Source organism: Halichoerus grypus, chromosome 6, assembly GCF_964656455.1.
Source record: "Halichoerus grypus chromosome 6, mHalGry1.hap1.1, whole genome shotgun sequence".
NCBI lineage: Eukaryota > Metazoa > Chordata > Mammalia > Carnivora > Phocidae > Halichoerus > Halichoerus grypus.
Genome location: NC_135717.1, coordinates 84,421,740 through 84,527,116, shown reverse-complemented (window position 1 = coordinate 84,527,116; position 105,377 = coordinate 84,421,740). Strand labels below are relative to the sequence as shown.

The following is a 105,377-nucleotide window of genomic DNA, read 5'->3' as shown; positions in this document are numbered from 1 at the left end:
AGCACTGGGTGTTATGCACAAACAATGAATCATGGAACACTATATCTAAAACTAATGATGTAATGTATGGGGATTAACATAACAATAAAAAAATTAAAAAAAAAAAGAAAACCAAAAAAAAATAAAAAAATAAAAAAGTTAGGCATAAGGAAGAAAGAAAAAGAGTATGGAAACTTAAGAAGATACCAAACTAAGGTATCTAGAACAAGTGGTCCTTATCTACAGGCAGAATTACATTCACAATGCACGACAGAGCTGGCTGATGGGGAGGGGGGCAGTTCTTAGAATCAGTGTATCCTACAAGAAGGATTACATTTCTTTGTTTTCTGTAAGTGAAATGTGACTTTAAGCCTTAGTCCCATTGGACGACAAGAAATTTAGCTCAGATATCCTGGGGAACTAATGCAGGATGAAGGTATTGCATCCTCCTGGACTGTGGTCACCTGTCTACAGCCTACATGATTGACTGTCCTAGATCCTCTACTCGGCGGCCTCCTTGTCCTTCGAAGGGATCTGACTCTTTGACAAAGATTTGTAATGTCTTTCTCTGTTTTTGGTGTTAGGGTAATGCTGGCCTCATAGAATGGGTTAGGAAGTGTTCCTTCTGTTTCTGTTTCTTGAAAGAGAGTGTAGAGAATTTTACAAATGCTGGGTAAGATTCACCAGTGAAACCATTTGGTCCTCGTGCTTTCTGTTTTGGAAGGTTATTAATTTCTGGTTCAAATTCTTTAATAGATATAGACCTATTCAGATGATCAATCTCTTCATATGAGAGTTTTGGTAGATTGTATCTTTCAAAGAATTGGTCCATTTCATGTAAGTTATTAAATTTATGGGCATGAAGTTGTTCATAGTATTCCTTTAAGTATCCTTCTAGTTCCCATAGAATAGGTTGTAATGTTGCCTCTTTCATTTCTGATATTAGTAATCTGTGGCTACTTTTTTTTCTTGATTAACCTGGTTGGAAGTTTATCAATTTTATTGATCTTTTTATTTGTTTCTATTGATTTCTTGCTTTTAATTTCATTTATTTCTGCTCTAATTTTTATCGTTTCCTTTCTTCTACTTACTTTGGATTTAATTTGCTTTTCTTTTTCAAGTTTCCTAAGGTGGAAGCACACATTATTGATTTTAGATGTTTCTTTTTTTCTAACACACTCATTCAGTGCTACAAAATTCCCTCTAAGTACTGCAAGGACAGAAAAGGCCTGGGGAGTTAGCACTGTGTCTGTGACTCTGAGGATTTTGTACCATATATTGAAATTATGTATATGGGATTACGAACCATTCTAAAAGATAACAAGATTTAGCACTTTATTCTACCACACTTCTCCTTTTTCTCCTGCCTTACTGAAAGTTTAATTTCCTATAATCCAATGTCACCTGTTATTAAGAATATGATGTGTCGGGCGCCTGGGTGGCTCAGTTGGTTAAGCGACTGCCTTCAGCTCAGGTCATGATCCTGGAGTCCCGGGATTGAGTCCCACATCGGGCTCCCTGCTCAGCAGGGAGTCTGCTTCTCCCTCTGACCGTCTTGTCTTCCCTCTCGTGCTGTCTCTCATTCTCTTTCTCAAATAAATAAATAAAACCTTTAAAAAAATAAAATAAAATAAAATTTAAAAAAAGAATATGATGTGTCTCTGTTTTACCCTCCTTTGTTCTTTTTTCATTATGAACCCTTCTACTCCTGAAATTTCCCAGTTTCCTTGCTACTGAATGCTGTCATTCTTCTTTCTTACTCACTCACTATCATTTTCGGGCTAGTGTTCAGAACTAGCAGTAACCTGAATACAATGTACAGGCAGCCTCGCTAATCAAATGATCCTAGATCTCGATCTTGAAAATGTACGGCGACAAAGGGAATGCCTGGCCACAAATAAACTATTCATATCTGAGTAAGGTAAAAATAATGCATGAATATTTCTAGAATCAAGGTAATAAGAAAATACTACCTTGGCTAAAGGTAATTTAAAAAAAAATAAGAAAACAAGAAAAATAAGAAAATCAAGGTAATAAGAAAAAGAAAAAATCACTGAGAAACTAGTGATTGAAAATATTCTACGCTTGATTGGCCACCAAAAACAAACAAGCCCTTAAGGGGTATCTTTAATTCAGTATTCTCTAAAATGACATCGGGCCAAGTGCTTTAGCAACAATCATATCACTGCCATCATTGGCTTTGACCGCAAGAGGGTTTAATTGCCCACAGTGTAATGAGATGATTGCACATCACTTTTATTTTTAAAGTATTTATTTATTTGAGAGAGAGAATGAGAGTAAGCACGAGAGGGGGGAGGGTCAGAGGGAGAAGCAGACTCCCCGCCGAGCAGAGAGCCCGATGTGGGACTCGATCCCGGGACTCCAGAATCATGACCTGAGCCAAAGGCAGCCGCTTAACCAACTGTGGGATAGGAAAAACTTGCTTTAATGTTTAAAAATAAAAACATAGTATTATACATGTGCAGAGATCAAATAAGACCCCTTTGTCAATCCTCTATTTCTGTGTACACAAACTGATACCTGAAAAGTTTAGTCCGATCTAAATCAAAATGTCAATCTTAGATCCAACTCAAAGATTTCACCTGCGTTTCTCTCAGATCTGATCCTTGTTTCCACAGACCAGGTGCATAGAGGTGAGGCAGCCCTCCAGCCTCGGGACACAGGGGACTGGAAGAAAAGGGCAAAGTCCCTCTCGTTGGTACTGATGTTATCAGGCCATCATTCCACATAGAAGATGCCTGTAATGGTTATTCGATGTGTCAGCCTGGCTAGACAACAGTCCCCAGTTATTTAATCAAAACACTAATCTAGATGTTGCTATGATTTTAGAGAGGTAATTAAAGTCTATAACCAATTGACTTTAAGTAAGAGAGATTATCATAGTTAATCTGGGTGGGCTTGATTCAATCAGTTCAAATGCCTTGAGCAGAGTTGACACTTCTCTGATGAAGAAACTGCCCCCGTGGACAGCAGCTTCAGCCCTGCTGGGGAGTTCTAGCCTCCCTTTCCCGACAGCCGGCCCCATGGATTTTGGACTTGTCAAGTCAGCTCCACGATTGCACAAACCTATTCCTTGCAATAGATCTCTTAATGTATATCTCCTACTGGTTCTGTTTCTCTTGTTGAACTGGATACAATACCGAGATACTAGTTATCTTTCATGGGGCACTTCTGTGGGTTTTAGCAGATCCTGCATGCAGAGAGAGACACCCTTGAGGAATTTCTGCCCTGCACCATTCCCTGACACAGGTGATACGCTCTCTAGAAGGCCTCTTACAACCTCTTACGGCTTTACCTTAACTCTCAACTTACGGTGAAACGTTCCACAGGACTTCTTCCTTCTGGGGTCCCTTTGCCTGGCAGGATGTCCTCGTGGATAAAGTCCTTTGTAGGTAACTCAAATCCCATTACCTTCTTCCGCTTCCTCTGGGCTCAGGGGAGCTCATATATACACTCAACAAACAGCAAAACGGCAGCTTGCATCCCCTGCAGCTCTCCCTCCTTATCTCAACTTTAGGGGCAATTTCTGTAAGTTTTTCTACAACCATCAGACCCTCTCTAAGTAGCATTCAGATAAAAGTTTCTACGCTAGGGAACTTGAGTCAAGTTCTTCCAAGCACTCTCTCTTTTTTTTTTTTTTTTTTAAGATTTGATTTCTTTATTTGACAGAGAGAGAGATAGGGAGAGAGGGAACACAAGCAGGGGGAGTGGGAGAGGGAGAAACAGCCTTTCTGTGGAGCAGGGAGCCCGATGCGGGGCTCAATCCCAGGACCCCGGGACCATGACCTGAGCTGAAGGCAGACACTTAACGACTGAGCCACCCAGGCGCCCCTTCCAAGCACTCTCTTATTCTCCAGTTAGCCCCAGACCTACAAGTTTCCATGGCTGAGCAACACAGAACCGGGGAGTTAGACTCTGTTCCCACCTCCAGGAAGCAGCGCCCACTCTGTCCCAGGCACCCTCTAGCTTTTCCTCTCACTTGGCTTGGGGGTGGGAGGCAAAATACCCCAGCCATGTCTTCATCTACAAATTCCTGCAAAGAACTTGCCTGTAATCAGTCTTTAATTTCTGCGAATGAGCTGTTGGTAATTATCCCTAAACCAGTTTGGAAAATCCTATGGGGTGTGTCTAAGGACTCCCTTTACAATATAGGAGTTTTTGTCACCTACTATTCTCAGCGTTAGCTTTCAGCCAGAATTTCAAGACCACAGAATGAGGTCTTTCTCTAATATCCTATGAGTAAGCGTTTGCACTCTCAAGAAAAGCTGTTACTCATAGCTAGACATCTATCCAGAATTTTTTATCTTTAGAGAGCATCCCAGGCTGTTCTAGACTCTCAACAATGTTTTCCACTTGTGGCTATTTCTGAGTCTAGGGATATCTGATGAGTTCATGAGTCAGTGAATATCCGTCCCGCCGTACGTTGGTTCTTAATGCCTCCTGGACGAGCCTTCAAACGTGTAATCATTGCACTCTTCCATGTTTCACGGGCAGATGCACCAATTTTCCACGCTTCTTGTCACAACAGTGCCGATTCCAGTTAGTTCCTGATGCTTCCGTAATTCTGCATTTCACTAGAAGTCAATTGTTTGTAGCTCTTCCTTAACTAATTTGATCTTAGAATGGAGAATGCAAGATTTCAAATGATATGAAGCCCAGAACTTATTAAAAAATTATAAATTTGATATATAAAATCCCAAATTTCTAGCTAGGAAAAAAATCCCGTCATATACAAGAGCACAATGACAAACTAAGACAAAATATTTTCAACTTTTATCACACTCAAAAGACTAATTTACTTAGTATATAAAGAACTTCTTTTCTTACCAATTATTGAGGAAAAGATCACTCATCCAAAGTTTTTTTAAGGACTTTATTTATTTATTTATTTGAGAGCACATGAGGGGATGAAAGAGGAGAGGGAGAGGGAGAAGCAGACTCCCCACTGAGCAGGAAGCCCCATGCCTACCAATGCCAGGACCCTGGGATCATGACCTGAGCCAAAGGCAGACACTTAACTGACTGAGCCACCCAGGCGCCCCTCATCTAATTTTTTTTTAAAGGATAAAGCCTATGAACTGTCAGTCCACAGAAAAGGAAATACAAATGGCCCTTAAGCACGTGAAAAGATGCTCTCTATAGTTCTTAATAAGAGAAATACAAATTGAAACCACAATGGGAAAATACTGTTTACCTCTCTAATTAGCAAAGATCAAAACGTTTGATGTGAAACTGCTTTGGTGACGAAACTCTCACACATTACGGGTGGGAAGACAAAGCTGCAGATTTACACAGGGCAATCTGGCACGTCTACAAACACTCCAAAAGCACAAAATTATGCCTGCATGAAATACAGTCATTGCAGCATTGTTTGTAAAGGCAAGAAAGAGGAAATGATCTAAACTTCCATTAATAGAAAACTAGCTAAGGGGCGCCTGGGGGCTCAGTCGGTTAAGTGTCTGCCTTCGGCGCAGGTCATGATCGAAGGTCCTGGGATTGAGTCCGGATTGGGCTCCCTGCTTAGCGGGGAGCCTGCTTCTCCCTCAGCCCACCGCTCCCCAAGCTTGTGCTCTCTCGCTCTCTCTCCTAAAGAAATAAAAATCTTTATTTTTTTTAAAGCTTTTTTTTTTTAAGATTTTATTTATTTATTTGACGAGAGAGGGAACACATGCAGAGGGAGTGGGAGAGGGAGAAGCAGGCTTCCCGCTGAGCAGGGAGCTCGATGCGGGGCTTGATCCCAGGAGCCTGAGATCATGACCCGAGCCAAAGGCAGACGCTTAACCACTGAGCCACCCAGGCGCCCCAAGAAATAAAATCTTTAAAAAAAAAATAGAAGACTAGCTAAATAAATTGTTATATCCATAAAATAGAATTCTATGCAACCATTAAAAAGAAAGAAGCAGTTCTTATAAGTAGAAACATAAAAAGACGCAAGATATATTGTTAATGGGGGGGAGTAAAGTTCAGAACAGCACGTATACTATGCTACAACTCGAGGGGCATGCGCCTGTGCGCATGCGCATGCTCATATAAATAAATGCTGTGTATGAAAAGATTCTATCTGGAAAGGAACACAAAAAGGAATCAAACTGAGTGAGTCAGCAATCAGAGGTGAGAACAGACCGTTTTCACAGATACATCCCTTTGTCGCTTTTGCATTTTAAACTGTGAACATACACATCTGCAAAACACAGGAAGTAATAATTTCAAAGAAGTAACACATAAAGAGAATCACAGACTTGACAAGAGTTTTGAAGGAACTAAACAAGTGGATGTCATAGAGGGCAAGAGATTGGCTCTTTTTTTTTTTTTTTAGGATTTTTTATTTATTTATTTGACAGAGACACAGCAAGAGAGGGAACACAAGCAGGGGGAGTGGGAGAGGGAGAAGCAGGCTTCCCGCTGAGCAGGGAGCCCGGTGCGGGGCTCGATCCCAGGAAGCCGGGATCGTGACCTGAGCGGAAGGCAGACGCCTAACGACTGAGCCACCCAGGCACCCCGAGGTTGGCTATTTTAGATGAAATGATCTTAAAGGATGGGTAAACCTAGGCTCAGAGAAGTTAAGCATTTTGCCTGAAGTCACACAGTAACTATTAAAAAAAAGATTTGAATGCAGGTTTGTCTTTTAACTCCAGCATTGGCGTTCTTCCCAGTATGTTCCCACAGCTCTCAAGTAAGGACAAGGTATTCGTCTAAAAATACATATATAACATACAGCCATACAAAGAGCCAGTGTAACTAATAGGTTTCAGGAAAGGGTTTGAGCATCGTATACCCATCACAGTGAGCAACAATTAGATGTTACCAGTCATGCAGGGCCTTGCAGTAAGGAATACTTAAGCAAAAAACAGGAACAACTAAGGGGAAAACAAAAACAAAACCAAAAACAAACAAAAAAACCTTCTCCTAGTTCTTACCAGGACCCTACAGAGCACATTCCACCCCAGCCTGTGGAGAGAGAACATGCTCATCAGAGCTGGTTTGGGGCCACACTGGTAAGACCAGCACCAGCCACAACAGCCCTTTAAGCCAAGAGAGGCCACCACCTCAGTCTTGGCATCTGTCACAAACCTGGAGTGAGGTCACTAACTCTACAGCCATGTGACCAAAGATGAAGCCTTTTGGAAATCAGGGAGGACCTGTTCTTAGGGGCAAAAGAAGAAAATGCAACTTTTGAGAGTAGATTTTTAAAGGGGGGAATGGAGGAGGGTGGAGAAAGGAGAAGGTACATTACTTAAGCAATCCAAAGCAGCATGAAGCAATAGGACTACCGTCCAAATTTGCATTCCCACAGGAGCCAAACCAAACTAATCCCCCGGCTGGGACGAGCTCTGCAGAAGGCCAGAGTCCAAGTGAACAACAGCACCGTCGAGCCCAAATAACTCCTCACTCCTCACTGACATTCTAGGTTGACGATTTTGTTGGAGGATAAAGACCGGTTTCTTTTTGTCTATTATTATTGTTGTTCAGGCAAAAGATGAAAACATTCTCATTTTAAAAGGCCTGTTCTGCAGAAAGAAAGCAAAAGGTGAGGTGATGTATTTAATCGTTTCAATACTGATGGTATTTGAATCGTTTCTAATTTTTCCCATTGTAGAAGTGTAATAACGTTCTTTTTGTTTGTTTTTTTTTTTAAAGATTTATTTATTTGTTTGACAGAGAGAGACACAGCGAGAGAGGAAACACAAGCACTAAACCTAAGGGAAGGGGGAAAAAAAAATGGTTAACAATAGAGATCACAGTCCAGCAAGAGAGGAGTCTCCCTCAGCTTACAAATGTCTTAGTGAGTTACAAGAAAAAAAAAAATCTTATCAATAACCTAACTTCCAGAAGAAAACTGTCGTAATGTTAATGCTTTACTAGAGGGAAAAGTTATCTTAATTTGACAACGGCAAGGCCTCCAGTAGCTTGTAGGTCCTCCTTAGCAAATAAAAGTTCTTTTGAAAACCTCCCTTTGCCTTATATCCCCAACTCCCAAGTACATAATCAGTCCCCCCTCACAGCCCCCAGGGAGCAGTTCTTTCTGTCCACGAGTCCTGTCCCCGGGGCTTTAATAAAATCACCTATTTGCACCAAAGATGTCTCAAGAATTCTTTCTTGGTCGTTGCCTCTGGACCTCACCTACATTCCTAAACTACATCACTGTTACTGCCAAATCTTTTCCCATCCAGCATGTTCCTCACTCCAGGGTCCCCTACTCTTTGGGTTTCTTATCTACTTCTGGCTACTTCTATTTCCTGAAACCTCCCTATAAAATCCCCACCCTTCATCATTCCTACCATTTGACTTCTCTGTTACTACAACTGGTCTGACATGGGCTGCTGCCGACAATCAGGCAATAGTGCAGGCTGAAATCACTAAAAATGTATGGCTTCCTGCCTCACCTGAGCTCTCAGTGCTGACCGGCAATGTTGTGTCTCTAGGTAGATGTCTCTTTTCCCTGTGTAGAAATTCCAAAATTCTGCCTTCCACAGATCTCAAACCTATCACTTCCTCCTTCATTCTCAGCATATAACCTTGTCCTTTATTTCACTGAGAAAATAGAGTTCACCAGGCAAGAACGGTGTCCATTTTCTTTTTTTTTTTTAAGATTTTATTTATTTACTTGAGAGAGACAGTGAGAGCACGAGTGAGGAAGGGGGTTCAGAGGGAGAGGGAGAAGCAGACTCCCCAATGAGCAGGGAGCCCAAAGTGGGACTCAATCGCAGGACCCCGGGATCATGACCTGAGAAGAAGGCAGCCGCTTAACCAACTGAGCCACCCAGGCGCCCCAACAGTGGACATTTTCTTTCCTATCACTTGGGCAAACATATCGGAATCTTGCCCCATCCCTCCCCCGTTCCATGGGAAGGGGGACACTCTTTCCACTCAAAATGATTTCTTCCATTTATGCATTGGGTCACACAGTCATCCACTGCCTCAAAGATCGTGGTCTTGCTTAAATCTTTAATCTCTCTCTTTCAACTAAGTTGAAATTTATAAACATGAGCTACTCTTTCTTATCTGTATGTAAAAATATACCAGTGGAACATATAGCCCTTTATTTAGATATTATCTTTTTCCTTCCTGCCGTAACAAAACTTCTTAAAAACTGCTTAAAAGAAATATCTAAACTCATTGTTTCCATTTCCTTACCCCGTCAGGTCACTGAAATTTCACACCTTCACTAGCACACTAATAAAGTATGATGAGCAATGACCTCCATAGTGTCAATTTCATTGAATACTCTTCTGTCATTATGCTACTTTACAGCTTTTTAGCATTTTATATTGATGAATGCTCCCTCCACCTTGAAAATCACTCCTTCCTTAGCTTTTATCACATTCCTTTCATACTTTCTCTTGTGTGCCAAGAGTTTTCTCCCCTCCCCTTTAATTCCTTCCTCATCTCATTACTAATATGGAAACAAAGACTTTATTATCATCAAGGTTTTGCTTTGAGAGATGATTACTAGCAAAGATCATTACTAGCTTTGTCGTATAGAGGTCTTCCAATGTGAAGAAACTGAAAGACCTTCTAAGTAAAAACTCATAGGACGATAGAGCCAGGAGTGAAAACTCATGATCAAAAGGAGCCTGTGGTTCACTTCACCCTTGCCTGAGTAGGGTAGAGAGCAATAGGCACTTAACCTCATACATTGCTGGAGAGTTTAAATTAGGCTCATTTGAACAAAGTATCCATTGACCCAGCAATTCACCCTGATATATTCATACATTTACAAAATAACATAGGAATAGAATATTTACCTAAGGTCTACAGTAAAATATCATAGGACCTAGAACAACTAAAACAATTTTGAAAAAGAAAAACAAAGTTGAAGGATTACACCACTTAATTTCAAGATTTATGATAAAATTACAGTGGTGTAGAAATGAAATGACAGACATATAAATAAATGGCACAAAAGACAAAATACAGAAATGGGCCAATATGGGGGCGCCTGGGTGGCTCGGTCGTTAAGCATCTGCCTTCAGCTCAGGTTATGACCCCAGGGTCCTGGGATCGAGCCCCTCATTGGGCTCCCTGCTCAACGGGGAGCCTGCTTCTCCCTCTCCCACTCCCCCTGCTTGTGTTCCCTCTCTTGCTGTGTCTCTCTCTGTCAAATAAATAAATAAAATCTTAAAAAAAAAAAAAATGGGCCAATATGATCACTGATTTTCAACAAAGGTATCAAAGGAGCTTAATGACAAAAGGGTAATTATTTCAATAAAAGGTGCTGGAACAATTCGGCGTCTTTAAGAAGAAGAAAAAAGAGACCTCAACCCATACCTCACACCATATATAAAAGTTGGATCAAAACAGATCACAGACCTCAATGCAAAAGCTAAAACTATAAAATTTCTGGAAGGAAACAAAGGCAATCTTTGTGAACGTGGACTAGGCAAAGATTTCTTAGACAACATACAAACAACACAAACTATAATACAAAGATTGATAAAATAGACTTCATAAAAATTAAAAACTTCTGTTCTTTGAAACACACTACTAAGAGAATGAAAAGACACACCACAGACTGGGAGAGAATATCTGCAAAGTGTATATCTGGTAAGAACTTATATCCAGAATATAAAGAACTCTGAAAACTCAGCAACAAGAAAACAAAGACACAAAATATTTGAACGGATACTTCACCAAAGAAAGATATATGGATAGCAAATAAGCACATGAAAAGATGCTCAACGTCACTGATCTTTAAGGAAATGGTAATTAAAACCACAACAAGATACCACTGAGTACCTACTAAACTAGCTAAAGATAAAAAGACTGACTATACCCAATATCACTGAGGATGTAAAGGAAATAGAAATCTCATACACTGTTGGCTAGAATATAAAATGGTACAAACACATTGGAAAAGAGGTTGACAGTTTCTTAAAAAGTTAAACGTATACCTACCATATGATCTAGCCATTCCCACCTTCTAAGTATTTTATTCAAGAGAAAAGAAAGCCTATGTCCATACTAAGATTTGTACCCAAATGTTCATAACAGCTTTATTCTTAATAGCCCAAAACTGAAACAACCAAAATGTCAATCGAGTGAATGAAGAAACAAATTATGACACATCCATATAATGGAATATTAGCAATAAAAAAGGGTAAACCATTGATACACACAACACCATGAATGAACCTCAAAATAATTATTCTGAGTGAAAGAAGACTGAAAAAAAAGAGTACATACTTAATGACTTTGTAAAACTCTATGAACTGTAAGGCTCTAGAATACGTAATCTAAGCTATAGTGACATAAAGTAGATCAGGGTTTCCTGAGGATGGGAGAGTGTTGGGTGACAGGGACAAGAGAGAAGGAGGAATTACAAAAGGCATGAGGAAGCTTTTCAGGATAGTTGTTGTTTCACCATCTTGATTATGGTGACATTTTCATGGAGATATATATGTCAAAACTTATCAAATTTTATTCTTTAAATATATTCAGTTTATTGTGTCAACTATACCTCAATGAAACTATTTTTTAAAAGATTTTATTCATTTATTTAGAGAGTGCGTGCACATGAGTGGGGGAAGCAGCAGAGGGAGAGGGAGACAGAGAATCCTAAGCAGAATCCCTGCTCAGCACAGAGCTGCCTCAGCACTCCATCCCATGACCCTGAGATCACGACCTGAGCCAAAACCAAGAGTTGGACACTCAACCGCCTGAGCCACCCAAGCACCCCTCACTAACACTGTTTTTAAAGGAGGTAATAACAAAAGAAGCTGTCACAGTAATCTAGGTGAACAGCAACAGAGGCTTGGACTGGAATTCAAAGTGGAAATGGAGGGGCACCTTGGCAGCTCAGTCGGTTAAGTGTCCCACTCATGATTTTGGCTCAGGTCATGATCTCATGGGTCATGAGATGGAGCCCAGGTTGGGCTCCATGCTCAGTGGGGAGTCTGCTTGAGATTCTCTCCCTCTGCCCTTCCCCTACTCGCACTAGTGCACATGTTCTCTCTTGTTCTCTAATAAATAAGCAAATCTTTTTTTTTGTAAGTGGAAATGGAAAGAAGAGAGGAGATTTAGAATATAGTTTGCTGGTGGTGATGATAAAATTTGTTGACATAGAAAAAAAGAAACGAGGAACCTCTTCAGTTTGTAATCTGAACAACTAAGTCGAGGTAGGGCCATTTCCTAAGATGGGGAAGACTTTGGAGTAGGGATATACAAGAGAATATCCATCGCATCACTGTTTGTGATAGTGGGGAAACAAAGGCAAACTAAGTGTCCATCATTAAGAGAATGGATACATAAAATGAAGATTATGAAGCTAAAAGAATGAATTATATGTACACAGTGCAACAGAACTCACAAACATGCTCGTGGAAAAAGTAAAACAATGAAATATATAGAATCATTAAATATGAAACAAATAAAGAACACTACACATTTTATAAGGATACAAACAAGCTTAAGGAATATATCAAATATCAAAGTATGTTCCTGTGAAGGAAAGATAAATGAAAGTGGGGATTTAGGGCCAAGGGGAAAGGTAAATGGAATGTGAGAGAGGCATATATGACTGATGAAGATGGTGACCTATTAACTGAGGAGTTTGATTTTTTTTTTAAGATTTTATTTATTTATTTGACAGAGACAGAGATAGCGAGAGCAGGAACACAAGCAGCGGGAGTGGGAGAGGGAGAAGCAGGCTTCCCCCCGAGGAGGGAGCCCGATGTGGGACTCGATCCCAGCACCCTGGGATCATGACCTGAGCCGAAGGCAGATGCTTAACAACTGAGCCACCCATGCGCCCAAGGAGTTTGATTAACTAATCACATACTCTAAACAATAAAACACAGATGAAAGAAATTGAAGATGACACAAATGGAAAGATACTCCACACTCATGGATTGGAAGAATAAATATAGGGGGCGTCTGGCTGGCTCAGTCAATAGAGCATGTGACTCTTGATCTCAGGGGTTGTAAGTTAAAGCCCCACTTGGGTGTAGAGATTACTTAAAACTAAAAAATCTTTGGGGCGCCTGGGTAGCTCAGCCGTTAAGTGTCTGCCTTCGGCTCAGGTCATGGTCCCAGGGTCCTGTGATCGAGCCCCCGCATCGGGCTCCCTGCTCAGCGGGAAGCCTGCTTCTCCCTCTCCCACTCCCCCTGCTTGTGTTCCCTCTCTCCCTGTGTCTCTGTCAAATAAATAAATAAAATCTTTAAAAAATAATAAAATAAAGAATCTTTTAAAAAACAGTATTGTTAAAATGTCTACATTACCCAAAGCAATATATAAATTTAATGCAATCCCTATCAAAACACCAACTGATACAAGCACTATTTTAGGTGTGAGGGATACAATGGTGGATAAGATACAGTTCATGTTCCTAAAAAAATAAAAATCTATGAGAGAAAGATAAGAGATTATAATCCAGCGTCATAACAGTACAGAATGGTGGTCCCCTTCAGTACTCCCTCCTATATCTTTTAAACAGCACCTTCTCTCCTGCTCTATCTCCAAACCCTACTTAAGAGAAATAATCGAGTTTTTCTCATTTTTGAGGCATTCGTGCCTAAAATAATTTGGGAATCAAGCACGTAAACGGCTTCTGTAAACTTTCTTCAGATGGACCACTACTGTGAAATTAACCTGAAAATCACACATTCACAACATGGAAAAGCTATGATCATATATCAGTTTATTCAACCACGTCTATGCACACCCAGAAAAATTAAATTCAGCCAAGGCCAGGTCTCTAAGTGAAGAGCTGAGAAGCAGAAAGCACTACCCTGTTCTCATCCACTTACTACAACTTACATTCTCACTATTAGCATTATCCTTTAGAATACAGCTTTATCTGTGAAGGGCCACCGTTAGGATAACAATGTATTATGAGGAATAAGTAACATGCCAACCCACTAGCACACATCAAACCCCTATAACACATGAGCAATAGTATACACCTGCACGGATTTTGTCAGATCAGTTCGGATCATAACATAGAGGAAAGGTACATTTTTTGACAGAGATGGTGGGAATGGGGATGAAGGAGGCAGCATCAGTGAGAAGTACTACAAAAAATTTTTATTTCCCAAATGTTCCTAGATCTGGATCTTTAAATTGTTAAGATAATATCTAAATGTTCTCAGAGAGTACAGAGTCTTGCATCGAATGCCATGTCCTAGAAGGTCCAGTATTCACACTCATGTCCATCCCAGCCCCAGAGGCCTGCTCCTTCTTACTAGGAAGCCATATGACAGATCTGACCCCTCAAAGTCTGACCTTCTTACAGACCCACTGTAAAAGAACTTCACAGCTAGAGGCTTGGAGACCATCTTTGCTGATGGTACCACACTTCTGTATCGAGCTATTTGAAAGAATCCTGTAAGAAATCAGAAAAGTCAGTCACTTAGGGTAACATGAGAGCAAAGGAGCTGCAAGGCATGAAGGGATAAAAACTGGGCCGTTCTTTCTCCCAATTCAGGCCCCACTTCTCTCAGCTCCCAAAACAGCAGAATAAAAATTGTTCACTAGCCTCTCTTTAAAATGTCCTTTTTTTTTTTTTTGCTCTTATCCACCATTCATTTCCTCTCCTGTTCCCTAGTTCCTTTCCTTACCCTTTCCTCTCCTCTCCATCTGTTATCCTTGATCTATTTCCCCAGTCACATAAGTTCTCTTCCCCTTTTCACTTTTTTTCCCATTGCTTTGAACCCCCTTACCTTGAGATGTTTAGGGCTGATCCATCTTCCCACCTCCAGCCAAAATTGTTCCTCAGACCAATCCAGTAAAAGTCCTTTTTGAGGAAATTTTGAAGCAGTCTCTAAGGGAGAGATTGAAGATGATGGAAAAAGGTAAGAAAATGCAGGAAACTGAAGAAGAGATTCAGTGTCCTGATCAAATTCCTTACATCCCCTCTCATTACCATTATTATGGACCGAATGTTTATGTCTCCCCAAAATTCATATATTGAAGCTCTAACCTCTAACGTGATGATACCTGGGGGTACAGCCTTTCGAAGGTAATTAGGTCTAGACAAGGTCATGAGGCCCTCACTAATGATGGGATTAGTGTCCTTGTAAGAAGAAGAGACCCCAGTTCAATCTCCCTCTATCAGGAGAGGACACAATCAGAGGGCAGCTGTCTGCAAGCCACAAAGAAGGTTCTCACCAGAAACCGAACCTGTCAACACCTCAATCTTGGACTTCCCAGCCTCCAGAACTGTGACACACAAATGTCTGTGGTTTAAGCCACCCAGTGATACTTCGGTTAGCAGTTCAAGCTGATTAAAACCACCACCTAGTCCAAATAACTAATCTCTCTTTTAAACTCTAATTCTAGAGATGCACTGCAGAGTGGAACATTTCCTAGAATTGAACTTTATGTGTATGATTGCATTCTATAGCATGAAAGATAAGATAAATACTACACTCTGCCTTCCACTATAACTTCCTCCTTGATTAGACTGAAGTTATTCAAATAACTTTACAGAAGAAAAGCTAAATACCACTATGGAAGCAGTCGTCTTTCTCATTATCATTTAATATATAAGTTATTATTAAGCCTGTAGCAATATACTTGTTTTTTCCCCACTATACACCCATTTTTCAAGCTCTCATCAATCTTGCATATGACAAAATAAAAACAGTTCTTAAGGAAACAAACGTAAGACAAAGTTAAGTTGGCTGCACGCATAGGTCCCACGCTACCACTAGAACAGAGATAACAGATTCTTCACTCTGCAGAGTCTGACATTCAAATGAAGAAGTTTATACTCTAAGGTAATTGCCTCTATAAGTGGAATAAAATAAAGGCTAAATCCCAGAAGATTAATTCTGTTGTAGGATTTGGTGTTAGTGTAATGAATAGACTTTACAATAAATATCACCTCAGCTTTGAAAATTGCTTTTGTTACAGAGACTTTTCTTGTGATGCTGCATTTTTAATGTGACGTTAATGTTAACAAGTAATGTGTTTTTTCATGAGCAAGAAGGATAAAATTATAAGTCTGAAGACCAACATATTGATGGGAAACAGTTGCATATAAAATAAGAGGCTCAGTTTGTGTATATTTTAGAGTGCGAATGAATATTTGGAGGTATTCATATGTGTCTTAACAGCAAAGTCCCTGGGTTACAAGTGGTGAGCAAGTATACACATGTGCACTGGCATTTGTGAACATTTGATAACTGATGTCTCTGTGTGTCCCGCAAATACTGTCTGTATAATTAATGAGATCATTGCTTGGCATCTTCTCGATACTCTACTTCTTATTCTTAATCCTCAAAGTCACTGCAAATCCCTTGTGGAAAAAAAATGGAAAACTAATAAGAAAGCATCCAAATTATATCTCCACTCCTTTTATTTTGTTCCCAGGAATCTTGTGTGTTAATGATTTTGTTTGGTTGCTTGGTTGGTTTGGTTTTCTCTGAGTTAGAGTTTAAACTGATTGATAGATGTTAAAGAAAAAGGCCATAACTTGTCCCTGTGATCACGTACTTCCTGACCATTTGTCTCAAGCCTCCCTCCTACATTAATGCTTTGAGATAACCAGCCATTTCATCTGGCAGTGGTCATCACGAGAGCTTCATATTCTCAAATTCAGTGAACTTGCTTTGATCTCTCTCCTCACTCTGTAGACTTCTTCCATTTGGAGGAATAGAAACTCAAAAAAGAGCAGTGACGTATGTTATTCCACAGCAATTTAGTGGTAGGACTTGGACTAGAACCCAAGGTCTTGCCCTAGTACCCAAGGCCTTGGCATGTCCTCTACTGAGATAGTCCATCTCTCTGCAACCCAACTCTCTTTAAACTATGCTTTCTCAGGGCACCTGGCTGGCTCAGTTGGTAGAGCATGAGACCCTTGATCTTGGGGTTGTAAGTTTGAGTCCCATGTTGGGTGTACATATTACTTAAACAATAAAGTAAAATAAATTATGCTTTATCTAGCCCTGAAAAAAATCATGAGACTCCTAGGATGTGTCAAGAAACATGCACATTTAGCTAAGAAACCACATTCTCTTTGATGAAACATGCCAAGAAGACAGCTTAAGCTTATATTATAACATTAGATTCCAGTATTATTTACTTTCTTGGGGTCCCAGTTTTGCCACAGAACAGGCTGATGTATGAATAAGGATGTCTACTAAAGCAAATACATCACATGTGTTTCTCATTATACCCAAGGTCAGATATCCTAAAACCTGGTCTGGGTGAGGAAGACCTCACATGGCAGAGTACAAACTGCAGAACTAGAGGGTGAAAAGAAGCCACATCAGGGAAGATAGGAAGTGCCCAGACATGATTCTGGGGAGGAAAGAAACACAGGCGCTACGGAGGGGAGGCAGTTTTGATCTTGGAAAGAGGAGAAAGAGAGAGGGAGAGAGAGAGAAAGAGAGACCACAAGAGAAACACTTCCCCAAAACCACTGACTAGGAAAACTAGAGCAGCTGATTATCACAAGTTTTTACAAGCAGGGGAGCCCGAAGTCTGAAGCTTCAGAAGTCCATTAGCCACCGCCTGGTGGAGGCTGGCAGCCATAGCAGTGCTTCCATGGGGAAGGAAGGCAGAGACCTGGGACCGGACAGCATAGTTTGAGGATCCCCTGGGTTGCACTGGAAGAGAGAGTTCCCCTTCCTGGAGTACATTTGGGAGAGGTGGCATGGCCCCTCGGGATAAAAGAGCTGGTGGGCACCAGTGTGCTGCCCCGGTCATTAGCACAGGAACAGAGACACCTGCTGAGAGCAGCAAACCCTCGTGCCAGTTTTTGTTGCACTTTACCATACACTCCAAGCTGCTGTGCAATCACGTCACTGCTTTTCTGGGACTAATGGGCACCAACTGCAGCATGGCAAGACCTCCCCCAGAGGATCGTCACCACTCTGCACTGCTCTGGGTCTCTAAAATTTGGAGTTTTGAAACCCAGCCAGGAGCCTGAGAGTTTGAAAACACAGGAGTACTGTGCCATGAGGTGGGCAGATGGCTCAGCCACAGACAGCATGAGGACAGGGTCTGATGGAAGCCAGGAACACAAGAGGGGAGACTGCTCTTCTGTGAGGGCTTCCTAAACAGTGGCAGGGCCCGCCCCCCGTACCCTATAGGTGCACCTTTTACTAGGGCAAGTCAGCTTGACAACCAGCAGAGCAGGCTCCTCCCCCAGAAGACCAGCACAAATCCTTCACACACACCAAGTCCACTGACCATAGAGTGCTGCAAAGCTTCAACAGTAGGGGAAATAGGATCTAGCCTCTTAACAAGCAGACCAAAACACACCTAGTTAAAACTTGCCACACTGTGGACAAAATCCAAACACTCCCCACTGCAGGCAAAGAGAAACTCTGCAGAGGACTGACCTGAGGGATAGAGCAGCCAAAACACAACAGCACAGTGCACACTCTGAAACACGTCCTAAAGCACCAGGCACTGGATAGTATAGGACCTCTTCTTAATATAGCTATTACTCTCAGGAGCGGGAAACATAACAGGCTTTCCTAACACACACACACAAAAACATTGACCTACCCAAAATGACAATAGGGGAATTCACCCTAAAAGAAAGAACAGGAAGAAGTGACGACCAGAGAACTAATCAAAACAGATGAGTAATATGCCTGAACTAGAACTTAAAACAACAATCATAAGGATACTAGCTGGGCTTGAGAAAAGCATAGAAGACACTAGAGATTCTTTCCCGCAGAGGTAAAAGAACTAAAAACTTGTCAGGCTGAAATAAAAAATGCTATAACTGAGGGGTGCCTGGATGGCCCAGTTGATTAAGCATCTGCCTTCAGCTCAGTTCATGACCCCAGGGTCCTGGGATCAAGCCCCACATGCTGAGCAGGGAGCCTGCTTCTCCCTCTCCCTCTGTCTGCCACTCCCCATACTTGTGTGTGCTCTCTCTCTGTCTCTCTCTCTCTCTTTCAAATAAATAAATAAAGTATTTTTAAAAATTAAAAATTAAAAAATTAAAAATGCTATAACTGAGATGTAGAACCAACTGGATGAAATGACAACAAGGATGGACAAACCAGAAGAACGAATCAGTGATATAGAAGATATAATTATGGAAAATAATGAAGCTGAAGAGAAGAGGAAAAGAAAAGTATTGGATCATGAATGTAGACTTAGGGAACTCAATGACTCCATAAAGCATAATAAAATTCATATCATAGGAATCCCAGAAGAAGGAGAGAGGGAAAAGGGGGCAGAAAGTTTATTTGAGCAAATTATAACTGAGAACTTCCCTAATCTGGGGAAGGAAACAGTCATCCAAATCCAGGAAGAACAGAGAACTCCCATCAAATTCAACAAAAGCTGGCCAACACCAAGACATATCATAGTTAAATTCGCAAAATATAGAGATAAGGAAAGAATCCTGAAAGCAGCAAGAGAAAAGAAATCCCTAACCTACAAGGGAAGATAAATTAGGTTAGCAGTAGCTCTCTCCACAGAAACCTGGCTGGCCACAAGAGAGTGGCATTCAACGTGTTGAATGGGAAAAATATGCAGCCAAGAATACTTTATCCAGTGAGGCTGTCATTCTGAATAAAAGGAGAGATAAAGAGTTTCCCAGACAAACAAAAGCTAAAAGAGTTCATGACCACTACACCAGCCCTGTAAGAAATATTAAAGGGGACACTTTAAGTGGGAAAGAAAGACTAAAAGCAACAAAGACTAGAAAGGAACAGAGAAAATTTCCAGAAACAGCAACTTTACAGGTAATACAATGGCACTAAATTCTTATCTATCATAATTACTCTGAATGCAAATGGACTAAACGCTCCAATGAAAAGATACAGGGTATCAGAATGGATTAAAAAAATAAGACCCATCTATATGTTGCTTACAAAAGACTCATTTTAGGACTTAAAGACACCTCCAGATTGAAAGTACAGGCATGGAAAACCATCTATCATGCTAATGGAAATCAAAAGAAAGCCAGAGTAGCCATACTTATATCAGACAAACTAGATTTTAAACCAAAGAATGTAACAAGAGAATTATATCATAATTAAGGGCTCTATCCAACAAGAAGATCTAACAATTATAAATATTTATGCCCCCAACTTGGGAGAACCCAAATATATAAATCAATTAATAACAAACATAAAGAAACTCACTGATGGGGCATCTAGGTGCTCAATCAGTTAAGTGTCTGCCTTCAGCTCGGGTCATGATCCCAGGGTCCTGGGAAAGCCCTGTGTTGGGCTCCCTGCTCAGCAAGGACTCTGACTCTCCCTCTCCCTCTCCTTCTGCCCTTCCCCCTGCTTGTGCGCTCACTCGCGCTCTCTCTCTTTCTCAAATAAATTAAAAAAAATTTTTTTAAAGAAACTCGTTGATAATAATACAACTATAGAAGGGGACTTTAACAACCCACTTACAGCAATGGACAGATCATCTAAGCAGAAGATCAACAAGGAAACAATGGGGCGCCTGGGTGGCTCAGTTGGTTAAGCGACTGTCTTTGGCTCAGGTCATGATCCTGGAGTCCCGGGATCGAGTCCCGCATTGGACTCCCTGCTCAGCAGGGAGTCTGCTTCTCCCTCTGATCCTCCCATCTCTCATGCTCTCTCTCTCTGTCTCATTCTCTCTCTCAAATAAATAAATAAAATCTTTAAAAAAAAAAAATTAATTAATTAATTAAAAAAAAAACAAGGAAACAATGGCTTTGAATGACACAATGGACTGGATGGACTTAACAGACATTCACAACATTTTATCCTAAAGGAGCGGAATACAATTTTTTTTTTAATGCATATGGAACATTCTCCAGAAGAGATCACATACTGGGTCACAAATCAGCCCTCAACAACTACAAAAAGACTGAGATTGTACCATGCATATTTTCAGACCACAACACTATAAAACCTGAAGTCAACCACAAGAAAAAATTTGGAAAGACCACAAATATATGGAGGTTAAAGAACATCCTACTAAAGAATGAATGGGTTACCAGGAAATTAAAGAAGAAATTAAAAAAAAATATACATGGAAGCAAACGAAAATGAAAACACAACAGTCCAAAACCTCTGGGATGCAGCAAAGACGGTCATAAAAGGAAAGAAAAGAGAAAGGACCCAAATAAATAAAATCATGAGTGAAAGAGGAGAGATCACAACCAACACCACAGAAATACAAACAATTATAAGAGGATATTATGAAAAGCTGTATGCCAACAAACTGGGCAATCTGGAAGAAATGGATAAATTCCTAGAAACATATAAACTACCAAAACTGAAACAGGAAGAAATAGCAAATTTGAACAGAACCATAACCAGCAAAGAAATTGAATCAGTAATAAAAAATCTCCCAACAGACAAAAGTCCAGGACCAAATGGCTTCCCAGGGGAATTCTACCAGACATTTAAAGAGTTAATACTGGGCGCCTGGGTGGCTCAGTCATTAAGCGGCTGCCTTCGGCTCAGGTCATGATCCCAGGGTCCTGGGATCGAGTTCCACATCGGCTCCCTGCTCACCGGGAAGCCTGCTTCTCCCTCTCCCACTCCCCCTGCTTGTGTTCCTGCTCTCGCTATCTCTCTCCCTGTCAAATAAACAATTTTTTTTGGAATGAGTCTACACGTTAAGCTTAATACACAGATATACAACCAATTTAGCAATTCTAGTGCCATGAGCAACAAAATATTAATATAGCCTCACACACATAATTATTAACCAACTTAAAAATACAATTTAAGCCATTATTCTTGACGTGAAGTTCTCCAAGAAGTTTTAAAAGTACTTGCTTAAAATGAAGAATCCCTAAACAGGCCTCTACTAAAGAAATCAATTAGGGGCGCCTGGGTGGCTCAGTCATTAAGCGTCTGCCTTCGGCTCAGGTCATGATCCTAGGGTCCTGGGATCAAGTTCCACAAGTTCCCTGCTCACCGGAAAGCCTGCTTCTCCCTCTCCCACTCCCCCTGCTTGTGTTCCTGCTCTCACTATCTCTCTCTCTGTGTCAAATAAATAAATAAAATCTTAAAAAAAAAAAAAAAAAAAAAGAGTTAATACCTATTCTTCTCAAACTGTTCCAAAAAACAGAAATGGAAGGAAAACTTCTGAACTTCTAGGAGTCTTATCTTCTATGATAAGAACCATATGATCCTCTCAATAGATGCAGAAAAAGCATTTGACAAAATACAGCATCCATTCTTGATAAAAACCCTTAACAAAGTAGGGACAGATGGAACATACTTCAACATCATAAAGGCCGTATATGAAAGACCCACAGCAAATATCATCCTGACTGGGGAAAAACTGAGAGCTTTTCCTCTACAGTCAGAAACAAGACAGAGATGTCCACCCTCACCATCATTATTTAACATAGTATTGGAAGTCCTAGCCTCAGCAATCAGACATCAAAAAGAAATAAAAGTCATCCAAATAGGCAAGGCAGAAGTCAAACTTTCACTATCTACAGATCACATGATACTCTGTGTAGAAAACCCAAAAGACTCAACCAAAAAATTACTAGAACTGATACATAAATTTAGCAATCACAGGATATAAAATCAACGTACAGAAATCTGTTGCATTTCTTTTTTATTTTTATTTTTTTTAAAGATTTTATTTATTAATTTGAGACACAGAGATACAGAGAGAGAGAGAGAGAGCATGAGCAGGGAGAGAGGGAGAAGCAGGCTCCCCGCTGAGCCAGGAGCCCGATGCGGGGCTTGATCCCAGGACCCTGGGATCATGACCTGAGCCGAAGGCAGACGCTTAACCATTTGGGCCACCCAGGCGCCCCCTGTTGCATTTCTATACACCAATAATGAAGCAACAGAAAGAGAAATCAAGGAATCAATTCCATTTACAATTACACCAAAACCCTAAGATACCTGGGAATAAACCTAACCAAAGAGGTAAAAGATCTGTATTCTGAAAACTATAGAACACTTATGAAAGAAGTTGAAGAGGACACAAAGAAATGGAAAAACATTCCATGCTCATGGATTGGAAGAACAAATATTGTTAAAATGTCTATGCTACCCAAAGCAATCTACACATTCAATGCAATCCCTATCAAAATACCACCAGCATTTTCACTGAGCTAGAACAAACAATCCTAAAATTTGTATGGAACCACAAAAAACCCCAAATAGCCAAAGCAATCTTGAAAAAGAAAAGCAAATCTGGAAGCATCGCAATTCCAGACTTCAAGCTATATTACAAATCTGTAGCCATTAAGAGTATGGTACTGGCACAAAAACAGACACATAGATCAATGGAACAGAACAGAGATCCCAGAAATGGATGCACAACTGTATGGTCAACTAATCTTTGACAAAGCAGGAAAGAATATCCAATGGAAAAAAAGACAGTCTGACAAATGGTACTGGGAAAACTGGACAGCAACATGCAGAAGAATGAGACTGGACCACTTTCCTACTCCATACACAAAAACAAATTCAAAATGGAAGAAAGACATAAATGTGAGACAGAAAACCATCAAAATCCTAGAGAAGAACACAGGCAGCAACCTCTTTGACCTCAGCTGTAGCAACTTCTTATTAGACACATCTCCAGAAGCAAGAGAAACAAAGGCAAAAATGAACTATTGGGTCTTCATCAGGATAAAAACCTTCTGCACAGTGAAGGAAACAATCAATAAAACTAAATGACAATCTATGTAATGGGAGAAGATATTTGCAAATGACATATCTGATAAATAGTATCCAAAACCTATAAAGAACTGATCAAACTTAACACCCAAAAAACAAATAATCCAATTAAGAAATGGGCAGACAACATGAACAGACATTTTTCCAAAGAGAACATCCAGATGGCTGACACATGAAAAGATGTTCAACATCACTCATCACCAGGGAAATACAAATCAAAACCACGATGAGATACCACTTCACACTGGTCAGATGGCCAAAATTAACAACATGGGAAACAACAGATGTTGACAAGGATGTGGAGAATAAGGAACCCTCTTACACTGTTGATGGGAATGCAAACTGGTGCAGCCACTCTGGGAAACAGCATGGAGGTTCTTCAAAAAGTTAAAAACAGTACTACCCTATTCCCCAGCAATTGCACTACTGGGTATCTACCCAAAAGATACAAAAATCTGATTCAAAGGGGCACCTACACCCCGATGTTTATAGCAGCATTATCAACAATAGCTAAATTATGGAAAGAGCCCAAATGTCCATCGGCTGATGAATGGATAAAGATGTGGTGTATATATACAATGGAATATTACTCAGCCATCAAAAAAGAATGAAGTCTTGCCATTTGCAAGGATGTGGATGAAACTAGATGGTATTATGCTAATCAAAATAAGTCAGTCAAAGACAAATACTATATGATTTCACTCATATGTGGAATTTAAGACACAAAACAGATGGACATAGGGGAAGCAAAAAAGAGAGAGAGAGAGAGAGAAGCAAACCGTAAGAGATTCAACTATACAGAATAAACTGAGGGTTGATGGAGTGGGGGGATGGGCTAAATGGATCATGGGTATTAAGCAGGACACTTGTTATCGATGAGCACTGGGTGTTATATGTAAGTGATGAATCACTAAATTCTACACCTGAAACCAATTTTACCATATGTGTTAACTAACTAGAACTTACATAAAAACTTGAAATTAAAAAAAAAAAAACCTGGGCGCCTGGGTGGCTCAGTTGGTTAAGCGACTGTCTTTGGCTCAGGTCATGATCCTGGAATCCCGGGATCAAGTCCTGCATCGGGCTCCTTGCTCAGCAGGGAGTCTGCTTCTCCCTCTGACCCTCCCCCCTCTCATGTGCTCTCTCTCTCTCATTCTCTCTCTTTCAAATAAATAAATCTTAAAAAAAAAAAAAAATTTTTTAAAAAAACCTAAAAGATATGCAAGTTTTCTCATCCTCTTCTTTATAGAAGAGTAAAAAAGTTCACCTGGGTGAAAGGGCTTACCCAAGTCTCCTTATTGAATAAGCATCCAAGTTTTCTCTCCCAGTACTAAACTTTTGCATTACATGAGGCAAGTAATAGATACTAGTAATAGTATTACCTTCTAGTAATAAATAAGATCCTATTGTGCCCCTGATTAATGCTCTCTGATGGTTTCCTCTTTCACATAGAATAAAATCAAAATCGTTACTATGTATTACAAGATTTTATGTGATCTAGACCCTGCCAACTATTTATTCACTTACTAGCTTCCAGTCAGGCGAGTCTTCTTTCTGTTCTTTTAACATGCCAAGGTCATTTTTACTTTAGGGTCTTTACATAGCTTTTCCCTTTCCCTAGATTTTTACATGGCTGTCATTCAGGCCTAGGTCTCAGCTCAAATGTTACCTCCTTAGAGAGGCCTTCCTTTGCTGGCCAATCTAAAGTAATACCTACATTCACTATTATACTGTTTCATATTCTTCAAAGCATATATCACCATATTTATTTACTTGTTTGTTGTCTGTCTTTCCTCTAACTAAAATGTAAGCACAGTAATAGCAAGAATTTTTGATTACTATTGTATCCCCACCACCTAGGAAAATATATGAAGTGATTTAATTATCTAATATTATTTAATAATATTTACAGAATTAAGGAATATAAAGACAAGTCTCATGCCGCAAGAAATTAAAACCTTTTGAACACAAACTCTCTGCACTTTTTACTCTACCCCCATGGAGTACTTACTTATATATGTTGGGGGTAGGGAGGTAAACTGAAGAGTCAAGGAAGGGTAAGAGAGATGAAATGATGTCCTAATTTCCAGAATAGCATGAAACCTTTCATGCAGTTCTTAACCAAGTTGCTTTAAAGGATTATTTAAATTGGAAAAAATGACTTTTTCCTCATTTCTCCACTGGAATGACAAGAAAAACAGTCTCTTTCTTTCTTCCACTTATTTCAAGGGTAGAAGGATGGCTAATAAAGCAAAGAGATGAATAAAGACTTGCTCAAAAACCTCAGGCAGAGTCTGAAGAGCTGGGATTAGACGGTGCCCACATACAGAATGCCAACCCTGCACTAAGTTACTACTCTCTCAGCCCACACAATTCTGAGTCACATGATCAGGCCACTTTACTACTTCCCACTGATGAGGCTGGAGAGTGAAAATTTTTACATTCCACTTTCACTTGAAAACCTTCACACTTGGAATAAGCCTCAAAACCAGATTGCAATTACCTATGTTATATGTACTCATGGATAGTGTGCGTGTGCGTGTGCGCGTGTGTGTGTGCGTGTGTGTGTGCATGTGCGTGTGCGTGTGTGTGTGCGTGTGCGTGTGTGCGTGTGTGTGTGTGTGTGTGCAGAAGCAGCACAGAAGTATAAACAAGGGTGTTAACTCAGAATCCTTGTCCTCCAGAGAGGGTGTGAACTAAAGGACTCAGGTTTGTTATATTTACTTTAGAGTTTGTGATGTTTGGTCGTATTTTAGAGAGAAAACATGCAAAACCTAAAAGCAAAATGAAGACAGAACTCAAATAGATAAAATCAGGTACATTTTTCTTTCTTTTTTTTTAGGTCAATATTTATGCCTTATACACACACAGACATACTTTTGCAAGTAATATTTTAAAATTATAACTTAAATATTATTAAGGCATAGAACATTCTCCTTAAAATACCAAACTAACATGGTTTATGGGATATATCTAAGTTATTTCAACCCTTATGGAAATAAACTAATAATATGTCAAAGTTACTTGGTCATATCTTCAATTGGCTAATCTAATATTAGGAATTATATCCTTAAAAAATGACTTCAAGAAAAATAATTCATATAAATATGCTTTAACTGCATAAAAATTAGAAATAAGTAAAATTTTGTCTAAGAATATGAAAAATAGATAAGCAATAATAGAATATACAGAACCTTAAAAAATAAATAACTAAAATAATTTAATGTTTGGAAAAAACAGTAATGAAATAATGTTATATGATAAAAGCAGAACATAAACATAAGGTGACCAAAAAATTTAGAAACGTAGGATAAATATATTTTTAAATATATATATCTGTTTTAAATAAATGCATCTGTTATATTTTTAAATAATACCATTAATATTTTTTTCTTCAATCTCTGGACACCTTTTCAGGTAAAGTATTTAAAGCGATGAATGTAGTTATTAATTTGAAAAAAAAAGTACAATACAGATCACCCATAATATCTAAAGTCAACTGGATCTATTGCTTTAAATTTAGAGGAGTTTTGCCTAAAACATATCTAGAGGTTGAATAACAACATATTGAGCATATTACTTGAAAATGTAACTAACATACTATTTAAAAATAGGTTTCTCCTATGTTTCCAGACTTTCAGATGCCTTATAGTCTACAAACAGCAATTAGTATCATATAAAAACATGCAGATACAGTAAGAGATATCAAAGGAAAATCTGACAAGCTACACATTACTAGAGTTTAATATTTATATGAATGTTCCTTATAATTTTGCGTATGTACACAATACTAAAAGTCAATTAAGACTTGCTGTGTAGGGGCACCTGGGTGGCTCCGTTGGTTAAGCATCTGCCTTTGGCTCAGGTCACAATCCCAGGGTCCTGGGATCAAGTCCCGCACTGGGGTCCCTGCTTGGCGGGGATCCTGCTTCTCCCTCTCCCTCTGCCTGCAGCTCCCCCTGCTTGTGCTCTCTCTCTGTCTCTCTCAAATAAATAAATAAAATCTTAAAAAAAAAAAAAGACTTGCTGTGTAAACCAGAGCACTCTATTTATTTATTTTTTTAGAGCACTCTCTTTAAAAGTGAGACTGTCCATTGACAGATGAATGAATAAACAAAATGTGATATATCCACATAATTGAATATTACTCAGCCATAGAAAGAAATGAAATTTTGATACATGCCTCAGCATGAATGGACCTTGAAAACATGCTAAGTGAAATAAGCCAGATACACAAGGACATAACAGGCAAATTCAGAGACACAAAAAGTAGAACAGTGGTTACCAGGGGTTGAGGGAAAGGGGGAATGGGGAGTTAGTGTTTAATGGGTACAGAGTTTTGGTTTGGGATGATGAAAAAGTTCTGGAGATGAACAGTGGTGATGGTTGAACAACAATGTGACTGTACTTAATGCTACTTAATTGTACACTTGAAAATGGTTAAAATGGTAAATTTTATGTTATGCATGTATTTTACCACAATTTTATAAAATGTTAACAACAACAAAAAAAGATAGAGATATCTTAACCTATCTACCACACCTACACTTTTGATGTGAAGGTCACAGCTGCTGCTTGTTCTGTTTATGAGGGAAGGGTGACAAAAACATAGACATTATCAGACTATAAGCATCTCCAGAGTAAAACAGTTCTCCTACCATCACCCTGTGTTTCCAGGCATTTCTTTGAATCTTCTAACATATTTCAGATTTCCTCATAACAAAAATACATAGGTCAACAAGTCATAATTTATTTTGTGATATATATTTATTGAAATTTCATGTCTTGGGAGACAGAAGAGAAAAGCAAGTTATTTTGACTCTAGGCTTTATTTTGAGCGACAAAGAGAATTAAAGTGGAAAAGAAGAAAAACTAAAATTAAGTGATTCCTACTATGTTAAAGGAAATTCCACACAGATTTTCTCATTTAATATCATCATAATTCTGGAAAGAATTTTCTCTACTTTATACCTGAGGAAATTGAGAGTCAAAGAGGTAGAGAAAATTTCTCAAGTTCACATAGCTAGTAAGCAAGGGAATAAAAACCAACTGGTGACTGTCTGAAAGAAACCAAAAAGCCCTTTCTGTTACTTTAAAATATGGGGGAAAGTGAGCACGTTACCACAATGTTTGTGTTGTAGTATCCAAAGACGGAAGCCCTGAGTATATTTAGATGTAAATCCTAAAAACAAGAAAAGCCAATATCAAAAGTTCAGGAGGAAGACAGGGACAATCCCAAAGTCATAAACTCTGATAGGGAAAGAGGGTTAAGGCTGAATGAGAGGTTTTTAAAACAAGAGCCTGATGATATAATCTCACATTATGATAATGAGGAAGAAAGATGTCACATGGTGAGGAGCAGCAGGATAGATTTAAAGAAACCAAAGTATTTCCACAGGGAACTTTCTGGTCAACATGCGTTTTAAAATAACATACCAACAACTATAACAAATGCTAACAGAAGCGTGGGAGCGGCAAGGGCACTGGTTCCTGTGAGTCGGGCAGAGGCTGGGAGCTAAAAGAAAAAAAAAAACCTAAAAGCAAATGCTAACATCCTAAGTGAACTGAACCTAGCGGAAAAACATGACAACAAAAATCAAGAACTTGAATATACCTAAAGATCTAAAGATAAATTCAAAGAGCAAGAAAAACAACAAAGAGTCAATGCCATAATATAAACTGAAAACTGAAGAAATAACCGAGCGATTCAATTTCCATTTTGTGTATTATTTTCTCAAAAATAAAATAAATATTTAAGACCAAGATAGAAAAAAGATAATAAGTGAGCATCTCACTACTTTAAATATATTTAAATCCCAAGAGTCCTATAATGTACATTCCAGATTTCAACTTCAAATGATTTTTTAAACATGAGTAGAAAAGGCACAACAGACAATTAATAGGAAAAGTTATTTCATTTTTCAGCATGCCCAAGATGTATCTGGAAGCCATCAAATACAATATTTCTGTAAGTGACTTTAAAAGGTTGGCTGATAGTTTAAAATCTGGCTCTGAATAAAAAAATGTCTAGCTCTGCCAGATCTGTAGCCTTACTTGTTCACTAACTCTTGTTCATTAACTATTGATTCCTCAGTAAATGGAGATGTTGAACTCAATTTTGTAGGATGTGCTGTGAAGATTGAGAATAATATACATAGAATACCTGGCACATGGTAGGTGCTCAATATATACTAGTTTCCTATTATATATACTTTGCTGTAACTGATCTAAGATAGAAGTGGGCTATATTTATGTATCCTACTGACAGATAACTATTTAACAACAGGAGAGAGATACTTTCCCATACCTTTGCGGCCTCTGGCATATAGCAAACTACTTCGCTAGCAGTATTCTCCACCAGTGGAATGCCAATTTGAAAACCTTCCATTTTAATAGACCCATATGCTCTTCTAGTAGCTGTTTAGTCCTAAGTATGATACCAGGAATATCAAGCATACCTTAAAGGAGTATATAAATCTTGCCTTGAGAACAGAAGAATAACAGCACTAGTACAGGAGGCTCACAGATCAGACAGAAGTCAAGCTGGTTCTATAGAATCTGACAAAAGCTGGGGGCAAGAAAAAGAATTAGACCAGAGAATCGAGCAAGATTCCACAGCAATGTCAGAAGCAAAACTCATCTGATTGCTATTAAATCTCTCAGGGGCATTCTACCTTCTCTCGCACAGCCTTGAACCAAGGGGCCTTATGAGAAAATGAACTGGTTTTGGAAATGTAGCCAATCTAATTCTGTTCAGCTTACTCAACAGCAGAGGCAGGACTCAGGGAAAGTAAAGAAAGACAGACAAAAAGCCCTCTAATACCGCTCCATTTCCTTCGGGGGAGCGCTGAGAAACAGAAACATCCCCAAGCCCCAGATATTCTGGGCCTTAGGCCTTTTCCTCCTCCCTTCTTCTTATCACACCGCCTCATTTATAATAGCTGCTACACCACACTTCTCTGTGGCAGTCTTGCTTTATGACTCACTACGCTGTTTATCAGTATTTGCCCTGCAATGTTTCAAGCTCTTTGCTCTTTTCTGCTATTGACTTCAGTCAGCTCAAGACTTCAGATGCAGATATATCACAGTGCGAACAGGAGTTGCTGCAAAGGGTCCAGAAAGCAAGGCTATTATTATCAGATGCCACAAAACCAAGATCTCACATATCTAATGAATAGACCCCATGCGTTCTACCATCTAGTTTAGGGAAGGCACAAAAGGAAAGGAAGTCACGGGGACAGACTGATTTGGAATTAGATTCTATGCAGAATTTCAATAGAATGAGCATTCCTCTTTTGACAGAAAACAAGAAATCTAGATGCTTTAATCTTTTCTTAAAATAGGAAGTTATACAATTTAAGGACTATATGTTCTCCTCATCAGCTTTAGAGTAGTTACCTCTCTGAATTTCCCCAAAGAATGTTAGTATAGTTGAAATCTTTTTTTTTTTAATTGAAGTGTAATTGACACACAATGTTACATTAGTTTCAGATGTAGAACACAGTGATTGGACAACTCTGGGTATGCAATGCTACAAAAGCAGTTAACATGTGTCACCATACAATGTTATTATAATATAGTTTAATTCTTTTTTTTCTTCCTTATCCTTCTCTTTTTTTTATTATTAACATATGATGTACTATTTGTTTCAGGGGTACAGGTCTGTGATTCATCAGTCTTACACAATTCACAGAGCTCACCATAGGACATACCCTCCCCAATGTCCATCACCCAGCCACACCATCCCTCCCACCCACCTCCACTCCAGCAACCCTCAGTTTGTTTCCTGAGATTAAGAGTCTCTTATGGTTTGTCTCCCTCTCTGGTTTCATCTTGTTTCATTTATTCCTCTCTTCCCCTATGATCCTCTGCCTTGTTTCTCAAATTCCACATATCAGTGAGATCATATAATTGCCTTTCTCTGATTGACTTATTTCGCTTAGCAAAATACCCTCCAGTTCCATCCATGTTGTTGCAAATGGCAAGTTATAGTTTATTAATAAACTGTTCTCTGTGACTTAATTCTACCCAAAAGAGAATACATAAAACAATATCAACACACAAAAATCAACATGAAATTAGCACTAAAAACCTAACTCGGGGGATGCCTGGGTGGCTCAGTTGGTTAAGTGTCTGCCTTTGGCTCAGGTCCTGGTATCGAGTCCCCACATTGGGCTCCCTGCTTATCGGGGAGCCTGCTTCTCCCTCTCCTTCTGCTGTGTGCTCTCTCTCTCTGTCAAATAAATAAATAAAATTGCTAAAATAAATAAATAATAAATAAATAAATAAATACCTAACTAGGATTTATTTTCTTTGCATATGTTATTTACATTGACAAGTTAGAATTTGATTTTTGTACCAGGTTATCTCAGGATGTCAATTCCTTATATTACCGTGAGATGCCCTAGGATTAATAACGAGCTCTCCTCCAGGAGACTACTGGGTGGAAAGGAAGGCTCTGAGAGGCATATAGGAAATGGAGCCCTGCAGCTTAGCCCTGCAAGGAGGTTAAGATCTCTCTCTCATTCTCTCTCTCTCTCTCTCTCTCTCTCACACACACACACACACACACACACACACACACACACTGTCCTTTCTTCTTTCCCAGCTCTCTGGAACTGCTTCTTCTTCATGCCCTATGCCTCATACCAAATGTTTGCTAGCCTAGAACTTACTGGATTCCAATGAATGAAGGGAAATTACTGAAAAAGGCATTTAAGCCCTCGCCACAGTCTCTCTGTCCCCATGATCTCTCTCTCTCTCTTCCACTCCCTCCCAAATTCCACCAGCTTTTGCATAGGAATCTGCTGTCTCCTTGTTGTTGGACCCATATGTTTCTGGATCTAATGCTTTCTTTTGATTAGACCTGTATTTCACGCCTAATTTCTATCTGTAATACTCCCCATCCTTCCACCTCCAGCACACACATACACACATACAGGAGTACGCAAACATCTAAGTTTCCATACCTGAGGGCTGCTGGGTCAAGCAGAGAAAGGGTAAGGAGTAGGAAGGAGAGGGAAGGAGCAGGGGTAGAGGAGGAGGAAGGAAGGGAAAGAAAGAGGAGAGAGAAGGAGAGGGAAAGAGAAGAGCGTTCCTTTTGTTCCTCAAAAGAGAATACACAGTACATTGGAACAGCATTCACCAACAAAACAACCGACATTTGCCAAATGTTTGCATTTACCATTTCCTGGTTGTCTGTGAACATAAGGAGATGTGAGTCTTCAGCTAGGCAGAATTCCAGACTAGAATTCCAGTCTTTTTTCTCCACTGAGAAGTAATAACAGTAGTTACCATACTTCATCCAGAGGTCTGGACAACTGCGACAAGTGGTACACTCGGAACCTGGAAAGGAAGAGGACCTGGTTCACATCTTTATGGACCACTTAGTCTTGGAAATGAAATGGGAGATAAATAGAACATGGCGGTCCCCCCGTCTTCCTTGCCCCACCACCTTTCAGACTAAGGTTTAGAGAAATGCACAACAATGCCTGCCCTCAAATTAAAAACTTCATGATGTCCAACTCTATCACTACTACTGTGTATTCCACTACTTAAGCGTGTGACTATGACTAAAGCAGGTAAGGAAATGGATACAACCTGGCAGAGCACCGTGGACAGAGTACAACACTTGTGCTAGAGATCTTTATGCACATATGCTGTATTCATACCAGATAAAAATAACTAAGCATCTGCATTATATGTATCAGTCCATTGTCTATGTAGGCTTAGTGCACGCACTGCGTAACTGCATAATATACATTGCTGAAATCAGGCCGAATTTTCCAGAATGCCCAACCTCAACCGATACCCCATGATAATGCAAAAGAAAAGGACAGGGGCGCCTGGGTGGCTCAGATGGTTAAGCATCTGCCTTCGGCTCAGGTCATGATCTCAGGGTCCTGGGTTTGAGCCCCGCATTGGGCTCCCTGCTCGGCAGGGAGCCTGCTTCTCCCTCTCCTTCTACTGATCCCCCTGCTTGTGCTCTCTCGCTCTCTGTCAAATAAATAAATAAAATCTTTTAAAAAAAGAAAAGGACAGAAACTAGAAAAAGCAAACTTAATTAGAGTGAAAGATAGGTGTTTTATCTTTTATCACAAATGTGATTGTCATCATCAGATATTAGATGAAAGACTTACACTTCAGCAAAAAGAATTTATCAAACAAGTTTCTGACAGAGAAGGATATCAGATGCTAAAGTGAGAAGTGATGTAATTTCTGCACAGGGCTCTTTTAAATACAGAACATTCTCACTCCTTTAAAATGGCTGGATTATATCTTAAAAGGGGGGGGGGTGCCTCAGTGGCTCAGTCAATTAAATGTCTGCCTTAAGCATCTGCCTCCAGCTCAGGTCATGATCTTGGGCTCCTAGAAATAAACCCTGCATTGAGTTCCCTGCTGAGCGGTGAGTCTGCTTCTCCCTCGCCCTCTGCCCCTCTCCCTGCCTCATGCTCGATCTCTCTCTCTCTCTCTCAAACAAATAAAATCTTTTTAAAAAATGGCTGGATTATAGTTCTGTGAAAATGAAAGGGAACTGAATAAGCTTTCGAGGTCATTTCAGCCAAGGTTCCATAATTCTATTGATTTTCTACTTTCATAAAATACATTTGTATAAACCCCTCACTGGCACAATTCCACGACAGGCGCATATGAATCATTATAGCAAACGAGTGTGAATACATGACTGCACAATAGGTTATATACCTAATCTAGGTTTGGGGGTTAAAAAGTAGCAAAGGCAGTCCTTTTTAAAAATGTCAAAATTAGACAACCTTTCTGTGGTGGCGTGTGACCAATACAGGGTTCTGTAAATCAAGCTATACAGTTAGCACCTTATAAATGTGTGCTTTTTCCGTACAACTGTGACATTATCCAGCCTGAATGAGAAATTCCCAACTTCCTTGGAGTCTCTTTCTGCCAAAGGACTTGGGTCTGAGGTAGAGGTCCTAGGGCTGAACCCTTAGAGTCCTTTTTTTTTTTTTTTTTTTAAAGATTTTATTTATTTATTTGACAGAGAGACAGAGAGAGAAAGCACATGTAGGCAGAGCGGCCGGCAGAGGGAAAGGGAGAAGCAGGCTCCCCGATGAGCAAGGAGCCCGATGCGGGGCTCGATCCCAGGACCCCGGGATCACGACCTGAGCCGAAGGCAGACAGTTAACCGACTGAGCCACCCAGGCACCCCTGAACCCTTAGAGTCCTAATGAATAAAGTCTGTATAACAATCATCTCCAGATAACATAAACTTAAGTCAGCACTCTGGATTATAAAATAATAAACTGAGGGCTTTCTGGATCATCATAGTTAATGATCTAGAAGAATTAAATCTAGAAAATTTCACTTCAATGTGAAAGCACTCTAATTGGAAAAAAAGCAGAATATATTTAATTAAATTTTGATATATCTATTTTGTGAAAAGTTAAACACAATACATAAATAATACAATTTTATTTGATTATCATAACAGATATGGTATTAGGAAAGTGTTTATGATATAATACCCAGTCTTACTTTAAAAAAAAAAAAAAAAAGGTGGGGAAAATTTTAGAGGACTTGATATTCTTTGTTAAAAGAATAAATACTTACACAAATGCCTGTAGTCAAAGCCTAGGAGACGATACCCAGGAAATGTTGTGTACAAGTGATTTATTTTGTTGGCATTATTTTTCATTTTTCAAATGTTCTGTTATGTTATGTTGCTTTTATAACAAAATATAAGTAAAATAGGGATACTTCTGACTACTTTAGTCAGAAGAGCATGCAACTCTTGATCTCAGGGTCATGAGTTCAAGCCCCACATTGAGTGTAGAGATTACTTAAATAAATAAACTTTTAAAAAAATAGGCAAAATAAAAGATTTTAACTTAAGTTAGTACTTACCCTGGCAGCGAATCCACTGGACAAGCAGGAAACACACAAAAATGGTGTTCAGAAGTCCCAAAGCTATTGCCACATGGCATGAGAGAGGGAACCTGGAAGAAGAAACTGCAAGAACAGAATCCAAAACAAAATCCTGAGTTAGAATAAAAGTTGAAGGAAAAGAAAAGGCAAAGGAAGGATATCTGGAGGCTTGAAGAAATTTGGCCTAGTGAGAACTGAGACCTAGGCCCTAAAAGTTTCTTTGCTGGATATCAGGGATTTGCTCTAAAGTCTAGAGTAACAACCCACCTCTTTACCAAGGAACATCCTACATTTATCAAGTTAAGAATACTTTTTTCTTGGGATGCCTGGGTGGCTCAGTCGGTTAAGCGTCTGCCTTCGGCTCAGGTCATGATCCCAGGCTCCCGGGATGGGTCCCACATCGGGCTCCTTGCTCAGTGATGGGCCTGCTTCTCCCTCTGCCTGCCACTCCCCCTGCTTGTGCTCTCTCTCTCTCTCTCTGGCAAATAAATAAATAAAATCTTAAAAAAAAAAAAAAAGAATCCTTTCTTGGGGGGCACTGAATGGCTCAGTCTGTTAAGCAGCCAACTCAATTTCAGCTCAGGTCACGATCTCAGGGTCTTGGGATCAAGCCCCATGTCAGGCTCCCTGCGCAGCGGGGAGTCTGCCTCAGGATTCTTTCTCTCCCTCTGCCCCTCCCCACCAAAATAAATAAATTAATCTTTATTTTTTTCTAAAGATTTTATTTATTTATTTGAGAGAAAGAGAGAGCGTGAGAGAGAGTGCATGAGCAGGAAGAGGGGGAGGAGGAGAAGCAGGCTCCTCACTGAGCAAGGAGCCTGATTCGAGACTGGATCCCAGGACCCTGGGATCATGACCTGAGCCGAAGGCAGATGCTTAACCATTGAACCACCCAGGCGCCCCTGTAATACCATTTAACCCAATTTAAAAAATACATATTTTGACTAGAAAAAAATTGATAATGCAATTCTCATTCTCTTCTCCATTTCAAAATCTCCCTCTTATCACCAGTATATCACATCTCTTTCTCTGTGCCTTTTTCCACTTTCTGAATGGCCTCTTCTAACTCACCCTCTAGAGAGTTCTCTTTAAAAAAGACTGCCTTTTCTTTTTCTTGCAGTTGGTGCTTTTATATATACATAAACTTACTAATATATATATAATTTATATATAAATATTATAGATATAAGTATATAAAAATATAAAAATTTATATGTATAAATTTTTCTGGATTTTTAAATATCAATATATATGAAGTTTCCAAAAATGTGTATGTCCTTTCCTGACCTCTCTATATTCAATTCCATTGGTCTATGTGTCTACTCCAGCATCAACAGCAGTGTTGTGTTTTTGGGTTTTTTTTAAGATTTTATTTATTTATCTGCTAGAGATAGAGAGAGAGTGAGAGTACAAGAAGGGGGAGCGGCAGGCAGAGGGAGAAGCAGGCTCCCTGCTGAGCAGGGAGCCCGATGTGGGACTCGATCCCAGGACCCTGGGACCATGACCTGAGCTGAAGGCAGCCGCCTAACCGACTGAGCCACCCAGGCGTCCCAACAGCAGTGTTTTAACTAAAACAGCTGTATAATGTCCCCCACCACCACCAACTCTACATTAAAATTTGGGATAGGATTATGTTAAATCTATAAATCAATAGAAGACCTGTTGGAATATTTGACATCTGAACATATCAAATCTTCTAATTCATGATCACAAATATCTCTCCACTTATTTATATGCACTATACAAGAATTTTAATTTCTCTAGAATTTTGGGCATCCTTGGTTATATTTATAACTAGTTTCTTAATATTGTTGATGCTATTTAAGTAGTATCTTTTTCTATTTTTTTTTCCCTGTTTGTTGCTGGGATATGGAAGTGTAATGGAGTTTTATATATCATTTTGTATCTAGTAAACTTACTTAAATCTCTGAATATGATAGATTCTTTTGGATCCCCTATTTATTTGTGACTTCTAAGCTTTTCCTGGTTAGTCTAGCCAGATACCTGTATGTTGTTTTTTGCTGTTGTTGTTGGTTTATTTGGTTTTTTAAGGAACCAACTTTTTCTATTGTTGCATGTCTCTCTATTATATGCGTGTTTTCTGTTTTATTTATTTTATTTTTTTGCGGATGTGTTTTCTTATTATTAATTTCTGCTGTTAACTATATTATTTGCTTCTACTTTCTTTGGATTTTATTTCTCCTTTTTTATACATTAAAAAAGTATTCTATTTTTTAGATGGATATTTGACTCAGAAATTTTTATCCTTTCAGCTAAAAAAAGATTTATTTATTAATTTATTTTAGAAGTTGGGGTAGCAGCAGAGAGAGAGAGAAACTGAAGCAGGTTCCATGCTGAGCATGGAGCCCGACTTGGGGCTCCATCTAACACCCCCGAGATCATGACATGGGCCAAAACCAAGAGTCGGATGCTCAACCAACTGCACCACCCAGGTGCTCCATATCCTTTCAGCTTTTTATTTTTTATTTTTTTTTAGATTTTATTTATTTGAGAGAGAGAGACAGAGATAGAGAGGGAGCACAAGTGGGGAGGGGAGGGAGAAGCAGGCTCCCCACAGAGCAGGGAGCCCGATGCGGGACTCGATTCCAGGACCCTGGGATCATGACCTGAGCCGAAGGCAGACGCTTAACCGACTGAGCCACCCAGGCGCCCTCCTTCCAGCTTTTTAATATAAATATTTAAGACTAGAAGTTTCCTAAAAGTACAGCTTTAACTGCACCCTACATATTTGGTATTTAGGATTTTTATCATTCAGTTAAAATGTTCTAAATTTTCTTTCCAACTTCTTCTTTGACCCATAGATTATATTAAATACTAAATGTGTTAGTTTATTCCCTCTTTTTTGCTGGTCTGCTTTGTTGTTGTTTCTAGTTTCTGACTTAAGTACACTGAGGAAAGAAGATATGCCATGTATGATTTCAGTCCTTTGAAATTTGTTTAAACTTTTTTTATGGCCCATTATATAGTCAATTTTGCAAATGTTCCCTGTGTGTTTGAAAAAAATTATTTTGCACTTGGTGGATATGATATTCTGTATGTGTCAAAATTTAATTATGCTGTAAAATTTTTGTCTGACTTTTTTATATCAATTATGAGAAAACTTGAAGTCTCCTACAATAATTGCAGAGCTATTCATTTCTCCTTATAGTTCAGTTTTTGTGTCATGCATCTTTCCTACAGATACTCACCCATGTTTTAAGCAGACACAAAATTATACATGCATATATAGGTATATATATTTGAATTGTAACTTTTGTCCTTATAAATATGACCCTCTTTCTCCCAAGAAATTCTTCCAGCCTTAAAGTCTATATGCATGATAATTAATATAATAAATAATAACTAGCTTCCTTTTAGTTAATGTTTGTGCAGTATATTTTTCCATCTTTTACTTTCAACTTGTCTGAATTATGTTAGATCTTTTTCTAACTGACAGCATATATTAGACTCTTTTTTAAAATTCAATCTGACAATCTTCATCTTTTTACAGGAGCATTTAGTTCCTTTTAGTCCATGTAACAGCTGATATATTTGTGTTTATACCTAATCTTCTATTTTTCTTTTTGTATTATTGATCATTTATTCTTTTCCCACTACTAGTTTAGAAGCTATACATTGTGTTTATATTTTTTAATACAAACTACTACAGACATCCTTAATTGATCAAAGTCCAAATTTAGCTAATACTTTTAACCTTCTCTGGTATATTTTAGGGACCACAGAAACTTTTGCTTGATTTCTTTCTTTCTTTACATTTATGTTATTGTCCTTGTTTATTTTAATTTTTTTTAACCATAGAGATATATTTTTTTGAGATATATTTTTTTAAAGATTTTATTTATTTGAGAGAGAGAGAGCATGAGGAGGGGGGAGGAGCAGAGGGAGAGGGACAGACTCCCCCCTGAGGAGGAAGCCTGATGAGGGGCTTGATCCCAGGACCCTGGGATCATGACCTGAGCCAAAGGCAGATGCTTAACTGATTGAGCCACCAGGTTCCCCTAGAGATTTTTTTTAAAGATATAATACATTTCTTTATTTGACAGAGAGAGGGAACATAAGCAGGGGGAGGGGGAGAGGGAGAAGCAGGCTCCTCACTGAGCAAGGAGCCTGATGTGAGACTGGATCCCAGGACCCTGGGATCATGACCTGAGCTGAAAGCAGACATCCAACTGACTGAGCCACCCAGGCGCCCAAATAAATTAATCTTTAAAAAAAAAAAACAAAACTTTTTTCTTTTGAAATTGTGACTTACAGTTTCACGCTTTAGTGGTGAAAATATTAATTAGTACAACCTCTTTGAAGGACAATTTGGCAACGTCTACAAAAATTGCAAAGGCATTTATCCTTTGATCCAGCAATTTCTCTTTGAGGATTTTTTCCTACAGATACTCACCCATGTGAAAACTGTCATATTTAGAAGCCAATTCATGGCAACAGTATTTTTAGGAGAAAATGTTATAGACCAGTCAAATACATTTTGATATAGCCATAAAGTGAATATGTAACTTCTAACAAAGGAATAAAGACATGGTTTTTTTTTACAGATATGAAGTGATTTTCAAGATATATAGTACAGGGAATTAAAAAAAAAAAAAAGATATATAGTACAGGGAAAGAAACATTCTGCAGAACAATGTATGCTAGTATCTCTGAAAGTAGACACAAGAATCTGATAATGGGGCGCCTGGTGGCTCAGTTGGTTGAGCGACTGCCTTCGGCTCAGGTCATGATCCTGGAGTCCCGGGATCGAGTCCCACATCGGGCTCCCTGCTTGGCGGGGAGCCTGCTTCTCCCTCTGACCCTCCTCCCTCTCATGCTGTCTCTCATTCTCTCTCTCTCGCAAATAAATAAAATCTTAAAAAAATAAATAAATAAAAAATGAAGTTTAAAAAAAAAAAAGAATCTGATAATGTTGTTTGCCTCTGGGGAGGGGATATAAGTCCCTGAAGAAAAAAAGAGGAGGGATACTTTTTACCTTGTTTTCTTTTGCACCTTCTGTGTTTTGAACCATGTGGGGGTATTACCTATTCAAAATTTAAATAACTACATTTTAAATAAAAATAAAATAACCTACATCTCAGAAATGCTTTGTAAGCTGTCATTACTGAAAAAACAACGAGTTTAGGTTGATATATTTAAGGATGGAACACTACTTCATATTAACTATGTTACATATAAGAATGCTATTTTCCTTCATTTGGAAAATGGAAATTCTTCTTAACCCACTTTTATTTCAAAATCATAGTGGTCTCATAGTCTGACAATGTAGGAGTTATTTGTAAAGAACAAAAATGTATAAAGTAAGAATTTAAGGGCTAGTTTTGACCCTTTTTATCTGGTAATCTTTAATTTGGAAATTTGGAAATTAATTCTATTTGGGGCCTCACTTTATTACTTAAATTTTAGATAAATTACCCTGTAGACATGTGTGTATATCCATGAAGCATTCTGAACTTCTTTTTTTTAATCGTTGTTGTTAAGTGAGGGAGAGGTAGAAAGAGAATCTTAAGCAGGTTCCATGCCCACCATAGAGCCCGACAGGGAGTTCAATCCCAGAACCCTGAGACCATGACCTGAGCCAAAATCAAGAGTCAAATGCCTAACCAATTGGGCCACCCAGGGCCCCCCACCCCACACTTTTTTAAAATTTATTTTAGCATTCTGAACTTCTTAAAAGAAAGAAATTCATAGTGAGGAGTGCCTGGGTGGCTTAGTTGGTTAAGTGTCCGACTCTTGATTTCGGCTCAGGTCATGATCCAAGGGCGTGGGATCAACCCCCGTGTTGGGCTCTGCGCTCAGCATGAAGTCTGTTTGTCCCTCTCCCTCTACTCCTCCCCCTTCTCATGCTCTCTTTCTCTATCTCTAAAATAAATAAATAAAATCTTTTAAAAAAGGAAAAATTTATAGTGAGTGGTATCTTTAAAATGAGAGAGTTCTGCATGATAAATATTTGGACTGATACATCCAAAAACACTAGATTTCTAGTGACATAAGAAAATACATTTTCGGGATGCCTGGATGGCTCAGCTGGGTAAGCGTCTGCCTTTGGCTCAGGGTCCTGGGATGGAGTCCCGCATGGGGCTCCTTGCTCAGCAGCGAGCCTGCTTCTCCCTCTGCCTGCCGCTCCCCCTGCTTGTGAGCTCTCTCTCTCTGACAAATAAATAAAATCTTAAAAAAAAAAGGAAAGAAAATACATTTTCACTATAGTAAAATATTAAATGAAATAAATGATTTTAGATGTTATGTGAAATGAAAAAAGGTATCAAAACTTAACTGCATTTTCGTAACCACAATCCAATTCAAGAAAGTAAGCGAAATTTAAATTTTTTTTTAAATTTACTTTAGAAATATACATATTAAAAGCCTCTTAGTAGAGTATATATAGTACGTCGGCACAGAGGCAAAAATAGATCAAAATAGTAACAGTAATAATCCCACGTTGTTGTAAAATTATTAGTGATTTTTGTTTTCTTATATCTGCTTTCATAGATTCCCTATTTTCCATAATAAACATATAATAATTTCGTAAAGAGATTTTTAATTTAATTTTAAAGCTCCTAGTCTGTTTTCCTATTCCCAGGTAGAGTACCCTGGAAAGCTGGGGTGGAAATGAGCATACTGGCAGCAAACAAGAATGTGCAATGTGAACTGTATATAAATAAAAAACCACTTGCCTAGAAATCAAAATAATTATATTCAAGTTTCAACTTACCACCAGCTGTGTGACCTTGCACTTAAACTCTAGAATGTAGATTCCTTTGACTTAACATTTCTATTCCTTAGAAATTGGTACAGATATAATGCGAAAGAAAGATATCTATATATAAATGAAAATATCCAATGCCATATAAATTATAGTAATGAAAATAAATCTCAATGTCCAAGCATACTGGAATGATGTAGCAAATTATAGCAATGCTTTCAAAGAACAACACTAAAAATTATAATAAGAAGACTATGTAGCAAAAAGAGAGAAAGCTGATGAAGCCGTACTAAAGAACATACTTTATGGGAGTTTATTGCCTAAGATATAAAATCAAATATTAATTTTGGCTCTTATACTATGATCTGCCTGTCTCAGAAAGTGTTCTCTCAGGGCTCCACGTAAAAATGTCTTTTTCAACCTCAAATCCCCAGAGTCACCGGGAATACTTATTTGTAGTATTCTTAATGCCTTCTTCCTATCCCTGTCACACTCTGGTGCAATACTGTGGGAGGGGAACCTAGGTAATGTGAATCAGTTTCTTTTCTGACAAACTCTTACTATTACCCATTAGCAAAGTTACTGAGGTCTTTCTCCCAATTTAATAGTCAGAAAAACAGAGGTACTTAGAATTTAAACAGCCTTAGCTTGGGTTTCATAGATGAGACCTTAGAAGTGAACGGTCAGAAAAGACTTTACCTGAGACTTAACTAAGATCAGATCCTTGACCGTATACCAGATTTTCATATCCCAAGTCTGGACTTCCAACTGAACCAAATGTATTCCTTCAAATTACCCTTGATTTTTCTGCATCCTCTCCTCCAAACTTATTCTACCTCCCACTCATCCCTTAGTCTATGGGCACTGTGCATGGTTTTGCACACTAACTTGATAAACTTACCTTTTTGCTGTGGTCTGTAGTCATTCTGGGCTTGAGGTTCAGTAGACAACTGTAACACAGAATACATATCATTGTCAGTCATCTCCAACTAATATCATTCACATTCAGTTGAGAAAGTAAAATTACAGAAGTGTGAAGAGACACATGTCAGTGAAGAAACAGCCCAATGTCTAAACTGCAAGCAGGAAATCTGAAGGTTTTCAAGTTTTGTTTTTTTTTTCAAATGGTCCAGCATGATAAAAACAGAAGTAATTTTTCAGGAAATGACTCAAAATCTGGAGCTGATTAAGAAATTAATATTCTAATGAAGGGGGGGTAATTGGAGGGGGAGACGAACCATGAGAGACGATGGACTCTGAAAAACAAACTGAGGGTTCTAGAAGGGAGGGGGGTGGGAGGATGGGTTAGCCTGGCGATGGGTATTAAAGAGGGCACGTTCTGCATGGAGCACTGGGTGTTATGCACAAACAATGAATCATGAACACTACATCTAAAACTAATGATGTAATGTATGGTGATTAACATAACAATAAAAAATAAAAAAAGAAATTAATATTCTAAACTGATTTTTTTTTTTGCCTCACCACTCTCTCTAGATACTCATGAAATACATATTAAATTGATTCCCATGTCACTAAGTCTATTCAGCAAGGAGAAGTTGCTCTGAAGTCCAGCAACTTCAATTATGGAAACTGGAATAAAAATGACAGTGTTCTTAGTTATGAATTTATCTCAGATTTTATATTTGCTTTGTTTCCTTTTGAGAAAATAGATGCATGCCAAATGGGACCGATTTCATCATTCCTTGGAGCGTTTGGTTAAGCATATGTGACAAGAGAAATGGACTGTTGACTGCATGTGCCTGGCATCATGGGGAAAATGAGCTATTTCCCAGATATATGTTTTGTGAATATGCTGTACCCCTCTGTTCCCCCAAATATTCCCGATTGTGCTCTAATCTTTACACTTGACCGGGTCAGAAATTCCATTAAATTTTCTCTCCTTGTTCTCTTATTTTTGTATGCAAAGACAACTATAAGGGGAACAAATCAAATAAATACAATCTAAAGGGTGAATAATATATTTCTAATAGGTGAAACATTAATAAAAAGTTAAAATAAGGAAAACAGAAATGGAATTAAAACTCTACATAAGTTCAAGACAGGAAAGAGATGAAAAGCAGGGACAGCATACTAATAAAAACTAGTATAGCTCTGGGGCACCTGGCTGGCTCAGTTGGTGGAGTGTGTGACTCTTGATCTCAGGGTCACGAGTTTGAGCCCCACATTGGGCATAGAGATTACTTTAAAAAAGTAAAAGTTTAAAAAATTAAAAAAAAAAAAAACCTAGTATAGTCCTGCTTCCCACCATGACAGAGTAAGACTGGACTTGCTCTTCAGCCAAAGAACTATATACAACAAAACACACAAGGCAACTGTTTTCAGGCAGAGAAGTATAGGCAGCACTGTGATCCCTGAAAGAACAGAACACGCAAAGGTGAGCACCAGTATCACCCTGGCATTACCCTACCTCGGGGCACTTTCTGGCCCAAAGCAGGAAAATGAATCCTAAATAGAGGAGGCAGAAATGCAAGTTTTGAGCTGTTTACGTGCCTGGGGTTTGCAGGGCAGGGTAACTGATGAGAGACTGCCGAGAGAGGTGTCCAAAAAATGATATAGGAATCCACCATGGTCCTGGGCTAAGAGCTAGGCTGCAGAGGCAGAGGACAAGCCCCTGCCAGCCCCCACGCTGAGATGGTCTCCTGCAGGGCCAACAGCCAGTAGAGACCCGAGGTGATGCAGTGCTGATCAGCATGAACCGAGGAAAAAAAAGTAAAGCCTGACAGAACCAAAAAGATCTACCAGTAATTTAGCTGCCTATAAGAACAAATGTTGATGCCCTTAAAAAGAAAACAACAGAAACAAAATGTGGTCTATACGTAAAATGGGATATTATTCAATCTTAAAAAGGAAGAAAATTGTGTCACTCTACAACATGGAGGAACCTTGAAGACATTATGATAAGTGAAATAAGCCCATCACACACACACACAAAGACAAATACTCTATGATTCCACATATATGAGATATCTAAAGTAGTCAATTCATAGAAACAGAAAATAGAATGGTGATTGCTGGAGCTGGGGAGCGGGAGGAATGGGGAAGTTATTTAATGGTTATAGTTTCAGTGCCACAAGATGAGAAACTTCTGGAGCTCTGTTGTACAAGGTGAATATACATGTATCAGTCTGTTTAGGCGGCCATAACAAAATACCCTAGACTGGGTAACTTAAACAACAGAAATTTATTTGCTCACAGCTGGGGACACTGGGAGTCCAAGATGAAGCTGCCTGCAGGGTTGATATCTGCTGAGAACTCCCCCATTGGGTTGCAGTGTCCTTCTCACCGTGGTTTCCCGTGGCCTTTCCTCGGTGCATGTGTACAGGAAGAGAGCGAGCAAGCAAGCTCTCTGGTGGCTCATCTTATAAGGATACTAATTCTAACAGATCAGAACCCCACCATCATGACCTATTTTAACTTTAATTACTTCCTTATGTTAGGAGTTAGACAGGTAGGTAGTCAGAGCCAGGGTCCCCAACAAGAAAATATGGAGTCAGGACAGCTAAAATGAAATAGCACTGACATCCTGTTTTGCAGCTTAGACAGGACCACACTAGCATTCTGCTTTGCAGCCTTTGCAGAAATGACTTCTCCAAAACGTCCTAAAATAAGACAATTAACCACAAAAGCATTTGTCAATATCACAGTCAAGGGGCAGTGAAGACATAAGCCCCCAGACATCAGCAAAAAAAGACCATCAGCACAGAGACATTAACCTAATAGCTACACAGATACGTGACCAAAGCCCTAATTGGCACAACTCAGCACACCCTGATTGCTGAAGATAGTTCCACAAAAGAGCTCACAAAAACCCCTAAACTTAGAAACTCTGGGGGCAATCCCCTCAGGCCCCCCTCCCTCTGCGGGAGCTTTATACTTTTGCTCAACAAACTGCTTTGCTGCCCACCACTCTCCATCTGGTCTACCTCTTCATTCTTCAAAGTGGCGTGACCAAGAACCTGGGCACTAAGGGGACAAAAATCCTGTAACATTTAGAGTCCCCATCACAAAATAAAGAATAAAGCCACACTGGAGGTTAACGTTCCAACAAATGACTTTGGGGATGGAAGGGGACACAAATATTAAGTCCATAACAATATTTAACACTGCTGAACTGTACACTTAAAAACAGTTAAGATGGCTGAAGAAGAAGGAAGAGGAGGAAGAGGCCGTGGTGGCAGCATAAGAACCATAGCTTCTTGAGGAAATGACTAAATCTAGGATCAGGGCACAGAAAATCCAAGATGAGTCTGGGGCACCTTTTAGTGCTAGAAAATGAGGAAGTACTCAAAAACTAAAAAAAAAAAAAAGATGAGGGCTTGTCGGAAGGACACAGGAACCAAGCTGACAAAGCTCCCAATGGCTAAAAATGAAACAATTAGAACAAAATAAATAATAGTATTGGATTATAACTCAGGAATAAAAAAGAGCTATGAATTCATACTGACTGATTTTTATCTGCATGCATTTATATTTAAAATTGTACATATTTATCACTCAGCCATCAAAAAGAATGAAATCTTGCCATTTGCAATGATGTGGATGGAACTGGAGGGTATCATGCTAAGCAAAATAAGTCAGAGAAAGACAAACACCATATAATTTAACTCATATGTGGAACTTAAGAAACAAAATAGATGAAGGGGAAGGGAAGGAAAAATAAACTAAGAGGAAAACAGGGAGGCAAACCATAAGAGACTCTTAATTATGGGGAACAAACTGAGGGTGGCCAGAGGGGAGGTGGGTGGGGGGATGGGGTAACTGGGTGATGGGCATTAAGGAGGGCACTTGATGTAATGAGCACTGGGTGTTGTATGCAACTGATGAATCACTGAATTCTACCTCCGAAACTAATAATACACTATTATGTTAATTAAATTTAAAAATGTATATATTTAAAGCATATAACGTGGCACTTTTGATATAAGAACACATTGTGAAATGATTACCACAAACTAACATATTCAATACTTCTAACAGTTACCATTTGTGTGTGTGGGTGTGTGTTGAGAACACTTGAAATCTACTTTTTTTTTTAAGATTTTTATTTATTTATTAGAGAGAGAGAGCACATGCGGGGAAGCAGTCAGCAGAGGGGGAGGGAGAAGCAGGCTCTCCACTGAACAGGGAGCCCAACGCGGAGCTCGATCCCAGGACCCTGGGATCATGACCTGAGCCGAAGGCAGACACTTAGCCAACTGAGCCACCCAGGCACCCCGAAATCTACTCTAACAAATTTCACGTAAACATTTATTTTTTTTAAGTAGGGTCCTATACCCAACATGGGGCTTGAACTCACAACCCCAAGATCAAGAGTCACACACTCTGACTGAGCCAGCCAGGCGCCCCTCAAGTATATATTATTTTTTAATAGCTTTATTGAGGTCCAGTTAACACATATGCATGCATCAATGAAACCATCACCACAATCAAGAAAATAAACGTATCTGTCACCCCCGAAAGTTTACTTATGAACTCTGTACTACTGCCCTTCTGCCCCTCCTTTCTCTAGGCATCCACTGATCTGCCTTTTATCACCATAGATCAGTCTGTATCTTTCCCAAGTTTTTTTTTTAAGATTTTATTTATTTATTTGACAGAGAGAGAGCGCGCGCGCGCGCAAGCAGGGGGAATGGCAGGTCGAGGGAGAGGGAGAAGCAGGCTTCCTGCTGAGCAGGGAGCCCGACGTGGGGCTTGATCCCAGGACCCTGGGATCATGACCTGAGCCAAAGGCAGATGATTAACCGACTAAGCCACCCAGGCGCCCCCCAAGTTTTTCATAAAAGGAGACTCATCCATGTTGAAGTATCAGTAATGCATTCCTTTTTATTGCTGAATATATTCCACTCTATGAATAGACCAGTTTGTTTATCCATTCTCGTTAATACATTATTAACTACAGTCACCATGCTGTATGTACATTAGGTCTCCAAAGCTTAATCATCTTATAACTGAAAATTTGTACCCTTTGATCAATATCTCCCCTCTCCCCCACCCACTAGCCTCTGGTAATGACCTTTCTACTCTGCTACTATGAGTTCAACACTTTTTTTTTTTTAGATTCCATAGTGAGATCATGTGAAATTTGTCTTTCTGGTCTGGCTTATTTTACATAGATAATGTCCTCTAGTTTCATCTATGTTGTTGCAAATAGCAGGATTTCTTTATTTTTTAAAGGTTGAATAATTTTCCATTATATATATATATTCTCATATATATAGTGTGTATAAATATGTATTTTCTTTATCCACAGACACTAAAGTCGTTTCTGTATTGATTACTATGCATAATGCTGCAATGAACATGGCAGTGTGCATCTCTCTTCAAAAGAGTGATTTTCTTTCCTTTGGATATATAATCAGAAGTGGGATTGCTGGATCATACATTAGTTCCATTTTTAATGTTTTGAGGGGACCCCATACTGTTTTCTGTAGTGGCTATACTAAGTCACATCCCCATTCATTTTGTTGTTTCCTTTGCTGTGCAAAAACTTAATCTCAGATAGTCCCTCTTGTTTATTTTTGCTTTTTTATTTGTTTTCTTGTTTTTTGTGGGTGGGGGGGTTGGTTTGTTGTAATTTTTAAAAAATATTTTATTTATTTGACAGACACAGTGAGAGAGGGAACACAAGCAGGGAGTGGGAGAGGGAGAAGGAGGCTTCCTGCGGAACAGGGAGCCTGATGCAGGGCTCGATCCCAGGACCCTGGGTCATGACCTGAGAAGGCAGACCCTTAACTGAGCCACCCAGGCGCCCCTATTGTTGTTTTTAAATACGCTCCATGCCCAGCATGGAGCCCAACACAGGGCTTGAACTCATGACCCAGACATGAGGACTGGAGATCAGGACCTGAGATCAAGAGTCAGACAATTAACTGAGCTGCCCAGGCACCCCTATTGTTGCAGGGTTTCAGGATTCTTGCCTCACAGAGTCAAAGAATGAATCTCAAGGACAAAAGGGTGAAGTGAAATGAAAATTTATTAAGTGAGGGTGAGAATAGAAAGGAAAGAAAAGAGCTCTCTGGAGTGAGAGGGGTACCCAATGGGTGCCACTGAGGGCTTTGTGAATTTGTGAATATCATGTCTATATTTAGAACAAACATGATAGACTTGTAACTATCATGAGAACAAACAAGGTGTTCTTATAAGTATCACATCTATTTCTCCCCATCTGGGATTTCTGTGAGCTTGGTTGTATCTACATCCACCCCCCCACACACCACTACCCTAGTCATGTGGTCCCCTACCTAGCCTCACCTGTCCCTTACTATTTTTGCTTTTGTTACATGTGCTTTTAGTGTACATTCCAAAAAATCACTGTCAAGACCAAGTCAAGGAGCTTTTCCCCTATGTTTTCTACCAGGAGTTTTACAGTTTCCCGTCTTAGTTTTAAGTCTTTAATTTATTCCAGTTTTTTTTATATATGGTGTAAAAAAAGGGGGGGTCCAATGTCATTCTTTTGCATGTGGACATACAGTTTTCCCAACATCATTTATTTAAGAGACTATACTTTCCCAATTGTATATCTTTATTTATTTGAGAGAGCGAGAGAGAGAGAGCACATGAGAGGGGGGAGGGTCAGAGGGAGAAGCAGACTCCCCCGACCAAGCAGGGAGCCCGATGCAGGACTCGATCCTGGGACTCCAGGATCATGATCTGAGCTGAAGGCAGCTGCCCAACCAACTGAGCCACCCAGGCGCCCAGCCAATTGTATATTCTTGATGCCTTTGTCAGAAATCAGTTGAGTATATATATGTGGGTGATAGAACTGTTCTTCCTACCCTTTTTGTGTGGTTATGCTCAAGTTTTTCTGCCCCACTGTGTTGCTGATGCTTCTTAAGTAGACTCCTGAGATCTTTCAGAGCTATTCTCATTAGTAGATAGCTAATTATTCTTCTTTGTGAGGGGATAGAAGCTGGGGTCTCCTACTCTGCCATCATGGTGATGCCACTCCTCTGAATCCATATTAATTAAATATATGCTTGAATAAATAAATGAGAGAGAAGTTATAAATCTTTCACACAGAGATTCCAAATAATATATGCAGGCACTCCCCCATCATGATATTCATTTAATTCTCCTCCTCTTGAGTGTTGGCAAGACTTAGTGACTCGCTTCCAAAGAATAACATATGGTTAGTGGAAAACAGTAACTTTACAGTAGAGAAATCTAGCAAACACAACATTTAACACATAAACAGAGTTAATCATGTAAATCACCAGTAATAAGTCATTAATATCACATACCTCCAATATGATGCAATAAGAAAGATACCTAATTACTATGGTATATTTTACCAAAACCCATAATCTCAGTCTAAAGATTAAAAAAAAAAAAATCAGGTAACTGTAAATTGAGAAGCGTTCTACTAAATATCTGACTAGTACTCTTTAAACTATATCAAGGTTATGAAAAATAAGGAAATACTGAGGAACTACCACAGACCAGAGAAGATTCAGGAAATATAAATGCAAGGTGGTATCCTGGATTAGATCCTGGAACATAAAAAGAACATTAGTGAAAACCTGGTGAAATTCAAAACTTGCAGTTAGTTAATAATAGTAGAACAGTTATTAATTCTTAGTTTTGATTAAATGATTTCTTAATATGTTAACATTAGGAGAAATGGGGTGAAGGGTATGAAAAAATGCTATATAGTACCTTTGAAACTCTTCTGTAAGTCTGACGTTATTTCCAAATAAAAATTTTATTTAAAAAAGACAACATAGGGGTGCCTGGGTGGCTCAGTCATTAAGCGTCTGCCTTCGGCTCAGGTCATGATCCCAGGGTCCTGGGATCGAGCCCCGCATTGGTCTCCCTGCTCTGCCGGAAGCCTGCTTCGCCCTCCCCCACTTCCCCTGCTTGTGTTCCCTCTCTCGCTGTGTCTTTCTCTGTCAAATAAATAAATAAAATCTTTAAAAAAAAAAAAAAGACAACATAATGCAGACGCCCTATAGTGTAATGTATTTAATGTCCAACATACAATAAAAAAGTATTACAATGCAAAGAAATAAGAAAATGTGAGCCACAGCCCAGAGAAAAGTAACTAACTAGAAAACAAACTTAAGATGACATAGATGTTGGAATCAGCAAACAAGGACTTTAATAGCTATATAAATATGCTCAAAGACAAGAGGAAAATATGGTCATAATGAATAAGAAGATGAAGAACCACAGCAGGGAAACAGAAAATATAAAAAAGAACCAAGTAAAATTCTTAATCAGAAAAGAATAATATCCATAATTTTAAAAAACTAAAAATTTTTTAAAATTTAAAAAATAAAAAACCCAGGGGCGCCTGGGTGGCTCAGTCGTTAAGCGTCTGCCTTCGGCTCAGGTCATGATCCCAGGGTCCTGGGATCGAGCCCTGCATCGAGCTCCCTGCTCAGTGGAAAGCCTGCTTCTCCCTCTCCCACTCCCCCGCTTGTGTTCTCTCTCTCACTGTGTCTCTCTCTATCAGATAAATAAATAAAATCTTTAAAAAAAATAAATAAATAAAAATAAAAATAAAAATAAAAAACCCAACTGAATGGGATTAACAGCAAACTGGAGAGGATAGAAAAAAAGGTCAATGGAATGTGAAGATAGATTGCTAGAAATTATCCAATATAAAGAACAGAAAAAAATAAATAAAGGGCCTCAGTGATCTGTAGGACAATATCAAGTGCTTCTCCCTCTCCCACTCCCCCTGCTTGTGTTCCTGCTCTCGCTATCTCTGTCTCTGTCAGATAAATAAATAAAATCTTAAAAAAAAAAAAGTGAAGCCCCGGAAATGCAGGAGAAAAATAATGGAGCAGGAAAATAATTTGAAGAATTAATGATAAAGTACTTCCCAAATTTAATGCAAAATGTACAGATATGAGATATTCAATGAATCCCATTCAAGATAAATATAAGGAAAATCACACCTAAGAACACCATAACAAAACTGCTTGAAAACCAAATAAAGAGAAAATACTGCAAGCAGACAGAGAAAAACAACATATTAACAGAGGGGAACAATGACATGAATGATTGCTGAATTCTCATCAGAAACCAAGAAGGAGGGCACCTGTGTGGGTCAGTTGGTTGAGCAACTGCCTTCGGCTCAGGTCATGATCCCAGAGTCCCAGGATCGAGTCCTGCGTCGGACTCCCTGCTCAGCAGGGAGTCTGCTTCTCCCTCTGACCCTCCCCCATCTCATGCTCTCTCTCTCTCTCAAATATATAAAAATTTTTTTTAAAAAAAAGAAAGAAACCAAGGAGAAAGACAATGGAATGCCATTTTTTAAAAGGTAAAATAATAATACTATTGGTATAGCCACTATGGAAAACAACATGGAGGTTCCTCAAAAAACTAAAAATAGAACTACCATATGATCCAGTAATTCCACTTCTGGGTATGTAGCTAAAGGAAATTAAATCACAGTATCAAAGAGGTATCTGCACCCCCTTATTCACTACAGCATTATTCACAATACATAAGACATGGAAACAACCTATGTGCCCACCAGTGGATGAATGGATAAAGAAAATGTGGTATACAGATACAATGGAATATTATTAAGCCATAAAAATGAAGGAAATCCTGCCATTTGTGACAACATGGATGGACTTTGAAAGCATTATGCCAAGGGAAATAACTCAGAGAAAAACAAATGCTATATGATCTCATTTATATGTAGAATCTAAAAAAACCAAACTCATATTAACAGAGAGAACAGTGGTTGCCAGAGGCTGAGGGGTGGGACAAATGAGGAGACATCGGTCAAAATGTATAAACTTCGAGTTATAAGATGAGTAAGTTCTGGGGATGTAATGTACCACATACTGATTACATGGTAACAATGCTATATTGTATACTTGAAATTTCCTAAAAATAAACAAACATTTTTACCACAAAAAAAAAAAAAGGTAATTATGTGAGGTGTTGGATGTAGTAACTCAATTTATGTGGTAATCATTTCACAATATATACATATATCAAATCATCACACTGTACACCTTAAATTTACACAATGTTATATGTCAATTGTATCTCAATAAATCTGGGGTGTGGGGTGAATGATACTACCAATCCAGAATTCTATATCCAGCAAACACATCCACCAAAAATAAAGAGGAAGAAAAAAAACACTTTTATTTAAAGAAAACAGAATTGTCATTAGCAGTCCAGCACTCTATGAAATGCTAAAAGCAGCTTTTCATACTGAAAAGAAATGTCACAAGATGAAAACTTAGACCTACAAGACTGAAGAACAGAAATGTTAAATACATAGGAACATATAAAAGATTGTGTTTTTCTCAATTTCTTTAAAAAAAAGAACAAAGAAAAATAAAACACACAAGACAAACTATAAACAAATAGCAAAATGACAGACCTAGAGCCAACCATATCAGTAACTGAATTCATCATAAATGGACTGCACACATCAAAAAATGGCAGAGATTGTAACACTAGGGAAAAAAAGCAAAAAATCAACAATATGCTGTGTATAACACATGCACTGTAGACATGATGACACAAAGAGATTAAAACAAAGTACAGAAAAAGACACACGCAAACAGTAACCAAAGAAACCTGAAGTGGTATATTAGTTTCTTATTATTGCTGTAACAAATACCATAAACACAGTGGCTTAAAACAATATACATTTATTCTTTCACAGTTCTGGGTGTCAAAAATTTTAAATGAAGATGTTAGAAGACTGCTTTCCTCTGGAAGCTTTAGAGAAGAATGCATTTCCTTTATTTGTCCTGCTTCTTTAAAAAAAAAAAAATTATTTATTTTAGAGAGAGAGGGAGGGTGGGAGAGCGTGAGTAGGGGGAGGAGCAAAGGGAGAGGGAAGGAGAGAATCTCAAGGAGACTCTCCTGATCACAGAGCCCGATGTGGGGCTTGATCTCACGACCCTGAGATCATGACCTGAGCCAAAACCAAGAGTAGAAGGCTTAACTGACTGAGCCACCTGAGTGCCCCAATTCTCCCTGCTTCTGTAAGCTGCCTGAATTCCTCGGCTTGCAGCCACTTCCTCCATTTCAAAGTGCATCACTGTTTCCATCATATCTCTTTTTTCTAACTTTTACACTACTGCCTCACTGTGATTATGCTGGATCTATGCGGATAATTCAACATAATTTCCATTGCAAGATTCTTAATTTAATCATATTTACAAAGTTTCTTTTGCTACGTAAAGAAATATATTCACAGGTTCCAGGGATTAGGACATAGACATCTTTGGAGGTGGGAGTGGGGGACATTTTTTAGCCTACCACAAGTAGTTCTATTAATATACAACAAAACTGACAAGTATAAAAGGTACATTTCATAGTTATATGAATCACAGCATCAAGTACACGTAACGACTGCAAATGAGTATGCACCTAATGAACAACTTCAAAACATATGAAGCAAAACCTCCCTGAATTAAAAAAAGAAATAAATCCATAATCATAGTTGAAAATTTAAACCCCTTTCTCAATAACTGATAAAACAATTAGACAAAAAAAAATCAGTAATGACACCAAACAACTACAGAATACACATACTTTTCAAGTGTAAATGGAATGTTTACCAAGTAAATTACATATTGGATAATAATACAAGCTTTAATAAATTTCAGTATGTTACAATGTTACAATCTACTCTGTTCTACGAGCAGAGTAGAATCAGTAATGAAAAAAATCTAGAAAGTTCCTAAATATTTAAAAATTTTTAAAACACACTTATAATCATCAGAGAAATACAAATCAAAACACAATGAGATATTACCTCACACCTGTTAGAATGGCTACTTCTAAAAATAGCCAGGGGCACCTGGATACTTCAGCTCAAGTCATGATCCCAGGGTCCTGGGATCAAGCCCCACATCGGGCTCCCTGCTCAGCAGGGAGTCTGCTTTACCCTCTCTCTCTGCCTCTCTTTCAAATAAAATCTTTTTTAAAAAAATAGCCAAAAAAACAACAAATAACAGTGTTTATCAGAGTACTGGAAAGGATGGGAGGAAAAGGGAACCCTGTGTACTATTGGTGGGAGTGAAACTGGTGCAGCCATTATGGAAAACAGTATGAAGATACCTTAAAATATAGAACTAACATATGATCCAACAATTCCACTCCTGGGTATGCAGCTGAAGAAAACAAAATCATTATCATTTGTCTCTTTTATATCGAAATATATCTGCACTCTCATGTTCACTGCAGCATTATATATATATTTTTAAAGATTTTATTTATTTATTTGACACAGAAAGAGATAGCGAGAGAGGGAACACAAGCAGTGGGAGCGGGAGAGGGAGAAACAGGCTCCCCGCTGAGCAGGGAGCCCGATGCGGGGCTCGATCCCAGGATCCTGGGATCATGGCCTGAGCTGAAGGCAGACGCTTAACGACTGAGCCACCCAGGCGCCCCTCATTGCAGCATTATTCACAATGGCCAACACATGGAAACAAAGTATCTGCTGATAGATGAATGAATAAAGGAAATATGGCATATATACATAATAGAATATTATTTAGCCATAAAAAAAGAAAATCCTGTCATTGGTAACAACATCTTCCATCTATTCTTGAGGGAACTGTTAAGTGAAATAAGTCAGAGAAAAACAAATACTGTATGATCTCATTTATAAGTGGGATCTAAAAAACAAAATCCTGAACTCATAGAGAAGAAATTGGTGGTTGCCAGATGTAGGGGTTGAGAGTAAAGTTAAAAGGTACAAACTTCCAATTATAAAATGAGTAAGTCATAGGGATGTAATGTACAGCATGGTGACTATAGTTAACAATACTGTATTATATATTTGAAAGCTGCTAAGAGAGTAGATCTTAAAAGTTCTCACTACAAGAAAGAAATTGGTAACGGCAGTGATGGATGCTGACTAAACTTAACTGTGGTAATCATTCTGAAATGTATGCATATATTAAATCATTACATGTACACTCAAAACTAAAACTTCTATGTCAATTATAGCTCAATTAAAAAAAAAAAAGCGTTAAGGGCACCTGGGTGGCTCAGTCAATTAAGCATCTGCCTTCAGCTCAGGTCATGATCACAGGGTCCTGGGATCAAGCCCTGCATCAATTCTCCCTCTCCCCGCCACTCCCCCTGCTTGTGCTCTCTCTCTCTCAAACAAATAAATAAAATCTTTAAAAAAAAGAAGCGTTAGAGAGGTGAGAGGTGTTAAAAACCCACGGGACCAACCTGAGATTTTTTTCATTGATGTAATAATAAAGATAATTACAAAGAGGCAGAAAAAACAACAAAAAAAATTCTGTTAGAATAATTAACACGACTTTCTGTATACCTAAAACACACACACACATTCTAAATAATCCATGGGCCAAAGAAGAAATAATACACAAAATTAAAAATTATTTAAAAAACTAAGTAATTATGAAAATTTGTAGACCAGTAGCTTAAAGAGAATGTTAGAGCTTTAAGTGAATACAAAAGAAGAAAGATTTTAAATAAATAATCTGTTTCTAATTTAAGAAGAGACAAGAAGAACAAATTAAAAACCAAAGCAAGCAGAAGAAAGGTCAGAAATTTTAAATCCTAAATCAATAAAATTTAAAAAACCACAAGCAATAGAAAAATTAACAAATTTTTATTATATAATAAAATAATATAAAATAATAAAATATTATATATTATATAATATATATAAATTAACAAAATAAAAAAATAAAAATTTGGTTATTTGATAAGATTGACTGATAAACTTCTAACAAAACTTACCAAGAAACAAAGAGAGAAGACAAATTATGAATATCAAGAATGAAGTGAGTACATTACTACAGATTTTAAAGACATAAAAAGGATAATAAGGGAATATTATATCTGTATGTCAAAAATTTAACAATTTAGATAAAATAGAAAAATTCTTTGACAAACACTGTGTATTATTTAAGACTGATGAATCACTAACCTCTACCTCTGAAACCAATAATACATTATATGTTAATTGAATTTTTTAAAAAAGTCTGTAGGGAATATAAACAGATAACAACAGATTTTATAGGATAATGTCTCATAATGATAATTAATATTAGCAAATGAAAATGTATTTGACTTTTAATTTTTTGTATTTATAAAGAGTCCAAATAAATGAAATGTATAGATAATTCCTAAAAAAAAAAAAAAAAGAAAAACACAATTTACCACTGACACAAGAAGAAACAAATTTTTAAATAGCTCTACTAAAGAAACTGAATTTCTTAATACAAACCTTCTCATTAAGAAAGCTTCATGCTCAGATGACTTCAGTAGCATATTCTATCAAACTTCAAGGAATAAATAACACAATTCCTTCAGAAAATAGAAAATGAAAATATACTCTCCAACTTTTTTTAGGCAGCCATCATGACCCTGATACAAAACTGACAAAGAACTACAAGAAAAAAAAAATTAGGGACGCCTGAGTGGCTCAGTGGGTTAAGCGTCTGCCTTTGGCTCAGGTCATGATCCCAGGGTCCTGGCATCGAGTCCTATGTAGGGGCTCCTTGCTCAGCGGGGAGCCTGCTTCTCCCTCTGCCTGCAGCTCCCCCTGCTTGTGCTCTCCCGTGCTCTCTCTCTCTCCCTGACAAATAAATAAATAAAATTAAAAAAAAAAATTAGACTCCAACATTAATGAATATAGACATCAAGATCTTTGAAAAAGATCAGCAAATCAGAATCAGAAAAATAGACAATTCATCATTACAAAGTGTGGTTTATCCCAGGAGCGAAGCAAGGATGTCTAATTTTATCATTTCTATGCAACACTGTAATGAAAATACTAGACAGGACTAGAAAGGGACATGAGGAAATATTCTTGGGTGATGAAAATCTACTAAAACTTGATTACAGGGTGGTTACAGTTATGATGCATTGTTAAGATTCATTGAATTGTATACTTAAGGGTCACATATTTCATTATTTATAAATTTTACCTCATCAAAAAAAATGAAACTTTAAACAAATATTGAACCCTAATTAGTAGGCTTGCTTTACACAATGGTATGGTTTATCAGTTATAAATCTACTTCCTGTGTTTTCTTAGGTGTGAACAAATGTATAAATATATTGAATATAATGGGAGCCTGGTTTCTCACTCTTGAAAAAAATATATAGATTTCCTACTCTGCTAAGAGGCACTAAAGCAGTGACCCAAAAGTAGCAACAAACACACCTTGTAATCAGACCTTGGTTTCTCAACACCACTCTTCACTAAAAGGAACAAGACTCCCTTGGGGAAATGACTGATTCTAGGGTAATTAAAATACAAGATAAACATGGAACATAGTAAAGAATTTGCTCAAAAAATTATGGGGACATGTCAAAATGACAAAGGGAGGCTCCCACTGGCAGTTCAACATCAACCCACAGCCTCCAGCAATTTATCTGTTTCCTCATCAGTGGGCTGCATGTTCCTGTGGCAGGAACTACACCCTCTCTTCACAGGTCTGAATCTCTACCCTGTGGCTGGGGAAGGGCACTTCCTTCAAGTTTCTAAGGTACTTCCTTGCTAACTCTTCTTCAGCCCAGAGGTGGTAGCTGCATTTTGTAGTTATTATTTGTGTAACTTCTGTACAACCTAGAGTCCTTGTTTACCCCCTCTTAGTACTTATTTTTTACTAGAAAACAAGTCTATATTAAATTTTTCCTTAAAATCACTGGCGTGGTATCTGTCTTCTAATTGGATCCTGACTGATACAAGGACACATCACTTCTCTTTTAGTCCTATCAAAATACCTAAATATAACCATGAGGAAGTATCAGACAAACCCAAAATGAGAGACATTCTACAAATTAAGTGACCTGTACTTTTCAAAATTTCAAGGACAAACAAGATAAAGAAAAATGACAACTGCAATGTGTGACTCCTGCTTGGCTTCTGTGGTTGGGGAATGGGAAATAATTATAAAGCATATTTACTGGGACGATTAATGAAATCTGAATATGGACCATGGATTAGGTAATAATATTCTACCAATGTTACAGTTTCTAACTGTGATGATTATACTGTGGTAAGGTAAGAGAATGTCTTTATTCTTGGGAAATACAAATATACTTAACAGTAATGGGCAACTTTCAAATTGTTCAAAATAAACTAGTGCGTGAGTGCGTGTGTGTGTGTGTGTGTGTGTGTGTGTATGTACAGGAAGAAGGGAGACTAATAAAGTAAATGGGGCAACTTGTAAACCACTGGCAAATCCAGGTAAAGTGAATACAAGAGTTTTTACTATTCTTGCATCTATTCTAAAAATGTTAAATTATATTAAAATTGAAAATTACCAAAAACAAAAAATATATTTAGTCCTTGAAATATGTTAAACATCTTAAAAGAAAAGCATCAATAAAAATTCAAAACTGGGGCGCCTGGGTGGCTCAGTCGTTAAGCGTCTGCCTTCGGCTCAGGTCATGATCCCAGGGTCCTGGGATCGAGCCCCACATCGGGCTCCCTGCTCGGCAGGAAGCCTGCTTCTCCCTCTCCCGCTCCCCCTGCTTGTGTTCCTGCTCTCGCTATCTCTCTCTCTCTGTCAAATAAATAAATAAAATCTTTAAAAAAATAAAAATTCAAAACTGAAATCGGGTTCAAGATAGCAAATTGAATACATGCATAACAGGATTAAGAAACTACCAAACAAATTTCAAAAGATCCCTGAGCAGATCAGAAATTGTAAACAGGTAGGATTTGATAGTGAAACCAGAGCAAAACCTGTAACACAAAACTCATACAGAAGGAAGCTGCTGAGAGGTTTAAAAAGCCATTCCCAACCAAGCTCCCAGCTCAGAGTTAACAAAAAAAGCAGATCCGGGAAAATTATCAAAGCAACGAACTGAAGGAAAAATTCAGGATACAGTAGTCTGCCCTACCCACAGTTTCACTTTCTATAATTTCAGTTACTCAAGGTCAACCACATCCTGGAAGCAGATGATCCTCTTCCTGACTTATCTGTCAATAGCAAGCTAACGTTAAATCACAATACCTGTATCCTTCACCTCACTTCGTTTCATCATGTGGGCATATCATCCCACACCATCACAAGAAGAAGGGTGAGTACAGCACAGTTAGATATTTTGACAGCAACCATATTCACATGTTGTTATAATTGTTCTATTTTATTATCATTGTTGTTAATCTCTTACTGTGCCTCACTTATAAATTAAACTTTATCATAGGTTATGTATAAGAAAAATATATAGTATATATAGAGTTCAGTACTGTTCGTGGTTTTTTTTTTTTAAAGATTAATTATTTATTTGACACAGAGAGAGACAGCTAGAGAGGGAACACAAGCAGGGGGAGCGGGAGAGGGAGAAGCAGGCTCCTGGCCTAGCAGGGGGCCCAATGCGGGGCTCGATCCCAGAACCCTGGGATCAGGACCTGAGCCGAAGGCAGGCGCTTAACGACTGAGCCACCCAGGCGCCCCCTGTTCGTGGTTTCTAAGGGTCTTGGAATATATCCCCCGTGAACGAAAGAGGGGGACTAGATCTTTCAAGCACCTTCCCCTCCTCTGCTTATACTAAACAGGAGGGATCCTCAGCATTTGATTTTAGAACAAAAGTCACAGAACTGCTTTCTAAACAAAGTGAGCAACTGTATTTGCGGAAGAGGGTGTGGGTACAATGTAGAGGGTGTCCTTATTAATGATATGGCTAGAGAGACGCAGAGCAGAAAGGCAAAAAAACCCTGCTAATTTCAGTTTTTGTCCCTGGCACAGAGTTTCCACAATGGGCACTAAAGGCTGAAAAGCAGGGAAGTAACCCAGGTTATTTTTAAGTGGATGAAAAGGGAAGTCTCTCCCTCCTTCTCACTCCTACTACATAAGACAAGTTATACATCCTACTCAACTGCATTGCTGGACCTTTCACCACTTCCAACATGCACCCTACCTTCCCTCCAGCCCAATGCTACTCTAGGCAATGACCAAGAAGCAACATTTCTGAAGTTAAAATTTGAATTCACCAACAAATGAACATCAATTCTAGAACGAAAGCTCATTGTAAAAGGGATTTTTGTCTTTTTTTCCTCTGATGCATCCCCCAAAATCTGCAACAGTGTAATTGTTCAGTAAGTATTTGTTGAATGAGTTGATAAAAGCAATTCAATAGAAATAACTTAAATACCTGACTCTAATGGAATTGCTTAAGGAGCAATCCATACATCTAAATACTGTGCAACCATTAAAAAGTTTATTTGTAAAGTTAGTGATACGGAGAAATATCTGATGACATTAAATGTTTTTTAAAAGGAAATGGATAGGGGCACCTGTGTGGCTCAGTCGGTTGGGCGTCTGCCTTCGCTGGGGTCATGATCTCAGGGTCCTGGGATCCAGCCCCACATCAGGCTCTCTGCTCTGCGGAGAGCCTGCTTCTCCCTCTCCCTCTGTGCTCTCTCTCTCTCAAATAAATAAATAAAATCTTAAAAAAAAAAAAAAAAGGAAATGGATAACATATTCCTGAAGGAAATACACAACCTCTTGGTGGGTTTTTGGATTTTTGTTTTGCGTTCTCTGTATTTTCTGATTACAAATTACTCTTATTATTAGAAAGAAACTCACCTTTTTTTTTTTTCCTTGAGAACACATTCAAACCCAACCCAGACATGGTAACTACCTTGGCTGAATTGAATGTACCAATTAATAAACAAATGCAGGATCCTATACAGTAAGCATCAAGTATTGCTTGAGAGCTTGGACTCTGAAGACTACATGCTTATATAACTTACACCTAAATTAGGGAACCTGAATACTGACAACGAAACTTAATAGCTGTGTGACCCAGAGTAAGTTACTTAGCCACCATCAGCTTTAAAATTCAAGGTTAGCGTCAAGATTAAATGAATCAATACTCATTTAAAGCGCTTAAAACAGTGCCGGCACCACAGAACTATGCACGTATTAGCTTCTGTTATTACTGGACTCAAAACATTGTACTAGCTCTGGTGAGAAGGACAAATCAAAATCCAGTCCCTACCCGCGAAGAGAGGGGGGACACACACAAAAGCAACGTAGGAGTCAAAGCAGAATGAAATCGGGCTAAAACCAGGCAGAGGCAACAAGCGGGCAGTTAGGGAAGAGTTAATCCAGAAAATCACAGGAGCAAAAGTACTTGAGCCAAGTTCCAGGAACGCGCAGGACTTCAGCAAGCGACGAATAAGACTGACCTGAGGGAAACCGCAAAGGATCTTGGCAAAGGCAGAAGAACTAAAAGTGAATTGCTCTTTCCCCAGGACACCAGAAATGCGGACAGGATGGAGTGAACAGAATTGGTTACAGAGTGCTCATCACGCAAAATGCCTCGAAACCTCTGGTGAACAGAGCTGGTTGCAGTGTTTTACGCAAAAGGACCGGAATGACAAGGTTAACGAAAACAGTATCGGTAACGAAGACCCCAAGGTACTAAACTGTAGAAAGGAAATAAAGAACAAAGGTGTCGTTAAGAAAGCCCGGACTACCGCGACCCAATCGCTGTCCACTATCCTCTAGGTGCCGCTAACCCTGGAGACAACGCGACTCGGGGCCGGCAGACGGCGAAACAGCGCCTCTCGCAGTCGGCAAACGAGCTGGGGAAGCACGGAGAGGAAGAGACCTGGGGTGAGAACTACAGCTCCCATTGCGGCCTGGCCCGAGGTCCCCTTTCCACATTTCCGCTTCCGCCGCCCGCCCTCGCGCACCCTCTTCAGGGGGACCTACCAGGGAGCGGGCCGGGCGCGTGATTGCGCGTGACCCCGCGTGACCGCGCGTGACTCCGCGAGCGGAGAAGCTCGGGGGCGGGACTCTGGGACCCCATTGGTAGAAAAGGCGACCCGAAAAGGTGGAACTCAACTTGAAAATCTCGATAGTGATTGGAGTTGATAGGATAGGGGCGGAGCTACATGGCCAGGACCCTGGCCAATCAGCGTCTGGGATCGGCCAGGAGACCGGGAAGGGGAAAGGGGCCAAATGGTTCTTTGGTCACATGCCGCGGGGTCTAGTGGGAGGAGCAGTTGCCCAGAGGACGCCTGGTGCTTCCTGTTTCCGGTTCCCGGAGTGGAGCACAACGAGGCGCATTGGGGAACCTTTGACACGAGTTCTGGGTCCGGGGTCTGCGGCTGGCCCCTCGCTGGCCCAGTGTCCCAGCCCCAGACAGGTATTCAGCCGGGGATTCTGCGCCTTGGCTACTCCCTTTGCCCGTGACACGTGAGTATGAGGGGCGTGGAGGAGGAGGGGAGCTGGAGAACGCTCACACCTCGGTGTCCGTAACAGGGGCTGGGATCGCTAAGTCTCCTTTGGCCAGGGTTCGAGCCAAAATTCCAGCTAAGGAGCCTTAGGGCAGAATGGAGGCGGAGGCGTGAGGGCGGGGAGTTAAGAGTCCCGAAGGGAGTGAGGGAAGAAAAGACCTACCAAGACTGGAGAGGGAATCGACGTGTGTTTGGAAGGCAGAGAAAGGAAGGACCCTGGGTATGGAGTCGTTTGAGGTGTTACTGGATACCTGTAGAGGGAATTTTTGGCCTGCATTGTGCAGGAAGGCATAGTGGCATTATTTGGAGAGGATACGGCTCTAGGCAGTTGGAAAGTCAGGAGATTAGACGGAATGAGAATTTCTAGAACCCTGGGAGAAGTTTGAAGGGGATGCGTGTATGGTATGGAGTAGCTACTAGAGAGCTTATCTAGTGTTTTCTTTTTGTGGGGAGCTTCCGCCCATGGGACCTAGAGCTACTTCTCTAAGGCTTTTCAGCACTGGGCCGTTTAGCTAGTTAGGGCTGGTCTGAAAGGGTAGGCTGCTGGAGACAGGAGATAAGAGCCGCTACCTCAGGAATGAGCCAGACAGCGGAAAGTAGAAATTCCACTGAAAAAATGGAAAATGCTCATGGCTAGTCTTGAGGGGTGGTAAAGAGTGGTACAGACGCCCAGTGATGTGAACTGCTTCCCAATTCCTGGCTTAGTCATGGGTCATCCCATTGAAGAGAATTGTTTGGCATTACCAAAATAGATCTGTCCTAGAACAAGAAAATTGAAGGGGATTTTTCAAAATCTTAAAGTCCTGCCCTTTATTTCCAAAATATCTAGACAAGCTATTGCACCTTGAGGATCTAATTGTAGCACATTAAAAGGGAACTACACAGCCCTTGGATTTCATACTCTCCCTAATAAATTTTTGCACCCCTGTATTTATCAGAAATTTTCCAGAAAATAGCTTTATGCCATGAATTCTCCAACTTGCCCCACCAACCTCATACATGTTTAATACTGTATGACCTAGGGCAAATAATGTAACGTCTATAAGCATCAGTGTCCTCATCTGTAAAATGAGAGAAATTATACCTACTTTTCTGGGCTGTGAAGATTAACATAATAGATAAAGCACTTAGAGCATTTGCCACTGAATCAAAAAGAAGTAGCTCAAAACCGACAAACCTTAAGCAGAAAAGAGAGAAGAGTATAAGTTGATTCTCATCGTAACTTCTTGAACCAATAAGCAAATGAAAGATGGTTCAGCTCTACTAATGTAGACTGCAGGGTGTTTAACCCTTTATCCTATCCCAGTTTTGTAAGATTCTTTGTTCTAATTTGGGAAAAGAAATCATCAACTGTTAACAAATAAGGAGCTAACTTTGAGGCCATACAACACAGCCTTCTATGTGAGCATCCCCTCCAGAAAACTGGTCCTGGGGAAAAGAAAAAAAAAAAGCTTGAAAATCCAGAATGTTGAAATTTTAAATTAGATCCTGAGAGAATATAAAGAATATGGCATGTAAATCAATCTAATAAAAGGAATCTCTTAATACTTTTTTAGGAACGCAGCTGGTCACATAGTGTGTTGAGCAATGAGTTAATTTAGGGAAGGTAGGAGTTTGAGGTTTGAGTTCTTTATTCCACCTCCTATTCAGTGAACTGTGTGAGGAGTCACTTCCCCCCTGCTTTGTCAAAAAGAAAGCAAGGCTTTGGCTGCCTCCTCTTGAGCCCCCAAAAATTAATGTGAAAGGGGATACACATGTAGTGGTTAAGTGTAGACCATGAGCTCTGGAGCCAGATTTTCTGGGTCACTCCACTGGCTGTGTCTCAGTTTTCTGACCTGTAAAATAAGGACAGTAATTGTATTTACTGCATAGCGTTTTTGTAAGGATTAATTAGTTAATGCATGTTAAGTGCTTTTAAGAGTAAAAGGCAAGCACTCAATATTAAGTTTCCTATTAGTGCTTTAAATGTGTTTATGGGGGCCTCAGATTTGGTGACTGGCAATTATTATTCTGTGGACTTTATTAATACTACTATAGTGGGTTGATTTTGGAAATACACAAAGTTGAGGCGCCTGGTGGCTCAGTCTAAGTGTCTGCCTTTCGGCTCAGGTCATAATCCCTGCATCCTGGATCGGCAGTGTAGGGCTCACTGCTCAGTGGGGAGTCTGCTTCTCCCTCTCGCACTCCCCCTGCTTGTGTTCCCTCTCTCGCTGTGTCTCTTTCTGTCAAATAAATAAATAAAATCTTAAAAAAAGAAAGAAAGAAAGAAATACACAAAGTCAGGGAGACAACTTCCCAAGCATTTGTTGCCCTAGTGGAGTGTAGAAAACAGAAGGTCAAGTGTAAGTTTGTTTAGGGGAGTAGAGAAAATTCAGTCAGGGCTCAGAGCTTCCATTTTCCTATCTTTAAACTTACTAGTACCCATTAAACTCTGCCTAGTTTTATATTCTAGAAATGCACGGGAGTTGATGAAACAGCCTGAAAAAGAATTAGAGGATTTTAAAGAGTATTAACCAAAGTCCAGGCTTGTAGTCTGGAAGCATGTTACTACAAGTGAGAAAAGTTTGGAAGAATTAAATCTGTGTATGATAACAGTGACACTGTTAGGAAATTAACAAGTAGCAATGGCCTGGGGGATCATTAACTAATGGACATCAGAGTGAAGTCTTTTGCAAGGGTAAATCAATATGTCCTGGGTGTGAGGATGGATTAGAGAAAAGAAAATGAGTTTGGGAAGTGGAGCCATGTGTTTCCATTCCTAGAGCAGTACAAGGAGCAGGTGAATTGGAAAGTGACTTAGTGATTCCCAAGAATTGTTACCAGTTCTGAGTGTACAAAGACAGCTCTGCTTACTGGAAATTGAGAAACTCTTGAGATTTGTGACATGTAGAGCCTGAGGTGGGTTTTGGAAGACGTCTTCACTCACTTTGACCTAGTGAATTTTCTTCTGCCTATAATTTAAATGATTGAATGTGTTTTCAGAGATGAGCCATTGAAGTAGATAAATGTCAACTTTTAGGTGCTATGGCTGTGTTTATGTCTAGTCATCTTTCCTATGGTGAATATGAACAAAGACTGTTGGATGCTCCTGACTATTGATAGGAGAAGTTAGGACCCAAAGTACTGAAGTCCCTTTCCCTATCTTACATCTTTCTCAATAACTTTCAACTAGACTTTATCAAGTATTATAATTTCATTGTTATCTTAGGGAGGACCGCAGGTTGAGGCAGTTTTTATGAACTAGTATTAAACTTTATGAGATATTGCAGTCTGACTTTTCACAAAACAGTAAAGATGCTCGCACTCTGTCTCAAAATAAATAAGTAAATTTTTAAAAATAAATGAAAAAGAGAAACCTAAAGATTATGAATCCTATTCTGAATATTAAAGAACGGGGGGAAAATAATGGGTGAAAGCTAAAAGCTTGAAATAGACACAAGAAAATAAAACCCAAATTCGTGATAATGAGGAAAACTGACTAGTGTAAAATAAGTGATGGATGGAAGATAAAACTGTAAAGATGACACATTCGTGTGCTTTATCTCTTTCCCCCCTCTCCTGATCTTCCCCCGCTTCCTCAACACCCACACCCCCTCTCCCAAAAGGATGTTCCCCTTCTACAGCTGCTGGAGGACTGGACTGCTCCTGCCACTGCTCCTAGCTGTGGTAGTAAGAGAATCCTGGCAGACAGAAGAAAAAACCTGCGACCTGGTGGGAGAAAAAGGTCGAGAGTCCGAGAAAGAGTTGGCTCTACTAAAGAGGCTGCAACCGCTGTATAACAAAAGGTAGATGAGAAGAGCTTTGAAGGGCTTGAGAAAATAACTTTGTTAAAGAATCTTTTCCTCCAGGGCGCCTGGCTGGCTCAGTTGGTGGAGCATGCAACTCTTGATGTTGGGGTTGTAAGTTCGAGTCCCACATTGGGTAGAGACACTTTTAAAACAAATAAAATCTTGGGGCCCCTGGGTGGCTCAGTCATTAGCGTCTGCCTTCGGCTCAGGTCATGATCCCGGTTCCTGGGGTCGAGCCCCACATTGGGCTCCCTGCTCCACGGGAAGCCTGCTTCTCCCTCTCCCACTCCCCCTGCTTGTGTTCCCTCTCTCGCTGTGTCTCTCTGTCTAATAAATAAAATCTTAAAAAAAAATTTTTTTTTTCCTCCACTTACTGATTTTATTTTAGTATTACTACTCTATGTGGAGGGAATACATGTATAATAACCTCCTCTGGGACAGATGATTCTAATCTGAACTTCAGTAATACTGGCCTTATTTGGCCATGGTATCCTCATTTTTTTTTTTTTTTTTTTTAAGTAGGCTCCATGCCCAGCGTGGAGTCCAATGTAGGGCTAGAATCCACAACCCTGAGGTCAAGACCTGAGATTAGATCGAGTCAGACGCCTAACCTACTGAGCCACCCAGGCACCCCTACTTTTTTTTATGCTATAGAGCAAATTCTCAACCCAGTTTTTAGTAGCAATGTGCAATTCTCTTATGCAGAAGAGTAACTGTTCTCAAGACTGGATCCAGGAGACCACCTTGTAGGAATTAAAAAGCATTATTTGGTACTTTCATATAATAGGACTTCAGAAGTATCAGATAAACATTGAGGCCTATACACATCATAAGTGTCAGGAATCTTCAGGTATATAAATCTGAAGATAATCTTCAAAGAACAAGGGACCATGGGATATTTCCCATGAACGTAGATCCTTATTCACAGGGAAATAGCAACTGACACTTCAGCATGGTCTAGAACAGGTATTCTAGAATATGTAGCTGTCTTGGATGTTGTTTTAATCAGTCATCATCAATAGTTAAGATTGTCTCATTCAACAAATAAACTATTCACTATTACATGGATATCTCATGATCAACAAATATTATTCACTAGTACATTTAGTTGTGACATCAGATAAATAAATTGATCACACTTGCGGGGGGGGGGCAGCTTAAAGGAAGAGAGGCTGCTTGTCCTAAGGCTGATAGCCAGTAATTCTTCCTTTGTTCTCCTCACTTCTCCTTACAGCTTTGAGAGCACTGTGGGCCAGGGCCCAGACACATACATCTACATGTTCAGGGTGTGCCGGGAAGCTGGCAACCGCACCTCTGGGGCAGGCCTGGTGCAGATCAACAAAAGTAACGGGAAGGAGACAGTGGTAGGGAGACTCAACGAGACTCACATCTTCAATGGAAGTAAGACTCTCCCTGTTGATTAATTGATCCCATGTCAATTCCTCTGACAGTCCTGTGTCAGCCTTTTCCATTCTCTTCCGAGTATCGTATGGTACATGTGCTTCAGCTCAACTGAGACTAACACAGCTCCTCTGGAGCATGGCTCAGGACCTTTATGTGTTTGTTTTAAAGTTAATGAAAAGCTCATGCATAAAGAAGAATCTAGCTGGGATTCTGTAGCTTCATGTGTTTTTCACACCAGACTTGAAAATACCAACAACGACCATTTCTCATCGAATTAGTCCAGTTTTGCCAGTTACATTTTCAGACATTAAGCTTTTTTGCAAACCAGTCTACAAAAACTTCCCCAACCAACTTGTGCTATGGTGATTAGGTTTCTCAAAAGTCATAAAATCATATTGCTGGAAAGAACTATGAGCACCTGTGGTCTGATTCCCTCCCTTAAGCAGATAACTGTATTTTCCAGTGCAAATATTTGTTCATATCAATAATATAATGAAAAATAACATCAAGAGTTTGGGGGTAGGGATTGGAAGACTGGATTTTTTACCCAGCTCATGTTTACTTGTCCTGTGACTTTGAAAAATCATTTCATCTTCTTGTGTTTCTTCATATGCAAGATTAGAAGAATTTTTACCTTATTCACCTCACGTGATTGATAAGTCAAAGGATATTTTGCAAAAGAAAGTTGAATGCCATAAATATTAAAGAAGAAATGGCTCCCGATCTTAAAAATCATCCACATTGCATTTATCTGTGGCTAATTTTAAATCTTAGGTTTTGCTCTGCCACCTAAGAATTTTATGGAACCTCTTCTGATGTTAGCAGGTGTTCAGAAAATGTGAATCAGTGTCAGAGTATGGGTCCTAATTGTTTTTGTACTATCGGTTGCCTGCCTTCAATGTGGAAAATTAGGATTATTCTTATATGAATATCTGATTCTTAGTTGTCTTAAGGGAACACAGAGCTGTTACAAAGAAGCAGGATTTAGCTTGGTATTTCTGTTCTACAGAGCTCATATTGATACTGGTTATTTTAATTAAGACCAATTTCATTGAACTCCTCAGTGCCTTTCTACCATTGTACCCAGGCCTGCCTCTGCTTTTCCCCCCACCCCAAAGCAACATTTCCCTTGTCCCTCCTCAGGTAATTGGATCATGCTGATCTATAAAGGGGGTGACGAATATGACAGTCACTGTGGCATGGAGCAGCGTCGTGCAGTGGTGATGATCTCCTGCAATCGACACACGCTAGCGGTGAGGCGTCCTGGGGCACACGAGCCTAGAGAACAGATGACAGGACTGGCCTGAGGTGGGAGAGAATTTCCAGAGGGGACAAGATACAGCGGGATGGATAGGAGAAAACTAGAAGTTCAGTTTTTCCTTGTGTCACAGGCACCCGTCTTCCATCATACGTGGAAAATAAGTTATTGAACCAAGAGAAAGCAAATGCTTTTTTAGCTTGTGGGTTTTTTCTTTTTCTAAGTAAGGGTCAAAAGGAAACAGTTTACCACATAAGCGTTGTGTTCTGTCCTTCATCATCAGGGCAATTTTAACCCTGTGTCTGAGGAGCGAGGCAAAGTTCAAGATTGTTTCTACCTCTTTGAGATGGATAGCAGCCTGGCCTGTTCCCCAGAGATCTCCCACCTCAGTGTGGGTTCTATCTTACTAGTCACGTGAGTGCTTTCTCCCTTACCAATCCAAACCTTCCTTTTTTTTTTTCCTTAAACTCAATTACTTGGTGATACTTTGACACAAATTCTGCGTGTTTGTGTGTGTGCACCCACTATACCATAATTGGAGGTGGGAAACTTTATGTGAAAATCCTCTTTAAACTCTTGACTATGCAAGCTTAAAAAAATTAGATCTAATGTTTCACCCCTGATAAATATTTGCATTTGGAAATGCTTTATATTCCATTACTGGAGGACTGGACAGTTTTTAATACTATCCCATTAGATTATAATAACTTTTGGAGAAATGGAACTATATAGCTAATAGTACCTATTCTTGGCTCTAAGAGTCACACACTAGGTCTTATTTTTGTCTGAGCCTTTGCTTTTAGTGCTCTAATTGCTTTTCTAAAGAAGGTACCCTCCTGCTTTGGTTCTTTTTTTCCCCCCATTTTTATAGAATATAGACTGGGAAACCACTAATGAATATAAAGATTATCTTTATTATCAGAGTTTTACTATTCCTTGGTTTTTAAGTAGAGATGTTTTTCTTCCTCATAGGTTTGCATCACTGGTTGCGGTCTATATCATCGGGGGGTTCCTATACCAGCGACTGGTGGTGGGAGCCAAGGGAATGGAGCAGTTTCCCCACTTAGCCTTCTGGCAAGATCTTGGCAACCTGGTAGCAGTAAGTAATAGGACTGCTGGCTGAGTCTGTAGCCTGCGGGCAAGGTTGAGTGACCAACCATCCTGGTTTACCCAGACTGAGGGATTTCCAAGGACATAGGACTTTGGGTGCTAAACCCACAGAAGTCCCAGCAAACCAAGTACAAAGTAACATCTTAGTGTCTGGCCTTGCTGAAGACTTGGCTGGAAGAGCAACACTGTTGCTTAAATTGAGGAATATGATAAAGCTATTAAATAGGGTCCTGGATGGGGAGAAAGAAAGACCTAATTAGAATTTTTCTCCCATTAGCCCTAAATTCAATTTAGGCTGATCCTTAAAAGCTTCTGGATTTTCTCTTCATCTTCCTTGAAGAAACCTAGTTCTTGTCATATTCTTAGACCATAGGTACATTTTGTCTCGCCCTCGAAGTTGGTTTATTCCAAATCATCATTTCCTTCCTTTGCTTCTCTCTGCAGGATGGTTGTGACTTTGTGTGCCGTTCTAAACCCCGAAATGTGCCTGCTGCATATCGTGGTGTGGGGGACGATCAGCTGGGGGAGGAGTCAGAAGAAAGGGATGATCATTTATTACCAATGTGATTGCACTTTAAATGCCCAGCTGCTTCTTCAGTCCCCCAAACCAAAGCATACTCAGCCAGATTTCTTAAGCAGTCTCCACTCCAGTCTCTCATCCCACCCTTAACATTGCTCTTGCTTTCCAGTTTGCTTTTGATTTGTATTCTCTTCTCACTAGTAGAAATGCCTTCCTTTTGTTCCCTATTTTGTTTTTCCTCTAGAGAGTACAGTTATAGGACAGATATAAAATAGGGCCTGTGCAGAAGAGGCTATTACACTATCTCTTGGTATCAAAGGTACAAGTAGGATAGTTACAGTGAGCAAAAAAGTGTGGCAGGCTCCTTTTTTAAACACATTTTCACAAGTTTTTGAGACACTGGATTTCTTTAATTAAAAAAAAAAGGCAAAGAAACATTATTTATACAAGGTTTGATTGCTTTCATGCTGTTACTCTGTACCCTACAGTAGTCTCCATGAGAATCTGGATGTAATTTCTTGCTGCTTGTAACTACTCTGTGGTGATTACTTGGTTGCATTCCAAGTATTGCCATTTGGTCTGAGCCTGGAGATGTTGCAGACTTGCTTCTCCCACCTCTGGGATTAGGATGGGGAAAATGTTTTAATTTCCCACTTAGAGGATTATAAAATACCATCCCATCAGTTGTTGGCATTGGAGTGACCTTATAGCCGGAACTGGGCCCTGGATTGTGGGCTCGTGGTCATTGGTCCATATGTGGCCAAAATGCCTTATCCAGAAGTCTAGTCCATTGGAAAGGGAAAGTGAATTGGACCTCCTGTGCTACAGGGGTTCCAGAAAAGGAAGTCTGTTTACCTGTAGTGGGATCTCCTCGATGGCTTGCTTCTCCCACTTGCAGTAAAAGCTGGCAAAGCTTTTCTTCTAAGCTGTTTCCCCCTACCCGTATTTCTAAATATGTTGCACTTTCTTCACAGGCATGTCGACTCCCCCCTCCCCTCCCCCAATCTTCTGGAAAGGGAATGAAAGCAGAGGTGGGACATCTAGGGCTTTGCCATCCTGTGCTCTGGGTGTGGAATGCTGCTGTACCTGTCCCTTCTGGCTCAGGGAAGTATCTTGCCCACAACAGTTTCTGTGGGGAAAGGTTTTGAATCCTCTGATGCTTCCACTTTTTTGTTTAGACCATGTGCCCAGAAGCCTGGCCCGATCTTTTCTGTAATAGTGAACCTGGGCCATTGAAGAGTAACATGGCTCCACTGGACACAAGAGGATGGAATCAGTAGGCAGGGGCTTTTTAAATAGCTTTTAGGGAAGAAAATGAAATTATTTCATCTTTGGACTTTTAAATACTATTGGAATGATTTTTTTTTTCTTCTTTTCTAAACAGGGAAAATAATGTTATAAAAACATCTTTTTTGTTATTTGTTTGCATCCCTCCCCCAGTTTTAAAAATGCAAAAAAAAATACATTTTTTGTATAAAAACACGTAAAAGATTAAAAAAACAAACAAACAAGTTGCCCTAGTCTTTTGTATGAAAGAAGAGAATAGAGACACTGGAATGGAGTAAGAGACAACTGAGACCAATTTTTATCCTTTTACTGAGGAGGAAAAAAATATTTAATATTTTTGTTGTATAAGGAATAGCGCCTAAGGCAGGTACTTATACTCCTGACCTCAGCCCCACACACTCTCGTTTTAATAAAGCTATAGGACAGAGCAGAGTTGAATTGAAAAGAAAGGCAGGGTAGGAGACACAACAGGGAAACTGAAGGGAGCAGGGGGATGCGGAAAGAATGACAGCCACATATGTGCCACACACCTTTTAGCCCCTGCAGCAAATCAGAATGACACCAGCCAAGTCTCTGCACCAGCAAGTGACTCTGCCATGGATGCAGGAGAAGATGTTCAGTACTAAGGGAGCGACAACAAAGAAAACTCTGGGCCACAGCCGCAGTTGGGCAATCCAGAGGGAAGAGAGGGAGTACCAGATGTCATTACTTGAGTCACACAAGCTAGAAGAACCCTACCTCTCCCGTTGTGGAGGCACACCTACGTCCCACCCACTTCCTTACCTTACCATACTGTCTACTCCTCCTCTTGGAGAACTGAGACCCTGGCTAGATACTCCACTCCAGGATAAGGCTGAGCAGTCCTAGTTCTCTAGACTGCCTCTTTTATAAAGATTAGATTAGAGTAGGTGAGAAAAGTGAGAACTGTAATGATTTTAAAAAATAAGGTAGAACCAGAGAAAATGTCACAGCTGCCGCCATGTAGCACCAGCAACAAATTCTTGCACTTTTCTTCCCTGTCTCAGATTTACATAATTGGAACAGCTCTTTCTTCCCTGTAAAGTCTGCTGGTACCAGGTTATAACCTGGACAGTGGAGAGTGTCTGCCTTCGGCTCGTTTGTGCAAGAGGGCCACCTTAGGTCTCCTTGAGGACGTTTATCTTGGCGCAGATCTTGAGGGCAGGGCCCAACTTGATGTTCATGGCACTCATAAGATGTTCCTCTTTAAGTAATAAAAGGGCCTGTCCATCAATCTCCTGGGAACGAAACTCCTCTGCAATCTCTTGGCAGCCTAGAAGGAAATGGTGGGAATACATATGAGAAACTATGTGGTGGCACCAGAGGATAGGAGGGGGAAACTCAAGATGAAAAAATGGAGACCCAGCAGTGGTTAATCCCAAAGTACTCATCCTAAATTCAGGAATATAAAAGTCTGAGGTGGGAAGCTTTGGAAGTAAAATGAAATCAGAGAAACTGGCTATGTAAAAAAGCCAAGAGGAAAGAACAAAGTTGTTCAATCACAGAAATAACTTCATTCAAATAGCTTGAGGGAGAAAAGGGAAGGAGCAAGACCGCATGTTTTCTTTCACAGCAAAAAAGTCAAAAGTTCAGAGCCTTTATGGCATCTTTGTTTAAGGGCCGAGAATTCAGACAAACGGCACAAAGGGTAAGGTGATTTTCTTTTCTGGAGAAAACCATCCTTTGTCAAGAATAGCTTACAAACAATCCTGCCTGGAAGAGTGTGGGGTAATGATGGCCCCTACTTTCCTAATCACTTTAGTGGAAACAGTCTTTTATCTATGTCCGGTATCACAAAATCACATATAAAAAAACATACTTTATCCAAAAATTATTGGTAAGAAATATGAAAGTGAAAATCAAACATTGCAAGATTGCTGACATAGTAGAGGACAATCAGCCCAAAAGGAAATTAAGAAACCAGGCTGTGGGCAAGTAACCTGGGTAAATATGAATAGAGCCTTCGTCATAACCATACTTAAGCCCCTACTGCTTAAAAGTCAGTTCTAGTTCTGTTCCCTGTCACAAAGGCCCATGTGGGATAATCTAAAGAAAAGTAAACCTGTATGTGATCTGGGTTCTACTGGATATCCAGGCCCTCAATACCTTGTAGAGAAGCGATAAACTCATACACCTCTTCTACACTCCAACGGCTGGGATTGCTGGACAGGAACACAGGGTTGATGCCATGTAATTCCGGCGTCGGTGGCGCTGTATTGGGGTTCCCCAGGTCACGTTCTCCATGCCCAGTTCGCACAGATAGAGGCCCAGGAGATGTTGGAGAGAGTGCTTCATCGTAACTGGAATTATCTGAACCCCGGCTAGAGTCCTCTTGACCCTACAGAGAACAACACAAAGCAGTGAGGTCATGAATAAGTGTCAGAAGGTTTCTTTCCCTCGCCCCTTCCCAGTTAACTGGGTTCAGGTTAATACTGGGCATAGAGGAGAAACTAGTATTACAGTGAAGAAACTACTTTGCAAATGCCCGGAGTCACTAGTCCACTCTCAAGTAACTTTCAAGTATAAACTATCACTTTCTTGATTCTCCCCTTCTTCCAAGAATCGTAATCTAGATTTTGTCAAATGTAATGATTAATGGACACATGAACCAGTAATCAGGTGAGAAGAGACAAGGAGTCAGGATCTCTTGGAATTTGGAGTAATGCCATCAATACAAAACTCAAGAGTTCTGGTCTCACACTCTTTTTACCGGGGCAAACGAACTGCCCCGTAGGGAAAGAGGAAGGAAAAAGGACCATTTTAAAAGTTGCTGGCTCTGCAAAAGACGCTCACCCGGTGACGCTTGCCCTGGATTTTGGCACGGGCGATGTCAGAGGAGCTACGGCGGGGTCCACGCCGACGAACGCGAGCATAGTTGGCTTCTTGGAACTCTTTCATTTTTTTCCTCTTCAGCCGGAACTGGTGACTACAGCTCACATTATACCTACGGGTCGGGGCGTTTATGGGATGTCAGCGGTGCCAGAGACGACCACCTGGCTAGCCTTCACTACATGGGAATTGGTATTTTAGGTACCGACTTGGGGAAGAACACAAAAGCAAAGAAGACAGGAAACATCAGCTGTGAGGTGATCCTAGGGAAGGGGCCCACTGTTAGATGGAGAAACTGGTGCTGAAGGTGAGGAAGGGAGGGCAGGTGCCCATGGTACCTCTTAGCGCAGGTCATTGAGCAGAACCTCTTGGAGCCACGAAACTGCTCAGCAGGAGCATACTTCCCGCAGTACTCACACTTCAGGAGATTTGCCTTCTTATCTAGCTCTGGAAAACAAGGCATCCCTGGAGACTTGTCACTGGTACTGCTGCCGCTTGGGCCATCATTAGGCCCACAGCTGACTCTAATTACTTTCAGGGTTTGCCCCCCAAGACCTACACAACCTAATTCAGAATCCCTCAAACATAAAGCTCAAAATCCAAAACCATAAAGACACATCCCTCAAGAACAGCATGGTCTTCCTGACTTAAACCAGTCGTTTCCATTTTTGATGACTATCCCAATTCATACTCTCAGACTGCAGACAAGACTGCAATTCAGAATAGGAGAGAGGAACTAATTACTAACTAGAAAGATACAGGATCCCTCTCCCAACAAAAGTTTACAAAAGCAGTGGGAGAAATGTAAACAAGAGACCTTAATATAGATTATAAAACCTAGAATAAGGAGAAATGGAAATTAAGAAACATACTATTTTAGATCATCTTTTGAAAAATACATCCTTACAGTAAACAAGTAAATAAAATTCAGGTTGGCTTGTTAAATCACCCTAACCCGATAGGGAACTCCTTTTGTGTGATTCTACACATTCTGATATTTAATACAGTGCCTGTGTGTGGATGGACTTTGTATACCTCCCACTTTAAATAATTACCATTTTACACTGAGTCCTCAAACACATCTCCCTGAGCCTCCTCCCCAGATGGGTCTCTAAATAAATACTTACCAGCAGATGGGCTGTCCCCTCCCAAGGGGCCCCCTGACTGATTCTCATTCAGCCCTGTCGGGAGGCCAGTCTGTAGTGGCTTCTCAGACTCTTTCAGTAACTGAGAACAACCCACCTGTGCCAAAAAAAGTTTACAGTTAGGTTAGCCTAGTCCCTTTCTGCTTCTCTATAACTTTCCCCAGTTATTTCTCACCGCCATGCCTTTGCCTGGTTCTCGGAGTTAATGGCCAGGTCTGGTTTAGAGAAACATTTTTCAACATGGCAATCAAGAGGCCCTAACTGGCTCTTTTCAGATGAGCCATTGGAAAACAGGTTCCTACCTTGGCTCTCTAGCTTGTCCTTTTCCTTCCGAAGTTGCAGATACCTGTTGTTCTAGTCCTAGTTCTGCAACTCCTGGTATCTAGAAAAGTCCCTTAACTTCTCTACCACAAATTTCTTCATTATAATACAGCCTAGTTTGTGTAACTAAACATTATAGCTTCTTCCTTCTCTTCCCAACACTTTCATTTGCTGGTCTACACATATTCTTTCCTTTCCCCCTTCCCTTCCTTCTTTACAATTAACCATACAAACAACAGAACTGAACCATTGTCGAATAATTAAATGGTTCCGAGACTTGATTTTAGTGGACTTTGGAAAGATAATAATCAGACCAAGTCCCCACTTGAAAGTCCCACCTTATGGCCCTGCCCTCACCGGGAAAGGCTCTGCTCCTTCCTGGATAACGAAGCCTTCAATGATGTGGGTGAGAATCTGGGGCTTCACGATGGCCTGTGGAGGTTTTGAGTCACCCATTTGTCTGGACACCATGGCTAGTGTAGGAGGGGGTGCGGATGGGGCAGGAGCCAAGGCTACTAGTTCACTGCTTGGAGTATTAGCATTCACACCAGTCACTGGTTCAACTTTCTCTGGAACAAATTAAGGAACAGATAGGGGATGACATAATTGATCCATCTATTAGCCAAGCCAATCTGATCTTGCACAGTCATACATGTTCACCTTTGGATCATTCACCCTGGAGTCCCTGTTTTTGGATCTACCCATTCGTCCACCAAGTTCAGGCCCATCTTCTACGGAACCAGATTTAGCTCTGAGCTCACTCAGAACAGGTCTCTAATCTCCGCACTCCAAAAGGACTGCAGAAGTCAGTTACTCACCTCCAAGACTGCTCTTCTCCTCCATGGCCTTTGGGCTCTCGGCTACTGGAGACGCCTTGGCAGGAAGCATTGAACCCAATGTGGAGACATCGTCTCTCTCCTCCTCAGACTCTGCCTTGCGTTTGACAGCCAGTGTCTGGGGTTTGCTCTATAAAGTGAAGAATAGGAAAGAAACCAAGATTTATGAGTGAAGGATAATAAGGAACCTCAATGACTCCCATACTGTCAGTGAAAATGTTCTTAGTTCCAGATTTCCCAATTTGTGTACTTCCCACAGTACACTAAAATTCCCGGTCATTCCCAAGAAGCGTATCTTCTACATCAGGACAAAAGAAACTGTCACATTTAGTCCTGACCTACACCTCGGGATCCTGGGTTCATTATGGCCCCACTGAGAACCACTGTTTTTCTAAAGACCAATTTAAGTGATTAAGGCTATCTTGATCTAACTTAGTACAGATCCAAAAACCCAGAATGATTTCAGTAGCAAATTTAGGAGTATGAAGTACAGATTATTATATGCATTAATGTCTCCTACAAAAGGAACAAATAAATACCAGTATCTTAACCTTCCATCAATGTCTGTCTTATAAAAGAAGCACATAGCAGTTTAAGTTTTACAGTTTGTAACAAATAGTTGTCACAGACGAAACAATGCAATGATTAACAGAGCAGTTGCTGCAATACCATATTCGTGCGCGTGCGTGCGTGTGCACACACACACACCACACACATACATGCTCACTCACACATATTAATTACGTTATCTGTCATGGACTAAATGTTTGTGGTCCCCTCCCCCTCCCAATCCCTAAGTCCTAACCCCAGTATGGCTGTATTTGGAGATGGGGCTTCTAAGGAAGTAATGAAGGTAAGATGATAAATACCAGCATCTCAACCTTCCCAACTCTTTACTCCCCTCCCAAGTTAAGATCCATATGGGTCCACTGAGCCCCAGGTCCACTCAAGGGTGACCGTGCCCTCAAAACCATCAGACCTCACTCACCGGCAGGTGCACGGACTGCATGTAGAAGGCAGCAGGTACCTGGGCCACAGCAGGTGAGGAGGTCGTAGCCCCAGCCTTCACCACATGTGCCGTCCCCTGCACGGGAGCCAGGCTCATCCCAGAGGCCAATGTGGGGGGGCACTCTTGCAGCGCCCCGGGAGCCTGGGATGAAGGTGGTGAGGAGGCCAAGTGGGCCTGCCCAGGCTGCACCGTATTGGGCATCCCCCGGGAAGTAGGTACGGCAGCCGCCAGCTGTGCCAACCCCAGAGCCTGCGCCTGGGCCGTCCCCGGCTGCCGGGTGCCCACGACTTGCACAGGGATGTGGGGCGGTGGTTGCTGGGCAGCTGACATCTTCGTGGCGCCTAGCTGAGGAGGCTTGATGGGTGCTACAGGTGGCTTGGACTGGATGGGGATGGGTGGCTTGGGGGTTGGGTCAGGCGGGAGGGACAAGGGTGAAGACTGAAGCATGGGTTGAACCACCAGGGTCTGGGCTTGCTGCGGGGACTGGGAAGGCGGGACCTGCTGCGTAGGCGGGCCCTGCGGCGGCTGAGGGGCAGGGAGGGGGGTGGCCGGCGGCGGCGGGGGAGGCGGGGGGGGCGGCGGCGGGGGCGGCGGGGGCTGCTGCTGCTGCTGCTGCTGGGCCAGCTGGAGGTGCGTGGCCGTGTGCAGGAGCTGGGACTGCCGGTGCTGGAACTGCTGCTGGTGGTGGATGGCAATCTGCTGCTGGATGACCACCTGCTTCTGCTGCAGGTGGATCTGCTGCTGCTGCTGAATCAGGGAGTGGGGCTGGATCTGCGTGTAGGTGGCTACAGCAACAAGCCCAGGACGGAACAAAGAAGAGCGGGAAATAATCATTAACATTACAAGTTAAAAGTGAAATCACCTTTCCAAGGCGTACGGAGCTTTGGTATCACATAGGGAATGGCAACCTAACTGGGAAGGACCGGGGAGATCGCTTCATTCCTACTCTTCCCTGAGTCAGACATAACCAACTATCTCTCTCTACAATGAAGGACCTCAAGGGAAGAAGTCCCTTGCGCTGTCATTTCACGGTCCTCAGTAATTTCTTGCAGCCAGCTAACTTTTATTTTCTTTGCTACACTAAATCCTGTCCGTTTGATCCAGCAAAGGAGAAGGGCTGGCCCATCGCCCGTATGATTAGACTGAGTTCTTCAAGGGCTGAGTCCCTGCTTTCTACATTTGTACATCCCCAGAACCCAGCCCAGCACCCGGCACATGAGAAAGACTTAATGGTCACTGAGAGAATAAATGTCCACAGAGGTAAAGATTCCAACAGCTTCCCGTGGATGCCTCGGTTCTTCAGACTCATCAGGTTAGGTCACCAACTAGGAAAAGTCTCAAGAGCCAGCTGCTGCAGGCCCGGCCTTTACCCAGTTTCCTCTGCGGCAGGCGGCCCCGACAATCTCCCCGACTCGCGACTCTCCCAGACTGCCCAGGGAGCATGTAGGAGATGAAAGCACTTCGGAAACCGAGTGCTACGGTACATAAATACTAAGTAGGAGGAGTATAGCTGATGACGAACTCATAACTTTTTGTAAGTAAATCATCCAAATACAGCAACAACTAAAGTGCTAGAAACAAGGCAGGGAAAAATAAACATTACCAAGTAAGGTGCACACATCTAACTATACCGAACCACAGTCTAAAAGCAACTATAAACCATTGGGGTTATTATTCTTCTTTTATCCTTATCATTGATCCAGATGATCATAAGTTCACTATATTAAACCGTGGCTCGGGCACCTGGGTGGCTCAGTCGTTAAGCGTCTGCCTTCGGCTCAGGCCATGATCCCAGGGTCCTGGGATCGAGTCCCACATCGGGCTCCCTGCTCCGCGGGAGGCCTGCTTCTCCCTCTCCCACTCCCCCTGCTTGTGTTCCCTCTCTCGCTGAGTCTCTCTCTGTCAAATAAATAAATAAAATCTTTAAAAAAAAAAAAAACGTGGCTCTATTTGCTAGTCCTAAGTGCTCTAAGGCACTTACACCATCTCCGCTCTACCCTGGCCCAACAAATCATCATTAAACAGAGTGAGGAGGGGCACCTGGGTGGCTCAGTCGGTTAAGCGTCTGCCTTCAGCTCAGGTCATGATCCCAGCGTCCTAGGATCCAGCCCCGCATTAGGCTCCCTGCTCAGCCGGGAGCCTGCTTTTCCCTCTCCCTCTGCCCCCCCCGCTTGTGATCTCTTCCTCCCCCCGCCCCCCGCTTGTGATCTCTCTCTCTCTCTCTGTCAAATAAATAAAATTTTTTTTTTTTTAAAGATTTTATTTATTTATTTGACAGAGAGAGACACAGTGAGAGAGGGAACACAAGCAGGGGGAGAGGGAGAAGCAGGCTTCCTGCCTAGCAGGGAGCCCGATGTGGGGCTCGATCCCAGGACCCCGGGATCACGACCTGAGCCGAAGGCAGACGCTTAACGACTGAGCCACCCAGGCGCCCCTATTTTATTTTCTTTTTTAAAAAATTTTATTTATGGGGCACCCGGGTGGCTCAGTCGTTAAGCGTCTGCCTTCAGCTCAGGTCGTGATCCCGGGGTCCTGGGATCGAGCCCCACATTGGGCTCCCTGCTCCGCGGGAACCTGCTTCTCCCTCTCCCACTCCCCCTGCTTGTGTTCCCTCTCTCACTCTGTCTCTCTCTGTCAAATAAATAAAATCTTTAAAAATAAAATAAAATAAAATAAATAGAGGGAAGAGAGAAGTCATCCCTTAAGCTAAATCGTAAGCTCCATAAGGACAAGGAATCTGTTTTTCAAAGATGCATCCCTAACACCTCCTACACCTCCTACAGCAGGCAATTCAGTTAAGAACTGGGTAAATGAATGGGTGGGATGGGTAAACTGACAAACTCAGGGCCAAGAAGCGGGGATCGCTGCCTGGTGGAAACAGAGATCTACCTCTGTTACCTGTCCTCCTCTCTCCCTGGACTAATATGATCAAGGCTGATGTGATTTTCTTTCCTTCCACTACTCCAGGACCAAGAGAAGCAGGAAAAATGGCAAAGCAATGTACTCTGAAGATTTCAAACAAGTTCTGAGAGAATAATGACCTTGGGAGAGGCGACAGCTTACCTGAACTAATAAGGGTCTGGCTGGGAGCAGGTGTAGCTGTCCGTGTCAAGTTCATGCCCACATTCTGCTGACCAGGCCCATCTGCTTCTGCCTTCTTGGCCGCTGCACTTTCTGCTTCTGTCTGGCTTCCCTGACTCACAGTCACTGTTTGGGCTGCGGGCAAGGGCTGCACCACTCCTGTGCCCTTCCTGGGACAGCTCCCACCCCCACCCATTCCTGAGGAAGGCAACTGACCCAAGCCCCCAGGTGCCTGGCCACCTCCGCCTGGCCCCACGGACCCGGGGATGCTACTCCCACTGCCTGCACCAGCTTGACTGAGGTTGAGGGACTGGCCCGAGGCCCCAGAGGAAGCCTGAGCCACAGCGAGGGCCTGGCTAGAGGCCTGGGACAGGCTAGAGACAGGGGAGGCTCCAGGAGGAATGGCCTTCTGAGTAGAGCCTTGCATCTGGGGTCCTTGGGCTGAGGCCTGTTGGTTCCTCACTGCCAAATTCTGCACCTGAAAGATAAGAAGAAAAAGATATACTGAGAAAAGGGGAACAGGGGGCATGAAGGTCAAAGACTTCTGTGACTGATTCAGAAGCAGTGAAGACAGCACAGATATTCCCCAGCCCCCCCTCAAACCTTGTTCCCCCACCTTTACAATTACATACATTAAAGTCCTTCCAGTCACCCAGGGAGGGACTCTTGAATCCTATTTGATTTTCAGTCTCCTTCATTCACTATCAAATCTATCAGCAAGTTTGCTCATTTATTCCTTCAAAATGTCTCAGATTTTCCCTTTCTTCTCCGTTCGTTCATTCGTTCAACACTGACCAAATGACCTACTATGTTTCAGGTACTACACTGGATACTGGAAATGCAAAGACGAAAGACACTGTCCCTGCTCTTAATGAGTACTTTCTACCGGAACAGACAGACAAGAAAATCAACGATAGCCCTATTATACTATGCAGAGATCTGCGCAAAGTGCCATGGGAGCAGAGGAGGAAGATGGACTCAGACCGGGGAGATTAGGGAAGACTTCCTAAAACAGTCTTTTGTTCCATCTGAGACTCCATGGGTGAGAGCAAAAGCGAAGTTTGAAGACATAGGTAACAACATTTGGAAGACCATCGAGCCAAGAAAGAGCATAGCATTTTTGGAAATTATGAATATTTCACTACATTTGGGGTGAGATGGAGGGAGTGGAAAGAAATGAAGCTAGGAAGACAGGCTGAGGCCGGGGAGGGAGGAAGGTTTCAGATCAGGAAGGGCTTGGTGCATTCAAATGAGGAGAGTCTGAACTTTAGTTCGGGAAAAGAAAGTTTATCCATCTTCCCCACTGTTCTATTTCCAGCACCTAGCACAGTGCCTGACATAGGAAGTACCCCAGAATATGAAGAGAGGACTGATGAGCACTTCACTGATGACAGGAAGCCACTGAAGAATATTAATCAGAATAAACGTAATCAACCCTACAGCTGAAACCATTCTCTTAAACATTGCTGACAGAAGTGTAAATCAGTACAACCGCTTTGGCAAATGGTTTGGCATCTTATCCTCAAGCTGAACATTCACACACCCCCTAATCCAGGAATTCTACAGGAGAAACTCTTGCTATATACAACAGGAGGCATGTGTGAGAAAGTTCACAGCAGCACTATTCATAGTTAACGAAAGTCTGGAAGCAACCCAAATGGCCATTATCAGAAGAGAAGATGAATGAACTAAAGTATATTCACACGGTTCAATACTACATAGAAATTAATAAAATACAATGACATGCAATAATATGGATGGATCCTGACAATAAGCTATTAAGAAAGTATTCCCCCCAAATTACATACAGCACAAAGACCTTATAAACTTAAATACAAATACATACACACACACACACAAAATATAGAACATATGGTATCTGGAATTACTTCTAAATAATCCACAGGTGGAGGAAAGCGGCCTGGATAGAAAGGCGATGTGTTGATAAATGTTGCAGCTGGCTGGCAGGTGCATAGGGATTCATATTTTTTTCTATTTTTGCATAAGTTTGAAATATTCCATAATAAAAAGTACTTTTTAAAAATATATGTAAACACGATAAAAGTATAAAAAAAGGGACACAGGGAAGGATGAACCTAGGAATCAGAATGATTGCTACCATGGGTAGGGGCAGGCAGTGGGTGGAACTGGGGATTGCTTATTACATCATTAAAACATAGTAAATAACTAAGAGTGGGCCATGAATGGACCACTGCTAACAGGATGTCATGAACCAAGGATCATGATTTATCAAATTCAGTATACCAGAAGTACCATTTAAAATAATGTTAGGAACAACAGGTATTTTCTTATTTAAAAAACTTATTCGGATAGTAATATGGAAGATGCTTAGAGGTAGACAAGGCTGAAGTCAAGAGACCAATTAGAAAACCAGTACAGTAATGCAGGTGAAAAATATAAAGACCCTGAGTTCAGGCAAGCAGTAAAGAGGTGAGAGCTTTTGAGAGAGACTGACAAGATTATCAGGATGGGGTGCTGGGGCACTTAATGTGATCGGGCAATTATATAGTTTGTTTCTAATCAGCTTTCCATAATGACTATTTAAAACTTTCCTGGTCTCCCGATATACCTCAGAACCACCTGCTCTTCCCCCTCTCCCTCATCACCCCTGCAGAGACAATCAAACCATCATATGAGCACACTGCAGCAGTTCCATCACCAAATCTATACATGCCCTTCACAAACCCCCACCACTTCCTTCTCCCTGCTCTCCCTTCTATCCTCCCTCCTATCAAGTCCTTCTCCACACTCAGGGCCCCAGCCCTCCTCCTTCTCAAGGAACTTGTACTATCAATTCCTTCCTGTATCTTCAACCTCACCGCTAAAGGCACCCTCCCATCACACCTGAACCCCACGTCCCCAGCCCCAGCTTCATCCTCCTTTCATTACTAAACTGGTAATAACTGTTTACATTCACTGCATCTATTCTCACTATCCAGCCATTCCTCAAGTGATACTAGTTTGGCTTCAACCCCCCAAACTCCACTGAAATGGTTCTCCGTCCATATTAGTAACTCTAACTTGTCTCTCTACTGCGTTTGACAGAGGACTCCCTGCCAGTTCTAACATTCTGCTCCCTTGTCTTCATGACACCACATAATCCAGATTTTCCCATTTCTCTGTCACTCCTTCCTACTCCCCTCTGCCAGTTCATCAGCCTCTACTTGACCTTGAACTATTTTCCAAACAGTCCTAACCCTCAGGGCTCCATCTTAATATAAAGGCTTTTCTCTTGTCAATCCATACCTTTCCCTAAGCAATGCCAAATGCTCTCTGGACTTCGATTATCATCTATGTGTCTACTACTCTTGAATGTTTATCTCCAACTCAGACCTTCCCTCTAAGCTCAAGCACCAGATATATAAAACAGCTGACCTCGTGACCCACTGACTCACAAGCACGTCTAAGACAGGGTATCCAAAAGTTAACTTCACCCTAGGTCCCCTTCTCCAACATTCTCCATCTCCTGAGTAGCACTAAGCAGCCGCCTCACCGCCGTCACATCTCGTCTCTGGCACTTCCCTCAACTGAATCAGTTTTCCTCTTTCAAAGATCTTCTAAGTTTTTCTCAAATCTATTCATCTCTGTCCATCTCCGTTGTTACTGCCTAACCCAAACATCATCTTTCCCCAAAACTGTTGTTCTCCCTAGATTCACACTCACACCACTTCCATTTATTCTCCATAGAGGAGCCAACATAGTCTTTAAACAAAAAAAATGAACAAGCCTCGAACCTTTCCAGGTCACTTCCAAATTGAAAATCCTCCCATAGTATCCCATCACCCTTTGCATAAAGCCCAAAATCCTAAACACTGTTCCCAACGCCCTGCAAGATGAAGTTTCTCCTATCTCCCTGGTACCATCTCCATCCCCCTTTGCCAAACTCCAAGCACACAGGTCTTCTTTCAATTCCTCAAATATATAAAGCTCCTTCCCTCCTCTTTGGATTCAAGGGGTATTTGGACATAAGGTTCCCCCTGCCTTCACCACTCTCCTTCCATGTCTTCACCGGACACCCAATTTAAATGTCACCTCCTCAGGGCAGTCTTCTTGACTTTCACCCCGATCCCAAGGCTGAATCAGGTCTCTTTCTGTGTTTTCAGAGCACTCTGTACTTTCTAATGAAGCAATTATTAAACCATTCAGGTGATTCTTTGTGTAATGTCTGGTGCCTCAATGATTTGTAATCTCTAACTCATTTAATCCTCAACACACCCCAAAGTAGGTATTTAACAATAGCTATTTTATACACGAAGAAACTGGCAAAAAGATGTTAGGCCATTTGCCTAGGTCACACAGTAAGTCATGGACTTGGAATCTGACCCAACTATCAGATTCACATTTGCAACCACTACTCTGTCCCTCCACATATTGACACTCAAATATCTGATGAATAAAGAGATGGATAAATGAAAGAACTGGATATGAAACTCATCCTCTGATCCCACTGCTGTTACCATAGTCTAAAACGAAGGTCTTACCCTAGTAACTAAATGACCCCCAAGAATCTCTTACTAGGTTCCTTAACTTCTCTTTCTTCTCCAGGCACATGTTCCTAGATGATTCTTTCCAAAGTATTTTCCTTATCCTATTAATCTGCTGTGCAATAGCCAGCCTTGACCCCTGCTACCTATGAAGTTACTTGGCTTTCAGACTTCTCCCTGACAATGACCTTTTCTACCATCAGGTGTGTTGTCTCCACTTTATCCACTCATCCCCAACTCAGTCACATATGAATCAAGCCTTTACACACACTGTTCTCTCTCCAGTTTTCTTCTAACTCCAAATCAAATCCTACCGATCCTTCGAGAATCTGCTCAAGTATCCCAAAAGTCCTGAGCAGGGATGCAGCCAACTCTTCTCTAAACTCATGTGTCACTCCAAGTTAGTACCGTTTACTTTGTACCTCTTTGGGCTCTAAGCTCTTTGTACTTCTTTGTTCTCTAAGATCTTTGAAGACTTGCCTTGTCTTTCCTTTCAAGCTTCCCAAGTTTCTAGTGTATATCTGAGCACATCAGTAGAAAGAGCTCAACCTCAATATTTACTTGCTAACTGATAAACTAAAAGAATGAAAAAAGTTATTATGCGATCCCAATTTGTATTCCATCCATAAGAAGCAAAAACTCAGGCTCGAAATATATGTACATGTTTGGGGGTAAGGCATGGGAAGCAACGGTGAAGAAGACTTTCCTGGGCACACAGCGAGGAGAAACAGACTACTGAGAGTTGGCAGCCACAGTAACTCATAAAGAGAAGGAATCAAACATTCTTCCAGCAACAGCCAGGTGGGCTTCACATCTACCTAACTGCAGAATTCCCTCAATCACCCCTTACTTGAAGAGAGCACTGCAAATGAAGAGAACTAAGACCTCCTGAATAAAACTGAGCCACGGAGGGCTGGAAGAATATAAGGAAATCTGCCCTGGATTGAGAATAAGCCTTCCCAGATCTACAGGGCTGTTTTCAGTCAACTCCGCTTCCCTTCCTAACTCAAATAACTCACAAGTTACAAGGGATTCGAGTGCTATGGAAATTAAGAAAAGGGGAGAAAAAATAAGAATGCTGAGAAGTCGTAATGGGGTAGCAGGGTGGGCCCTGGTCTACGGTGGTTCCCTTCATCCTCCCCAGTGCCCATCCACAGGTCAAGTGGTTGCCACTGACCTGATCTGCATCTGTATGAGCTCCCGGAGACTGAGCAGATGGCACCTCGTGCTGGACCGCAGCCACTGCCCCGTTAGGCATCAGGATGAGCTGGGAGGCTAGAGGCACATTCCGGCCCAGGGTCCGGTTTACCTGCAATAGGTTTCCCAGCTGTGGCTGGCAAGGAGAGGAGGAAGAGGAAGAGCAAAGGAAAGAGAACAAGAGGAGAAGAAGAAAGACAGAAGAAACGGAAGGGAAGGACCACAAGACAAAATAAACAGAAGATACGAAACTGCTAAGCCCTGCCCCTTTCCACACCAACCCAGGAGACCCTTATTCTCCATATGCGATGAATCATCCAGAAGGAAACCTAGAATGTATATAAAACTACAGATTGATATCAAAGAGTCAAACATCAAAGAAGTTGAGACAATGAGGATTTTAGAACAAGTATTTATGTATAGTAAGTAGACAGGCTAAGAGATAACACTTAGAATTTGGGTACTCGAGCCACAGGTTTAAAGATTAGATTCTATGTGACACCACTTCAGTCAAATATTAAGGCGGACACCTTCTCACTTAGGAGCTCAATGCAATCTGCAGGCTACCTGTGAATACTGAGCATCACTTCTAGAGGTAAGTAAGGCCTAGGAAGTAGATCAGCATATCTTAGCATATCTGGGCAACCATGGTCAAATCAAACAGCTTTCACTCAAGTCTGTGGCAGGGGCATAACAATTATGCCCCTAGAACAATGGTGGTTGTGTTCGTGGCTTACCCGTAGATACATCTGGGCCTGGGACTGGTTGAGAGGTGGGGAGGTGGTGTTCCCCAGTAGCACAGATTGGGTCAAAGTGGTAGCACTGGGAGAGCTCACACTCTGGGATCGGCTGATGAGCTGGGCGGCCGACGTGGTGGCCAGGTTGATCTGTGTGGTACAGAAAGGAACAGAACTAAAGACTTAGGAGACGTAAAAAGGAATGCACATCACCGACAAATGCAGAGGGACACAGTGAAGAACAGAATATCTAATTTTCTTTCTTTCTTTTTTTTTTTTAAGAACAGACTATCTTATTTTCAGAGTCAGGGGGAAATGAATAATACCTTCCTGACCATAACTGTCATCCTGGCTACTGGAGGGTAGTACCAAAGTAAAGAAACTAGTCCCTAACCACTAACATTACCAGTTGAGAGGGAAAAGGAACAAAATGGAGCAGACTTCACTCCTTGTTAAAGGGTCCAGAGATCAGGGCGCCTGGGTGGCTCAGTCATTAGGCATCTGCCTTTGGCTCAGGTCATGATCCCAGGGTCCTGGGATCGAGCCCCATAGGGCTCCCTGCTCAGCGGGGAATCTGCTTCTCCCTCTCCCACTCCCCCTGCTTGTGTTCCCTCTCTCGCTGTCTGTCTCTGTCAAATAAATAAATAAAATCTTAAAAAAAAAAAAAAAAACAGGTCCAGAGATCAGTCCGTCCCTTTGTCATCTCCTTTTCTTCCCCAGGATTTTCTTCCTCCTTTCTTAGACCTCCTGAGACCCCTATATAGATTCCGGTCAGTTGTTTCCCTTTTACTAAGACTCTCTACATAAGAGCAATAATCACCATTGATGGCTCAATTCACAAAGTCCTTCCACCCAGAGACAAAGACCCAGGGAAGGAAGCCTCTCGGTGGGGAGCCGCGGTACTCACTGAGGCCTGGGTGGTGGTAGTCTGCTGCTGTGCCGTGCTGGTGTTTGGGGAGCTGGCCTGCCGACTGGCAGCAATCGTGGCCTGTTAGAGGGGAAAGGAAACAAGAAAGAGCAGAGACAACGAAGGAAAAGACTGAATCTTCTAATCACAGGCACAAAATGTAATAGAGATTTCAGATAAAAACCCAGAGACTCTACTACGGAGCAAGGAAAAGTATATTCACTATCCCCAAAACTCTCACGTTACCTCCTATGCCAACCTAGTAACTCCCACATAACCCTCCTGGGGCAATCGGGTAATCTGCCCTCCTCCTCCTCCCACTTTCTTTTAGGTGGAAGAAGAATCTTTGACCAGTTCATATCATGAGTCACTCATAAGTCTAGCACAGGGCTGTCCAAAATACAAATACAATGCAAGCCACATAAATTATTTTCTAGTACACACATTTTTTTAAAAAGTGAAAAAAAGAGGGGTGCCTGGGTGGCTCAGTCGGTTAAGCGTCTGCCTTCAGCTCAGGTCATGATCCCAGGGTCCTGGGATCGAGCCCCGCATTGGGGCTCCCTGCTTGGTGGGGAGTCTGCTTCTCCTTCTCCCTCTGCCCTCCCCGCCTGCTCATGCTCACTCTCTCTTGCTCTCTTTCTTTATCTCAAATAAATAAATAAAATCTTAAAAAATAAAAATAAAAAAGTGGGGACGCCTGGGTGGCTCAGTCTGTTAAGTGGCTGCCTTCGGCCCAGGTTATGATCCCAGGGTTCTGGGATCGAGTCCCACATCAGGCTCCTCGCTCAGCGGGGAGCCTGCTTCTCCCTCTCTGTCCCTCTGCTTGTGCTCTCTCTGTCAAATAAAATCTTTAATAAATAAATTAATAAATAAATAAATAAAAATAAAAAAGTGAAAAGAAACAGGAGAAATAAACTTTATTTTATTTAAGCCAATGCATCTCATTTCAACATATAACCAATAAAAACAAAATACTGAGATACTTTACATTTTTTTTCGATATTAAGTCTTTGAAATCCAAAATTTTACTATACATCTCAATTTGGACTAGCCACATTTTAAGCGCTCAATAGCTACACGTGACTAGTGGCCGCCATATTGGACAGTGTAGTCCTAGAACATAGACATTCTACCTCCTAGTTCCTACTGCAACCCCAAAAACTAAGACCCCTTCGTCCTCCTACGGAAGGACAGGAGGTAGACAAGACTACGTTTCTAGCCTGAGTGGCAGGAGGACTGCAGGAGGCAGTAGGCCCCGACCCACCGGCAGCGCCTATCCCCTCCCTGTTGGGCCAGCTGGCTGCTGACCTCTCACCTGCTGGACCGCAGCCAGGCTATGCAGCTGGGCATTGCTGAGCTGCTGCTGGAGCATGAACTGGTGGAAATACTGAGCCGCGTTGGGCTGACGCTGCAGCGCCTGCAGAGCCTAAGAGGAAAAAGAGAGGACCAACCCACTTAGGATGAATCGCCCCTCATTCCTATTCTATGCAAATGACTGTGATCTGGTGAAAGGGACAACTGGGAAAGAGAGAAACAAAGGAAGATGGGGAGCGTGGCTAAGTCAACATCTGATTTGTCCATTTTTATATTAGAACTAGTAAGTTCACATAGTCCTCAAGAAGTGGAGAAACAATTAATTCTGTTCTTGTATACAAAGAAAAGTAAAGCAATGTAACTCACATGAACTCTTAATTCCCAAAATGGAATGTGGAGATACATGACGTAGCAAGGAAAAGAACTGGACTAGCCAAGTTGAAAATAAATTGGACATCAAATAATACAAAGAGAAGAAGAGGCGCCAGGCTGGCTCAGTCGGTAGAGCATGCGACTCTTGGTTTCAGGGTTGTGAGTTCAAGCCCCAGACTGGGCATAGAGCTTACTTAAAAAAAAATAAAAATAGGGGCACCTGGGTGGCTTAGTCAGTTAAGCATCCAACTATTGATCTCAGCTCAGGTCCATGGTTTCAGGGTCATGAGTTCAAGCCTGATGTTGGGCTCCAGTAGAGAGCCTACTTAAAAATAAATAGATAGGGACGCCTGGGTGGCTCAGTCGGTTGGATGTCTGCCTTCGGCTCAGGTCATGATCCCACGGTCCTGGGATCGAGTCCCACATCGGGCTCCTTGCTCAGCAGGGAGTCTGCTTCTCCCTCTGCCTGCTTCTCCCCCTGCTTGTGCGCTCCCTCTCTGACAAATAGATAAATAAAATCTTTAAAGTAAATAAATAAATAAATGGATGGATGGATGGATGGATAGAGAGATAGAAGAAAAAAATTGAAGACCATATCCTAGGAACACAAAAGACCATGTTCTAGGGACACAAAAGACCATGTTCTTGGGACAGAGCCCCAAGTGGTTGAAAATGATGAAGAATAGAGTAAATAGTGGCTTGTGAAAGATTCTATCAGGTAAAATTTTCAAATAACTGGCATTTTCAAATATTTACAGTAGATGTTTATAAAGATGATACTGCAGTTTTAGTGTCACCTTTAGGATATTACTGTATTCTTATTCTTTAATAATTAGAACTATTCTTATGATGTGCATAGTTATTCTAGCAACCAAGATATTTTGAGTAAAATGCCCCATTCCCAAGATTTTTTAAAGCATGGAATTTACTATTTGTCTAAAAATAAAACTCCAAAGAGTTTCATACTTCCATTACTCAGGGCGATTTATAAGAGAGACCGAAGATTAAAAACCTGACAATCCATGAAGAGAAATGGTTAGTTAGAATCTAGCTACATGAACTGAATGGTATAAAAAAACCGTGATTTGCTGACTGAATCTCATTCTCTGTTTGCTTGCTCGAACTGTTGTAAACTCCTAAGATTCTCAGAGCTGGAAGGGACATTAGTCATCACCTAATCCATCTCCCCCAGTTTGCTGGAAAGGAACTAAGAGCAATTATCTTCCAGCACCTGTGCCCGCCCGAAGCCAATATTCACAGATCACAGCCCCTCACAGTTGAGCCTCACCTGCACTGCCTGCCGTTCATACAGTGACATCTGAGCTATCTGGGGCCGAGAGCTGCCCCCAGAGCTGGAGCTCCCATTGGTGGAGTTGGAGTTCTGCTCACTCTCCGTCTCCATGATAGTGGTCCACGGTCCCCAAAGCCGGTGCTCTGACTCAAGACCTACATGGAAGTTAGCGAAGGATTAAAATTCACACCTGATCTCAAACTATTATTTCATGTTATCATTCAAGTTATCTAAGACTCTTCCTCTTCTTTCCATTAGCCATGACTCCTTGGGCTTAACTACCAAATCTGCAATACACACTTACAACCATATGTTTCCCATACCATCTTTTGAAACTATGCAGTGTCTCAAAAGAAACCTTTACATATTCCCTCATGACTGTCTATTAAATATCAAATGGCTAGAATTTAAGACTCATAATACTAAGGCTACCTTACATTCCCATAACATTTTTTAATAGTTTAAAATAGTCCCACTTAAAAGTTCCTGTTTTCTCACTTTTATCTGCACCTGCAACATCATTACCAGCATCACCTTAACATTTACCATTTACTGAGAAGTCACCAGGTGCCTCCTCTCGCTGGCTTAGGCTCTTCATCTCCATTACCTTTCACAGTGCTTTAATATGATTATCCCCATCTTATAATTGTAGAAATGAGGTTTTCTGAAGTTAAAGAAGTTTTCCTAGTATCAAGTCTCTTTACATTAACACATGCTGCTTCCTCAAACCAAAAAAAAAAAAAAAAAATCTGTGATTAAGGCAGTGTCATTTGGTTTGAGTATTCACTGTCCTCATTTTATGGAGGAGGGGCTCAAGATACAGATATGTTAAATGCATCATGGAAAGTCATAAATCTAGAGGTAGAGGGACGCCTGGCTGGCTCAGTGGGAAGAGCGTGCAACTCTTGATCTTGGGGTCATGAGTTCAAGCCCCACATTGGGTGTGGAGATTACTTAAATAAAACTTTAAAACAAAACAAAACAAAAAACTAGGAGGTAGAAGAGCTATACAAATAGCTGCCTGATTCCAGCTCAGGTTATTAATAAAAACACCTTGGGCACATCACTTTCCCTGCTGGCACCTCAGTTTCCCCATTTGCAGAAAAGCCTTCACAACTGAATGTAACATATCATTTTAACAAATGACTACCAGGTATTACACATATTAAATACACAGCAATGAAAATCTTCAAGAAAATAAAACTCAACTTTTTAGCTCATTTTAGTAACCAGAATTTACCCTCTGGGGTCTACATTAAAATTTGCAAAAAGACATGAAGACACTGCTAAGAACCAAGCAGAGACAGGAGAAGAGAAGTAAGAAGAAATATGCCTCCAAACAACACTAAATGACAATAAGGGTTTTTGTTCATTCTTTTTTTTCCCCTCTTTTGTTAGGCCTAGACACTATATTCTCTACTTTGGAGGCACGGGGCCACTAGAAATACTAGGTCAGCAAAGCACTCTTCAGTTTAGGAATGTAAACATCAAACCAGAATTCCTGCTAAGGCCTGTCAACAGTTTTATTAAAATGGATTTATCATAATGATTACATCCAAAACAAAGTAAATAAAATCAAACCGCTTGGCCTTGGAAACAGAGTTGGGGAGATTTCTTATTCTGTTCCCAGTATCATCGGATGGCATCATTATCCCCCAAGTACTCAACCCATCTCTTCAGTTTTATTTAGGTATAGCAAACGTCACTGCAAACATGGATATAACCTAAGAAGTACACAGAAGAAATCATATCAGCTTCAACTCTAGTTATCTTCTCCCACATCTTTTGCCACAATATCAAAGCACTAAACAGATACAGACCCATGAATCCTCATTATCAGCATGTGAAGAAAAAAAGTGGGTAAGGATTAGAGGCAGCATGGCATAGTTGTATAGATCAATGGATTTAGTTCACTGGACTCAGAGACATGAGACCCTTTTACTAGTTAGAGGAGACATTAACTCCTATATTCATAGGTGAAAATGCTAAAAACTGTAGGACCCCACATCTCCCCCAAAATGGAAGTCTTAGTGGTATTTTTTTTTTTTTCAGATTGTGAATTGAAAATAGAGATGGAAAGGTACTGGCTTAAGTAATAAAATCAGGAGAAACTGACATCAAAACCAGGATTCCTGGATCCCAGGCACATACTATTCATTTGCGATCAATGTTGGGACTGCAAAATTAAACACAAAAAATGAAAACAACAAAAAGTTTAGGAGGCACAGTGCATTTAAATTTTCAGAATTACGTCAGAAGAGAAAGTGCGAGAAGCTGATCCACAGAGGTGCCCACAATAGCTAAACTATGGTCACCCTGAAAGGTAGTATTTGAGTGTGTATGGGTTGGGTTAGGTAAGGAGCACAGACCTCTGGAAGGGAGCTAGAATAGTGAAATGGACCTGGGACTGGGTCCATTGAGCCAAGAGTTGGAGGAAATAAATTTTCCTAAACCTAAAACTCTGTCTTGTAGAAAGTACGGGACATAGAAGGGCGGCAGGAGAAGGGCGGCAGGAGAAGGGGGGGGCAAAAGGAGAAGGGGACTGTGCAAAAGAAATGGAAGTGGTCTGGAGAATAGGGATAGTAAGCGCCCAGGGGTCCTTGTTGTATACAGAACCTTGATGAAAATGAGGTTCCAAAGAGGAATCAAAGACACCGGGGGAAGGGGGCAGATAGAGTGGAGCCAGGAGTGAACTGACCCAAGTGAGCAGGGAAATGTGCTTACTGATAGCCGGGAGACAAGCAGGAGAGAGACAGACAGAAGTCAAGGAATTGGAGACCGAGGGACCAAGCGGACCATAAAAAGCAGGGAGATTACCAGACAGCATGCTTGGATGGGAGGACCAAAGTCAGAGAAGGAAAAATGAATGAGAAAAGGAGCAGTCAGAAGCAACTAGGGTGACGGACAGACGGCATTCAGCGCAGCGAAATGAATAGCGAGAAGACTTGGACAGACAGAGCCGAAGGACCGCAGAGCTAAGCGCTAGAGGTAGGCAGGGAAAGAAACTGGGGGAGGTACCTGGGGCGTTACACAGACGGAGGTGGCTGAAGAAACATCCCCGCGCAGCCAAGCCCCCAGAGGTCCTGTCCCTCCCCAGCCCGCGGCCGCCCGGTTACCTTCGCGCCTGGCTCTGCACCCAAGTGCTCCTGGGGGGCGTCCACCTCATGTGCCGGGGTCCCCAGTCGCCGGGCTGGGCGGGGGGCTCGCTCGGCCTCCGCGGCGGGCTCCCCTCGCCTCCTCCCCTTCCTGGAGGGGCGGGGGCGCCGAGGGCGGGGTGGGAGGTGCCCGGCGCGGCCGCGGCTCCCCGCCCCTCCCGCCGCTCCGGGTGCGGACCCGGCCGCGGCTCTGCCAGGCCTCCGGGGCTCGCTCCGGGCCTGTCACTTCCTGCCGGGCCGAGAGGGTGGGGGCTGCAGGCCGGGGGCTGCGGGCCGGGCTGGAGGAGGGGGCTGGCGGGGAGGTGCTTCCGGGGCAGCCGGACCCCTCCCCCGTCCCTCCCCTCCCCTCGGCGCCCTCCTCCCCCTCCTCCCTCCCGCGAGTCCCTCGTTTCCTGCCGGCGCCCGTTGCCATGACGACGCCGCTCCCGGGCCTCTGCGCTCTAGGCCCCGGGGTTTTTTTCCCCCTCTCTCGCTCTCTCTTTCTCCTCTTTTTTTCCCTTCTTTCTCTCCGAGTTCTGCTCGCCGGTTGGAGGGACGAAACTGAGAAAGTGCTGGCCTCTAGTGGGGAACTCGCTCTCACCGAGGAGATGGGAGAAGGGAGGGAAGTGACGTGAAAAGGGGGGGAAAAAAGGAGGTATTTTCTGGAGCTTCTGGGAATAAGGGCTGGAAAGAAAGGATCAAAGGGACGATCGAGCAAAGAGGGAAAAAGCGAAGCAACAACCCTAGAGAAACAACAGACTGGAAAAGGGAATAAAGCCGAGGAGAGGAGAAAACAGGAAAGAAAAAGACTGAGGAACTGGAGAGAGAATGTCGATTGTTTAATCTCACCTCAACTCCGAGAAGGCGGGAAAGAAGGCTGCTCAGAAACTGAACCCATTAGGAGTTGACATTCATTTAAAAGCAGCCACCCAATAAGACTTGCTTTGAATAACACATTTAAGTCTGTAGTTTCAGGGATTTTGTGTGCGTGTGTGTTCTTAGATTAAATGTGTATGTAAAAGAGAACGACAAAAACAAGGCAAGAGGCATAAAGAGAGCAGAACAATGGGGCTGTATTTGGGGATGCTGAACATTGGATGAGGCAGTAGCCTTTGTCATTTTATTTATGATAGCGGTTTGTCAGTTTTTAATTCTCTTACTCTTGTGAACATTCAGGAAATATTAGTAGAGCACCTACTATGTGTCGCCTCCTGTTTTGGAAGCTTCGGTGCACAGAACAAAGATAACTGCCCTCGTTTACCTTTACTGAAGGCTGGGGGACTCCTTGTGGATTAGTATCTGAGGCTGGTGCTTTTTCTTTCTCCTCTTAATCCAGTAACTATTTTTCACCTCATATTTTTTCCTAACCTCTGTTCTCCTCGGTTATTTTCTCTGTCCGCCCACTCCTAATTCTCTCCTTTAAAAGGCAATGCATGATTTGTTTTTAGATGAAAAATAGAAGTGTTCTCTTTGTTTATAAATTAGACCCGTTTAGATTTGCACTGAGAGAGGTGTGTTTGGACTCCCAGCTTTTAGTTTGTGGTAGCCAGATTTATGTCAGAGAGAAATCCCTGCCAGGCTTCTAGGAACCAGCCAGACGAGTATGGCAGCCAAAGGACTGGAAAAGCAAAGGCATGAGGTGTGGGGAGGTGAAAGGGTATGTTGCCAGGATGGTTGACAGGCTTTGGCAGAGGATGAATGGAAAAGATTCTGGCAGAGAACTAGTGGTAAAAAAACTAGGTAAAGCATTAGTCATTTAATTCAAACTTAGGTTTTTGACATGTCAAAGAAGTTTTAAAGCTTTCTTGCGCAGGCTTACGTGGATATATTGAGCCTAAGCTGAATCTCCTAGCACCAAAGAAAAAGTTGTATCCATAAGATAATTTTCAGATGATCCAACGTTCACATTACTCATGTGCTTCCATGGGTTCCATGTGAGAATTGTTGCTATTAAGTGTCTAAAGAAGGCCTGTACTATATCCCAAGGATAAGGAATCCAGGTGTCAGAGAGTATTGTTCCAAAAGCCTGTGGAAGTTGCATACCTGGCGGAACATGGCCATTCCAGCCCCATTAGAAGTGAAGTACTACTATGGTATAGAGATGCATTATGCCTCTAAAGATTTTTTGTATTCCCTGGTCTACTAAAAGTTACACATTTCAATGATGTTAGGGAAAAAGGTAGTGATGATGTATAATTTTGTTGAATGATCTAAATCTAGCCTGGGAATACTCACAGACCATGTCTTATTGATTATGAACCAGTAGTTTAATTTTCTGACCTAAAGGCTTGTACCCCATGTTTCACAGTAATTCTTTTCAACTTCATTTCCCTCTAAGACAGACCAGTCTTCCAGAGTCATGGGTCTAAGCAGTTTTCCAAAGACAATTTCAGGATAAAAAAAAGAAATGCATCAATAATAAAGTGAAGTATTAGGAAAACCTCCAACCATAGGAAAATCATTCTCATGGACTAAATCAGCTTGGGAACAGGTACTGAAGAATGTGTCTCCCTCGATCTAAACAGAGCAAAACAATTTGTAATCCCTAGAAAATCCTCGACTGACTTTTCTTTCTTTTTGAATTTTGCTAAGCTTTCTCATTTTCATTTAATGATTCTGCTGGAATTAGTCTTTTCTTTTTCAAACGAAATAGTTCTTCTGAATGGAAGGCCAAATAATTTCTTTACTCTGCATAACACTGAAAGTCATTAGCCTAAACAGGTGAAAAGGAAATGCATTCTATCTGTTGTGTGGAAGTAGAAGCCCTCCCCCTGCAAACTCAGCTAAATAAGGAAAGATAAGGATTTGAAAAGAACTCAACTGTTTGACAACAACTAAAGCAAATAGAAGGTTGGCCAATATAATTTTGCATATCAACCGAACATTGAATAAGCTTTCCTCAAACCTTCCAAGCCCAGCATTGCACAACGAACTGTAAAGGAAGAGTGGGCCCTTAACCCTAGAGGTGTTAGTATCATTGGAATGTATCTGTTTACAGGTAACCAAGTAAGTACACAAGTATGATCACCGCTTGTATGCAAAGGTGGACTGGATGAAATAGGGAAAATAGGAAATCATAACCTTTACTCTAACCACCACCAACTGCAGATGTGAACCACCATACACATCACACCTCCATCCCACCACCATGCTATATGCCACTTTAAGGTCTAGTCAAGAGGAAGTAAGATGAAGATTAAAAGGACTTAGAGACTCTTAAATTTTTTAAGCAAAAAAGAACTTTAAAATTATGCAAGCCCCTCGACTTTAATGGGAGAAAATTGAAGGCTAAAAGATGAATGTAAAAGAGGGACATTTTATATTTCCTACCAAAGAGAAGATGTCCAATAAATATTAGTTAACTGAATTAATTTCCTAGATGGCTGCCCTTCTCTCAACTGAATAAAATATATGGAATTAAAAGATTAAAAATACCTCTTATTCCTCACCACTAATAGTCATGATGGAGTTCTCAGGACACTCCAAAATATAGCACCTTGGTATAGTGACTATTTTAAACTGAAGGAGTTTGAGAAAATGGCAGAAGCTGGAAAGTCATTCTGAACTCCTGCTTCCCTCTTCCTTCTTCTCTAAAACCGGTCATAAAACCCTCCTGTGAAAGGTGCCCTGGGCGGAAAGGAATATACTTATCTCTGAAGACAAAGGGACACCAAGAAGAATCCTAATAGACTTTGCTAAACTTCTCCCAATTTATAACAATTACCTCATACTCCTTAACTTAAGATATTCCTCTACAACAGTTCACTCTTTATTAAACCTAGCACAAAAACACACTGGTCTATTTCTTTGGGTCTTCATTTTCTGATGAAGGCTCCCAGGTCACATCAAAATTATATTAAATAAATTTTGCTGAAATAAATTTGTAGGTCTGAGATGGAGTCGCTTCTGCCCAGGATGCTGGGCCAGCAAACTGAAATTTAGATAAATTTCATGTCCCTGTAAATGCTTCACTAGGCCAAAAACTCAATATATCCAATCAGCCAATCCCCAAACACTAAGCCAAACCTGGGCTCAATACTTACTTCTTTGTTCTTTATTGTTTATCCTATAAAAGCTTCCTGCCTCCTGCCCCATTTTGCAGTTCTCTGAATGGAAACTGTCCACTTGTTAAAGTGTTAAAGTTTGTGTCAACTAAATTGTCTTCTTTAATCATTTAAACAATTTGTATGCTTTTCTCCTGTTAATCTGTCTTTGTGAATTTAATTTTCAGGCTCAGCCAGGGACCCTAAGAGGGTTAAGGAAAACTTCTTCGTCTACTACACTGACCATACTTCCTTTAGAGTAGAAGTTTAAAATTACCATATCGATTGGTTCTTCTCAGTATTCCATCCAGCATTTCCATCAAAAGAAATGGATACACCCCCACATCCTCGAGTAGCATAAAGTTGACAATAACATAGGATTCACCAGTTTAGACTGTTAGCATGCAATTAGAGCAAATAATGTACCTTCTCTTGGCCTTGATTTTTTTGTAAAATGGGAGTAACACCCAGTAGTTAATAGAAATAAATGTAACATTTATAAGTTATTTCATACGATGTCAGATACATAGTATGATCTGTTAGTATTAGTTTCCTTTAGTAACTCAATATATTTTTGTCATCACCAGATGTATCTAAATCACTAATTTTTTTAAAGATCTTTTATTTATTCATTAAAGAGAGAGAGCCAGCAAGAGCAGGAGCAGGGGGGAGGGTCAGAGAGAGAGGAAAAAGCAGACTCCCCGCTGAGCAGGGAGCCTGATGACCAGGGCTCAGTCCCAGGACCCCAGGACACCAGGATCATGACCTGAGCCGAAGGCAGACACTTAACCAACTGAGCCACCCAGGTACCCCCCCATCACTATTTTTTATTCAGCATACATCACAGCTTTATTAACTCACAATTGAGTTAATGAGTTTATACGTTAATGACTTTAGTTAATGAATTTACTGTTGAGGAGGAAAAATTTACTCTCTTAATGGGGGCCCATGAATTAAACTAACAAAAGATAGATTAACAGGAGAAAAGGCACTCAATTTTATTAATATTTATTTGTATGAGAGTTCGCAAAAAAGAAGTAAAACTCCAAGAAGGACTTAGACTCAAGAGCTTATATGCCCTTCTTAATAAATGAAAAAGGGTTTGGGCTTTCAGGGATGATAAGTGACGGTGACTTGTTCACTTTTCTCCCTGCACCCAAAACCAAACTGGGTGCAGAGGGGATCTTCCTCAAAGGGAAATTTATTAGGGGGAGAACTTGTCTAGCATCTGTTAATTCTCAGTTGCCTTCAGCTCAAAATAATCTTTATATCAATGTGGTATATTTTGGGTGGGATATTCTGATCCCTTTATTACTATCATTTTATAAGAAAAGAGTATTCCCGGGGTGCCTGGGTGCCTGTCTGTTAAGTGGCTGCCTTTGGCTCAGGTCATGATCCTAGGGTCCTGGGATAGAGCCCTGTCAGTCTCCCTGCTCAGCGGGGAGCCTGCTTTTCCTTCTCCACCACTTGTGCTCTCACGCGCGCCCTCTCTCTCTCTCAAATAAGTAAATAAAATCTTTTTTAAAAGAAAGAAGAAAAGAGTATTCCCTTCCCTATGTACAAGATTTACCTCCTCGGGGAGCTGCCTGGCTGGCTCAGTCAGAAGAGTATGCACCTCTTGATCTCAGGGTTGTGAGTTGGAGCCCCAGGTTGGGTGTAGAGATTACTCAAAAAAAATTACCTCCTTAGAGCTTCCAGTGTGTCTTCTGGTCTACTTTTCTAGGATTTGAGTACAAATCCACGTTGAGATTAAACACTAGATTTATACACTTTGGGGTTATGTACCCTAGGTCAAGAGAGCTAATCTCCTAGGAAGAAGTCTAAAAGGAAAAAATGATTTAAAATATACTCAGAGGGGTGCCTGAGTGGCTCAGTCGGTTAAGCAACTGTCTTCGGCTCAGGTCATGATCCTGGAGTCCCGGGATCGAGTCCCACATAGGGCTCCCTGCTCGGTGGGGAGTCTGCTTCTCCCTCTGACCCTCTCCCCTCTCATGCTCTCTCTTTCTCTCTCTCTCTCTCTAATAAATAAATAAAATCTTTTTAAAAAAATTAAAATATACTTAGAGCCTCTGTTCATGACTTCACATACATTATTGTGTTCAACCCTCTCAATAACCTTTTTCACTAGCTATTATTAATCCTTAATATACAGATGAGGAAATTAAAGCTTAGGAAGGTTAGGGAAATCGTTCAAAGTTCATGAAGATAGTAAGTAATAGAATTTAAATTCAGTTCTGTCTGACTTCATCACATCTTTCACTCTATGAAAATAGAGTAGTGCAAAAGATCTATTTAAAATGTGTAGAACACACATAAATGTTTGCACAAATATGCCTGTCATTTGCCACCGTAAATACATGCAATGGAAGGCCCACCCGCCTTTGTTAACAAGGGAGATAGCTCTGGTTCACGAAGATACTGGGGAGATGTCTCAGCAAAAAAATTATTTTTATATTTATATATTTTTTTATATTTTATATATTATATTTATATTTATATTTTATATATTATTTCCCTAAATCTCTGTTTTCTCCCTTGATGCTTATAACTATGGTATGCAGATAATGGCCCCAAACATGTCCTCATCCATGAAACCTGTGAATGTATTAAGCTATGGCAAAGGGCATTAAAGTTGCAGATGGAATTAAGGTTGCTAATCAGCTGACCTAAAAATAGGGAGATTGTTCTATATTATCTGAATGTTCTATATTATCTTAATGAGCCAAATAACAAGGGTCTTTGAAAGTGTAAGTGGGAGGCAGAATAGACAGGTTGAATGTTGCCATATGAGAAGGACTTATCCTGTCATTGCTGGCTTTGAAGATGGAAGGGGACCATGAGCTGAGCAATGCAGGAAGCCTCTAGAAGCTGGGGGAGAAAACAAGGAAATGGATTTTCCCCTATAGTCTCCAGAAAAGAACACAGCCCTATGACACCTCAATTTTTACCCAGTGAGATGCATGTCAGGCTTCTGATCTATAGAACTGTGAGGTAATAAATTTCTGTTGCTTTAAACACTAAGTTGTGGTAAATTGTTAGAGCTGCAATAGAAAACTAACACATAAGCTAACCAATATTTCCAAAAGCAGCAGCAAATTTTAGGCCTTTTCTGCTGCCTAAAGTCCAGCCAATTGCCAACTTCATTACTCCTTTGTCTGCTAACAACAGGAGAATATATTGCATCACATGCTTGGACTAATCAATGAGTAAGAGTGCCCAGGAATCATTTGAGTGGCAGCTTTTCAGTTCTGTGAAAATGATACTAAAGTATAATTTTCAAAAAGGTAGAATCATAACTCTCCTGCAAATGTAAAATGAACACGTGTCAAAGGTTTTATATAACTTGTTACGTAATGAAAGAACCAATGAGACATTAAAATCAGCTCAAAGTTCATTTGAGAAGCTGGATGTTTACAGTCAATTTAATAAAGGAATGCTAGAGAAGATTGCTGGGTTGGATACAAAACTGATTAATGTCCTTTTGAACCATCAACCGTAACCTTAAGGATTATCTTTTCCTCCACTAGACAGGAAGTATTTGCATGTATGAGTTAATCTCTGCCTTTTCAGAGTTGTAAAGTAACCCAGTCAATAGAAAATCAATCAAAGGCACAAATCCAGTCCTAAACTGAAAGGACACATACTACCCCAAAATATAGCACCTTGGCATACTGATTATTTTCAGCTGAAGGAGTTAGAGAAAACAACAGAAACAGGAATGTCATTTCACCCACTCCTGACCCTTCCTCCTTGAAATAGGTCATAAAAGCCTCATGCGAGAGGTGCCTTCCCTACACCTGCAGGAAAGGAGCAACCTTAGCTCCAAAGACAAAAGAATGCTGCAAAGAATCTGAACAGGATGTGCTGAGTTTCCTCCAGTTTACTACAAGTACTTCATACTCTTGGACATACCATATTTCTCCTCAACTATCTGTTCGTCATCACACCTGGCATAAAAATATTCAGGCTTAACCATTTCTTTCTTTTTTTTTAAATTTTTTTTTTTTAAAGATTTTATTTATTTATTTGACAGAGAGAGACACACACAGAGAGAGGGAACACAAGCAGGGGGAGTGGGAGAGGGAGGAGCAGGCTTCCCGAGGAGCAGGGAGCCCGATGCAGGGCTCGATCCCAGGACCCTGGGACCATGACCTGAGCCAAAGGCAGATGCTTAACGATTGAGCCACCCAGGCGCCCCTAGGCTTAACCATTTCTTAAGTCTTTGTTTTCTTGTGAAGGCTCCCTTGTCACGTCAAAATGATATTAAATAAATCTGTATGCTTTCCTTCTGTTGTCAGTTTGGCTTTCAGACCCAACCAGAGACCCTAAAAGGGACAAGCAGACTCCATGCTGAGTGCAGAGCCCTACCCTGGGGCTTGATCTCACAACCGTGAGATCATGACCTGAGCTGAAATCAAAAGTCCCTGGCTCAACCAACTGAGCCACCCATGTTCCCCGCCTCCAAGCTTTTTGACATAAGAATAGACTTTAGTGATTATCCGAAAGAAAATATGTAAAGCCGCCATATTCTTTTTTTTTAATTTTGTTTCTTTTTTTTTTTTAATGTTTTATTTATTCATGAGAGTCAGAGAGAGAGATAGAGAGAGGCAGCGGCAGAGGGAGAAGCAGGCTCCCCGCTGAGCAGGGAGCCCGATGCGGGACTCGATCCCAAGACCCTGGGATCGTGACCTGAGCTGAAGGCAGAGGCTTAACCATCTGAGCCACCCAGGCGCCCCAAGCTGCCATATTCTTAACAATTGCATAGTATTCCCTTGTGTAGATATACTGAATGGACATTTTTGTTATTATACAATATAGGTATATTGATGAACGTTTTTGTCATTTGTAATATTTTGTAATCACAATAGCCTTAAACATGTATTAGTGCACATAGATGCAAGCATAACTATAAAATAAGTTCCTTAAAGTGTTACTATTAGGTCAAAATATGTGTACGTTTTATATTTCAATAACTATTGCAAAATTACTATCCATAGAAGTTGTAAGTCTGTATTTTCCTTATTTATTTATTTATTTATTTATTTATTTATTTATTTATTTATTTATTTATTTAAGTAATCCTTACACCCAACGTGGGGCTTGAACTCACAACCCTGAGATCAAGAGTTATACACTCTACTAACTGAGGCAGCCAGGCATCCCTGTATGTTCTTAAGTGGGTGAATTAATGCTAGCAGCCAGAATTAGATGTAATCCTGGGCCCCTTTATACAGATGAATGAGTCAGGATAGGGATGGCATGTGAAAAATGTCATCTCATTCATGCTGTAGCAGTAAAATGGTTAAAAACCTCTGCTTTAGATGACTTCTTGTCTAAGCCTGCCTTTTAATTTTATAGTTGTCTTCTTCTATCTTTTAAATTTTTCTTTCTGCCTTTCCAACCCTCCATACACACATGCACCAACTTGTCTAGACACACACACACAGAACATGTCTTCTAAGGACACTTGTTAACTAAAGATAAGCTGTAATTCCCATAGAAAGATTATCTATTATCAATTGAATACACACTTTTGATGTTTTTTGTTTGTAGCAACAAATTTATGCTGAGCTATGTCAATATCATATATTTACAAGATGATGGTTAGGGTTAGAAGTATATTATATGACCATAAATGAGTTTTCTGCACGTAAACCAAAAATTTAAGTTTTTATTTATTTAAGTAATCTCTACACCCCACCTGGGGCTTGAACTCACAACCCCAAGATCAAGAGTCACATGCTCCTCCAACTGAGCCAGGCAGGCGCCCCTAATGCAAAATTATTGAATGAAAAAGCAAGCCTGAATGGATTCTAGCATCAAGAATATTAATATAAATTTGAAAATATTTTCCCCAGGATCTATCTAGGTGTGTTCAGCTTTAATAATTCTAC

General features: G+C 40.7%; 3 protein-coding genes and 1 long non-coding RNA gene across 21 annotated transcripts; 2 read left to right on the top strand and 2 right to left on the bottom strand.

The window, feature by feature from the left end:
• Positions 1-13,620: 13,620 nt before the first annotated feature.
• Positions 13,621-62,806, bottom strand: KLRG1 (killer cell lectin like receptor G1). 6 transcript variants are annotated; one of them, XM_036112952.2, is made up of 6 exons: positions 62,655-62,806; positions 43,077-43,125; positions 35,431-35,535; positions 32,738-32,898; positions 14,659-14,759; positions 13,621-14,321 (listed from the first exon to the last, which is right to left on the bottom strand). In XM_036112952.2, exons 1-6 carry the CDS (start codon positions 62,769-62,771, stop codon positions 14,210-14,212), a joined length of 645 nt encoding a protein of 214 aa, XP_035968845.1. In that variant the 5' UTR covers positions 62,772-62,806; the 3' UTR covers positions 13,621-14,209. The 6 variants fall into 6 exon arrangements, with proteins under 6 accessions (XP_035968845.1, XP_035968848.1, XP_035968849.1 ...); XM_036112955.2 differs by having other exon boundaries at positions 62,613-62,751; XM_036112956.2 differs by having other exon boundaries at positions 62,563-62,705.
• On the top strand, positions 62,675-71,897 carry M6PR (mannose-6-phosphate receptor, cation dependent). Of its 3 annotated transcripts, none has more exons than XM_078075574.1 (7): positions 62,675-62,751; positions 66,983-67,162; positions 68,400-68,566; positions 69,713-69,822; positions 70,111-70,241; positions 70,800-70,926; positions 71,382-71,897. In XM_078075574.1, the coding sequence occupies exons 2-7, from the start codon at positions 66,984-66,986 to the stop codon at positions 71,502-71,504; spliced, it is 837 nt and encodes a 278-aa protein (XP_077931700.1). In that variant the 5' UTR covers positions 62,675-62,751; position 66,983; the 3' UTR covers positions 71,505-71,897. The 3 variants fall into 3 exon arrangements, with proteins under 3 accessions (XP_077931700.1, XP_035968840.2, XP_077931701.1); XM_036112947.2 differs by lacking the exon at positions 62,675-62,751 and adding an exon at positions 63,126-63,336; XM_078075575.1 differs by lacking the exon at positions 62,675-62,751 and adding an exon at positions 63,168-63,286.
• Positions 71,898-73,030: 1,133 nt separating this feature from the next.
• On the bottom strand, positions 73,031-95,564 carry PHC1 (polyhomeotic homolog 1). Of its 11 annotated transcripts, none has more exons than XM_078075567.1 (17): positions 95,423-95,525; positions 93,888-94,030; positions 92,853-92,970; positions 92,304-92,461; positions 90,645-90,755; positions 89,330-89,410; positions 88,423-88,572; positions 87,666-87,821; positions 81,966-82,461; positions 78,882-79,687; positions 77,876-78,023; positions 77,415-77,626; positions 76,719-76,833; positions 75,930-76,056; positions 75,556-75,706; positions 74,869-75,100; positions 73,031-74,035 (listed from the first exon to the last, which is right to left on the bottom strand). In XM_078075567.1, the coding sequence occupies exons 3-17, from the start codon at positions 92,908-92,910 to the stop codon at positions 73,881-73,883; spliced, it is 3,156 nt and encodes a 1,051-aa protein (XP_077931693.1). In that variant the 5' UTR covers positions 92,911-92,970; positions 93,888-94,030; positions 95,423-95,525; the 3' UTR covers positions 73,031-73,880. The 11 variants fall into 11 exon arrangements, with proteins under 11 accessions (XP_077931693.1, XP_035968833.1, XP_035968834.1 ...); XM_036112940.2 differs by having other exon boundaries at positions 75,930-76,038; XM_036112941.2 differs by having other exon boundaries at positions 87,666-87,797.
• On the top strand, positions 79,496-82,177 carry LOC144382343 (uncharacterized). The gene is made up of 2 exons (XR_013449074.1): positions 79,496-80,436; positions 81,870-82,177. It is a non-coding gene; the product is annotated as an uncharacterized LOC144382343 (long non-coding RNA).
• Positions 95,565-105,377: the final 9,813 nt, after the last annotated feature.

Bases quoted from the DNA above. Each gene is read 5' to 3' on its own strand.
- KLRG1 (XM_036112951.2), bottom strand. From the start codon at position 45,557: ATGAGCCACCAGAGAGCTTGCTTGCTCGCTCTCTTCCTGTACACATGC. The intron at 35,536-43,076 runs GTAAGTTTATCA...CTGTTCTTGCAG, and splicing joins CTACAGACCACAGCAAAAAG to TTTCTTCTTCCAGGTTCCCT. The intron at 14,322-14,658 runs GTAAGGGGGTTC...GATTTCTTACAG, and splicing joins TCAGCCCTAAACATCTCAAG to GATTCTTTCAAATAGCTCGA.
- M6PR (XM_078075574.1), top strand. From the start codon at position 66,984: ATGTTCCCCTTCTACAGCTGCTGGAGGACTGGACTGCTCCTGCCACTG. The intron at 67,163-68,399 runs GTAGATGAGAAG...TTCTCCTTACAG, and splicing joins CAACCGCTGTATAACAAAAG to CTTTGAGAGCACTGTGGGCC. The intron at 70,927-71,381 runs GTAAGTAATAGG...TTCTCTCTGCAG, and splicing joins ATCTTGGCAACCTGGTAGCA to GATGGTTGTGACTTTGTGTG.
- PHC1 (XM_078075569.1), bottom strand. From the start codon at position 92,910: ATGGAGATGAAGAGCCTAAGCCAGCGAGAGGAGGCACCTGGTGACTTC. The intron at 89,411-90,644 runs GTGAGAGGTCAG...CCCCTCTAACAG, and splicing joins GCCTGGCTGCGGTCCAGCAG to GCCACGATTGCTGCCAGTCG. The intron at 79,688-81,965 runs GTAAGCTGTCGC...TTGTTGCTGTAG, and splicing joins CCAGACCCTTATTAGTTCAG to CCACCTACACGCAGATCCAG.